The 139,774-nt window shown below is 55.6% G+C and overlaps 16 non-coding genes across 16 annotated transcripts; 7 read left to right on the forward strand and 9 right to left on the reverse strand.

Annotated features, from left to right (window-relative positions):
- Positions 1-5,012: 5,012 nt before the first annotated feature.
- On the forward strand, positions 5,013-5,106 carry TRNAI-UAU. The gene is made up of 2 exons: positions 5,013-5,050; positions 5,071-5,106. It is a non-coding gene; the product is annotated as a tRNA-Ile (tRNA).
- A 14,435-nt stretch (positions 5,107-19,541) lies between these two features.
- On the reverse strand, positions 19,542-19,615 carry TRNAI-AAU. The gene has a single exon. It is a non-coding gene; the product is annotated as a tRNA-Ile (tRNA).
- A 12,891-nt stretch (positions 19,616-32,506) lies between these two features.
- On the reverse strand, positions 32,507-32,578 carry TRNAA-UGC. The gene has a single exon. It is a non-coding gene; the product is annotated as a tRNA-Ala (tRNA).
- Positions 32,579-36,922: 4,344 nt separating this feature from the next.
- On the reverse strand, positions 36,923-36,994 carry TRNAQ-CUG. The gene has a single exon. It is a non-coding gene; the product is annotated as a tRNA-Gln (tRNA).
- Positions 36,995-38,884: 1,890 nt separating this feature from the next.
- TRNAK-CUU lies at positions 38,885-38,957 on the reverse strand. The gene has a single exon. It is a non-coding gene; the product is annotated as a tRNA-Lys (tRNA).
- Positions 38,958-45,717: 6,760 nt separating this feature from the next.
- Positions 45,718-45,790, reverse strand: TRNAV-CAC. Its single transcript has one exon. It is a non-coding gene; the product is annotated as a tRNA-Val (tRNA).
- A 112-nt stretch (positions 45,791-45,902) lies between these two features.
- TRNAI-AAU lies at positions 45,903-45,977 on the forward strand. Its single transcript has one exon. It is a non-coding gene; the product is annotated as a tRNA-Ile (tRNA).
- Positions 45,978-63,949: 17,972 nt separating this feature from the next.
- TRNAR-CCU lies at positions 63,950-64,022 on the reverse strand. The gene has a single exon. It is a non-coding gene; the product is annotated as a tRNA-Arg (tRNA).
- Positions 64,023-64,868: 846 nt separating this feature from the next.
- On the forward strand, positions 64,869-64,941 carry TRNAF-GAA. Its single transcript has one exon. It is a non-coding gene; the product is annotated as a tRNA-Phe (tRNA).
- Positions 64,942-67,400: 2,459 nt separating this feature from the next.
- TRNAI-UAU lies at positions 67,401-67,494 on the forward strand. Its single transcript has 2 exons — positions 67,401-67,438; positions 67,459-67,494. It is a non-coding gene; the product is annotated as a tRNA-Ile (tRNA).
- Positions 67,495-80,014: 12,520 nt separating this feature from the next.
- TRNAA-UGC lies at positions 80,015-80,087 on the reverse strand. Its single transcript has one exon. It is a non-coding gene; the product is annotated as a tRNA-Ala (tRNA).
- A 112-nt stretch (positions 80,088-80,199) lies between these two features.
- TRNAI-AAU lies at positions 80,200-80,273 on the forward strand. The gene has a single exon. It is a non-coding gene; the product is annotated as a tRNA-Ile (tRNA).
- Positions 80,274-89,313: 9,040 nt separating this feature from the next.
- Positions 89,314-89,395, forward strand: TRNAS-AGA. Its single transcript has one exon. It is a non-coding gene; the product is annotated as a tRNA-Ser (tRNA).
- Positions 89,396-95,006: 5,611 nt separating this feature from the next.
- TRNAT-UGU lies at positions 95,007-95,080 on the reverse strand. The gene has a single exon. It is a non-coding gene; the product is annotated as a tRNA-Thr (tRNA).
- A 1,492-nt stretch (positions 95,081-96,572) lies between these two features.
- On the reverse strand, positions 96,573-96,654 carry TRNAS-GCU. Its single transcript has one exon. It is a non-coding gene; the product is annotated as a tRNA-Ser (tRNA).
- A 2,298-nt stretch (positions 96,655-98,952) lies between these two features.
- Positions 98,953-99,034, forward strand: TRNAS-UGA. The gene has a single exon. It is a non-coding gene; the product is annotated as a tRNA-Ser (tRNA).
- The last annotated feature ends 40,740 nt before the right edge of the window (positions 99,035-139,774 follow it).

The following is a 139,774-nucleotide window of genomic DNA, read 5'->3' on the forward strand; positions in this document are numbered from 1 at the left end:
CCCCCCACGCGCCCAGTCTCTGTCCCGCGCTCTCTCCGCCAATCAGGGAGCGGGGAGGGGCGCGGCGAAGTGACGAGTTACGGCCCCTCCTCCAATAGAGGCCGCACGTGAGACAGAGAGAACTACGCTTCCCAGTGTGCACTGGGAGGGGGCGCGTTGTCTGAGCAACCTGCCCATCACTTCCGCTCTGAGACGAGCCAGGAACTACAACTCCCAGCCTGCCCCGGGGCGCCTCCGTCCTCTCCAGCCCAGGTGAGGGCGGGTCCCTGGGTCAACCTGACACCTTCCCCCCCCCCCAACGCAACCCCTCATCCCCGCCCTGCCCCCCTCCGGCTCCTGACACGAAGGTGCGTGTCCCGGGGTCTTGGCCCAGCCCCCCCCGCAGCGCCGCGCCCCCAGCGCCCCCCCTGCCTGCTTCTCCCTTGGCCTCGTCTCTGCCCACTGGGGGGGGCGCTGTTGGTTGGAGCCATATGGAAATAGGGGGGAGGGGCAGGGCTTGGGTTAGGGTTCTCCCCCCAGCTCTGGGAGGGGAGTGGGAGATAGGGGGTAGAATGGGGGAGCCAGGACTCCTGGGTTCTCCCCCAGCTCTGGGAGGGGAGTGGGGTGAGGGGGGTAGAGTGGGGGAGGGGTTGGGGTGCCTGCTGCCCTCGCGGTGACCAGCAGAGCGCCCCCTGCAGCTTGCCCCCCCCCAACCACTTGCTTGGTGAGCTGGTGCCTGGAGCCGCCCCTGTTTCCAGCCCCTCTGCCCAGGCAGCTCCCCCAGCCTGACACACACACCCAGCCCCTGCACCCGCCCCACCCCAGGGCTCCTCAGCCCAGAGGGGAGCCCCCCGGCTGAGTGGGGCATCAGAACCCCCCGAAATTACCCTGGGACCAGCATGATCTGCCTCCACTCTGCCCAGTTCTGCATGTATTCGAAGTGAGTCAGTTTCCCTGTCCAAATGTGTGTCCCGCCACGTGTTTCTTCTCCTCCCCAGTTCCTTCCAAACCACCCCATTTCCCCTGCACCCTGGGCTGGGTCTCTGCCAATCCCCCTTCTCCCCTCCTGCCCCCAATATCTCCCTGCCCCTACAGGTCTATAGGGCTGGATCCTTCCCTCCCCGCTTCCCCCTCATTTCCTGCATCTGGGGGTCTATGGAGATGGGTCTCTCCTCTGCCATCCCCTCTCCTAACCCCCCATATCCTGCTGCCTCTAGGGGTCTATGGGGCTGGGTCTCTCCTCCCTCCATCCCCTCCCGTGCCCCCAATATCCTGCACAGCATATCCTGGGAGTGACTCAGATTCCCTGGACCAACATTTCACACCCCCCCCCGACATGTCTCTTCTCTCCCCCAGCTCCCTCCACCCCACCCCATTTCCCCTGAACCCCAGGCTGGGTCTCTGCCAACCCCCTCTCCTCCTGACCCCAATATCTCCCTGCCACTGCAGGTCTATGGGGGTGGGTCTCTCCCTCTCCCCATCCCCTCATCCCTTCCCCCAATGTCTCCCTGCCCCAGGCTGTCTATGGGGCTGGGTCTCTCCCTGAAGCCCCGCCCCCAGCGCGGGGCTCACAGACAATCCCCGCCCAGCGGCTGTGACGTGAGGTGACGTGCTCACTCCCCGCAGGCAACTCATTCACAGGAGATCAAAACGACAGCAGGTGTCACGTGTCCATGGGCGGGGCTATGCAGATGAGCCGTGTCTGGCGGCAGGACGGAGAGCAGCGAGAGGAACCGAAGGAGCCCGGGGGAGAGAATTCTCTGCGTGTGGCCAGAATCCGGTGTGGGGAGTTCGTGCTGTGGGTGCCTGCACCGGAGTCACTTCGGGGCAGTGATTGTTACTGAGCTGCATAGTGACCAAAGGCGTGTGAATGGGGTGTGGTGCCTGGCGGGGAGCAGCTCATGGTGATAAGGAAAAAGGTGGGAGCAGCAGATCCTGTCCTAGCAGGGGGCTGGGTGGGGATTTCTTTGCAACCATGAGTGGGCTTGTTGCGGGGGCAACTAGACACCCCCCCCCTTGATTCTGGTGGGCGGGGCTTCTATTGTCTGCCTTAGGGAGGGCGGGGTCCATAATGGAACAGCCCACGGTTGGGGTGGGGGGGTTGAATCATGATTCTGAAGTGGGAGAGCAACTTCCCCGGCTCCCACTCACTCTCCACTAGGGGCCTGGGCTGGGATCTCTAGGGAGGGAAGCACAGAAAAAAACAGTCTCCCCAAAGGAAGCCAGGAGTCCTGGCTCCCAGTCCCCCTGCTCTAGACCCCACTCCCCTCCCAGGGCTGGAGATAGAACCCAGGAATTCTGACCACCAAACCCGCCCCCCACTCTGACCACCAGACGTCACACTCCCCTTTTAGATTCAAAGCCTGTAGTGTGCGAGTGGAGCTGGCTGCCAGTGGGGGCTGAGCACCTATTATTTCTCTGTTGGTTCTGCAGCCCCGTAGCTCCCATGGAGTCGCTGACTTGGCTCCTTTCGCACTCTAGAGAGAGGAGCAGAACCAGGGCTATGGCTGATCTATGGGGCACCAGGTGAGTGGCAGAGGCTTCAGGCGCTGAGAATTTGCCTGACCCCTCAGGGACACAGCGTGAGGTGGTGTCCCAGGCATCTCTATGAAAGGAGCAGAACAGGATTTCCTTGGGGTGGGAAGTGTCTCAGGGGGCTGTACAGAGGTGTTGCCCGGGTTCGAGACTGACTAAAACACAGGCCTCGCTGTGATCATGATTTGAACCTGCGCAGGGGAACTCTATTGGATTTCAACTCCAACGCCTTAACCACTCGGCCATCACAACTGCAAGCACAAAACTGCCCCCATGCCAGAGAAACTGGTAAAGAATCACAATGCCCAGGCGTGAAGTCATCTGAACTACAGGATTCCCACCGCAAACCTGGCCCCCAAAGCACAGGGAGGATTGGGGGTTTGTTCTCTTTGCTTAGCCATGTGCAGTCGCACAGAGAGCGCGTTTAAAAGTCTCCCCTCCCACAGAGCAGGAATGGGAAATGATTCTGAACTTGAAGCTGGATGTGAATGAGGATGTCTGGACCACAGGGTGGTAAATTTGCACTGTAGACATCTCAGCTCAAGCTCAATATCGGGCTCTGGGAGCTCTCAAGGTTGGGAGGGAGTTTAGCAAGCAAAATAGGTAGAATGGCAGTGGAGTGTTACCCTGGACTCAATGGCATTTCTCCATTGGTCTGTCTGCTTTGGGGCAGGGACAATAACACGTCCTGCTGCATTCGTTATTTCAAAGGGCAGTTTAGGATTTTCATTCTCTCACACGGTGCACGAAGCAGGACTCAACCCTCGGTGCAAACTAAATGAGCTGCTCACAGATTCTGGCAGCCACAATGAGCATTTGGTGTGAGAGCCCAGACCTGCCCCTGTCCCAGAGGGAGGGGGGTCATCTGTGACAGGCTGGAACACTGACCTATCAGCTCTTAACTCCCAAACTTTCAGTAACTCTATCATCAGAGCCTGTGAGTGTAATTTAAACCATAAAAACAGCTATACTGGGCTGGACCAAAGGCCCACCCAATGCTGTCTTTTGTTCTCTGACAGTAGCTAATACCAGGTACCCCAAAAGTTACTCAACAAGGTACTACTGGGAGTTGAACCCAGGATCTCCTGTTTATAAGGCAGGTGCTTTAAGCCAGCTAAGCCATGGTGCCTGCTTATAACTAAGACACAGTGTCTGCCCACAGCTGACTCCCTGCCGGCCCTACTGGGGCCAGACACGCTTTGCATGTGTTTGGATACTGCAAAGCAGAGGAGCAGCTGAAGTTTTCCTTGCAAGCTGTGTGTGTGTGTGAATCTTTGGCCAGGTCTGCACTAATTCTTTCAGCAGAATTATATTGCTCAGGTGTGTGAAAAACAGACAACGCACCCTCGTTCGGCAGCTTGTGGCTGGTACACACACTGCAATGCCACGTCTGGCGACAAAACTGCCCTGTTTTGGTGACAAAATAAAAACACCTCGACGAGAGGCCTAGAGCTTTTTGCAGCAAACTTCAAGCGATAAATTGTCAGTGTAAATGCTGCTGGTCATTATATCACCATGACTGGCCTCCACCAGTATCCCACCATGCCTGCTGTGAACTCGCCTGCCCTGTATTTCTGCTACAGAGGCTGGGTCCCTCCCCTTTCAGTGTCCCCCTGCTCCAAGGGAAAGTTCTGACAGCTGAGCCGCTATCTGCACTGGGATTAGGTTGATAGAACTGCATTGCCAGCCTAAGTAATGTAATTACACCAACCTAATTTTGTAGTGTAGACCTGTCCAAAGAATCACACACCCACCTTGGGAGCAAAACTTCACCTGCTCCTCTGCTTTACAGAATCCAATCACGAGCAACACTGGTCAGGGCCAAGTGGCGATTGGCACAGAGTCAGGTGTGTGCAGACACGATACTGTAAGTAACAGCAGGCACCATGGCTTAGCTGGTTAAAACACCTGTTTTGTAAACAGAAGATCCTGGGTTCAACTCCCAGTGGTGTGTTGGGGAGTGGCTTTTAGGGCACCTGGTATTGGCTACTGTCAGAAGACAAAAATCAGAGCTACATAGACTCCTATGCTGCACCTTCCTCCTGCCCTTACGGTCATTACAAAGTGGCAAGGCAGAGCCCTCCCATGTTTAAAAGCCCTGGGGTGTTGTTCCCCCTTGTTCAGGCACCCCTGGGGCCCTGCACTTCACACAGCTCTCCCTGATTTCAGCTGTTAGTGAGGGAGCCTCACTGCTAGCGCAGACTGGGCAGTTTGTTGCATGAGAGACACTGTCCCAAAGCAGGACTAACGCGTAGAGCTGGTTCTCAGTGATTTGAGATCTGTTGGTCTGCAGCAAGACTCTCCATTGAGTCTTAACCAGCTCTGTTATTACACAGGGAAGAACAAAAGGGTCAAATGGTGCCTGGAAGCCTTAAGAAGGATCCACCCCACCGAGTACAACACTTGTCGCTACCTGGTCTCAACTCCACTGAGAATGTTTTGAGGTCACTCCTCGCCTTTATCAGCCTAGGGAACTGGGAGCAAAACAATTAACAGGTGCTCCAGTGGCGCAATTGGTTAGCGCACAGTACTTATAGGGCAGTGCTGAGAGGAGCTATGCTGAGGTTGTGAGTTCAAGCCTCACCTGAAGCCCTGGTTTTCATTAGCCAAGTGGTGTCACCCCCTCATTTGGCCTGTGGAATGTAGAATTCCAGCCCAGGGACACTGAGGAGGGGCAGAGTCAGAAATGCCCCCTTCACTTATTACCTCCTCTCCAGAGCTCAGGTCAGAAGCTACAATCCTTTCTCCCCCCCAGCCCCTGTGCCAGGATCCCTCAAGCAGAGCCTGGAGTCCTGCTCCTGGCGTCTGTACTATTGACAAAGACTAAATGACAGGGACAAAACACTCAAATCCCGCCTGGTGCGGGGAGCCAGGTTTGCTCTTCAAATTCTGTCGTTGGTACATTTCCAGGCCTGGGAATGTCCCACAACAGCATTGAATGGGAAGCTGCCTGCAGAACAGTTACACTGCACAGAGCTCCTGTGGAGGAGGGGTGGGAATTAGTAACATTTTGAGGATCGTTTGGGAAATGAGCCTTTGCTGACAAGGTTTGTCTCTGTTCATATTTCACCTTCAGGTGTTATGTTGAGGGATCTTTAGTGTATTTTTGTGAGGTTAATAACTATCTCCTCAACTTTTTTTACTCAACTTAAAAATTGGTGTCACTTGATTTTTGCATCTCCCTGTGAAAATACAACTGACACGTGTGGCTTTCTACAGGGGGTCATGATGTTATAGTTGGGGAATTCAGTCGCTGTACTTGTGGGCGGGGGGCTGCTGCCTTTTTACAGCTGCCTCAGGGCCAGGCTGTTAGCTGCACCCACTGTCCTTGCCAGGGGCCCCTGCTGAACCCTGGGCGGCTGCACTGCAGTGCTGGGGTGACTCTGCAGGTGGAGAAGCTGCTGTGGAGCAGGTGCAGGAAGGAGACGGGGTCACTATTCACATTCTGACCTGCACAATTTTCCAAATTTGGGAATGTCCGAGAACAATTCTAAGGGGAAGGTGAATGCAGAGCAGTGACACTGGAGATGCCCAGACCTCCAATGGGGGCGGCGTGGAAATTAATAATGGGAAGATCATTTGTGAAATTAGTCGTCACTGACAAGCTTTGTCTCTGTTCCTATTTCACGCTGTGGTGTTAGTTAGAGGAATCAGTGCAGATTTTTACCATATTAATTAAACACTTAATTTTATTTAACCAAGCCAAAAACTTGGTGTCACTTATTTTTTCTCTGGCCTAGCAAGAATGAATTGAATTTCGTGATTTTCTGGAAAGTGCAGAGAGATTGAATGTGGGGAATTCAGTCTCTGTGTTTGTGAGCTGATGTTTTCCTCTCACAGGTCAGTGCCTGCATTGAAATACCAAGAGGGATCTAAGGGCTGGTGTACGCTGGGCACTGAACTGGCAGAGTGACATCTCTCAGGGTGTGAACCCCCCCCCCCAAACCCATAGAGTTAAGGTGACCTAAGCCCGGGTTAGTTAATGCTAAAGAAAAGGAAGAATTGTTCTGTCCATGTAGCTATTACAGAGATGGGAAAACGCCTCCAGTCACTGTCTACTCCAAAGTGCTATAGCAGTGCCACAGCAGCGTTTTAAGTGTAGACAGAGTGAAATTAGATTTATCTCCAGTTTGCACTGTGGATGCTCAGGCACTAAGACTACAGTAATAATAACAACAGCGCAGTGCTTGCATAGCTAGCAGGATTTGAACCTGCGCGGACAGACCCCAATGGATTTCTAGTCCGTTGCCTTAACCACTTGGCCACAACTACTCAATACACAGTTGTTTCACTACATGATGATTCTGTTCTCACTGAATTGTCACTTCAAATTGCTCAGACCAGCTTCCCCAGCACACTCATGACTGCGCATCAGTGTAAGTGTGTCCTGGGCTGAACAGCGAGAATTCCTGCCCATTTCCCTTCCAGCTGGAGCAGGATGAGAGTGTGTCTGTGTGAATGACATTGCTGTAGATTGTTGTTCATTCCCCACTCTGACAATTCAGACAGTCCCTTTCCTAGTCAAATCTCCAGCACATCATTCCAATAGCAGGCGGCAGGATTTCTCTGGGGCACTGAAATTTTTTCAGGGGGCTGGTGCATGAACTCAGCCTTGCATTACACCCTTGATGTTTCATGGACTAACAACAGCAGCAGAAAGAAAGAGCCGAGCCAATACCTCCCTGGCAGGGATGGAGGTGCCACGTCCCCTCTGTCTGACCGTCGCCATTGCAGGAGAGAAGGGTTCACTGGAATCGAATGCCCTGGCTCAGACCAGAGACACAGGAAGATTTTGCTTTTCATGGATCTGTGCAAAGCAAATTTTGTCTTTGTGTGAAACTGAGGTCGGAAATTAAACGTCCACATGGTGGCCCAATGCTCTAGGGAATGTGGGTGAAGGACTCGGGCTGAGAAATGATTTAACAGGGGGTTGTTTCAATTTATTGCCCTGATTAAAATCTAAGGCTAAAAGGCAGCCACTGTTGTTAGTACTTGTACCTGTGTAGGGACACCCCAGTGGGTGTCAAGTCCATTGTCTTCACCAGGGGCAGTCGATTATTTTAGCAAAGTACAAATTTCTTGGTCAAGGTCTAGACTCCAGAGAAAACAATACACTGCTGATAGGAAGAAGTACAAAAAAAGATTTTGCAGCCACCGTGGGCATAACTATGATGTGTCGTGTTTCACTCTTTATATCTGGCGCCACCTCCTTTCCCTTTAGCCTTGTAGTTGACCAAGGGCAAAGCTGAACATCTCCTCAGATACCAGGGAGTGTTTATGTCCATTCCTGCGAGCTACACAGGGGTTTGATGTTGCTGTTTCAGTCCTCTGGCTCTGCCGGGATAAGGAACAATTCAGGCTGTCACTGAACTGAAGGAGGAAGATCAGTTTTTGACAGGGAGAGGGACGCCTCCTCTTAAAGGTGTTTGTCTGGCTGGCAGTCCTGGTTCCCAGGTCTCACCCGTGGGGCTCCAGCAGTTTTGGGACCAGGTCACTCCCTTGGCCCCACCTGCCGCCCCCAGGCGTTCCCCCCCAGGGACCCCAGCAGTGCAGTGGAGCTGAGCAGCATCTGCCTGCTTGCTCCAGTGGCTGCCGGCCCCTCCCCATGGCAGGGCAGGGTGGGTCTGTGCCTCCGCACGCTGCCTCTGCCTGATCACCCCTGTGGCCAATGGGACGCTGTGGGGGTGATGCCTGGGGGCAGCAGCACACGGAGGCCCCCCAGCCCGCCCCGCCTTGGAGCCCCAGGTAAGCGCCACACTCCTGACTCCCTCCCAGAGCCTGCACCCCCCTCCACACACGCCTGCCCCCAACTCCCTCCCACAGCCTGTGCCCTCTCCCTCCACACACCCCCTCCCACCTGCCCCAATCTCCCGCCCAGAGCCTGCACCCCCACCCATCCTCCTGTTCCCCCACCCCCAGCCCAGAGCCTGCACCCAGCACCCAAACTCCCAGAGCCATAACAAGGAATTTTTGTGCCCGAGGCAAGGGCCGGCTCCAGGCTCTTTGGCGGCAGGTCCCTGAGTCCCTGTTGGAGGGAAGGACCTGCCGCCCAATTGCCGCCGCTGCTTCATTCATCCTTCGGCGGCAATTGGGCAGCGGGTCCCTGAGTCCCTCTCGGAGAGAAGGACCCACTGCCGAATTGCTGCCGAAGAAGCGGCAGCAATAGAGCTGCTGATGAAGCGCCGCTGATCGGGGTAGAGCTGCGCCCCTCCACTTTGCGCACCCGAGGCAAGTGCCTCACTCGCCTCGCCCATGTTACGGTGCTGCAAACTCCATCCCAGAGCCTGCCCCCCAGAACCCCTCCCCCACCCAAACTCCCTCCCAGAGACCAGCCTCTCACCCCTCCTGCACCCAAACTCCCCCCAGAGCCTGCACCCCTCCTGCATCCCAAACCCCAGCCCAGGGCCTGCACCCCAGACCTCCTCCCCCGACCCAAACTCCCTTCCAGAGACCAGCCTCTCACCCCTTCTGCACCCAAACTCCCCCCAGAGCCTGCACTCCAGAACCCCTCCCCCACCCAAACTCCCTCCCAGAGACCAGCCTCTCACCCCTTCTGCACCCAAACTCCCCCCAGAGCCTGCACCCCAATCCCCAGCCCAGGGCCTGCACCCTAGACCTCCTCCCCCTATACAAACTCCCTCCCAGAGCCTTAGGCAGGTGGAGGGTGGAGTTTTGGGGGGCGGGTTCTGGGCAGTATGAGTGACATTATTGGCCCACTGGGAGGACTGGAGGACTGGCACTGGCCCTAAGGTAAATTGTGGTTGAGACCCTGCTTTAAGGGATTGGAGCAATGCTGGAGAGACTGACGGGCAGGGAGCTGGGGAGCTGTGTGTGCTCCAAGGAGAGTTGTTGTTGTGCTCTGGTGACACAGAGCGGGGGTGGGGAGTTTGTAAGCTGTGGTGTTTGTATAGAAGAGAGAAAGTTTACTAACCCCCAGGTTAAAAACTGTTCCTGCTCTGGGCTATCCAGGGCACTCTCTGTTGTGAGTGTAGGTCAGTGGGTGAATGTTTCCTTCTAGGATAATAGGTTTGTAGTTCCAATCCAAGTGATTCCCTTTAAAAACTTTTTCAAATGAAAATCGATTTCCAGACCCATCTCCAGTATGTTCAGGAGTTCGCTGAAGGCAGGGATGGGACGGGGGGCTTGAAATGAATTTAAACTCTCAGCATTTTCCTGTGCAAATGAATAAAGACCTAGCAGAGCTGTCCAGCAGCTGAAATCAGTTCCAGTCCTCGGCGTCTCTAAGAGGGACACTCGGTAGCTGAGGCATGTGGGACACCTCTGTGGTGAGGACAGGTGAAAAAATGCTGGATTCAATGAAAGCTGAGCCCATAGGAGGGGAAGGTGAACGGCAGCACCACACAGGGTCATAACACTCAGACACGGGGCTTCACTGTCACTGCCCCTGTGTTTTCCATCATTTCTATCCTAAGGAACACACCCTCTCCCTCCCCCGCACACTGTCACACACAACCTTCTCCCCTTGAGCCCCATCCCCTCCCCTCCCCTCCCCTCCCCCACACACGCCATGGGACACAGCCTCTCGGTGACTCACCCAGATGGGGGCTTGTCTCTGCATCTCCCCAACAGGGGAGCAGAGAGCCGAAAGGGCCACAGGAGACCAATGGAGCTAGGCAGGGATAGAAAAGACTTCCCCTCCCTTCCCAAGAGTCCCGTTAATCTCACCCATGAGACATTCCAGCACCGGGTGGGCTCAAAGCACCAACCTTCCCCTCAGCAACGGAAGGGGGAACCAGCTCTATCACATGGAAGGAGGCTCCCCACCTCTGCTGCTGCCATCCTGCAGCCTTTAATATGGATTTGTTTTAGCTAATGCAACCCCCCCCCCTCCGCTAATCCATCCATGAAACATGGAGACAAACTCCTGAAAGCAGGGTCCAAGGGTGCAATGGATTAGTGCCCAGTACTTACAGAGCAGTGCTGAGTGGAGTCATGCTGAGGTTGTGAGTTCAAACTTCATCTACAGCACTAGTTTCCTTTAAGCAAATGGCTTCTGCCAATCATTTTGCCCTGCAGAAAATACAGTTGCAGCTCAGAAGACACCGAGGTCCCCTTGCTTTACAGAGAGCAGGGCAGATTCCACAGATCTACCAGGCTCTGCTCTCCACCAGCCGCCTGTGTCAGGAGGGGTCGAGCAGAGCCCAGAGCACTGCCCCCGACTCCCCCTCAGTCTTTGCTCCCCAAACCACCTGTGGGCTCACCCTCTTCGCTGTGAGACTCAAACCCTGCCTGGCTTTCTGTATGTTGGGGGTTTTTTGTTGTCTGTCATGTTGATGTGCATGTGGGTCCTGTGTGATTTTTGTGGATGCCATATAGTTTTGTGTGTGGGTGTATGACTTTTGCATGCAGATTGTTTTTTGCTATGTATTCTGGTATGTGGTTTTTGTGCTTTCCTGTTGTGGGCTTTTGCTGTATTTTTTGGTGTGGATTTGTTCTATGTTTTGTGTGGCTTTCCCTTGTGTGTCTATGGCTCTGTGTGCTGTGTGGGTTTGGTTTTTGTTTATGTCTGTGTGGGCCTGTGCAGTCTGTGATGGTCTCTTTCTCTCTGTTTGTCTCTCTGTTTGTATCTTCATGTGTAAATTCACTGGACATTTCAAACTCTCCACAGCTTTGCCAATTTTCACCAGGAATTTTACTCATTAACAAATTCTCACTTGTTCCCTACCAGTTGGTGACCATTGCCCCAGGGGCCTGTCAGTCTCAGATCCTGATTTCCCATTGGCCCTTCCCCCTTCTATTGGGACTGGGAACTAGCCAACCAAAAAACCCCACTCAGTTTTAGTAAAGGGCCAACAGTCCCCTTACACAAGCTGGGCCTGTGAGGGAGGGAGAGCTCAGTGGTTTGAGTATTGGCCTGCTAAACCCAGGTGTGTGAGCTCAGTCCTTGAGAGGGCCATGTAGGGATCTAGGATAACAATCTGTCTGTGGATTGGCCCTGCTTTGAGCAGGGGGTTGGACTAGATACCTCCTGAGGTTTCTTTCAACCCTGGTATTCTATGATAGGGTCACCAATGTTCAGAGAAACTAGCACAGGCTGGGCCCATGGTGTAATGGTTGGCATGCTGAAATCTGAGTTCAAATCTCAGTGGGACCTTGTGGTAAATCCCTGGAGATCCAAGTGCTTTCCTATCTCCAGCTGTATAAGAATGAGTTGTTTACCTTGTGCTGAGTGACTCATACCCCCTGGTGCCAGGTCTTTGGTTGGAATGGGGTCTAGAAGTGGCTATGGTTTGACTGGGTGTTTGGGATTTTTGATGCCCACACGTTTGGCCCTTGTGCTTTCTACCACACTTTTCCTCTTGCCCACATGGCGCTTGAAGAAAGGGGTGTCAGGGTCAGGTTTCATAGTCAGGAAAAGGCAGGAGGGAGGAAGAGTCCCAGGCTGGAGCCCAGCACCTCTCCTCCTCTGGGCACCTAGGACAGAGGCGGCTGGTGCTGACAGCTCCGAGGGATGGCTTAAAAGCCACAGAGCAACCAAGGGCAGGGCAAGAGGAGGGGAGAACAATGCCTATGCGTGGCCAGCAGAGAGCCACAGAGACACCCAGCCAGGCTGCTCCCTGCTCCCTGGCATGCCGAACACCCACTGAAAACCACCCACAGCCAGCTGCTGCTGCTTTGTGGCCAACATCAGAAGATGGTAGGAAAGCAGGGCCAGCCCCCCTGGTGGGGCCTCTGACCGTTCCCACTCACGGTGCTCACTTTGGCAGTGAGGCAGGAGATTTTACCCCAAGAGGCTTTTCCCCAGCTGGCGAGAAGCAGAGAAACACCCAGGCTCCCAAGGTACTATTTAGCAAGTACTGTCCAGCACAGGGACAGGTGCACACTTGGAAGAGGGAAACTGCTCCACACTCTAGCCCGGGCAGCTGCCCATTTTCTTTGGCAAGTCAGGAAGGGCAAACGTGAGACTGGAAGCACCTGGGGCTCATGCCCCAGCCTTTGTGACACCCAACCCCCAACTCCTTCCCGGGGCTCTAGCTGAAGCCAGAGCATTGGCCTGAGCAGCCAAGAAGAGGTTCCAGCCCTGAAGGGAGCAGGACTTTCAGCACAAAGGTAAAACTACACCAACACAACCATGAAGAGACTTGAACCCTCAATCGCCTGATCCAAAGTCAGACAACTTATCCATTAGGCCATGTGGTCACAGAAACAAAACCTTTCCAAGTACTTATTTGGAAAAGGCAGACACTGTGTTTCTCAGGTCCTCTACTGAATGGGGCCGAGACTCTCTGGGCACAAGAAGTCGAGTTCCCAGTGAGATGTGAGACAATTCTCTGGAGCCAGGTACAGGACTTTGGCAGGGAGGCTCAGGCATGAGGGATTGGGGTGCAGCGGACAGACCGGCTATCTAGGTGCTTAGATTTGGTCTCACTGAGGAGAAGGAGGAATCCTGCTGATAGGCAGTGGGCTGTGGAGAAAAAGTGGGATGTCCAGGCTGCTCCGGTCTCCTTCTTCCAGCTCCTCATCTGGCTGAGCTGCTCCACCGGCCTGGACAAGTCCTCTGCATGCACAGCAAATAGCCCAAGAGCCATTTCTGCCCAAACCTGTGCTGGGGGGTGAGCTTCTGTCTTCCCTGTCCCATGTGCCCTAGAACAGACCTCTAGATTGAGAGAGACAGTCAACAACTATTAAGGCTAAGATTATATAAATGGCGTCACAGAAACTGTGACTTTCAGAGATCTCAGTGACATTTTCCACCTCAGCCCTGGGGCAGCAAGACTGGAGCTGTCGGCCGGTGGGGGCCTCACAGCTATCAGCCACCAGTGTCGGAAGGGGCTCCCACAGGCCCATGCCACCACGGATGGACCCCACAGCTCCCAGCTGCTGTGAGTGGATCCCAGAGCTCCCAGCCACCACATGGGACAGGGGGACCCTGGAGCTCCCAGTGGGGTGACTGGGTTATAAAGTCCGGTCAGCGGTGCTGCGGGGCTCAGGCAGGCTGGTCCCTACGTGTCCTAGGGCACCGCACTGTGCCCTGGAAGTGGCCAGTAGGTCCCCCCTGCTGCGCCGCTGACCAGGAGCCACCTGAGGTAAGTCTGCACCCCAACCCCTTGCCCCAGCCCTGAACCCCCCGAAACCCAGAGCCCCCTCTTGCACCCCAGAGCCCTCACCCCTCTGCACTTCAACCTCCTGCCCCAGCCCAGAGCTTCCTCCCACACCTGGAACCCCTCATCCCTGTCCTCACCCCAGAGCCATCCCCCGTCCTGGACCCCAACCCCCTGTCTCAACTCACAGCCCCCTCCTGCACTCTGAATCCCTCGACCCCACCCTGCAGCCTGCAGCCCCCTCCTCCACCCCAAACCCCTCATCTCCCCACAGCTGCCACAGGCAGACCCTGGAGCTCCCAGCAGCCATGGGTGGCTGGGGAGCCCCCACAGCCCCACCCCACTGCCTATGGACCCTGAAGCTCCTACGAGTGGACCCCAGAGCTCCCGGTTGCTGCGGATGGACCCAGGATTTCCCAACAGGCCTTGATGGCGGGAGGACCCTGCAGCCCCACGTCATTGCTCACAGACCCTGCAGCGCCGAAACCCCGGGAGCTCCCGGCCGCCCCAGGCAGGAGAGGAGCCCCCAGCGCTCAGACACCGCAGGCAGAGCCCGGCGCTCCCAGTCACCGGGGCGGGGGGGTGAGGAGAAGCCGCAGCCCCCGGCCGTTGCAGGTGGCCCCGTAGCTCCCAGCCGCTGCGGGCGGACGCCAGAGCCCCCAGCTGCCATCGGGACCCCCCGGCCCCCACGGGCAGGAACCGTCACCCCACGAACGGCAGAAAACAGCCGCGCCCGGAAGCCCCTCGCGTCCTGTGACCCCCGCCCGGTGCTGCGGCTTCTCGCCAGGCGGGAGGCGGCGCCGCTGCTGCGGTTTCGGTTCCTCTGCCCGGCAGCGGGACCCGGCCCCGCGCGGCCTCGCGCCGCTTCTCGCGGGCGGCGCTGAGCTCTGAGCTCACAAGGCCCTGGCGGCTCCTCCCCGCATCGCTATCAGACAACGTCACCAATGGGAGCTGAGCCTGTCAGAAACGTCAGTTGGGGAGGGCCCAATGGGAGACCAGCTTTCAGAGACCCGCCCCACGCAAAGGCCAATGGGTGATTAGCTGTCAAAAAACACTAGGCAGGCTGGCACCAGCCAACCAGGAACCGCCCCTCATCTCAAGCCCCCAAACAGCCCCCCCACCTGTCCTATGCCCCACAGCAGCAGCCAGCACCGGGTGGCTCATGTCACACCCCACAGCAACCCCCAAAGCAGAGTCTCAATTCCCCTCTCCCACCACTGCTCTTTATTAGGTAACAAAAACCTCACCCAAACACCAAAAAAGAAAGGAGACACTTTCTGCTTCCCACAACCAAGCTTCTCCCGCAGCCCCTTCCCCATGTCTGGCCACACGCTCCCAGCTCAGGGTGACCACACACCCCGTCGGGGCAGGCTCTGCTCAGCCCGGCTCCCCACAGCCTGCACTAAACATGTGGGGCCCAACCCCAAAACTTACTCCTATTTTACCCCAATGGCCCCAAACTGCCGCTTTTAATATGCAAATAAGGTGCTGCCACACTCAGGCCACACCCGAGCTCTGCCGTGGAGCCACCCAGCAGAGAACCAGGTGATATTTAAATTAGCCAGGACGCCGCTCAGTCATTTCCCTCTGCTCCCAGCAGGTGGCGCCGGAGAGCTCCGAGCTCGCTCAATTCCCTTTCTCGCGTCGGCTTCAGCCCCCGGGTTACAAACGCACCAACCGGGGAGCAGGAGTGTGGGGCTGCTCCAGGGTGACCAGATGTCCCATGTTTAAAGGGACAGGCAGGTCCGGGAGGACTTTTTCTTATATAGGAGCCTATTACCCCCCCACCCCTGTCCCGTTTTCCACAGTTTCTTCAATGTCACCCTATGGGGCAGCTCTGCGGGGACGGACTTGCACACTTGGGAGCCATCAGCCGGATCTGCATGCCTGGGAAGCTGCGTCCCTCCAGAGGCGATTGGGAAGCCAAAGGGGCCGTGGGTGAGTTTGTGATGAGGTGAGTGTGAAGTGTGGAAGGGGGAGGGTGGCAAGAGGAGGTTTTGAGAGGAAGAAAGGTGCTGCTGAGCTGGTAGGTGAGGGCAAGGTCCCAGGCGGGTGTTGTGTGAGGAGCGGTGTAGGCCCCGAAAGGTGTCCTGCTGGGCAAGGGCAGGTGAGGAGGGCCAGGGCTTTTCCCAGGGCTGTTGCTGCGGCCAAAGCCTTTGGGAAGCAGAAGAGGGCCAGGGGTGTTGTTGCCTGCTGGGGCCCATGCGACGGTGTAGGTGTATGCTGACCAAGGCTGGTCTGTGGGAGCTGGGTCCACTCACCGTGCCCCTTTCCTCATTAGTATAGTGGTGAGTATCCCCACCTGTCACGCGGGAGACCAGGGTTCGATTCCCCGATGGGGAGGGTGACCCCTTTTGAAGGGGGGACAAAGAAATCCCTGGCCTGCCCACCACAAGCCTTGCATTCTCCTTCCACGGCCACTTCCCTTCGCACCCCGCACTGATGACTTTCACCGCCAGAGAGACAATTACCTCGCAAGGACACGCTCGCCCTAGCCAAAGCCTCCCCCGGGGCCTGCACGTGGGGGCACGTTTCAGAGCGGCAAAGGGAAATAGGCTGACCAGGGCCATGAGGACAAAGGCCCAGACAAACGGGGAGGGACTTGGTCCAGGGGTGGAGGAAGACAGAAAAAGGGACAGGCATGGGATTGGCTTCCTGTCTTTTTTCCTTAGCTCAGCATTTGACCTGTGACTGTAATGGGGAGACTTGAGAAATACCTGTGGCCGCCGGCGAGGTAGGTGGCCGCCCCGAGAGCGCAGAGCTGAGCATTTTCCGCTGGGCTGCTGCCTGCACCCCCAGCGCCTGGCCATGATCGTATAGTGGTTAGTACTCTGCGCCGTGGCCGCAGCAACCTTGGTTCGAATCCGGGTCACGGCGTTGCTTTTTGGTGGGGAGGGGCTATCCTGCAGCACGCCTCGTGGCTCAGTCTGATGGCGTCCGTTTGCAAAGAGAGCCATCGGCCGGTCCTTAGTTTCTGCTTGGTAAAGGCAAGTCAGTGGGGTCCATCCGTCAGAAAAAGAGTCCCAGGACTTCTTGCTGGGCGCCAGGGTCCAAAAGCGGCGCATTCCCTCCTGGAAAGGGCTGTGTTTCGAATGTCCGTCCAGTGCACGTTGAAGGGAAGGATCTGCGTGCCTGGGAAGCTGCGTCCCTCCAGAGGCGCTTGGGAAGCCAAAGGGGACGTGGGTGAGTTTGTGATGAGGTGAGTGTGAAGTGTCGAAGGGGGAGGGTGGCAAGAGGAGGTTTTGAGAGGAAAAAAGGTGCTGCTGAGCTGGTAGGTGAGGGCAAGGTCCCAGGTGGGTGTTGTGTGAGGAGCTGTGTAGGCCCGAAAAGGCGTCCTGCTGGGCAAGGGCAGGTGAGGAGGGCCAGGGCTTTTCCCAGGGCTGTTGCTGCGGCCAAAGCCTTTGGGAAGCAGAAGAGGGCCAGGGGTGCTGTTGCCTGCTGGGGCCCATGCGACGGTGTAGGTGTACGCTGACCATAGCTGGTCTGTGGGAGTTGGGGCCACTCACCGTGCCCCTTTCCTCGTTAGTATAGTGGTGAGTATCCCCGCCTGTCACGCGGGAGACCGGGGTTTGATTCGCTGGTGGGGAGGGTGACCCCTTTTCAAGGGGGGAACAAAGAAATCCCTGGCCTGCCCACCCCATGCCTTCCATTCTCCTTCTACGGCCACTTCCCTTCACACCCCGCACTGATGACTTTCACCTCCAGAGAGACAATTACCTCGCAAGGAAACGCTCGCCCTAGCTAAAGCCTCCCCCGAGACCTGCAGGTGGGGACACGTTTCAGAGCGGCAAAGGGAAATAGGCTGGCCAGGGGCATGAGGACAATGGCCCAGACAAACGGGGAGGGACTTGGTCCAGGGGTGGAGGAAGACAGAAAAAGGGACAGGCATGGGATTGGCTTCCTGTCTTTTTTCCTTTGCTCAGCATTTGACCTGTGACTGTAATGGGGAGACTTGAGAAAGACCTGTGGCCGCCGGCGAGGTAGGTGGCCGCCCCGAGAGCGCAGAGCTGAGCATTTTCCGCTGGGCTGTTGCCTGCGCCCCCAGCGCCTGGCGGTGATCAGATAGTGGTTAGTACTCTGCGCCGTGGCCGCAGCAACCTTGGTTCGAATCCGGGTCACGGCATTGCTTTTTGGTGGGGAGGGGCTATCCTGCAGCACGCCTCGTGGTTTTTCCATCCTGGTGTTACAGAGATACTGTACATTCTTTCTTTCTTTTAATAAAATCCTTTTCTTTTTAGAACCTGATTGATTTCTTCCCTTGTTTGGATTTTCAGGGGAAGTGGAGGGGGAAAAGTGAATCCCTCTTTGTTTGATTCAAGGAGTTTGAATCAAGGTATCTTTCCCAACAACTAGGAGAGGGGGAAGAAGGTGGGGGAATGGTTTATTTCCCTTAGGGTTACGAGTCAAGGAGTTTGGATCTGTGTTCCCCAGGGAAGGTTTGGGGGAACAGGGCGTGTGCTAGACACTGGAACTTCTAGAGGGTGGCAGCTTTACCAGATCTAAACTAGGATTTAAGTTGAGAGGGGCCCATGCAGGTCCCCATCTTGTGGATGCTAAAGTTCGAAGTGGGGAATAAACATATGACGGGGCGATGCCCGCATACTCCGAGCCTGTCGACTAAGGGCTCCTGATGAGCGTGGTGGACGGGAAATTCGACCATCTGACTTTTGGCCTTGCTGCCCGTAGCGGTCAGGCCGAAAAATCAAAAGCCATCCTCCCCAGGCCCACAGCCACCCAGGGGCTCCTCTGCACCATCTGGCCTCCACGAGTGCCGCACTCTGACCAGCTGAACCAGGCAAGCCACGGGAAACTTCTCAAGGTCTTCCCCTGGTGTGGGCTTGGATGCGAAAAGCACCTGGCCGTTCATCAGCTGTTGCAAGAAGTGTGCAGAGTAGGAGTAGCGATGGGGCTGTAGCTTTCCACAGCATCTCAATTTGGGCAGCTTTCCATTCCCCTTTTCTGTGTAATGTCCCTCCCATGGGTTTCACTTGCGGAACTGTACGACTCTGGCAGGGTGGCCATTTAGAAATCTTTTCCTTGCTTTTCTTTTTCGCCTGGCCCCAGCGTTAGGACCGTTTGGGTGTTTCAGTGTGTGTGTTTTCCCATTTGGAGGCATTTGGAAGTTTGGAAGGGGAGCCGAAAGAGGAGTCTTTTTCACAAGCAAGTTGGCTTTCTGCACAGGTAGGGCCCTTGGCCGTAAAGCTTAGCTCCGTCAGTGCGTCTGCATGGGGTTCCTCCAGTGCCTCAAGAGCCCGTGCTAAACTCTCGGTGTGGACGTTTGGCTTGCGCCAGTCAGAGTGCGGTGCCTGCGTCTTCCCAGGGCCGGCTCCCGTGAGGCGCGCATAACTGGGGAGGAAAGGGGTAGAAGAGAAAGCAAGTGAAGCTGACTTCGAGTGGTGGTGCCCCTGGGCGGAGTGGTCCTCCTGCTCCTTCCTGTCGGAGGGGTGGGCTTGGGGGGTCTGGCTGTGGGCGGTGGGAGGATGGTGTCCAGGGGAGTCCCAAAGGTCACCCTGCGCCGGCGGAGTGTGAAGCCTCTCCCCTAGGTTGGGGTGCCGAGTATTAAGCCTTCCTCTGTGGCTTGGGCTGGGGAGCGTGATCTGGCATCGGGTCCATTTGGGTGGAGCTGGCGGCCGGCAAGAATTTGGGCCATCAGGTCAACCCTCTGTGGACAATGGGGGCGAGCCGGCAGGCCTGCGATTTTGGCTTCGCGGGCGGGCAGCTCAAGCCTGGCCTCCTATGAGCCTGGAAGGCAGCCGGCCGGGCTCACCCGTCTCCAAGTTCCTTTCAGGCAGCAGGTGGAGCGAGGAGCCCAGGGAGGGGAGCCCAAGGAGGTGTCAGGAGCTTGGTCCTGCCCAGCGCCTGCGCCCAGCAGGGCTCTTGCCAGCTCCAGGTCCACCTGGTTTTGGCCTCTGCCACCCCTAGCAGTCAGCCAAAAGAGCAGAAGCCACCTTTTCCCTCCCGGAGTGGCCAGCATGGGGCTTGAACCCATGACCTTGGCGTTATTAGCACCACGCTCTAACCAACTGAGCTAGCCGGCCGACGGCAAGGCCTGCCTTGCCTGACCCTTTTGGAAGGAGTCACTGGCTGGCGCGGGGAACGATGTGGCCTCCGTTATCGAATGGATGGATCGAGACACCAGCTGCCAAGATAGGGGAATTAGCTCAAGTGGTAGAACGCTCGCTTTGCATGTGAGAGGCAGCGGGATCAATGCCCGCATTCTCCAGCGGCAAGGCAGCCCCAGAGCCTTCTCTTGCCCTTCTTTTAGAAGCCATGGACAGTCAGCCGGCTCAGCTCCTCCAGTGGCCTCCATCCCTCTCCCCGCTTGGCCTCCCAGAAAGCCAGCCCTTGCGGAGCACAAAGCTCTTCCTCCCCGGCCCTTCTCCCCCTTGCGCTGACTGGGAGGATGGAGACAGCTGGGGGAAGTTAGCTCAAATGGAAGAGCAGGGGAGAAGTAGTCAGACCCAGACACACATTCTCCAGCCTGCTCTGCTCTGCTTTGCTCTGCTGGGCTGGGCTCTAGTGGGGGACCTGCACCTTTCTTTCTGAGCTCTCACTGGAGCACAATCCCTTTCCTCCTCCCTCCCTGCTAGTCTACGCCAAACTCATTGGCCGGGAGGGAGAGCCACTCAAATACAGAATTACTCACATCCTAGGGGTCCATGAAGGGAATGAGGAGATGGGCGGGGTGGCAGGCGATACCAGCTCAGCTGAGACCGTGAGACCTCGCAGCCTCCTGATCTCAGGCAGCATGGCAGCCGTGGAGCAGAGCAGAGCACGCAGACAGCTTGGAGACAGCCAAAGCGGGGAAGGGCTGCGTTGGTCTGGAAGAGGGAGTCGGTGGCTGTCTATCCTGGCGGAGGCAGGGTCGCTTTGCTGTATGCTGGGCCAGGGGCCAGGGAGCCTGCTAGAGTTGCTGAGCTGGGCCTGCTCCTGGCTTTGCTTGGGTTAGAGGAAAGTGGTGAAGATAAGAACGGCCCTCCTGGGTGAGACCGATGGTCCAGCTAGGCCACTATCCCGTCTTCTGACAGTAACCGATGCCAGGCGCTTCAGAGGCAATGGCCAGAGCAGGCAATCGTCAAGTGATCTATCCCTGCGTTGTCTTCTGAAGTTTGGTGCTTGTTTCAGGGGCTAACTCTCAGCCCAGACACACTCCAGGGAGGGAGCGTTGGTGTTTGTGCCGAGGAGCGTGGCTGGGACTCGGACCCCCTTCCCCAGCTCTGGGAAGCGCCCCGCCCCCATTTCAGGTTGTGTTCTGCTTAAGGCCACAGAGCCCTTGCCTTTTTTTGCCCGGTGCCTGAGAGTCAGGCCAGCTGCAGGGAATTAGCTCAAGCGGCAGAGCGCTCACTTTGCATGCGAGAGGTAGTGGGGGACGCTGCCCGCATTCTCCGAGCCTGTCAACTAAGGGCTCCTGATGAGTGTGGTGGACGGGAGAGTCGGCCAATTGACTTTTGGCCTTGCTGCCCGTAGCAGTCAAGCCGAAAAATCAAAAGCCACCCTCCCCAGGCCCACAGCCACCCAGGGGCTCCTCTGCACCATCTTGCATGAGCCGGTGGAAGTGGAGCCTGGAACTGAGCTGATGTGCTGAGGGTTATTTGCACTGTGCGCTTCACATGGAGGTGAAAACACGGGGCACAGATCTTTGAGCACAACCCTCATCCTGAGGAATGGTGGCGGGGGGGGGAGGGCTGCATAAAGAGAGACTGGCTCTCCCTGGCGGGGCTGCAGCGACTCTTCACAGGGGCAGTCCCACTGGCAATTGGTACCAGAGTTGTGCCGGCCTCCTTTCGTGGGCTGACCTGGCTCCTCTCTCTTTAGAGAGACTGGTGACCCCAAACTTCCCAGAAACCAGCATAGCGAGGCCAACCTGAGCACAGACACCTGCTCAGCACCCCGGGTTGCAGCCCTGAACCCTGGCAATCAGCTACGCCCAGCTGCCCACCCAACAAGTGTTACACGCAGGAGCCTTCGTGCCCCGTGTGTTCAGGTCCTTCCCAGCGCCAGCTTTAAACTCCGCTGCTCAGTTCTAAGCTTTGGCCACACGGGGGCAGCCTGGAGCTCAGCCAACACCTCCCGTTGCTGGTTGCGTTTCCCGCTCCTCGTGGCAGGTTCACACCCCGCAGGCAGATCTCTGAATCAGAGCCGAACAGTTCACCAAATCCAGCGCTTTAGCAGCAGCTTTGCTAGGAAAGCGCTGACGTCCCCAAGTAACGTAAGAGCCAGAGCGCTGTGTCCAGGATCTTCTATTGGGCCCCTCACCGTGGTGTCTGTCAGGCGCAAGGAGAAACCAGGGAAATGTTTTCATGGCGTTTAAGGGCAGAAGGGGCCATTAGCTCAGCTAGTCTGAGCCCCGAATAACACAGAATTACACCATGACACGTATTGATCCCACAGACCTTAGACAGATCAAAGCGTTTCAGCCCTCAGGAAGGAGGCTAAACTGGGTGCCAGAGGCAGTGAACCAGGGCCCCCCAAGGCAATGGCAGGGAGCTGACGAGGTGAAATATGCCCCGATGATCCCAGCAGGCGACCCACCCCCATGCTACAGAGGTGGGAGTCCCTGTTCCTCCTGCCCTTAAGAATCTCTGGTGGTAAGTGGGTCCCCCCAGTTCCCCAGATAAGAATCCTCCATGTGATTTCCCTGGCTTCACCTCCAAATAAGAACATTGTGTGGAGGGAGTGGGAGGAAGGTTGTCTGGCAGATCTGTAAAGGGGAATTGTGTCTCCCTGTCTGGCCCAGGCTCCTGGGAGGAAGTGATCTCAGTGTGTCTGGCTGTCTCCATTCCTCCCACCCATAAGAATCCCTGGTGTGTGGGTGCACCCTAGACCATTAAGGATCTCTGGGGGGTGGGTGTCTCTCTCCCCTAGTCAGGATCTCTGGGGCGTGCCTGTATAAAAAGAGACTTTGACTCACCCAGGCTGGGCTGCCATCATGGAACAGACCAGGTCCTTCTGTGGAGGGTTTACGTTCCTTCAAGGCCGTGATCTCAGTGTGTGTGGGTGTCCCTGTCCCTTCAACCCTTAACAATCCCCGGTGCGTGGGTGCACCGGGCCCCATTACAATCCCCTCTGTCTTACTCCCCATGAGGGATCTGGTGGATGTCGGTGTTCCCCATGTTACTGGGGGTGTCTGGTGCCCCTGTCCCTCCTGGTTAATAGTGGAGTGTGTGGGTGACCCCCCGCCCGTTAAGGATCCGTGTTGTGTGGATGTCCCCGTTCTTCTCATTAAGAATGGTGCAACGGAGCATAAGGGTGTGTCCCCCACCCCATGAACTAGCTCCCGTGTGTGGTTCCCCTGACCCCATCCAGGATCTGTGGTGTGTGGGTGTCGCTGTTTCTATTTTCAAGATCTGTGTTGCAGGGGCCGTCCCTCCCCCCAAGTCAGAATCCCCATCCTGTGGGTGCTCCCATCCCCCCAGCCAGGCTCTGCGGGGTAGGGGTGTCTATGCATCCGAAGAAGTGAGCTGCAGCTCACGAAAGCTCATGCTAAAATAAATTTGTTAGTCTTTAAGGTGCCACAAGTACTCCTGTTCTTTTTGCGGATACAGACTAACACGGCTGCTACTCTGAAACCTGTAAAAAGAGACAGTGTCTCACTGTCTTGCCCAGGCTACGCTGCAGGGGCTATTCACAGGTGCGATCTCACTACTGATCAGCACAGGAGTTTTGACCTGCTCCGTTTCCGACCTGGGCCGGTTCACCCCTCTTTAGGCAACCTGGGGACCCCAAGCTTCCTTGGGATCACCATATTGATGCTGAACTTAGTGCGGACACCTGATCAATACAGCCCCTTACAGCCCAGAACTCCTGAGCTCAAGCAATCCGCCGGCCTCAGCCTCCCCAGGAGCTGGGATGACAGGCACCAGCCACAGAGCCCGGCTTGTTTTGTGGCCTGGCAGCTGGAGCTTTAAACTCTGCTCGTGAGCTCTGTGCCTTGGCCAGACGGGGACAGCCTGGGACTGGGAAATGCTCCTGCTCCCCCCGCCCCCGTCTCATGTCGAGCTGCAGGTGCCGCTGTCCTGCCAGGTAAGATCCCGGCTGTTTCGGTGCCCCCTTCCCCCACCCAGGTGTCCGGGTACCTCTGCCCCCCATACAGAATCCTGGCTGTGTGGGTGTCCGTCCCTCTGCAGAGGATCCCGGAGTGTGGATGCCCTTGTCCCCCCCCCACAACATCCTGGGTGTGTGGGTGCCACTCTCCCCCCAGTAGATCTCTGGTGGGTGGGTCCCCAGGGTGTGAGCGCTCCCGTCCCCCGATACAGACTGTGGGGGTATAACTGGCTCTCCCTGTCCTGCCCAGGCGGTGCTACAGCAGCTGTTCACAGGAGCAGCAACCCCACTGTCAACCTGCAGCTTTAACCTGCTCCAGGGGTGACCTGCTTCACCGTCCTGTGGGAGCCCGGGGACCCCGAACTGCCCAGAATCACCTGATTGATGCCGAGCTTAGCACAGACACCGGCTCAGCATGGCAGGGAGCTGCCCTGAGCCCTGACAATCAGCTTCCCTCTGCCTCCTGCTGCACAGCGAGGGTCCCACGCGAGAGGCTTTGGGCCCAGTTTGTTCAGGAGCATCCCAGGCTCCAGCTGTAAACTCTGCTGGTCAGTTCTGAACTTTGGCCACACGGGGGCGGCACTAACGGTCCCATCTAAACGCTGTTTGCGATCGACCCTTCGGATCGCAGATTGTAACCCGCGGGCAGATCTCTGAGTGCAGCCAAATCCCTCCCCAAACTGAACATTGAAGCAGCAGCGCCCATTGGAAAGATCAGGATTTTTGCCTTTAAAAACAAGGGAAATGTCTCCAGCGAGAGACTGAAGAAGCTGAATTGATTTCATTGACTCCATGAATGTTCCTCTGTGTCCCCCTAGGAGTCATGCCCCACATTTTGGGGACCACTGAACCCTACTCGCTAAGCAGGGGCTAGTGATGCCAAAGCCCAGGGAAAGGGAGAACAAGTGCGCGGCTCCCAGCACCGGAGCCATGTGAAGGGGCTGCAGGAGAGGGGCAATGGCTGGTGGCCCAGGGAGTTAAGGGCAAAGGGGGCACAGGAGGGGCAGGAGTTAGGGGTGAAGGAGGCGCAAGGGTTGGGAGTGCAGGAGCTAGCGGTAAAGGGGGAGTGGGGATCGTCCAGGGGCAATGGGGAAGTGCCAAAGTACAAGCTTTGCCCAGGGCACCATTTTCCCTAATGCTGGTCTGAGCGAACAACTGGAAATGACCCTTCAGTGAGACCAGAACCATCGTGTAGAAAAGCCCCTTTGTTAAGTGGTGGTGGCTGAGTGCTTAGGGTGATGGGTTAGAAAACAACAGGCATTTGTCTGTGGAGGTTTGATTCTTGCCTGCTAGGCCAGGCTGGGGTGTGGTGTCTCCATGGCTGTACTTTCAGTGTCTGATCTGCCACAGGGAGCCAAGTCTAGACATATTCAGAGGCTCTATGCCAGGGTTTCTCAAACTTCCTTTCACTGCAACCCCTTTTTGCAAAAAAAACTTACTACATGACCCTAGAAAGATGCACCAAGCCCCTCTACACTGAGCAGAGGCAGAGGAGACAAAGCCTGAGCCCTGCCCCAGTTGGGGGAGGGCAAAACCAGAGCTTGAGGGATTCAGCCCTGGGTGGTGGGGCTCAGACTTTTGGTTTCAGCCCCAGGCACCAACAAGTCTAATGCCAGCCCTGGCGACCCCATTAAAACAGGGTCACATCCCACTTTGGGGTCCTGACTCTCAGTTTGAGAACCACTGCTCTATGCGGATGGGAAAGTGTTTTCCTGGGGGTGTAGTTAATCCACTTCCCAAGAGCTGGCAGCGATGTCACTGGGAGAAGCTATATCGATGGGTGCGCAAGCTGTGGTGTTTGCCATATTTAAGAAGTTTAATCAAGCCCCATTTTTAATACCACCTGTGGTCTGGGAATGGCAAAGGAGCTCGATGAATCTGGGTTTGTCCTTCAAAGTCCTGGACATCACGATTCCACACTCTTAGCGTCATGGGGATATTGCTCAGTAGTAAAGTGCTTAACTGCAGTTCAAATAATCCTCAGTTCAAACCCCAGTGTTCTCTTATAACTCTCTTTCTTTTTTTTTCTTGTCCATTATGTTCAGGGGCTCCTCTATACAGGGGTGCTTGATATCAATGTAAACACTCAACATTTCACTGTCCAAATGCATAAAAACCTAGCAAAGCTGTCCATCAGCTGAAATCAGTTCCAATCCTCTAAGTGTCTAGTTTATGTTTTCATCAGTTAAACAAAGGTATCATATGAATGTACATTTGCAGATCCCTCTTCTCCAGGAGCTATGTTGTGCAGAAGAACAAGAGCCACATCCAGCTGCAGTTCAGGAGTCTGATGACCAAAGAGCCACAAAGTGTTCTGAGGGCTGGAGAAAAATGCCTTCTAGGGAGCTATTGAACGAGCTCAACCTGTTTAGCTTATCAAAAGAAGATTGAAAGGTGACTTCATTGAAGTGTTGAAGGGCCTTAATGGAGACAAAAAATTGGGTATTAAAGGGCTTTTTAATCGAGGAGAGAAAGGCATAACAAGACCCAGTGGCTGGAAGGTGAAAAGAGACAAATTCATATTAGAAATAAGACACAAATATTCAACAGCCAGGATGATTCACCACAGGAACAAGCTACCAAGGAAAGTGGTGGATTTGCCATCTCCTGGTGTCATCTAATGGAGACTAGATGCCTTTCTGGAATGTGTTTGCCCCAAAAGTAGCTCTTGTGTCATACAGGAGGCCTGTGATATGCAGGGGGTCAGATTAGATGCTCTAATGGTCTCTTCTGGCCATAAAGTCGACTAATTTCTGAAAAACTGAGTGTATCATTGGGAGCAGCGTCTGATGTTTTCCTGTCTAGCCGGCTTGCTGCCTAGAACGAACGCTCCTTGAGTGGGGTGATCCACAGGGAGTAGCTCAAACCTCCAAAGTGCCTGGCCAGGGGCAGGACATTAGCACAGCAAGGGAGGGGTGTGGCAGTGACATCACAAAGGCCTTTTGCAGGACCTCAGACTATTGGTCAAAGGTGGTGGGGAGGTGGTGACCTCACAGAGAGATGCTGACATCAGGTAGGCAGGACAGGGGCGAGGGGTCAGGGAAACCTCAGAGACCCCTGTGGCTTTGCTTCAGCAAGTCTCCTTCTCCAGGTCTCTCTTTGAGGACTGAGAGAGTATTCGGGTTCACGTACGTGGGCGCCAGGAGGAACCTCTTTCGAGTTTTCTCCTTCCCTTTTAGTGAGTTTACTAGAGACCAGCCGTCCCTGTTTAGAAGGTAAGAGCCTCCTCGAGGTTTGAAACCTGTTCAGTCTGATCCATCTGGTGACCGTTGAATTCTAGGCATGGAAAACATGAGCTTAAGGAGGCAGAATTTTATTGCGCACCTGGGATTTTGTCCCTTAGAATCACTGGGGTCATTAGGGTTTGTCCTTTTGGTTTCACCTTTTCCTCCATCCGTCTCTCCCTCCTTTCTCTTTGTCTCTTGCTTCTTTTGTCCTTTCTCCTGTTCCCCTCCCAACACCAGGAGGGGTGTGCGTATGTGTCTCAGGTGAGTGCTCTGCAGCTCCCACTGTGGGAGGTCCACCCAAAAATGTGGGGCTGAAATAGTGCTCAGGCAGTGATCCCCACCGGTGACCTGGGCCATCCTTTGGGCGAGAGCCCTCAGCCTGCCATCCTCAGTCTCTACCCTGATTGGCTGAGCAGGGGGTTATTGACAGGGAGGAGACTCAGGTCCTTGTTGTTCTCTTTTAAGCCCAAGGAAATAAGTCAGAACCTGTTATATGTTTGATGAATTTTGCTGCTCCTCTGCATTAATGGTCTCTGAGCAGTTCATGATTCTCTCTAACAATGCAATTCTCCTCAAATACTTGCTGAATATTTATTGTGCACTGTTGTTGGTCTGGAGCTCATCTGAGAGCACTTTATTCAGGTCATTCAGTGTCTGAAATTCAAGATCCGATGGTTAGTTTAAAAATCAGGGCTCTTGGGTCCTATTCCCAAATCTGCCAGTGACTGGCTGTGTGACCTAAGACAAGTCAATTCTCCTTTCTCAGCCTTAGCTTCTCCCTCTTTCAAGTAGGGATAATAATGATCCGCTCCTACCTACCTCATGGTACTCCTACCTAGGAGTAGTGTGTAATATGCGGTGTCCTATCACATTTACTCAGAGCAGATTATGACATAATAGAATAGCTGAAATAGTCTATTTGATTTGTATTTTTTTATTTTGAAATTGTTAAGAGCAGCAATTACTTAGCTCAGACTGAAGCATCTTATCTAATGTTTGAGATCTAAGTGTCTCCTCTTTGTGTGCGATGAGACAATTTAACACACTGTGACAAACAGGAGATGCTTTTGTTTTGCAACAAAATATTTGTGCAAAGAACTTTCATCCCACTTGTTTTGATTTCGAGAAACAAACTGGTTTAGTCTGAAGGGGATTTTCTGACAGAAATGGTTTCAATGAATTTTCCCCACCATCTCGATTCCTGGGCTCTAGCCCTTTCTCTGGGTTTTTTTGGTCCATTAGAACAGGAGTCAGGACTGTTGGCTTCTCTTTCTGGCTCTGCCACCACCTTGCTTTGTAGGCCCTTGGGAAGGTCACGTCCCTTCTTTGTACTTCAGGCTTCTCCCCATCTGTCCAATGAGAACAGGGACAGTTCTCGAACTCTGGGCAGTCATTTTCAGCCGGGCCCCGGCAGGGATAACTTAAAATTTATATAGATATATATATGTATATATAAAAAAGACTTTCATTCCTTAGGAACCAGTTCCCTATAAAAAGTTCTGATTTAAGGGATGTGTCACAGTATGTATTTTTTGTACCAATAGCGTTACCATGCGTCCGTATTTTCCCAGGAGGAATTTTTAAATTTTTAAACTTTAAAAATTCCTCCCAGACAGTGATTTAAGAACCAAAAAGCCTGACATATCCAGGAAAATACGGGTGTATGTTAACCCTACCTAAAGTTCTTTTTTAAAAAGATGGGCCTGAACTAGAAACGAGCTCCGTTTTACATGTGTGGGTCCCCGCCACTCCCTGGGGCTGTGCTAGTGTGACCAGATGTCCTGATTTTATAGGGACAGTCCCAATTTTTGGGACTTTTTCTTATATAGGATCCTAATAACCCCCACCCCCATCCCGATTTTTCACACTTGCTGTCTGGTCACCCTACGGTGTGCACATGTGTGGGTTCCAGCTGCTCCCTGCCCCCCTCTTTGAAGCAGGTGTGCAGGGTTACTGCCCTGGGAACTGCAGGGCACCAGTGGACATGGGGCTGGCTGGAGGCAGGGCAGGGGCTGACTGGAGGTAGGGTCTGGCTGCAGGAAGGGCAAGGGGTGCGGGGCTGGCTGGAGACGGGGTGTGCGGGACTGGCTGGCTTCAGGCAGGGGGGTGCAGCAGGGGTTGGCTGGAGACAGGGCAGGAGGTGCGGGGCCGGTGGTGTAGGGCTGGTGCGGGCAGGGGGGTGTGGGGAGCTGGCTGGCTTCAAGCAGAGCCGCAGGGGGTACGACAGGGGTTGGCTGGAGACAGGGCACGGAGCAGGGCTGGCTGCAGGGGGTGCGGGGCTGGTGCAGGCAGGGTGTGCAGCAGCGGCTGGCTGTGAGCAGGAGGTGCAGGGCTGGCTGGAGACAGGGGCTGGCTGCGGGCAGGGCAGGGGGTGCAGGGCTGGCTGGAGATGGGCTGGCTGTGGGCAGGGGGTGTGGGGCTGGCTGGAGGCAGGGGCTGGTGCAGGCAGGGCAGGGGGTGAGGGGCTGGAGGCAGGGCAGGGGGTGCAGGGCTGGCTGGAGATGGGCTGGCTGTGGGCAGGAGGTGTGGGGCTGGCTGTGGGCAGGGGCTGGTGCAGGCAGGGCAGGGGGTGAGGGGCTGGAGGCAGGGCAGGGTGTGCAGCAGCGGCTGGCGGTGAGCAGGAGGTGCAGGGCTGGCTGGAGACAGGGGCTGGCTGCGGGCAGGGCAGGGGGTGCAGGGCTGGCTGGAGATGGGCTGGCTGTGGGCAGGAGGTGTGGGGCTGGCTGTGGGCAGAGGCTGGTGCAGGCAGGGCAGGGGGTGAGGGGCTGGAGGCAGGGCAGGGGGTGCATGGCTGGCTGGAGATGGGCTGGTGCAGGCAGGGGGTGTGGGGCTGGCTGGAGGCAGGGGCTGGGGCAGGCAGGGCAGGGGGTGAGGGGTTGGAGGCAAGGCAGGGGGTGTAGCAGGGACTGGCTGCGAGCAAGAGATGCAGGGCTGGCTGGAGATGGGCTGGTGCAGGCAGGGGGTGTGAGGCTGGCTGGAGATGGGCTGGTGCAGGCAGGGCAGGGGGTGCAGGGCTGGCTGGAGATGGGCTGGCTGCAGGCAGGGGGTGTGGGGCTGGTTGGAGGCAGGGGCTGGTGCAGGCAGGGCAGGGGGTGAGGGGCTGGAGGCAGGGCAGGGTGTGCAGCAGCGGCTGGCTGTGAGCAGGAGGTGCAGGACTGGCTGGAGACAGGGGCTGGCTGCGGGCAGGGCAGGGGGTGCAGGGCTGGCTGGAGATGGGCTGGCTGTGGGCAGGAGGTGTGGGGCTGGCTGTGGGCAGGGGCTGGTGCAGGCAGGGCAGGGGGTGAGGGGCTGGAGGCAGGGCAGGGGGTGCATGGCTGGCTGGAGATGGGCTGGTGCAGGCAGGGGGTGTGGGGCTGGCTGGAGGCAGGGGCTGGTGCAGGCAGGGCAGGGGGTGAGGGGTTGGAGGCAAGGCAGGGGGTGCAGCAGGGACTGGCTGCGAGCAAGAGATGCAGGGCTGGCTGGAGATGGGCTGGTGCAGGCAGGGGGTGTGAGGCTGGCTGGAGATGGGCTGGTGCAGGCAGGGCAGGGGGTGCAGGGCTGGCTGGAGGTGGGCTGGTTGCAGGCAGGGGGTGTGGGGCTGGTTGGAGGCAGGGGCTGGTGCAGGCAGGGCAGGGGGTGAGGGGCTGGAGGCAGGGCAGGGTGTGCAGCAGCAGCTGGCTGTGAGCCAGGGCAGGGGGTGAGGGGCTGGAGGCAGGGCAGGGTGTGCAGCAGCAGCTGGCTGTGAGCAGGAGGTGCAGGACTGGCTGGAGACAGGGGCTGGCTGCGGGCAGGGCAGGGGGTGCAGGGCTGGCTGGAGATGGGCTGGCTGTGGGCAGGAGGTGTGGGGCTGGCTGTGGGCAGGGGCTGGTGCAGGCAGGGCAGGGGGTGAGGGGCTGGAGGCAGGGCAGGGGGTGCATGGCTGGCTGGAGATGGGCTGGTGCAGGCAGGGGGTGTGGGGCTGGCTGGAGGCAGGGGCTGGTGCAGGCAGGGCAGGGGGTGAGGGGTTGGAGGCAAGGCAGGGGGTGCAGCAGGGACTGGCTGCGAGCAAGAGATGCAGGGCTGGCTGGAGATGGGCTGGTGCAGGCAGGGGGTGTGAGGCTGGCTGGAGATGGGCTGGTGCAGGCAGGGCAGGGGGTGCAGGGCTGGCTGGAGGTGGGCTGGCTGCAGGCAGGGGGTGTGGGGCTGGTTGGAGGCAGGGGTGGTGCAGGCAGGGCAGGGGGTGAGGGGCTGGAGGCAGGGCAGGGGGTGCAGCAGGGGCTGGCTGTGAGCAGGAGGTGCAGGGCTGGCTGGAGACAGGGGCTGGCTGCGGGCAGGGCAGGGGGTGCAGGGCTGGCTGGAGATGGGCTGGCTGCAGGCAGGGGGTGTGGGGCTGGCTGTGGGCAGGGGCTGGTGCAGGCAGGGCAGGGGGTGAGGGGCTGGAGGCAGGGCAGGGGGTGCAGCAGGGGCTGGCTGCAGGCAGGGGGTGCAGGTACAGAGGCTACAGCCCACCCTGTACGGTAAGTGCTCCCTCTTCCCTCCCTCAGCACCAGGGTAGCAGCAGCAGCCCGGGGCTTGGGGGCTATTTAAATGGCCTGGGGCTCCCCTGTTTCCACCGCCCCGGCCCTGTAAATAGCTGTGGGAGTCCTGGGGAAGCGGCGCGGCTCTGGGGGCTATATAAAGGGTCGGGGCGGTAGAAGCAATGGGAACCCTGGACTTTTTAAATAGCCCCCAGCGCCCCGCAGCCCTACCCCAGCCTATCCCAGCCCCTGCTGGGAGCCCCAGGCCCTTTAAATTGCCCCCTGAGGAAGCCGGGCCACCCCAGTGCGGCGAACCGGCTCTTGCTGGTACATGGTACCGGGGCTTGGGCACGGGGCCCTCTTAGGCGTGGGGCCCAATTCAGGGGAATCGGGAGAATCGGCCTAAAACTGGTCCTGTGTGAGGGTGGGGTGGGGTCGGGTGGGGCAGGACTTGGTCCCATTCTGGGCACCACCAAAAATTATCCAAACCTGCCCCCCCGTCCAGCCCAACCTTCTGCTGATGCACCTCAGCCCACACCCCTGCAGGGTTTGAAGCTTCCATTGCTTAAATTCCAGGACACTGAGGGATTTCAGCTCCCCTTTGCCCAGAGGGAACCTTCACCCCACTCCCAGCCAGGTTCTTGTCCATGGGAATCACTGTAGGGGGGCTGGGTCCCGCTGGGTCTTTTCTCTCTCTGTGACAGGCCAGGGAGCAATAACTGGGGCATCTGAGCACCCAGGACCTTCTGTGGGGCTGCCATTCCCCTTCCCCTGCTGTGGTCTCATCAGTCATTGACTCCAGCCTCTTTTCTACCCATCGTCAGCACCATCCCAAGCCAGCTGCACTCGCCTCAGAAAGACAGTGTCCCCTGGTGGGTGTAAATCACTGACCTCTCTCCTCTCTGAGCACTGACTGCCCCTCTGTTTCCTTGCCTCTCAGTCTGTGCAGATGGGACCTTTCCCTCCAGTGCTGGAGGATTCGCCCTTCTCATCTACCCTTGTCCCAAGCAGCACAGCGGGTGGGAATCTTACATGTAGTGAGGTGACTTAGGAGCAGAAACCCCCCCAGACCTTCCATGCAATTGGCACTTGCCCCTCACTGAGCAGGATTGAAACTCCTGCAGGGAGACTGCTGGGCCACATCCCCTCTGGGCATGAGCAAAGCAGCAGGGTGAAAAGAGCTTGGAGATGCTGGGGATTGAACCCAGGACCTCATACATGCAAAGCATGTGCTCTACCACAAAGCTACAGCCCCAGATAGTCTTTGCTTGCTATGGGTTACACCAGGTGTAGGCAACCTATGGCACGTGTGCCGAAGGTGGCACATGAGCTGATTTTCAGTGGCACTCACACTGCCCAGGTCCTGGCCACCAGTCTTGGGGGCTCTGCATTTTAATTTAATTTTAAATGAAGCTTCTTAAACATTTTAAAAAACCTTATTTACTTTACATACAACAATAGTTAGTTATATATTATAGACTTATAGAAAGAGACCTTCTAAAAACATTAAAATGTATCACTGGCATGCGGAACCTTGAATTACAGTGAATAAATGAAGACTCGGCACAGCACTTCTGAAAGGTTGCTGACCCCTGGGTTACACTCAGAGCCCTCTTGTTTCCAGAGCACCCAGTGGCCTAAGAGCAGCATGGGGGACACATTCCCTGCTCTGAGAGCAAACCTGCTATCCTGGAGATTGCTGGTTCTTAGGGTCACTTTGCAGCAGGGCCAGCCCAACCCGCAAAGGGAGAAACAATCACATCTCCACCAACACTCACAATCACACACACACCAGAATATTCACAATTGTGCTCAGAGACACAACCGCACACAGTTCACTCCCACTGCTCCCAACACAAGGACCTCCTGCCCCACGCAGCCTGTGCCGAGGCCTGTGGAACTCACTGCCACTGGAAAGCTACCAATGAGAATGGACCTTTCCAGGAGACCAATAGACATGGCCGTGGCGACAGAGGGGGCTGGGCTCCCAGGATCTGACCCGGACTGAGACTGGGTCTGACCTAGAGGGGTCTATCCAGCAGGGGGCAGTGTGACCCACACACAAACCCACCAGAAGCGCCTTTCTTAGCGGGTCTCCCAGGCCATCCCCCACCCTGCCCCGGGATGGGTAACAAAGGGGCAGTATGGGACTCTGGGCCGTGTCGCAACCTGGCCCCAACCCTCGTGCCCACAAGCTGGCGAGTTGGGTAACTGCCAAGGGATTGCACAAGAGAGAGTTAGAGCCAGAGAGAGAACCCAGGAGTCCTGGCTCTCACCCTGACACACACTCTAACCACTGGACCCCACTCCCCTCCCATGGCTGGCGATAGAACCCAGGAATTCTGACCACTAGCCCCCTCCCCCCCACCACTGTGACCACTAGACCCCACACTCCCCTTTCAGATTTTAGTCCTGCTGCCTCTTCTATCCACCCACCCCACCTGTCCATCCCTTTGCTGCAGGTTTCTGGGGTGTCACCCCTGCTCTGCACTCCCCCAGTGTGGCCCAAGGCCTTTCCTCCCCCCAACCACACATCCTCTCCCCCCTCGTGCTGGATCGTCTGCTTCGCCCCCTGCTCCCTCTCGGGATGCGCTGTGGATGGGCATTGTGCAATGGCCCAGCACCAGGCAACGCAGAACGGACACCACACGCCCTGCCCCACCTCATCTGAGCTACTCTCCAGGTGCATCGGAGCCCAGTGCCCCACACTTTGGCACTCCTGCCCCACATGGGGTGAGCTGCAGCCCCTGCCACACTCCGCAGAGGGGAGAAGTGTCAGGCCAGCCAGCCCTTGTAAGATGGGGAAATCACCACCAGGGTCAACAGTATGGGGGCTGTGGCATACAGAGAAACAGTTGTTGCACCGGCAGAGGGCAGCAGAGCATGCATACCCAGAGAAACACACAATTGCAAACATACACAAACACATATATGCATCCACCCACCCACACAATTACAAATATACACAACACCCACACAAATCCAGCCAACATCAACACACCTGCACAGCCTCAAACACAACCCCCACAGCTGTAATCACCCACCCACAAACAAAACCCTTGCAAAAAACCACACAAACACATGCAAAAATCAATTTATACACCCACCCACCATCCCCATTCTGTGCACACACCTTGGGTCACTGCGACACTGAATACTTCAGTTGGATGGGGGGCCCAGCAACATGGCTATTCCCTGCCCCCCAGGGCTCGCAGGGGGTGGATTGGGGGCACAGGGGGCACAATCCAGTGCCAGCCAAGGGGGGGGGTTAGAGGTGGTAAGGGGGCCATGGTTCCTGACACAGGCTCCTTCGAGGATTTGCATTTCTTGGTAGTTTTCACCCTATCACCACTTTCTGCCCAGCCCCCTCCTGCTGTGCAAGATGGTTCGGGCGGAGGGGGGGATGGGAAGATCCCAGGAGTCCTGGCTCCCAGCCCCACCTGTGCTAAGGTACGAGACTCCACTCTAACCCCAGCGCTGGGACTGGAACCTAGGAGTCCTGACACCCATCTTCCATTCCTCTAACCACTAGACCCCACTCCCCCCCTTTTAGGGAGCCAGGACTCCTGGGTTCTGTCCCCAACTCTGGGAGCAGAGTGGGGTCTAGTGGTTAGAGCAGGAGGAGACAGGACTCCTGGGTTTTATTCTCAGTGCTGCTGTTTGACCCTGGGCCTCAGTTTCTCCTCGCACTTTTTGGGTATGGAGCCTGTAAACTCTCTGGGGCATGGCCTGTCTTTCGCTGTGTCTGGGCAGCGCCTGGCCCAAAGGGGCCTGATCTCAGCTGGGGCAGGGACTGTCTTTGTGTCTGTGTAGCCCCTGGCACAAGCGGGGTTTGATTTTGCCCCGGTCTCTGTAGGTGCTGCTGTTGTACAGATAAATAATCATGATACTAGAAGCTATGGCAGTGCGTGAGTGCACCACCATTGCCGTGCAAGGGCTAAATGTGATTCTTGTTATCCTTGTGACATCCCCCCCCTTGCACCATTTCTCCCACCCCTGGCTCCCCGATTCTCCGCCCTGAGCCCCTTGTGCTACTGCCCTTGTCAACGGCAGCGCAGAAAGCCCTAGTGCCAAAAGAAGATAGGGAGGGGGGGAGCTTTGCAAAAATCGGTCACACCAATAGGAAACCAGCCCCAGCAGTTTGTGATGTCACTTCCCAAAATTAGATACACACCACACACACACACACACACACACAGTCCCACTCAAACCGCCCCCTTTGCCAATGCACCACCTCACCTCGTCCAGGGAGGTCTAGGCGGGAAGCTCCATGTGGGAGCGGTGATGGACGGCACCATCAAGGTAGGTTCTGGAGATGGTCCTCCAGGTGCATCTCAGCTCCAACTGGCACTGGGCTCACGCTTGGCTGCGTTCAGTTCTTATCTCTGGTGTGCGCCCCGGCTCCACAAACGCCCCCGCCCCCTGCTCTTTCCTTCTGGTACAAAAAATATCCTCTTCCTTCGCCCCAGAGAGAGATACCCACGGTGCTGCTCAGCACACGCCTTCCCCGCACCTTCCCCCCCATTCCCAGGAGCGTGCAGGAAGGGGGTCAGGATTGGAGAGAGCCCGTGTCCCGAGGGGAGGGTATGGGGGGACTTGCACTCTCCACGGAGCATGGGGGTGCCAATAGGCATCTATGGATGGTCCCCCCAAGCAGGGCCAGGACGGAAATGGGGGGCCTGTGCCCCCAACATGGAGAATCTGGGGTGCAACCTTACTTAACGGGTCAGTCTGTCCTTTCTCTGACTGTCCCATTCCATCTTCAACTAGCGCTTGTGGTTCATTCGTTCTTTTTCATTCCTTTCCTTCTCTAGCTTGTATGTTCTTGCTTTCTTTTTTCCCCTCTACCTTTCACGCTCTTCCTTTCTTTCCTTCATTTTCTAATGGTTTTTTTCTCTCCCTTTATTTCTTTCTCTGCCTTTCACGTTCTTTTCGCTCTCTCTCTTGGTGATTATTTTTTTCACTCGCTCTTTTTCCTTGCTCCCTTCCGAGCCAAGCGGGTTCTCCTCGCACACAGATTTTGACAGGTTTTCCTCCTGATCAGCAAGTGGATTAAGCACGTCTTCAGTGGGGGTTTGGCATAGGAGGGAGCAGGCTGGCCGGTGTCTTTGTGGCCGTCTGCTGGCCACGCATAGGCTTGGTCCTGCCTTCCTCTGGCCCTGACCTCGGTTGCTCTGTGGCTTTTAAGCCTCCGCTTGGAGCTGTCAGCACCAGCCGCCTCTGCTCTAGGTGCCCAGAGGAGGAGAGGTGCTGGGCTCCAGCCTGGGACTCTGCCTCCCTCCTGCCTAGCCCTGACTATGAAGCCTGGCCCTGGCCCTCCTTCCTTTAAATGCCATGTGGGCAAGAGGTAATGTGGCTGCAAGCAAAATGGCCAAACTTGTGGGCCTCATGTGAAGCAGCAAGAATCCCAACCACCTGGTCAAACCACAGGCATCAGGGTCACAAGTTCTAGAGCCCCAACCAATTTTGGCCATCACAACCCAAGACCTGGCTCCAGTGGGCAAGTCACCCAGCAGGAGGGGAAAGATTTGCTCTTGCACAGCTGGAGACAGGGAAGTTGAGCACTGGGAGCTCCAGGGCTTTACCACAAACCAACCCAAGGTCCCACTGAGATTTGAACTCAGATTGCAGGAGTCAGAGTCCTGAGTGCTGCCCATTACACCATGGGACCAGCTTGTGCTGCCTTCTTTGCACATTGGTGACCCTCACGGGGCTGGCTCATGTAAGGGACTGTTGGCCCCTTACTAAAACTTAGTGGGGTTTTTGGTTGGCTAGTTCCCAGTCCCAGTAGAAGGGGGAAGGGCCAATGGGAAATCAGGCCCCTGAGACTGACAGTCCCCAGGGGCAATGGGGAGAGGCCAAAGCTCAAAGTTAGCCGCACTGACAGACCAGGCAGTGTAATGAGGGATTCACCAGGCAAGGGGGGCCCATCCTCCGTGGGAGCTGGAACTGCCTGGGCCAGAGTGGGGCAGAGCTAAGGAGAAAGCAGGAGCCCGAGAAGAGCCGGGGAGCAGAGCTGCACCAGGCAGGGAGAACCAGAGCAGATCTGGGCTGGGAGCCGAGCCGCAGCAGCACGAGCCGTAGAAGCTGCCCAGGGAGCAGATCTGTGCTGGGAGAAGAGCTGCAGCAAGCGGAGCCAGAGGAGCAGCCCAGGGAGCTGGAGGCAGAGCCGCAGCAGCACTGGGGCTGGAGGTGGGTGCAGTGAGCAGCGTGGGAGAGCGAGGGGGACCCTGGGCAGAAGGCCCAGCACAAGGAGATGCCACCAGTCAAGAGATCTTGCAGGCCAGACTTTTGGGGGTGGGGGGATCATATCCCCTACATGGGGGCTGACACTGGGAACAAGGGGCCTGTCACCTAGAGCATGTGGCCACTGCCAGAGCAAGTGTCCAGCCCGTGGTGTCCCTGCAGCACAGCCAGGGCCTGGGGAGGAGGCCTGGGACATGTGAGGGAGAGACTGTGACCTGCCCTGACCCTCCAGAGACGCTGGTTGTGATCTCCCTGCGCCACAGAACAGGGTGACGTGTTTTCCTTGAGGTTGTTGGTGTCATTAGGCATGACTCTAGGTAACTCAGGAGGGTGGAAAACCACAGTGTCAATGAAGCCTTTTTGTAGTAGGCCTGAATGAACTAAAGTCACTTCATGTCTGACCAGAGTGCCCCCATGTTAAACTCTAATCGACCTAGCAGGCCAGTAACCGAGAATGGAATGTGTAGCAGCTAGTTATCAGTGCAACACTGATACCAGGAGGCAATGATGAGGCCTGCTTGCACCTGGATAAGTGGGGGGGCAGAATAACAGATCAAGGAAAGTAAAACAAGATGACTGTTCACAGAAGAGTTACTAACGAGCTAAAGTGGTTTTTGCCAAGTATGACTTAACTGCTTAATGTAATTGCTATTGCAAAGTGTGCCTGCTACATGGGAACGTAAGGGGGGGGAGTAACGGGGGAGGAGTGTGGGGATAATGAGAATGCTTAGCTGAAATCATGTATAAAGAGAGAAAGCTGCTTGTATGTGTGTGCTTGATTTGAGACGTGTCTGTGTCTCCCTGCACCGCTTTTGAGGTCTCAAATAAACTTTGTCTGCTTCTCCACCTTGGTGTGTTTATTGGAGCGAAGCACACCAGGCAACGAACCACTGTTGCTGTCCTCGGGCCTCTGTGCCGGCAACAAGGTCAGGCAGCCTCTGGGTAAGGGGGTGGAGACTCAGATCCTTTCTCTGGCCAATTGCAGCACCAGGATCGTGTATAAAACAGGGAAGTTTTCCACAATAGCCAGACCTGAACCCCCTGTACACTTGTGCTCTGTCCTCATTGCTTCTTCTCTGTCTCTCTTCCCCTCATCTCTGCTGCTCCCCCTCTGGGCTTTCTCAGCACCTGGCCCCACAGCGCTTCCTGCCAGCCAGACACTGCTTGTTCTAGGCCTGCTCCTGTGGATGTGGCCTCTCTCCTGATTCCTGAGGGAAGGAACCTTTCCAGGAAATGGCCACAGCTTCTGGGAATGCGCATGTGGCTGGTGGATAGCACCAGGAATCATTTGGCTCCTGGCACCTTAAAAGCTGAGCACCCAGCCAAGGGCTTGAACCCTGGACCCTCAGAGTAAGAGCCTGATGCTCTATCAACTGAGCTACCTAGGCTTGTTGAGGCTATCTTCACTGTTCAGCATAAGAGCGAGAAGGCAGGCAAAACACAGGCAAAAAAAAGTCCCCGGAACCCCTCCTCTTTTTCTGCACAGCCACTGCCTGTCAGCAGGATTCCCCCTCCTCCTCCTCCCTCCTGTGCCTCAGTGCGACTAAATCTCCACACCTAGACAGCCGGTCCGTCCGCTGCACCCCAATCCCCCATGCCTGAGCCTCCCTGCCAAAGCCCTGCACCTGGCTCCAGAGAATTAAGTCTCATGTGTCACTGGGAACTCGACTTCCTGTGCCCAGGGAGTCTCAGCCCCCCTCAGCAGATCACCTAAGAACAATGTCCACCTTTTTCAAAGAAGTGCTTGGAGGGGTTTTTCTCATGTTACCATGTGGCCTAATGGATAAGGCGTCTGAGTGTGGATCAGAAGACTGATGGGTTGAGTCCCTTGGTGGTTGTGTTTCTGTAGTTTTACCGTTGTGCTGAACATCCTGCTCCCTTCAGGGCTGGAACCTCTTCTTGGCTGCTCAGGCCAATGCTCTGGCTTCAGCTAGAGCCCTGGGAAGGAGTTGGGGGTTGGGTGTCACAAAGGCTGGGGCATGAGCCCCAGGTGCTTCCAGTCTCGCCTTTGCCCTTCCTGACTTGCCAAAGAAAGTGGGTGGCTGCCCGGGCTAGCGTGTGCGCCTGTCCCTGTGCTGGAGGGTACTTGCTACATAGCGTCTTCGGAGCCTGGGTGTTTCTCTGCTTCTCTCCAGCTGGGGAAAAGCCTCTTGGGGTAAAATCTCCTGCCCCACTGCAAAAGTGAGCACCGTGAATGGGACCAGTCAGAGGCCCCACCATGGGGCTGGCCCTGCTTTCCTACCATCTTGTGATGTTGGCTACAGAGCATCAGCAGCCGCCCCACATGCTGGTGGCCTTCAGTGCGTGTTTGGCATGGCAGGGAGCAGCCTGGCTGGGTGTTTTTGTGCCTGTCTGAAGGCCACACATAGGCATGGTCCTGCCTTCCTCTAGCCCTGCCCTCAGTTGCTCTGTGGCTTTTAAGCCTTCCCCTGAAGCTGTCAGCACCAGCCGCCTCTGCTCTAGGTGCCCAGAGGAGGAGAGGTGTTGCTGGGTCACTTTTACAGATGCCCCTTCCCTGCTACTGCCCTTGCTCAGCTGCACAGAGGAGCTTCCATCCCCAATCCCTGCCTGTCACTGCCCAGCAGCCTGTGGCACCATTCCTGAGGGCTGCTCTGCCTCACTCTCTTCCTGCCATGTTGGGAAAGACAGCTCCCATCTCTCCTTGTTAAAGGTCAGGTGGGCCAACTAGAGGCAGAAGCCCACAGTATCTTTTCCTATTGCAGAGCCCAAGCTCAGGGACTTGCCTTGGGTGCAGGCACTGCTGTGCTCCCAGAAAAGAAGCCACCCCTGCACAAAGGGGGATGACAGGGCCCACCAAAGGCCAGAATTGAACCAGGGACTTTTAGATCATCAGTCTAACACTCTCCTAACTGAGCTACTTTGGCAGCTGACAGCTATCCCTTACCCAGGGCAGAGGATATTAGAAACTGAACATCCAGAGCTTGCAAGATAAAGGAGCAGGGGGGCGAGGCCTGGCGGTGTTGGCAGAATGGGAAAGCATCAGAGGGTTCTATGGCCACCAGGGGGCTTGGCAGGAGTCGGTGAGGGAGGAGTTGGCGGCTTTGTTCCGGCAGTTGCGCAAACACCACAACATTAAAGAAACCAACAGTGCCAAGTCCTGCAGTGTCGCCTGTGGGATTTCCACAAGAGCATCCAGGCAGGGGAGCCAGTCAGCCTGTGACTGTACAACCGGATCAAGCGACAGCTGCCCGAGTTCCAGGAGATGAGGCTGCAGCTGGCCAATATGAGCGGGAGCGCCGAGTGATGGGAGGGGGCGGCCTCCCCTGACAATTTTGCAGCCTGCAGGGAACGGAGACAAAGTAGGGGGATGCGGGGACTCAGGGCAGGCCCCACGGATGTGGTTTATCAGGATTATAGTTGTTGGAGGAGGAAAGAGAGTCCTGTGAGAGGAAACTGCTGGTGGGAAGAACATGAGGCTTTTAACCGTGGGGGTCCAGAGTGCAGAGTGCAAACCTGCCAGCTGAGGGTCACAGGTGTCTACAGACAGTGACACCATCTGGTCCTGTGGTGTAAAGTTCAGCTGTCAGGACACTGACTAGTGCGAGCTGAGCTCAGATCTCTGTGGGACTCTGGGACCTGTGGCTTCATACCTAAGCATAGGTGGAGTTTCAAGGCTTTGTCTTGCTCTTTCAAATGACACGGGAGCCGGTCTTTTGCCTGCTGGCTGTTGTGACTTGTGCACCAGAGGGAACGCCGGATCCAGCAGACTGGCCTTGTCTGGAGCCCTGTAGGGAGGGATGGGAGCTGGGTTTACTCTGAGTTCTGCAGCTGGGCTGCAGCCAGGCACAGGAAACCGCCCTCTTGGTTGACCTACTGGCCCAAAGTCACTTTGGTGGCGTTGGTCTTTCCCCAGAAATGCTGAAGCACAGGCCTGAGGGAGGGAGACTCAATCCTCCTCCCTCTTGGTCAGGGCAGAAGAGGCGGCTCTAAGAGTGGCCAGGTTCCTGAGCTGGGCCTTCCAGTGTTTGGGGAGGGTGGAGCTGACTGGGGCATGGTGCTGGCAAAATGCCTCAGGGCGCTGGTGGGAGGAGCGGGCCAGGGCTAGGGCTGGGAAGAGAGAGAGAGAGACCAGCAGGTTTCCTCTAGTGTTTCCTGCTCACTTTTTCTTCCGTAGTTTCTCCTCTGCATGAACTTGCTCACTCTTTCCAGGAGCCTGGCTAGCTCAGTGGGCCAAGCATCAGACCTTTAATCTGAAAGTCCAGGGTTCAAGTCCCTGGTCAGGCACTCAACTATTCCCCAAGGTCTTAAAAAGCTCTGTCTCTGGAGTCCTTCTTGATGTCACTTTTTCTCTTCAGGATTTTGCCTTTCCTAAGAAGGGGTTTTGTGTGTGGGATTGAAGGGGCAACTTCCTGACACCCACTCTGTCCTTGCAGCCTGGAGGAATAAAGGCCTCTGGGCAGGGGCAGCTCTAGACTAGCTGCCAGCACCTGGCGCCCTAGGCGAACCCTGCAATCGGCACCCCCCACCCCCAAACCCCAAGGGCAGAGCTAGGCTGAGGTATTTTGGTAAACGGGGAAACATTTCGCCCCTTTTTTCCTTTTAATGTTTTTAAGCCTTTTTTTTAAAAACAGAGGCTTAATTATTTGGTTTGTCCATCTGTCCGTCTGGCCAACCAATGTTTCTTTCTCCATCCTTCTGGTTCTGGCTGCCCCTTACTACAGCCATAACTTTGGTCTTGAACTTTATAGAGTAGTGAGGTACCTTAAGGGTTAAATGCTAAATACCAAACCCAAACAACACTAGTTACCTGTGTCTGGCAAAAGGTGTCTGGCAGTTTTGCCACTTTGAATGATTCAAATGGATTTTCAGTGGCATTATAAAAAAATCCCAACAAAGCAGAACCAAACCAATTCATCTTAAACCTACAAAACAAGAGTTTTACAAACCATGAGTGTCAGTTTAGGTCCTTAAAACCTTACATCATCACACACAGTTCTCCTTTGCCTAACATCCCTTGCACTGCGATTACTCTTTTTTACACAACTGAACCCCGATTACACGTCCATCTTATACAACCAGAGCCAGCCAGGGGCAGGCAAGTTAAGTGCCAATAGAAACCCCTGACATTCCTTTAGTGATTTTGATTACATTACCCAGTAGTCAAATAATTTTGATGAGATTATCTCTCCACCTGCTGCCTGCAGCCATCCCCTATAGACCATTTCTGTGGGCAAAGGGCCCATTTCCTGCCTCTGCCTCCTTAAACTCGTGTTTTCCATGCCTAGAATTCAACTGTCACCAGATGGCTCAGACTGAACAGGTTTCAAACCTCGAGGAGGCTCTTACCTGCTAAACAGGGACGTCTGTTTTCTAGTAAAATCACGAAAAGGGATGGAGAAAACTCGAAAGAGGTTCCTCCTGGCGCTCACGTCCGTGAACACGAATACTCTCTCAGTCCTCAAAGAGAGACCTGGAGAAAGAGACTTGCTGAAGCAAAGCCACAGGGGTCACTGAGGTTTCCCTGGCCTCTCGCCCCTGTCCTGTCTGGCTGATGTCAGCATCTCTCTGTGAGGTCACCACCTCCCCACCACCTTTGACCAATAGTCTGAGGTCCTGCAAAAAGCCTTTGTGATGTCCCTTTTCACCTTCCAGCCATTGGGTCTTGTTATGCCTTTCTCTGCTAGATTAAAGAGCCCTTTCCTATCCAATATTTTCTCTCCATTAAGGCCCTTCAACACTTCAATGAAGTCACCTTTCAATCTTCTTTTGATAAGCGAAACAGGTTGAGCTCGTTCAATAGCTCACTAGAAGGCATTTTTCTCCAGCCCTCAGAACATTTGGTGGCTCTTTGGTCATCAGATTCCTGAACTGCAGCTGGATGTGGTTCTTGTTCTTCTGCACAGCATAGCTCCTGGAGAAGAGGGATCTGCAAATGTACATTCATATGATACTTTTGTTTAATTGATGAAAACATAAACTAGACACTTAGAGGACTGGAACTGATTTCAGCTGATGGACAGGTTTGCTAGGTTTTTATGTGTTTGGACAGCGAAATGTTGAGTGTTTACATTCATATCAAGCACCCCTGTATAGTGGAGCTCCTGAACATAATGGAGAATGGAAATGAAAATGTTTTCCTTTTTTTTAAAAAAAGAAAGAAGGTTATAAGAGAACACAGTGGTTTCAACCAAGGACCACTTAATTGGCTGATAAGCACTCTACCACTGAGCTATACACCCATGAAGACAGGATTATAGAATTGTGATCTCTAGGACTTTGAGGGACAAACCCTGATTCATCGAGCTCCTTTGCCATTCCCAGAACACAGGTGGTTTTAAAAATGGGGTTTGATTAAACTTCTTAAATATGGCAAACACCACAGCTTGCACACCCACCGATATAGCTTCTCCCAGTGACATAGCTGCCACCTCTTGGGAAGTGGATTAACTGCACCCACAGGAAAACTCTCTTCCATCAGCACAGAGCAGTGGTTCTCAAACTGTGAGTCAGGACCCCAAAGTGGGTCATAACCCTGTTTTAATGGGGTCGCCAGGGCTGGCATTAGACTTGTTGGGGCCTGGGGCTGAAGCCAAAAGTCTGAGCCCAACCACCCAGGGCTGAATCCCTCAAGCTCTGGTTTTGCCCTCCCCTAACTGGGGCAGGGCTCAGGCTTTGCCTCCCCTGACTCTGCTCCGTGTGGAGGGGCTTGGTCCCTCTTTCCAGGGCCATGTAGTAAGTTTGCAGTGGTTGCAGTGAAAAGAAGTTTGAGAAACCCTGGCATAGAGCCTCTGAATATGTCTAGACTTGGCTCCCTGTGGCACTGTGGATGATCAGACACTAAAAACGCAGCCATAGAGACGCCACACACCAGCCTTGCCTAGCAGGCAAGAATCAAACCTCCACAGAAAGACGCCCATTGCTTTCTAACCCATCTCCCTAAGCCCTCAGCCACCACCACTTAACAAAGGGGCTTTTCTACACGATGGTTCTGGTCTCACTGAAGGGTCATTTCCAATTGTTTGCTCAGACCAGCATTAGGGGAAATGGTGCCCTGGGCAAAGCTTGTACTTTGGCACTTCCCCACTGCCCCTGGACGATCCCCCCTCCCCCTTTACCGCTAGCTCCTGCACTCCCAGCCCTTGCACCTCCTTCACCCCTAACTCCTGCCCCCTCCTGTGCCCCCTTTGCCCTTAACTCCCTGGGCCACCAGCCATTGCCCCTCTCCTGCAGCCCCTTCACATGGTTCCAGTGCTGGGGGCCCCGCACTTGTTCTCCCTTTCCCTGGGCTTTGGCATCACTAGCCCCTGCTTAGCGAGTAGGGTTCAGTGGTCCCCAAAATGTGGGGCAAGACTCCTAGGGGGACACAGAGGAACATTCATGGAGTCAATGAAATCAATTGAGCTTCTTCAGTCTCTCGCTGCAGACATTTCCCTTGTTTTTAAAGGCAAAAATCCTGATCTTTCCAATGGGAGCTTCTGCTTCAATGTTCAGTTTGGGGAGGGATTTGGCTGCACTCAGAGATCTGCCCGCGGGTTACAATCTGCGAGCCGAAGGGTCGAACGCAAACAGCGTTTAGATGGGACCGTTAGTGCCGCCCCCGTGTGGCCAAAGGTTAGAACGGCGCCTGCAGCTCGACATGAGACGGGGACGGGGGGAGCAGGAGCATTTCCCAGTTCCAGGCTGTCCCCATCTGGTCTCACGGTCTCAGCTGAGCTGGTATCGCGTGCCACCCAGCCAATCTCCTCATTCCCTTCATGGACCCCTGGGATGTGAGTAATTCTGTATTTGAGTGGCTCTCCCTCCCGGCCAATGAGCTTGGCGTAGACTAGCAGGGAGGGAGGAGGAAAGGGATTGTGCTCTAGTGAGAGCTCAGAAAGAAAGGTGCAGGTCCCCCACTAGAGCCCAGCCCAGCAGAGCAGAGCAGAGCAGGCTGGAGAATGTGTGTCTGGGTCTGACTACTTCTCCCATGCTCTTCCATTTGAGCTAACTTCCCCCAGCTGTCGCCAGCCTCCCAGTCAGCGCAAGGGGGAGAAGGGCCGGGGAGGAAGAGCTTTGTGCTCCGCAAGGGCTGGCTTTTTGGGAGGCCAAGCGGGGAGAGTGATGGAGGCCACTGGAGGAGCTGAGCCGGCTGACTGTCCATGGCTTCTAAAAGAAGGGCAAGAGAAGGTCCCGCGGCTGCCTTGCCGCTGGAGAATGCGGGTATTGATCCCGCTGCCTCTCGCATGTGAAGCGAGCGCTCTACCACTTGAGCTAATTCCCCTACCTTGGCAGATGGTGTCTTGATCCATCCATTCGATAACGGAGGCCACATCGTTCCCCGCGCCAGCCGGTGACTCCTTCCAAAAGGGTCAGGCAAGGAAGGGCACCCCGTAGGCCGGCTAGCTCAGCTGGTTAGAGCGTGGTGCTAATAACGCCAAGGTCATGGGTTTCCAGCCCCATGCTGGCCACTGCAGGAGGGAAAGGGTGACTTCTGCTCTTTTGGCTGACTGCTAGGGGTGGCAGAGGCCAAAACCAGGTGGGCCGGGAGCGGGCAAGAGCCCTGCTGGGCGCCGGGCAGGACGAGGCTCCGGACACCTCCTTGGTCTCCCCTCCCTGGGCTCCTTGCTCCACCTGCTGCCTGAAAGGAACTTGGGCCTGGGGAGGAGACGGGTGAGCCCGGCCGGCTGCCTTCCAGGCTCATAGGAGGCCAGGCTTGAGCTGCACGCCCGCGAAGCCAAAATCGCAGGCCTGCCGGCTCACCCCCATTGTCCACAGAGGGTTGACCTGATGGCCCGAATTCTTGCCGGCCGCCAGCTCCACCCAAATGGACCCGATGCCAGATCACGCTCCCCAGCCCAAGCCACAGAGGAAGGCTTAATCCTCGGCACCCCAACCTAGGGGAGAGGCTTCACACTCCGCCGGCGCAGGGTGACCTTTGGGACTTCCCTGGACACCATCCTCCCACCGCCCACAGCCAGACCCCCCAAGCCCACCCCTCCGACAGGAAGGAGCAGGAGGACCACTCCGCCCAGGGGCACCACCACTCGAAGTCAGCTTCACTTGCTTTCTCTTCTACCCCTTTCCTCCCAAGTTATGCACGTCTCACGGGAGCCGGCCCTGGAAAGACGCAGGCACGGCACTCTGACTGGCGGAAGCCAAACACCCCACACGGAGAGTTTAGCACGGGCTCTTGAGGCACTGGAGGAACCCCATGCAGACGCACTGACGGAGCTAAGCTTTACAGCCAAGGGCCCTATCTGTGCAGAAAGCCAACTTGCTTGTGAAAAAGACTCCTCTTTCGGCTCCCCTTCCAAACTTCCAAATGCCTCCCAATGGGAAAACACACACACTGAAACACCCAAACGGTCCTAACGCTGGGGCCAGGTGAAAAAGAAAAGCAAGGAAAAGATTTCTAAATGGCCACCCTGCCAGAGTCGTACAGCTCCGCAAGTGAAACCCGTGGGAGGGACATTACACAGAAAAGGGGAATGGAAAGCTGCCCAAATTGAGATGCTGTGGAAAGCTACAGCCCCATCGCTACTCCTACTCTGCACACTTCTTGCAACAGCTGATGAACGGCCAGGTGCTTTTCGCATCCAAGCCCACACCAGGGGAAGACCTTGAGAAGCTTCCCGTGGCTTGCCTGGTTCAGCTGGTCAGAGTGCGGCACTCGTGGAGGCAAGATGGTGCAGAGGAGCCCCTGGGTGGCTGTGGGCCTGGGGAGGGTAGCTTTTGATTTTTCGGCCTGACCGCTACAGGCAGCAAGGCCAAAAGTCAGATGGCCGGCTCTCCCGTCCACCACGCTCATCAGGAGCCCTTAGTCGACAGGCTCGGAGAATGTGGGCGGCGTCCCCCACTACATCTCGCATGCAAAGCGAGCGCTCTGCCGCTTGAGCTAATTCCCTGCAGCTGGCCTGACTCTCAGGCACCGGGCAAAAAAAGGCAAGGGCTCTGTGGCCTTAAGCAGAACACAGCCTGAAATGGGGACGGGGGGCGCTACCCAGAGCTGGGGAAGGGGGTCCGAGTCCCAGCCACGCTCCTCGGCACAAACACCAACGCTCCCTCCCTGGAGTGTGTCTGGGCTGAGAGTTAGCCCCTAAAACAAGCACCAAACTTCAGAAGACAACGCAGGGATAGATCACTTGACGATTGCCTGCTCTGGCCATTGCCTCTGAAGCGCCTGGCATCGGTTACTGTCAGAAGACGGGATAGTGGCCTAGATGGACCATCGGTCTCACCCAGGAGGGCCATTCTTATCTTCACCACTTTCCTCTAACCCAAGCAAAGCCAGGAGAGGTCCCGCGGCTTCCTTGCCGCTGGAGGACGTGGGCATTGATCCCCGCTGCCTCTTGGAGTGCGGGGGAGTCAGACTCTGCACCCCTCTTCCTGGGACTCACAGTGATTTTCAGCCATCCTGTAAAACAGAAGGTTTATTGGACACAGGAACACAGGCTACAGCAGAGCTTGTGGGCAGAGCCAGGACCTCTCAATCTGGCCCTTCTGTGGTTCAGGGTGCTTGGATCCCAGCCTAGGATTCTCTGAACTCCCCTCACCCAGCCCCAAATCGAAACTGACTCCCCCTCTCCACTCGGCTCTCTCCTTTGTCTAGCTCCCCTGGCAGAGATGTTGACCTCCCCTCCCCCCTGCCTAGCTCAGGTTACAGGTTGAATACCTGTCCCTCACCTAAAGTCCTCCCCGTCTCCCCCAACCCCGACACAGACAGTCCCTACTCCATCACATCTCTCCCCCTTTCGAGACTGAACTGAGCGGGGTCACTCTTCTCAGTGACCCGGGGAAGTTCAGGGCCCCCTCTCCGGGACAGCGCGTCTGCTATCAGGTTGGCACTTCCCTTCACGTGGACCACATCCATGTCGTAGTCCTGCAGGAGCAGGCTCCACCTCAGGAGCTTGGTGTTGGCTCCTTTCAGCTGGTGCAGCCAGGTCAGGAGAGAGTGGTCTGTGTACATGGTGAAGTGGTGCCCAAAGAGATATGGCTCCAGTTTCTTAAGGGCCCACACCATGGCCAGGCATTCCTTCTCGATGGCCGCATAGTTCTGCTCCCGGGGTAGCAACTTCTTACTCAGTTACACGATGGGGTGTCTCTCCCCCTTTTCATCCTCCTGCATCAACACCACCCCCAGCCCCGTGTCTGAGGCGTCAGTGAACACCATAAAGGGCTTGTCAAAGTCTGAATTTGCCAGAACTGGGCCACTGAGCAGAGCCTCCTTCAGCGCCTGGAGAGCCTGCTGGCACTCCTCGGTCCAGACCACCTTGTCTGGCTTCCCCTTCTTGCACAGCTCAGTGATGGGGGCGGCTATGGCGCTAAAGTGGGGCACGAACCTTCGATAGTACCCCGCCATCCCAATAAAGGCCTGGACCTGCTTCTTGGTTTGGGGAGCGGGCCAGTCTCTGATCACCTCCACCTTGGCTGGTTCCGGCTTTAGGCAGCCGCTCCCCACCCGATGGCCCAGGTAAGATACTTCAGCCATCCCCACCTTGTACTTCTCAGCCTTTATGGTTAGCCCAGCCTCTCGGAGTTGGTCCAGCACTTGTTTAACCTGGGACACGTGGTCCTCCCAGGTCTGGCTGAAGACGCAGATGTCGTCAATATACGCCACGGCAAAACTCTCCATCCCCCTCAGTTGCTGATCCACCAGACGCTGGAAGGTGGCCGGCGCTCCCTTGTAGGCCGAAGGGCAGGGTCAGAAACTCGTAGAGCCCCAGAGCGGTGATAAAGGCCAATTTCAGCCTGGCATCTGCGTCCAGCGGCACTTGCCAGTAGCCCTTTGTAAGATCCATGGTGGTGAGGTACCGAGCGCCTCCCAGCTTGTCTAGGAGCTCGTCAGGCCTGGGCATGGGGTTGGCATCAGATACAGTGATGGCATTGAGCTTTCGATAGTCCACACAGAACCGGATCGACCTATCCCTTTTGGGGACCAGGACCAGCGGCGAGGCCCAAGGGCTGGAAGATGGCTGGATCACCCCCAAAGCCAGCATGTACCTGACCTCTCTTTCTAGGTCCTGGGCAGTTTTTCCTGTGACCCGAAAAGGGGAGCATCGTATGTGGGGGGGGGGTGTGTGACCCGGTCTCCACCTGGTGGACAGTCAAATTAGTGCGCCCGGGCTGGTTGGAAAACAGCTGTCGGTACAGATGCAGCATCCCTCTAATCTCAGCCTGCTGGGCCAGGGTCAGCTGATCAGAGAGGGGAATCGCCTCCAGGGGGGAACCAGCCTTTGTCCCAGGGAATAGATCCACTAAAGGGTCATCTCCCGGCTCCTCCCAATGTCCACACACGGCCAACACCACATTCCCCCTGTCATAGTATGGCTTCATCATATTCACATGGTACACCCGGCGGTGATGAGCCCGGTTAGACAGCTCCACCACATAGTTTACCTCATTTAGTTGCTTGATAACCTTGAAGGGTCCTTCCCAGGCAGCCTGGAGTTTGTTTTTCCTCACGGGGATGAGAACCATCACTTGACCCCCGGAGGCGAAGGTGCGGGCCCGCGCCGTGCGGTCGTACCAGACCTTCTGCTTCCTCTGGGCTCGGGCCAGATTCTCCCTGGCCAGGCCCATGAGCTCGGCAAGTCTTTCACGGAAGGTCAGGACATACTCCACCACTGACTCGCCATCGGGCAGCCTTCCCCTCCCATTCGTCTCTCATCAGGTCCAGGGGCCCCCTTACCCGCCTCCCATATAACAGTTCAAAAGGCGAGAACCCGGTAGATTCCTGGGGTACCTCCCTGTACGCGAACAGCAGGTGAGGTAAGTACTTGTCCCAGTCCTGTGGGTGCTGGTTCCTAAATGTTTTTAGCATCATCTTTAGCGTCCCGTTTAACCTCTCCACCAGCCCGTTGGTCTGGGGGTGATACGCTGAGGCCCAGTTGTGCCGGACCCCACATTTCTCCCACAGGGACTGGAGCAGGCTCGACATGAAGTTGGACCCCAGGTCCGTTAAGACTTCCTTGGTGAACCCCACCCGGCTGAAAATGGTCAGCTGCGCATCTGCCCACGGTGTCTGCTTCGATAGAGGACAAGGCCACCGCCTCAGGGTAGCGAGTGGCGAAATCTACCACCACCAGGATGTATTTCTTCCCCGACTGGGTTGCCTTGCTGAGAGGTCCCACTATGTCCATGGCCACCTTCTGGAAAGGTTCTTCTATGATGGGCAAAGGCCTCAAAGCTGCTTTCCCCTTGTCCCGGGCCTTCCCCACCCTCTGGCAGGGGTCACAGGATTGGCAGTACTGTTGAACATGGGTAAAGACCCCAGGCCAGTAAAAGTTCTGTAGCAGCCTCTTCCTGGTGCGCCGGATTCCCTGGTGCCCTGCGAGGGGGATGTCATGGGCCAGGTACAGGAGCTTGTGGCGAAACTTCTGGGGAACCACCAGCTGCCTCCTGTTCCCCCATGACTCCACTTCCCCAGGGGGAGCCCATTCTCGGTACAGGAACCCCTTCTCCCACAGGAACCTCTCCTTGCAACCTCTCCTCATGGTCTGTGCTGCACTGAGGTTAGCCCGGTCCCTGAGCTTCCGCAAGGAGGGGTCTTTCTGCAACTCCGCCTGGAACTCGGCAGCTGGGACAGGGATGGGGACCTGCTCTCTCTCACCAGCTGGGACTGAGGCCGCAGCCTCTCCAGGCCGTGTCCCTGGGCGTTCCCTCCCCACCAGGTCAGGGTCCTGCGCCTCGGGCAGAGTACCTTCCCCGTTGTCAGGGCGCAGTGCCCTGCACCGACTCTGACTACGGGTCACGACCAGGGCACCCCGGGCGTTGCTTGGCCAGTCCTCGAGGTCCCCCCCATTAACACCTCCGTGGGCAAATGTGGGTGTACCCCCACGTCCTTGGGGCCCTCCTTGGCCCCCCACTTCAGGTGCACCCTCACCACGGGCACCTTGAATGGGGTCCTGCTCACACCCCTCACGGTCAGGTAGGTGTCGGGCACCATCCGATCTGGGGCCACCACCTCGGGCCGGGCCAGCGTCACCTCTGCGCCCGTGTCCCAGTACCCAGTGACCTTCCTCCCATCCACCTCCAGGGGAACAAGGCACTCTTTCCGGAGGGGCAGCCCCGTGCCCACCCTGTAAACCAAAAACCCGGAGTCTGGAGCATCCAGCCCCCCAGAGGAGCAGACCTGGGGCCCTCCTCCCTCCTTCCCAGGTGGAACGCTGCCAGCCCCCCTTTCCTGGGAATGTTGCCCCTCATCTGATTGGGTCTTTACCCAGTCAACCCTCTGCGGGTTGGGTCTGCTCGGTCTGTCCCTGAGCTTGGGGCACTGGGCCTGTATGTGGCCTCATTGGCCACAGTGATAGCAGCCCATGTCTCGTGGGTCCCCTCGAGTGGGTCGGATGGACCTGACGCTGGATGTTCCCCTTTGGTGGGGGTTCTCCATAGGCCCCCGCTGGGAGGTCCCATGGTGACTTTCTCTCTGCGTTGAGGCAGGCCTGCTCCTTTGAGACTCCTCCCTGTTATCCCCTGCTCGACTGTCCACAAATTGGTCGGCCAGCTGGCCTGCGTGCTGCGGGTTCTCCGGCTTCTGGTCCATCAACCACAGCCTCAGGTCAGACAGGCACTGCTCATACAGGTGCTCCAGTATGAATAGGTCAAGCAGGTCCTCTTTAGTTTGGGCCCCGGCTGTCCACTTGCGGGCATACCCCTGCGCCCGGTTGACCAGTTGTAGGTATGTGACCTCACGGGTTTTATGTTGACTCCGGAACCTCTTCCGGTACATCTCAGGAGTCAGCCCAAAGTCACGGAGCAGGGCTTGTTTGAACAGTTCGTAGTCCCCTGCCTCCGCCCCTTTCATTCGGCTGTACACCTCCACGGCGGTGGAGTCCAGTAAGGGGGTGAGAAACGGCATCCTGTCTGCAGGGTCAACCCGGTGCAGCTCGCAGGCATTCTCAAAGGCCGTCAGGAAGGTGTCTATCTCCTCCCCCTCCTTACGGCGGGCCTGGAAGCTCTTATCAAAGCTCTTTGTAGGCTTGGGTCCCCCCTCACTCACCGCAGCCGGGGCCCCGCTGCTTCTCAGCTGGGCCAGTGCCAGCTCACGCTGGCGCTGGTTCTCCTCGTGTTTACGCTGGTTCTCCCGCTCCTTCAGTTCTTGCCTCCTTAACTCGAGCGCCTCCCTGTCATATTCCAGCCGCATCTGTTCCAGGGACGGGGAGCTCCGCCGGGACGATCCCCTGCTGGCCGCCACGGTCCAGGTGCCCTCGGTATTCGCTGGGCTTCCCCCAACCCCTCCCCTAGGTATAGGTGGGCAGGGTCTCGGGGTGTCCTCGGCAGCAGTCTGGCCCCTCCCAGCCATGTCAGGCCCCGGGGCCCACACTGTGTCCACTGGGTGGCTTCCCTCTGGGACAGTGCTCGGTTCACCCAAGTGATCCTTCTCCTCCAGCTGGGCAATTAGCTGGTCTTTGGTGGACCTCCCAATGCGCAGCCCCCTCTGCCTGCACAGCTCCACCAGGTCGCTCTTAAGGTGCTTAGCAAACATCTTCCTGCTGGCCACTCGCCGGCCTGTGCTCTCAGCTTCCCACCGGTTCCAGGGAGACCCCTCGTGCACCAGCCCTTCTTCAGGTCACCAACTCTCTGCCAGGATCGAGCTGCAGACTCCTCTGCCCCTGGGACTGCTCCTGCACTCCCCCGGGGGACCCTGTTACTGCAAAGTCCTTCTCTCTGGTCACACACTCCCAGGCGTTAATCGCCTCCTGAAACTGTCTCTTTAGCCCACCTGGTCCCCATCAGTTCCCCCTTCATTTTGCTGCTCCCCAGTCACTAACTGCAGGAAGCGCCGTCCACGGGGTGCAGTAGGTCCCGCCGCTGCCACCAGTTGTCACGGAGTGTGGGGGAGTCTGACTCTGCACCCCTCTTCCTGGGACTCACAGTGACTCTCAGCCAGCCAGTAAAACAGAAGGTTTATTGGACAACAGGAATACAGGCTACAGCAAAACCAGAACCCCTCAATCGAGTCCTTCTGGGGTTCAGGGTGCTTGGATCCCAGCATAGGATTCCCTGAACTCTCCCCCCCAAGCCCCAAACCGAATCTGTCCCAACCCCCTCCAGCCGGCTCCCTGGCTTTGTCTAGCTCCCCGGGCAAAGGTGTTGACCTCCCCTCCCCACGCCTAGCTCATGGTACAGGCTGAATACCTGTCCCTCACCTAAAATCCTCCCTTGCTCTCCCAACCCCAACACAGACAGCCCCTTCTCCATCACAGCAGGTCAGGACTGGGATAGCAGGGGCTGCTGGTCGGGAGTGAGGGGCATTAGCAGAGTCTTGAGGTCAGGACTGGGATAACAGGGGCTGCTGGTCGGGAGTGAGGGGCACCAGAAGAGCTGTGATTCTGGAGGTCAGGACTGGGATAGCAGGGGCTGCGGGTCGGGAGTGAGGGGCACCCACAGAGCTGTGAGGCTGGAGGTCAGGACTGGGATAGCAGGGGCTGCGGGTCAGGAGTGAGGGGCACCAGCAGAGATGTGAGTCTTGAGGTCAGGACTGGGATAGCAGGGGCTGTGGGTCGGGAGTGAGGGGCACCGGCATAGCTGTGAGTCTGCAGGTCAGGACTGGATAGCAGGGGCTGCGGGTCGGGAGTGAGGGGCACCGGCAGAGCTGTGAGTCTGCAGGTCAGGACTGGGATAGCAGGGGCTGCGGGTCGGGAGTGAGGGGCACCGGCAGAGCTGTGGGTCTGCAGGTCAGGACTGGATAGCAGGGGCTGCGGGTCGGGAGTGAGGGGCACCGGCAGAGCTGTGGGTCTGCAGGTCAGGACTGGATAGCAGGGGCTGCGGGTCGGGAGTGAGGGGCACCTTATCACCAGGAGCTGCTCCCGGCCAGGCACCACACCCCATTCACACGCCTTTGGTCACTATGCAGCTCAGTAGCAATCACTGCCCCGAAGTGACTCCGGTGCAGGCACCCACAGCACGAACTCCCCACACCGGATTCTGTCCACACGCAGAGAATTCTCTCCGCCGGGCTCCTTCGGTTCCTCTCTGCTCTCCGTCCTGCCGCCAGACACTGCTCATCTGCATAACCCCGCCCATGGACACGTGACACCTTCTGTCGTTTTAGTCTCAATTGAATGAGTTGCCTGCAGAGAGTGAGCACGTCACCGCACGTCACAGCCCCAGCGCACGTCATAGCCGCCGGGCGGGGATTGTCTGTGAGCCCCGCGCTGGGGGCGGGGCTTCAGGGAGAGACCCAGCCCCATAGACAGCCTGGGGCAGGGAGATATTGGGGGAAGGGATGAGGGGATGGGGGGACAAGGGGGAAGGGAGAGACCCAGCCCCATAGACCTGTAGGGGCAGGGAGATATTGGGGGCAGGAGGGGAGAAGGGGGGCTGGCAGAGACCCAGCCCGGGGTGCAGGGAAATGGGGTGGTTTGGAGGGTACTGGGGAGGAGAAGAGACACAGGGCAGGACACATGTTGGGACAGGGAAACTGACTCACTCCGAATACATGCAGAGCAGGGCAGGGCGGAGGCAGATCATGCTGGTCCCAGGGTAATTTTGGGGGGTTCTGATTCCCCACTCAGCCGGGGGGCTCCCCTCTGGGCTGAGGAGCCCTGGGGTGGGGTGGGTGCAGGGGCTGTGTGTGTGTGTCAGGCTGGGGGAGCTGCCTGGGCAGAGGGGCTGGAACCAGGGGCGGCTCCAGGCACCAGCACACCCAGCGCGTGGTTGGGGTGACAAGCTGCAGGGGGGGTGGGGCTCTGCTGGTCACCGCGAGGGCAGCAGGCACCCCAACCCCTCCCCCACTCTACCCCCCCTCACCCCCCTCCCATCCCAGAGCTGGGGGAGAACCCAGGAGTCATCAGATACTGATTAGTGCTCTGTGTTTCAGTCACAGCAGCTTCAGCTCAACTCTGAGTCATGGTAACCTTTCCATCAGCTCCAGATTTACCACTTAACACTTTCCAAGACTTAGCTGCAAGGAAGGGTCTCTGTGTCTTGAACAAGCACTTAAAAGGATTGTGCAGTGAGGTCTTTTCTTTTCATTAGAAGAAATAAAAGAAAGGAGCCTGACAGACAAGCCAGGTTCAGCAAGGAAGAACTGTCAGGTCAAGCCAGGATCTCCTGGTGAGTAGGAAGGCTCTTCAGCCAGCTCTGCCCAAAGATCACTATCCAGAGGCCACTTCCCACAGAGTCCAGTTATGGTTACAGACCCATCCTGAAATTAGAGCAGGATATTTTAAAGCTTATTCTCACAGTAAAGTAACACAATTCAGCCATGTCGGCACAGAGGAGAAAGCACTCCTTCATTTCACAGTTAGTGCTACTGATCTCACTGACAAACTTCCTTTTCTCAGGGCTGCTCCCAGCACTTTAGGGAGTTTTTCCTCTTCTCCCTTCCAGCTGTGGTGATGGGACTGCAGCAGCTCCCCGGATGGCCAGCTTTGCTCTTTCACTTACGTCCTTCTCTTCTTTGGCTGAAGCTGTGTTTGCCACCAGTTTAATCCGTAACTGAGACCTCAGGTACCAGCAGCTAGTTACAAAGGCTCAATTCCCATCACCAGCAGTGGGAGGTTATCCAGGGCTGCAGGATTTGGCCCATGGACAGTCAAGGTGCTACAGCAGCTACATTCTTACGTGGTGAGTCCTGCAGCCTATTACCAAACTGCTCTGCCATAGTCTGCAGGGGGCCTGACTTGCTGAGAATCTGGCAGAAGAGAGACCCTGGAGCAGAGAAGGAAAATGTCCTCAGCAGTCACAGCCGGCAGGAGCAGCAAAGACTGAGTATCAGACACACTTTTTCACCAGGACAATAAATGTGCACAACCCCCTGATATATTGTCAATTCACGCCCACACCCAAGGAAGCCCTATTCTGCTCTATTACACTCTCATGGGATGAGAGGGAAGGTCCTCTCATGGGTAAATAACTGATTACAAGGTAGGAATAAATGGTCAGTTTTCAAAATGCAGAGAGGTCAATAGTGGTGCCCCCCAGGGGGTCTGGGACAAGTACTATTCAACATATTCATAAATGATCTGGAAAAAGGGGTAAACAGCGAGGTGGCTAAATTTGCAGATGATCCAAAACTACTCAGGAAAGTTAAGTCCAAAGCAGCCTGCGGAGAGTTACTAAAAGAGCTCACAGAACTGGGTGAAAGGGCAACAAAATGGCAGATTTGTTGATAAATGCAAAGTGATGCACATTGGAAAACATAATCCCAACTGTACATATAAAATGACGAGGCCAAAAATAGTTGTTGCCACTCAAGAGAGGGATTTTGGGGTCACTGTGGATAGTTCTCTGAGAACATCCACTCGGTGTGCAACGATGGTCAAAAAAGCAAAGAGAATCTTGGGAATCATTAAGAAAGGGATAGAGACTAAGACAGAAAATATCATATTGCTTATGGCCGACCGCATGCATTGGCCTCCCCTCAGGCAGGGGACTTATAGGCCCTTCTGCCAGTTGGTGTTGGCAGCAGCAAGGGCTGGGTTCAATGTCTAGGAGAGGAGAGCAGCAGGGAGGGAGGAGGAGAGAGAGTCCCGAGAGCAGAGTGCAAACCGACCAGCTGAGGGTCTCACAGGAGTCCTGAAATAACAGTAGCTCCAGGTCCCATCAGGGCCGCCCAGATGGTGGAGTAAGTGGGGCAATTTGCCCTGGTCCCCGCAGGGGCCTCCACAAGAGTTTTTTGGGGCTCCTGGAGCGGGGTCCTTCACTAACTCCGGGAGCTCTGGAAAACTCTCGTGGGGTCCGGGCCTCCGGAGATTCTTCCACTCTGGGTCTTCGGCGGCAATTCGGCAGCGGGGGGTCCTTCATGAATGAAAAGTGACTTCATTGAAGTGTTGAAGTGCCTTAATGGAGAGAAAAGATTGGGTATGAAAGGGCTCTTTAATCTCGCAGAGAAAGGCATAACAAGACCCAATGGCTGGAAGGTGAAAAGAGACAAATTCATATTACAACTAAGGCACAAATATTCAACAGCGAGGATGATTCACCACAAGAACAAGCTACCAAGGAAAGTGGTGGATTCTCCATCTCTTGATGTCATTTAATGAAGACTAGATGCCTTTCTGGAATGTGTTGCCCCCAAAAGTATCTATTGTGTCATACAGGAGGCCTGTGATATGCAGGGGGTCAGTTTAGATGCTCTAATGGTCTCTTCTGGCCATCAAGTCGACTAATTTCTGAAAAACTGAGTGTAGCATTGGGAGCAGCATCTGATGTTTTCCTGTCTAGCCGGCTTGCTGCCTAGAACGAACGCTCCTTGAGTGGGGTGATCCACAGGGAGTAGCTCAAACCTCCAAAGTGCCTGGGCAGGGGCAGGACATTAGCACAGCAAGGGAGGGGTGTGGCAGTGACATCACAAAGGCCTTTTGCAGGACCTCAGACTATTGGTCAAAGGTGGTGGGGAGGTGGTGACCTCACAGAGAGATGCTGACATCAGCCAGGCAGGACAGGGGCGAGGGGCCAGGGAAACCTCAGAGACCCCTGTGGCTTTGCTTCTCGAGGTCTCTCTTTGAGGACTGACAGAGTATTCAGGTTCACGTACGTGAGTGCCAGGGGGAACCTCTTTTGAGTTTTCTCCTTCCCTTTTAGTGATTTTACTAGAAAACAGCCGTCCCTGTTTAGAAGGTAAGAGCATCCTTGATAGAAGGGGTGTCATGGGGGCATCACAGTTCGGATGCCGGTGCTCCCCCCCCCCAATGTATGGAAGTTCCCGCCACCCTGCTCTGTGTTCGCAGGGCGGGAGAGAGCAGCATCCACGGCAGTGATTTGCTCCTGGCTGCCGGAGCAGAGCAGCAGGCTCAGCTGTGAGAACTTCCCAGAGCAATGAAAGGGGAGGGGCCCAAGGCTCTGTAGCAGGAATGCAGGGCAGGCGAGTTCACGGCGGGCATTGTGGGATACTGGAGGAGGCCAGTTATGGTGATATAATGAACAGCAGCGTCTACTCTGTCACTTTAAGTTTGCTGCAAAAAGCTCTAGACCTCTCATCGAAGTCGTTTTATTTTGTCACCAAAACAGGGCAGTTTTGTCGCCAGACGTGGCATTGCAGTGTGTACACCGGCCACAAGCTGCCGACCGAGGGAGCGTTGTGTGTTTTTCACACACCTGAGCAATATAATTCTGCTGAAACAACTTTGTAGTGCAGACCAGGCCAAAGATTGACTCACACACAACTTGCAAGGAAAACCTCACCTGCTCCTCTGCTTTGCAGAATCCAAACACAAGCAAAGCTTGTCAGGCCCCTGTAAAGATGGCAGGGAGTCAGGTGTGGGCAGGGCCGGCTCTGGCTTTTTTGCCGCCCCAAGCAAAGAAAAATGGGGTGGGGCCACCGGAGCAACAAAACAGGGGGGGGAGAACGGCACGGGTGGAGCGGCAAAGCGGGGGGTGTAGGGGGGGATACGGCGCGGCTGAAGCAGCAAAGTGGGGGGGACACAACGTCGCTGGAGTGGCAAAGTGGCGGAGGACAACACAAAAACGGTGGGGCTGGAGCAGCAAAGCTGGGGGGGAGGGACACGACGTGGCTGGAGCAGCAAAGTGGGGGGTGGGGGACAACACAAAAACGGTGGGGCTGGAGCAGCAAAGCAGGGGGGTGGGGGGAAAAACAATGGCGCGGCCGGCAAAGCAGGGGAAAAACAAAAAAAAAACCCTACAGGGTGGCCGGAGCCAGGGGACTCCCTGTGCTGCAGAGTGCGCACCCGGTCTAGCGGGGGGGGGAAGGGGAGGGAGAGAGAAGGGGGGCGGCCAGCGCTTCAGCAGGACACTCACCACGTGGCCCCGACCGCCGCGCCGCCTGGCACCCTCACTCCTTCTCTAGGCTAACCAGTCCTAATATACTGTAACATGGTTATATTCCACCACCTTCATTGGTTTACACCCAACAAAATGAATTATACAGCAGACAGAAACAATCACAGACCCAGACAGAGACCATGTAAATAAACATACAAAACAATACAGAAGGGAGGATTTCACAACTACATCTATACAGACATAAGGGTTTTCCAGCTGGGTCTATTGATAAGTGAGTTCTTGCCAGACAGGATGCTACCAAACTAAGTTTCCCTTTCTCTGGAGGTGATGGAATATCAGGGCAGGATTGTATTCCTAACAGCCCAATCGCACCTTATTTCAATGTGAGTAGTTGGGAATGTGAGGATGTGACCATACACTTCCCAGCTCATGGCTGCCTTTGCTGCTTAGCCGAAGAACCAGGCCTCAGACTGTCACAGTGAGAGAAGGCCATTACACAGACAGACAGTGATTTTTTATTCTTTCTTTTATATCTTTATAACTAGCTAAGTGAAAAAAATACACCTAAATTCTTAAAGTACAGGCCTTTGCAAACAGGCTGAATCTCTGTATCCTAACAGTCCTCAAGGTCAGGCAGCCTCTGGGTAAGGGGGTGGGGACTCAGATCCTTCCGCTGGCCAATTCTACCAGGGTCGTGTATAAACCAGGGAAGTTTGCCACAATAGCCAGACCAGATGCCCCCTGTACACTTGTACTCTGTCCTCATTGCTTCTCTCTCCCTTCCCCTCATCTCTGCTGCTCCCCCTCTGGGCTTTCTCAGCACCTGGCCCCACAGCACTTCCTGGCAGCCAGAGACTGCGTGTCCTAGGCCTGCTCCTGCGCTATCTGCACCTGCAGATGTGGCCTTCCTCCTGATTGCTAAGGAAAGGAACCTTTCCAGGAAATGGCCACAGCTTCTGGGAATCCCTGTGTGGCTGTGAACAGAGTTTGGCTCCTGGCACACAAGGCAACTTAAAAGCTGAGCACCCAGACAGAGGCTTGACCCCTGGACCCTCAGATTAACAGCCTGATGCTCTACCAAATGAGCTACCTCAGCTTGGTAGGAAACATCTTCACCAGTCACCACAAGAGTGATTATCCCAGTGTGCAGGCAAGAGTGAGCAGGCAGGCAAAAGAGAGGCAAAAAAAGTCCCAGGAACCCCTCCTCTTTTTCTGCACAGCCACTGCCTGTCAGCAGGATTCCTCCTCCTCCTCAGGGAGACTAAATCTCTGTGCCTAGACAGCCGGTCCATCCGCTGCACCCCAATCCCCCATGCCCGAGCCTCCCTGCCAAAACCCTGCACCTGGCCCCATACAATTAAGTCTCACTTGTCGCTGGGAACTTAACTTCTTGTGCCCAGAGCGTCTCGACCCCCTCAGCAGATGACCTGAGAAACACAGTGTCCGGCTTTTCCAAAGAAGTGTTTAGACCCCGTCATCATGTGGCCTAAAGGATAAGGCATCTCCCTGTGGATCGGATGATTCAGGATTTGAGTCCCCTCATGGTTGTGCTCACTTTGTGCTGCAAGTCCTGCTCCCTTCAGGGCTGGAACCTCTTCTTGGCCGCTCAGGCCAGTGCTCTGGCTTCAGCTAGAGCCCCAGGAAGGAGTTGGGGGTTGGGTGTCACAAAGGCTGGGACATGAGCCCCAGGGGCTTCCAGTCTCGCCTTTGCCCTTCCTGACTTGCCAAAGAAAATGGGCGGCTCCACTTCCAAAGTCAGCACCTTGAGTGGGAACGGTCAGAGGCCCCACCAGGGGGGCTGGCCCTGCTTTCCTACCCTCTTCTGATGTTGGCCACAGAGCATCAGCAGCCGCCCTGCATGCTGGCGGCCTTCAATGGGGGTTCAGCACAGCAGGGAGCAGGCTGGCCCTGTGGCTGTCTGCTGGCCACACATAGGCATGGTCCTCTCCTCCTCTTGCCCTGACCTCCGCTGCTCTTAAGCCTTCCCTTGGAGCTATCAGCACCAGCCGCCTCTGCTCTAGGTGCCCAGAGGAGGAGAGGTGCTGGGCTCCCACCTGCCCAGCCCTGCTTCCTTCAATCACAGTGGCAAGTGCCAGACTTGTGGGCACCAGGTGAAGCCATGAGAATCCCAACCCTCAGGTGTCAGTTCTACAGCCCTGACCCATCCAGCAGGAGGGGAAAAATTGCTCTTGCAGAGCTGGAGACAGGGAAGTAGAGCAGTGGGAGCTCCAGGGCTTTACCACAAGGTCCCACTGAGATTTGAACTCAGATTGCAGGATTCAGAGCCCTGAGTGCTGCCCCTTACACCATGGGACCAGCTCATGCTGCCTTCTCTGCACATCAGTGACCCTCATGGGGCCGGCTCATGTAAGGGACTGTTGGCCCCTTACTAAAGCTTAGTGGGGGTTTTGGTTGGCTAGTTCCCAGTCCCAATAGAAGGGGGAAGGGCCAATGGGAAATCAGGACCCTGAGACTGACAGTCCCCAGGGGCAATGGGGAGAGGCCAAAGCTCCAAGTTAGCCGCACTGACAGGCCAGGCAGTGTAATGAGGGATTCACCAGGCCAGGGGGGCCCATCCTCCGTGGGAGCTGGAACTGCCTGGGCCAGAGTGGGGCAGAGCTAAGGAGAGAGCAGGAGCCCGAGAAGAGCCGGGGAGCAGAGCTGCGCAGGTGTAGTGCCAGAAACTGCCCCCTGTAGGACTTTGCTACCTGCAGCAGTTACTGAGACATGAGGTTGTTCTTATTTGCTGACTTGTCCCAATTTGCTAAAACTTGACAGTGGTGGGGGATGGAAGCATAAAGGCTTCACCCTCCAAACGACCCTGCCTGGTGTCCATCTGTATCTATTACCTCTTATCACCGGATTGTAAAAAATAGAGTGAGGTCATTTAAACATCATTTATTTTGCAGCTTCATTTACTGTGCTAACAATGTAGCATCCTGACACCGATACTTCTGCCCACATGCCCTGTGGGTTGGATTCATTTTAGTGGGACACGGGACATGTGGAGGATAATTTAAACTCTTAATTTCCTTAGGGTTTCCCTTTAATATACTTCTATGCTGGTGCAATTTCTGACCATTGCACGTCTATTGTATTTATTACAATAGCACAAGTAAGTCACACAAGTGACATAGTCTAAGGGCTTGGCTACACTTGCAAGTTAGAGCCCATTAAAGCAGCCCCAGGAGTCCTAACTCCTGAGGTGTCCACACTCGCAAGGCACATGGAGCACCTGGGCTCTGCAGCTGGAGCGCTCCTGGTAATCCACCTCCATGAGAAGCATAAAGCTCGCTGAGCCCTGCTGAAATACCTGGGCATCAGTGTGGATGACGTGTTGCATCACTGCACTGTGTTTGGCCTCAGGAAATGTCCCATAATCCCCTGAAGTCAAGTGCCCACTCTGGTCATTGTTTTGAAATCGGCTGCAGGCATGCGGATATCCCCTTTCAAAGCTCCGTTTCTGACAGCCGGCTGCTTATCTGCTCCGGCACAAAGCAACCATTAGTGTGGAATGCTGCTGCTGTTGTGAGTGTGTATGAGGGGAGGTGGGGTCTGCTGCTGTCCGAACACACAAGACAGCATGCTGACACACTCTCAGCCCCCCAAACACACTGTCACTCCCCCCACGTACACACAACACACTCCCTGTCACACTCCACCCCCGTCCCCCATTTGAAAAGCACGTTGCAGCCACTTGCACACTGGGATAGTTACCACAGTGCACTGCTCTCTGTGGCATTGCCAGAGCTGCTAATGTGGCCACTCCAGTGCGCTTGCAGCTGTCAGTGTGAACGCACGGCAGCGGTTTCCCTGCTGTGGTTTAACTCCCAGCGCTCTACCTCTGCAAGTGTAGCCAAGCCCTAAATTTCCCAAACCAACCGAACTCAGTAACTGCCCTCCACCACCACATGCAGGGAGTAGGGGCACCGTGGAGCACACGCCGCACTTACTGGCTCAGCCTTGTGCATGCTGGGGTGGCCACCTCCCCATTGATGAGACCTGGTCCCACCATCTCCATGGAGCTCCAGTCTGCCCTGGTGCCATCCCTGTCTGTGTTGTCTTCTCTAGCAGTTGACTGGAAGGTGAGCATTGGCCGCATGCCATGTAGCCGTGTTGTCTCGAAGGGCGAAAGCAGGAGGAATGGTGCCTTCATAGCCCACCTAATATTCCATAACATAGTTAAGGAAAATATTTCTCAATGAATTCTCAGTAAAAGATCAGAAGCAGCCAGTGTCCGCATCAGTCTACGAGCATTGGTATTTTCTTGAAATTTGTCAGACCAACCTATCTAACACCTAACACACATTTGAACCTCTTTTTTTCACACTGTTGCTCATTCTCAGGTTCTGCTTTGTCTCCAGACAGATCCATTCTCTTTCAGGACAGCCTTGCTCTTTCTGTCTGTGTCACTCACTGAGGTGTCGGAGTAAACACTCCCCTTCCCTCTATTCTCAGACAAACACTAGTATTAACTGAAGCAGCAAAGAATCCTGTGGCACCTTATAGACTAACAGAAGTTTTGCAGCATGAGCTTTCGTGGGTGAATACCCACTTCTTCGGATGCAAGCAGTATTAACTAGTATTAACTGTTTGCTACTGATGGGTTTAGAAAGCATTTGTCAAGTGGAAGATGCTGTTTCTGGGGGATTGCTCTGAAGATCCAGTACTTTGGGTTCAAATGTCTCCCAGCTTCCTTGGGGAAAATAATACCAAGGCTTTGTTGCAATATACAAGAAGGAAGGAGTTTTTCCACCCCAGATGGGACTTGAACCCACAATCTCTGGCTTAGGAAGCCAATGCCTTATCCATTAGGCCACTGGGTCCCTGAAGAGCAGTAAAAAGAAGGATGGAAATTCCCTCTCAGGATTGCACATTCCTCACATTCACTCAGAAGCCAAATACCCATTTAATGGCCTTACAGAAACGTCTGAATCCCCTGACAGCGAGGCAACTGGGCAGGTCCCTGACAGAGCTGAGCACCACCTTTCTGCCAGCCATCTTTAGAGAAGAACCCCACCCTAGAGTCACCCCTCCCTCCTTCAGCACCTCCACGGCTGTGGCTCTGAGCAGCAGTAGGATGATTAGGGGGCGAATCCGGGGCTGGAAGGGGGGTAAGGTCGGCCTGTAAGGAGGAACCAGGTGGGGCAGACCCAGGGGGAGGTTGTGGGCTGCTGGTTGGTTGTTGGGATCCGAGCTCTAGATCAAAGCTGCACAGTGACCTGACCCCAGGGTTATAGGGCCGACACAGTGACCCCCTTACTGGCCTTGGTGACCCCCAAACCCTTGTTACTAAGGGCATTGAGGAGTCTCTGTCCCTTAATAACTTCTGGGAGCTCCCCAGCAGGCTGCAGGCGTCAGCCGCCTCCTGCCTCACAGGTTAGACTCTTGGTGCTGTGCCAGCCGCCCCCTCGCTTGCAGGCCCAGTGTAAGAAGAAGGAGGCGCGGTGCTGGCAGAAGAGGGTTTTGATTGATCGACCTCTGTGTTATGGGCACAGGACGCTTCCACTCAGTAGCATAGCTGGGGGGGAGCGAGGGGAGCAGCTAAGGGCGCCGGGTTCCTCCGGTGGGGGTGTGGAGCAGCCGTTCCTTTTCCTGTCCTTTTTGTGTGCAACTGCTGACAACAACATCCCAGACAGAGAAGCAACAGGCCAAAACACTACTATGCAGCTGCCAAAGTAGCTCAGTTGGGAGAGCATTAGACTGAAGTTCTAAAGGCCCCTGGTTCAATCCCAGGCTTTGGCAGGCCCTTTCATCCCTCTTTGCCCAGTGGTGGCTTGTTTTCTGGGAGCACAGTGGTCCCTGCACCCAAGGTGAGTCCCTGAGCTTGGGTTCTACAGTAGGAAAAGATATTGTGGGCTTCTGCCCCTAATTGGCTGGCCTGACATTTAACAATGAGGGACAGGAGCTGTCTCTCCTAAGTGAGTTATTGGTGGACCCAATATGGCAGGAAGAGAGTGCTAGAGGGGGTGCTAGGCTGTGACAGGCAGGTATGGAGGATGAAAACTCTTCTGTGCAGCTGAGGGAGGGCAGTACCAGGGAAGGGGCATGTGTGAAAGTGGCCCTGTGGAAGGGAGTTGGGGGCCCAGGAGGAGGCACTTGATGTTCAGTGTCTTGGAGCAGCTGGGCTTGGCCATGGTGGGTGTTCAGGAAATGCACATTAACAACTCTAGGGTAGCTTGATGTGCAGAGGGTGATTGGAGGAAGGGCCCATCTCTCTGGTCTGCCAGGCCAGGGAAGAATGATGGGGCTGGAGTCTTGTTCTTCACATTCACAGTGTGAGTACAGAAGGTGGTGGAGCTCCGACCAGGGAAGGCATTACTGGTGGCTTTGTGCTCTGTAGCACTGGTTATGGCTATATTAGTGTGTATGGTCCCCAGTTAAGGCATGAAAGGAAAGTTTTATGAAGGAACTGGCTCCCTTTTTCTAGACCGCATGGTGTTTGGTGTCGGGGGGGATTTCAATTGTTGCACTGACCTGAGGACTGCTGGTCCTGTTTTCCTGACCGCCAGAGGAAACTCTTCTATGATGAGCACTACCTGGCGCAGGTCTGTAGTGAGGTCGGCTTAGAGAACGTGTTTCTGCACAGTGAACCAGTGGAGGGTGGGCAGTAACCTCCTATTCCTCTGACCCGAGCTCACACCAGCCGCAGAGGGGATACACCTTTCTGCGGGGACAGGCCAGGAGTCGCATTGACCGGATTTACGTGAAGGAGAGCACGTCGACAGCCCAGTGCAGGGTGGTGCCAAAGGACAGTTCGGATCACACAGCTCTCACCGTGTGCTCAATGTGGGCAATTCCCTGACCCAGGGCAGAGGATATTGGAAGCTGAACATCCAGAGCTTGCAAGATAAAGGAGCAGGGGGGTGAGGCCTGGAGGTGTTAGCAGAACGGGAAAGCATCAGAGGGTTCTGTGGTTACCAGGGGGATTGGTGGGAGTCAGTGAGGGAGGAGTTGGCGGCTTTGTTCCGGCGGCCGGGCAAACACCACAACATTAAAGAAACCAACAGTGCAAAGTCCTGCAGTGTCACCTGTGGGATTTCCACAAGAGCATCCAGGCAGGGGAGCCAGTCAGCCTGTGACTGTACGATCGGATCAAGTGACAGCTGACTGAGTTCCAGGAGATGAGGCTGCAGCTGGCTGATATGAGCGGGAGCATCGAGTGAAGGGAGGGACGGCCTCCCCTGACATTTTTGCAGCCTGCAAGGAATGGAGACAAAGCAGGGGGATGCAGGGACTCAGGGCAGGACCCACGGATCTGGTAGTGCAGGACCACAGTCACTGGAGGAGGAGAGAGAGATCCGCGAGAAGAAGCTGATGGTGGGAAGCAATAAGTGCAGAGTGCAAACCAGCCAAGAGTCACAGGGGTCTAGAAAATGAAACAGCAGCAGGTCCCATGGTGTAATGGGCCGCACTCAGGACTCTGAATCCTGGAATCTGAGTTCAAATTTCAGTGGGACCTCGTGGCGACACGTTGCTTTGCTACAAAGCCCTGGAGCTTAATGTGTTTGACTACCTTCTTTCAGGGTCAACTAGAGTGAGGTTTTTCTCTCCTGCTGGGTGACTGATGCCCACTAGAGACAGGTCTCTGGTCTGGCTGGTTCAATGGGCGGCTATCGGTTGGGGGTTGTTTCTCGCTGCTTCACCTGATGCCCACAACTTTGGTCCCTGTACCTGCAGCTGCCACACTCTTCCTCTTGCCCACCTGGCATTTAAAGGAAGCAGGGCCAGGGCCAGGCTTCACAGTCAGGGAAAGGCAGGAGGGAGGCAGAGTCCCAGGCGGGAGCCCAACACACCTCTCCTCCTCTGGGCACCTGGGGTGTTGTTCCCCCCTGTTCAGGCCCCCCCACTTCCCACAGCTCTCCCTGATTTCAGCTGTTAGTGAGGGAGCCTCACTGCTAGCGCAGACTGGGCAGTTTGTTGCATGAGAGACACTGTCCCAAAGCAGGACTAATGCTTAGAGCTGGTTATCAGTGATTTCAGCTCTGTTGGTCTGCAGCAAGACTCTCCATTGAGTCTTAACCAGCTCTGTTATTACACAGGGAAGAACAAAAGGGTGAAATGGGGCCTGGAAGCCTTAAGAAGAATCCACCCCACCGAGTACAACACTTGTCGCTACCTGCTCTCAGCTCCACTGAGAATGTTTTGGGGTCACCCGTCGCCTGTATCAACCTAGGAGTCTAAGAGAATCCTAATTAATAGGTGCTCCAGTGGCGCAATTGGTTAGCGCGCAGTACTTATAGGGCAGTGCTGAGAGGAGCTATGCTGAGGTTCTGAGTTCAAACCTCACCTGGAGCTCTAGTTTTCATTAACCAAGTGGTGTCACCCCCTCATTTGGCCTGTGGAATATAGAATTCAAGCCCTGGGGACCCTCAGGAGGGGGCTAATAATAAATGCCCCCTTCACTTATTACCTCCTCTCCAGGTCAGAATCTACCATCCTTTTTCCCCCCCAGCCCCTGTGCCAGGATCCCTCAAGCAGAGCCTGGAGTCCTGCCCTGTACTATTGACAAAGACTAAGTGACAGGGACAAAACACTCAAATCCCGCCTGGTGCGGGGAGCCAGGTTTGCTCTTCAAATTCTGTCCTTGGTACATTTCCAGGCCTGGGAATGTCCCACAACAGCATTTAATGGGAAGCTGCCTGCAGAACAGTGACACTGCACAGAGCTCCTGTGGAGGAGGGGTAGGAATTAGTAACATTTTCAGGATCGTTTGGGAAATGAGCCTTTGCTGACAAGGTTTGTCTCTGTTCATATTTCACCTTCAGGTGTTATGTAGAGGGATCTTTAGTATATTTTTGTGAGGTTAATAACTATCTCCTCAACTTTATTTACTCAACTTAAAAATTGGTCACTTGATTTTTGCATCTCCCTGTGAAAATACAACTGACACGTGTGGCTTTCTACAGGGGGTCATGATGTTAAAGTTAAGGAATTCAGTCTCTGTACTTCTGGGGGGAGTGTTGCTTTTTTACAGCTGCCTCAGTGCCAGGCACACTGGGCTGTTAGCTGCACCCACTGTCCTTGCCAGGGGCCCCTGCTGAACCCTGGGCGGCTGCAGTGCAGTGCTGGGGTGACTGCAGGGGGAGAAGCTGCTGTGGAGCAATGTAGAGCAGGTGCAGGAAGGAGACGGGGTCACTATTCACATTCTGAACTGCACAGTTTTCCAAATTTGGGACTAGATTCATAGATTCATAGACTTACGGTCAGAAGGGACCATTATGATCATCTAGTCTGACCTCCTGCACAATGCAGGCCACAGAATCTCACTCACCCACTCCTGTAACAACCCCCTAACCTATGTCTGAGTTATTGAAGTCCTCAAATTGTGGCTTAAAGACCTCAAGGTGCAGGGAATCCTCCAGCAAGTGACCCGAGCCCCATGCCGCAGAGGAAGTCGAATGTCCGAGAACAATTCTAGGGGAAGGTGAACGCAGAGCAATGACACTGGAGATGCCCAGACCTCCAATAGGGGCAATGTGGAAATTAATAATGGGAAGATCATTTCTGAAATTAGTCGTCACTGACAAGATTTGTCTCTGTTCCTATTTCACGCTATGGTGTTAGTTAGAGGAATCAGTACAGATTTTTACTATATTAATTAAACACTTAATTTTATTTAATCAAGCCAAAAACTTAGTATCACTTATTTTTTCTCTGTCCTAGCAAGAATGAATTGAATTTTGTGACTTTCTGGAAAGTGCAGCGAGATTAAATGTGGGGAATTCAGTCTCTGTGTTTGTGAGCTGATGTTTTCCTCTCACAGGTCAGTGCCTGCATTGAAATACCCAGAGGGATCTAAGGGCTGGTGTACGCTGGGCACTGAACTGGCAAAGTGATGTCTCCCAGGGTGTGACCCCCCCCCACAAACCCATATAGTTAAGGTGACCTAAGCCTGGGTTAGATAGTGCTAAAGAAAAGGAAGAATTGTTCTGTCCACGCAGCTATTACAGGGATGGGAAAATCCCTCCAGTCACTGTCTACTCCAAAGTGCTATAGCAGTGCCACAGCAGCGTTTTAAGTGTAGACAGAGTGAAACTAGATTTATCTCCAGTTTGCACTATGGATGCTCAGGCACTAAGACTACAATAATAACAACAACACAGCACTTGCGTAGTTGGTAGGATTCAAACCTGCACAGGGAGACCCCAATGGATTTCTAGCTCATCTCTTTAACCACTCGGCCACAACTACTTGATGTGCAGCCATTTTACTGCATGATGATTCTGTTCTTACTGAATTGTCACTTCAAATTGTTTGCCCAGACCAGCTTCCCCAGCACACGCACGGCTGCGCATCAGTGTAAGTGTGTCCTGGGCTGAACAGCGAGAATTCCTGCCCATTTCCCTTCCGGCTGGAGCAGATTAGAATGTGTTTGTGTGAACGACATTGCTGTAGATTGTTGTTCATTCGCCACTCTGACAATTCAGACAGTCCCTTTCCTAGTCAAATCTCCAGCACATCATTCCAATAGCAGGGGTCAGGATTTCTCTGGGGCACTGAAATTTTTCAGAGGGCTGGCGCGTGAACTCAGCCTTGCATTCTATCCCTGATGTTTCATGGACTAACAACAGCAGCAGAAAGAAAGAGCGGAGCCAATATCTCCCTGCCAGGGATGCAGGTGCCATGACCCCTCTGTCTGACCATTGCCATTGCAGGAGAAAAAGGTTCACTGGCATCGAATGCCCTGGCTCAGACCAGAGACACAGGGAGGTTTTGCTGTTCATGGATCTGTGCAAAGGAAATTTTGTCTCTGTGTGAAATTGAGGTCAGAAATGAAACGTCCACATGGTGGCCCAATGCTCTAGGGAATGTGGGTGAAGGACTCGGGCTGAGAAATGATTTAACAGGGGTTTGTTTCAATTTATTGCCCTGATTAAAATCTATGGCTAAAAGGCAGCCACTGTTGTTAGTACTTGTACCTGTGTAGGGACACCCCAGTGGGTGTCAAGTCCATTGTCTTCACCAGGCGCAGTCGATTATTTTAGCAAAGTACAAATTTCTTGGTCAAGGCCTAGGCTCCAGAGAAAACAATACACTGCTGATAAGAAGAAGTACATAAAAAGATTTTGCAGCCACCATGGGCATAACTATGATGTGTCGTGTTTCACTCTTTATATCTGGTGCCACCTCCTTTCCCTTTAGCCTTTAGTTGACCAAGGGCAAAGCTGAACATCTCCTCACATACCAGGGTGTGTTTATGTCCATTCCTGCGAGCTACACAGGGGTTTGATGTTGCTGTTTCAGTCCTCTGGCTCTGCCGGGATAAGGAACAATTCAGGCTGTCACTGAACTGAAGGAGGAATATCAGTTTTTGACAGGGAGAGGGACGCCTCCTCTTAAAGGCGTTTGTCTGGCTGGCAGCCCTGGTCCCCAGGTCTCGCCCGTGGGGCTCCAGCAGTTTTGGGACCGGGTCACTCCCTTGGCCCCACCTGCTGCCCCCAGGCGCTTCTCCCCAGGGGCCCTGGCAGTGCAGCGGAGCTGAGCAGCGTTTGCCTGCTCGCTCCAGTGGCTGCCGGCACCTCCCAGAGTCTGCACGCCCTTCTTCCCCACCCCCCAGCCCCCAAACTCCCTCCCAGAGCCTGCACCCCCACCCCTCCTCCTGTTCCCTCCGCCCCTGCCCCAGCCCAGAGCCTGCACCCTGCACCCAAACTCCCAGAGCCAGAAAAAGGAATTTTTGTGCCCGAGGCAAGGGCCGGCTCCAGGATCTTTGGCGGCAGGTCCCTGAGTCCCTGTCGGAGGGAAGGATCTGCCGCCCAATTCCTGCCAAAGAAGCAGCTGCGGTAGAGCTGCCGCCGAAGCGCCGCTGATCGGGGTAGAGCTGCACCCCTCCACTTTGCGCACCCGAGGCAAGTGCCTCACTCGCTTCGCCCTTGTTACGGCGCTGCAAACTCCATCCCAGAGCCTGCACCCCAGAACCCCTCCCCCACCCAAACTCCCTCCCAGAGACCAGCCTCTCACCCCTTCTGCACCCAAACTCCCCCCAGAGCCTGCACCCCTCCTGCACCCCAATCCCCAGCATGGGGGCAGGGGTTTGAAATGAATTTAAATGCTCAGCATTTTCCTGTGCAAATCAATAAAGACCTAGCAGAGCTGTCCAGCAGCTGAAATCAGTTCCAGTCCTCGGCGTCTCTAAGAGGGACACTCGGTAGCTGAGGTATGTGTGACACCTCTGTGGTGAGGACAGGTGAAAAAATGCTGGATTCAATGAAAGCTGAGACCATAGGAGGGGAAGGTGAACGGCGGCACCACACAGGGTCATAACACTCAGACATGGGGCTTCACTGTCACTGCCCCTGTGTTTTCCATCATTTCTATCCTAAGGAACACACCCTCCCCCACACACTGTCACACACAATCTTCTCCCCTTGAGCCCCACCCCTCCCCCTCTCCCCCCCACACGCCATGGGACACAGCCTCTCGGTGACTCACCCAGATGGGGGCTTGTCTCTGCATCTCCCCAACAGGGGAGCAGAGAGCCGAAAGGGCCACAGGAGACCAATGGAGCTAGGCAGGGATAGAAAAGACTTCCCCTCCCTTCCCAAGAGTCCCGTTAATCTCACCCATGGGACATTCCAGCCCCGGGTGGGCTCAAAGCACCAACCTTCCCCTGAGCAACGGAAGGGGGAACCAGCTCTAGCACATGGAAGGAGGCTCCCACCTCTGCTGCTGCCATCCTGCAGCCTTTAATATGGATTTGTTTTAGCTAATGCAACCCCCGCCCCCACTCCGCTAATCCATCCATGAATCAAGGAGAAAAAACCCTCAAACAAGCACCAGAGGTGCAGTGGGTTAATGCACAGAACTTATAATAGCAGTGCTCAGTGGGGTGATGCTGAAGTTGTGAGTTCAAACCTCACCTAGAGTACTAACTTTCTTTAAGCAAATGGCTTCTGCCAATCATTTTGTCCTGCAGAAAATACAATTGCAGCTCAGAAGACACCGAGGTCCCCTTGCTTTACAGAGAGCAGGGCAGATTCCACCGATCCCCCAGGCTCTGCTCTCCACCAGCCGCCTGTGTCAGGAGGGGTCGAGCAGAGCCCAGAGCACTGCCCCCGACTCCCCCTCAGTCTTTGCTCCCCAAACCACCTGTGTGCTCACCCTCTTCGCTGTGAGACTGAAACCCTGCCTGGCTTTCTGTATGTCGGTGTGGTTTTCATCTGTCGTGTTGATGTGCATGTGGGTCCTGTGTGATTTTGGTGGATGCCTTGCATAGTTTTGTGTGCATGGGCGTGTGTATGACTTTTGCATGAATATTGTTTTTTGCTTAGTATTCTTTTGGTATGTGGGTTTTGTGCTTTCTTGTTGTGGGCTTTCGCTGTATTTTTTTGTGTGGATTTGTTCTTTCTATGTTTTGTGTGGCTTTCCCTTATGTGTATATGGCTGTGTGTGCTGTGTGGGTTTGGTTTTTGTTTATGTCTGTGTGGGCCTGTGCAGTCTGTGATGTTCTCTTTCTCTCTGTTTGTATCTTCATGTGTAAATTCACTGGAACTTTTCAAACTCTCCACAGCTTTGCCAATTTTCACCAGGAATTTTACTCATTAACGAATTTTCACTTGTTCCCTACCAGTTGGTGGCCATTGCCCCAGGGGCCTGTCAGTCTCAGAGTCCTGATTTCCCATTGACCCTTCCCCCTCCTATTGGGACTGGGAACTAGCCAACCAAAAAAACCCCACTCAGTTTTAGTAAAGGGCCAACAGTCCCCTTACACAAGCTGGGCCTGTGAGGGAGGGAGAGCTCAGTGGTTTGAGTATTGGCCTGCTAAACCCAGGTTTGTGAGCTCAGTCCTTAAGAGGGCCATTTAGGGATCTGGGATAAAAATCTGTCTGTAGATTGACCTTGCTTTGAGCAGGGGGGTTGGACTAGATACCGCCTGAGGTCCCTTCCAACCCTGGTATTCTATGATAGGGTCACCAATGTTCAGAGAAACTAGCACAAGCTGGGCCCATGGTGTAATGGTTGGCAGGCTGAAATCTGAGTTCAAATCTCAGTGGGACCTTGTGGTAAATCCCTGGAGATCCAAGTGCTTTCCTATCTCCAGCTGTATAAGAATGAACTGTTTACCTTGTGCTGAGGGACTCATACCCACTGGAGCCAGGTCTTTGGTGGGAATGGGGTCTAGAAGTGGCTGTGGTTTGACTGGGTGTTTGGGATTTCTGATGCCCACAAGTTTGGCCCTTGTGCTTTCTACCACACTTTTCCTCTTGCCCACCTGGCACTTGAAGAAAGGAGTGTCAGGGCCAGGTTTCATAGTCAGGGAAAGGCAGGAGGGAGGAAGAGTCCCAGGCTGGAGCCCAGCACCTCTCCTCCTCTGGGCACCTAGGACAGAGGCGGCTGGTGCTGACAGCTCCAAGGGAAGCTTAAAAGCCACAGAGCAACCGAGGGCAGGGCAAGAGGAGGGGAGAACCATGCCTATGCGTGGCCAGCAGACAGCCACAAAGACACCCAGCCAGGCTGCTCCCTGCTCCCTGGCATGTCAAACCCCCACTGAAAACCACCCACAGCCAGTTGCTGATGCTTTGTGGCCAACATCAGAAGATGGTAGGAAAGCAGGGCCAGCCCCCCTGGTGGGGCCTCTTACCGTTCCCACTCACGGTGCTCACTTTGGCAGTGGGGCAGGAGATTTTACCCCAAGAGGCTTTTCCCCAGCTGGCGAGAAGCAGAGAAACACCCAGGCTCCCAAGGTGCTATGTAGCAACCCCCTCCAGCACAGGGACAGGCGCACACTTGGAAGAGGGAAACTGCTCCACACTCTAGCCCGGGCAGCCGCCCATTTTCTTTGGCAAGTCAGGAAGGGCAAAGGTGAGACTGGAAGCACCTGAGGCTCATGCCCCAGCCTTTGTGACGCCCACCCCCCAACTCCTTCCTGGGGCTCTAGCTGAAGCCAGAGCATTGGCCTGAGCAGCCAAGAAGAGGTTCCAGCCCTGAAGGGAGCAGGACATTCAGCCCAAAGGTAAAACTGCACAAGCACAACCACGAAGGGACTCGAACCCTCAATCGCCTGATCTGAAGTCAGACGCCTTATCCATTAGGCCACAGGAACAAAACCTTTCCAAGCATTTATTTGGAAAAGGCAGACACTTTGTTTCTCAGGTCCTCTACTGAGTGGGGCCGAGAATCTCTGGGCACAAGAAGTCGAGTTCCCAGCGAGATGTGAGACAATTCTCTGGAGCCAGGTACAGGACTTTGGCAGGGAGGCTCAGCCATGAGGGATTGGGGTGCAGTGGACGGACCGGCTGTCTAGGTGCTTAGATTTGGTCTCACTGAGGAGAAGGAGGAATCCTGCTGACAGGCAGTGGCTGCGGAGAAATAGTGGGATGTCCAGGCTGCTCCAGTCTCCTTCTTCCAGCTCCTCATCTGGCTGAGCTGCTCCACCGGCCTGGACAAGTCCTCTGCATGCACAGCAAATAGCCCAAGAGACATTTCTGCCCAAACCTGTGCTGGGGGGTGAGCTTCTGTCTTCCCTGTCCCATCCACGCTAGAGCAGACCACTAGATTGAGAGAGACAGTCAACAACTATTAAGGCTGAGATTATATAAAGGGGGTCACAGAATTTGTGACTTTCCGAGATCTCAGTGACATTTTCCACCTCAGCCCTGGGGCAGCAAGACTGGAGCTGTCGGCCGGTGGGGGCCTCACAGCTATCAGCCACCAGTGTCGGAAGGGGCTCCCACAGGCCCATACCACGGATGGACCCCACAGCTCTCAGCTACTGTGGGTGGATCCCAGAGCTCCCAGCCAGGGGGGGTTGTGCCAATCGGGTGTCCGCACTAAGCTCGGCATCAATATGGTGATCCCGGGGAAGCTTGGGCTCCCCAGGTTGCCTAAGGAGGGGTGAACCGGCCCAGGTCGGAAACAGAGCAGGTCAAAACTCCCGTGCCAATCAGTAGTGGGATCGCACCTGTGAGTAGCCCCTGCAGCTTAGCCTGGGCAAGACAGTGAGACATGGTCTCTTTTTAGACACCCTCCATCCCCCGCAGAGACTGTATGGGGGGATGGGAGCACACATTGTGGGGATCCTGAACTGGTGGGAGGGAGGCACCATGTACCAGGGATCCCGAAACGCAGAACAGGGACACCCACACACCAGGTATCTTGCAGCAAGAGCTGCGGTCTTGATTTACAGACTGCAAGTGATGGGGAATTTACCACTTCCCTTGCGGAGCTTGTTCCACTAGATAATTAGCCTCACGGTTAAAAAAATGGTCATTTCCAGTTGGGATTTTCTGACATCGACTGCAAGCCAATGGGGTCTTGTTCAGTCTTTGCCTGGTGAATTAAAGAACCCTTTAAATCACATAGTCCCCCGTCTGGGAATTTGTAAAATGTATTTAAACCAGTGATTAAATCACCTCTTAACCTCCAGTCAAAGAAATCAATTGAGCTTCTTCAGTCTCTCGCTGGAGACATTTTCCTTGTTTTTAAAGACAAAAATCCTGATCTTTCCAATGGGAGCTGCTGCTTCAATGTTCAGTTTGGGGAGGGATTTGGCTGCACTCAGAGATCTGCCCGCGGGTTAGAATCTGCGATCCAAAGGGTCGAACGCAAACAGCGTTTAGATGGGACCGTTAGTGCCGCCCGCGTGTGGCCACAGAGCAGAGTTTACAGCTGGAGCCTGGGACACTCCTGAACAAACTGGGCCCAAAGCCTCTCGCGTGGGATCCTCGCTGTGCAGCAGGAGGCGGAGGGAAGCTGATTGTCACGGCTCAGGGCAGCTCCCTGCCAGGCTGAGCTGGTGTCTGTGCTAAGCTCGGCATCAATCAGGTGATTCTGGGAAGTTTGGGGTCCCCAGGCTCCCAAAGGAGGGGGAAGCAGGTCACCCCTGGAGCAGGTTAAAGCTGCAGGGTGACAGTGGGGTTGCTGCCCCTGTGAACAGCTGCTGTAGCACCGCCTGGGCAGGACAGGGAGAGCCAGTTATACCCCCTCCAGCCTGTATCGGGGGATGGGAGCGCTCACACCCTGGGGACCCACCCACCAGAGATCTACTGGGGGGAGAGTGGCACCCACACACCCAGGATGTTGTAGGGGGGGACAAGGGCATCCACACTCCAGGATCCTCTGCAGAGGGACGGACACCCACACATCCAGGATTCTGTATGGGGGGCAGAGGTACCCGGACACCTGGGCGGGGAAAGGGGGCACCGAAACATCCGGGATCTTACCTGGCAGGACAGCGGCGCCTGCAGCTCGACATGAGATGGGGGCAGGGGGAGCAGAAGCATTTCCCAGTTCCAGGCTGTCCCTGTCTGGCCCAGGCACAGAGCTCACAAGCAGAGTTTAAAGCTCCAGCTGCCAGGCTGCAAAGCAAGCCGGGCTCTGTGGCTGGTGCCTGTGATCCCAGCATCTGGGGAGGCTGAGGCTGGTGGATCACTTGAACTCAGGAGTTCCAGACTGCAGAGGGCTGTGCCGATCGGGTGTCCACACTAAGTTCAGCATCAATATGGTGATCCTGGGGAAGCTTGGAGTCTCCAGGTTGCCTAAGGAGGGGTGAACCGGCCCAGGTCGGAAACGGAGCAGGTCAAAACTCCCATGCTGATCAGTAGTGGGGTCGCACCTGTGAATAGCCCCTGCAGCATAGCCTGGGCAAGACAGTGAGACACAGTCTCTTTTTAGACACCCCCCGCAGAGCCTGGAGGGGGGGATGGGAGCACCCACACGCTGGGGAATCTGACTTGGGGGGAGGGACGCACCCAAGCAACACGGATCTTGAAAAGAGGAACAGAGACACCCACACACCACAGAGCCTGGATGGGGGCAGGGGAACCACACACGGGAGCTAGTTCATGGGGTGCGGGACACACCCATATGCTCCGTTGCACCATTCTTAATGAGAAGAACAGGGGCATCCGCACAACAGGGATCCTTAACGAGCTGGGGGACACCCACACACTCCACTATTTACCAGGAGGGACAGGGGCACCAGACACCCCCAGTAGCGTGGAGAACCCCCACATCCACCGGATCCCTCATGGGGGGTAAGACAGAGGGGATTATAATGGGGCCCAGCACACCCACGCACCAGGGATTGTTAAGGGTTGAAGGGACAGGGACACCCACACACACTAGGATCACGTCCTTGGAGGAACGCAAACCCTCCACAGAAGGACCTGGTCTGTTCCATGATGGCAGCCCAGCCCTGGGTGAGTCAAAGTGTCTTTTTATACAGGCACGCCCCAGAGATCCTGACTAGCGGGAGAGAGACACCCACCCCCCAGAGATCCTTAATGGTCTAGGGTGCACCCACACACCAGGGATTCTTATGGGTGGGAGGAATGGAGACAGCCAGACACACTGAGATCACTTCCTCCCAGGAGCCTGGGCCAGACAGGGAGACACAGTCCCCCTTTACATATCTGCCAGACAACCTTCCTCCCACTCCCTCCACACAATGTTCTTATCTGGAGGTGAAGCCAGGGAAACCACATGGAGGATTCTTATCTGGGGAACTGGGGGGACCCACTTACCACCAGAGATTCTTAAGGGCAGGAGGAACAGGGATTCCCACCTCTGCAGCATGGGGGTGGGTCGCCTGCTGGGATCATCGGGGCATATTTCACCTCGTCAGCTCCCTGCCATTGCCTTGGGGGCTCCTTGTTCGCTGCCTCTGGTACCCAGTTTGGCCTCCTTCCTGAGGGCTGAAACGCTTTGATCTGTCTAAGGTCTGTGGGATCAATACGTATCATGGTGTAATTCTGTGTTATTTGGGGGTCAGACTAGCTCAGCTAATGGCCCCTTCTGCCCTTAAACGCCATGAAAACATTTCCCTGGTTTCTCCTTGCGCCTGACAGACACCACGGTGAGGGGCCCGATAGAAGCTCCTGGACACAGCGCTCTGGCTCTTACTTGGGGACGTCAGCGCTTTCCTAGCAAAGCTGCTGCTAAAGCGCTGGATTTGGGGAACGGTTCTGCTCCGATTCAGAGATCTGCCTGCGGGGTGTGAACCTGCCACGAGGAGTGGGAAACACAACCAGCAACGGGAGGCATTGGCTGAGCTCCAGGCTGCCCCCGTGTGGCCAAAGCTTAGAACTGAGCAGCGGAGTTTAAAGCTGGCGCTGGGAGGGACCGGAACACGCGGGGCACGAAGGCTCCTGCGTGTAACGCTTGTTGGGTGGGCAGCTGAGCGTAGCTGATTGCCGGGGTTCAGGGCTGCACCTCCAGGTGCTAAGCAGGTGTCTGTGATCAGGTTGGCCTTGCTATGATGGTTTCTGGGAAGTTTGGGGTCGCCAGTCTCCCTAAAGAGAGGGGAGCCAGGCCAGAAAAGAAGACTTTCAAAACTCTGGTACCAATTGGCAGTGGGACTGCCCCTGTGAAGAGCCGCTGCAGCCCCGCCAGGGAGAGCCGGTCTCTATTTATGCAGCCCCCCCCATTCCTCAGGACGAGGGTTGTGCTCAAAGATCTGTGCCCCGTGTTTTAACCTCCATGTGAAAAGCACAGTGCAAATAACCCTCAGCGCATCAGCTCAGTGCCAGGCTCCACTTCCACCGGCTCAGGCAAGATGGTGCAGAGGAGCCCCTGGGTGGCTGTGGGCCTGGGGAGGGTGGCTTTGGATTTTTCGGCCTGACCGCTACGGGCAGCAAGGCCAAAAGTCTGATGGCCGGCTCTCCCGTCCACCACGCTCATCAGGAGCCCTTAGTCGACAGGCTCAGAGAATGCGGGCATCGCCCCCCACTACCTCTTGCATGCAAAGCGAGCGCTCTGCCGCTTGAGTTAATTCCCCACAGCTGGCCTGACTCTCAGGCACCGGGCAAAAAAAGGCAAGGGCTCTGTGGCCTTAAGCAGAACACAGCCTGAAATGGGGGGGGAGGGGGGCGTGCTACCCAGAGCTGGGGAAGGGGGTCCGAGTCCCAGCCACGCTCCTTGGCACAAACACCAACGCTCCCTCCCTGGAGTGTGTCTGGGCTGAGAGTTAGCCCCTGAAACAAGCACCAAACTTCAGAAGACAACGCAGGGATAGATCACTTGACGATTGCCTGCTCTGGCCATTGCCTCTGAAGCGCCTGGCATCGGTTACTGTCAGAAGACAGGATAGTGGCCTAGATGGACCATCGGTCTCACCCACGAGGGCCGTTCTTATCTTCACCACTTTCCTCTAACCCAAGCAAAGCCAGAAACAGACCCAGCTCAGCAACTCTAGCAGGCTCCCTGGCCCCTGGCCCAGCATACAGCAAAGCGACCCTGCCTCCGCCAGGATAGACAGCCACCGACTCCCTCTTCCAGACCAACGCAGCCCTTCCCCGCTTTGGCTGTCTCCAAGCTGTCTGCGTGCTCTGCTCTGCTCCACGGCTGCCATGCTGCCTGAGATCAGGAGGCTGCCCGTGAGGTCTCACGGTCTCAGCTGAGCTGGTATCGCGTGCCACCCCGCCCATCTCCTCATTCCCTTCATGGACCCTGGGATGTGAGTAATTCTGTATTTGAGTGGCTCTCCCTCCCGGCCAATGAGCTTGGCGTAGACTAGCAGGGAGGGAGGAGGAAAGGGATTGTGCTCCAGTGAGAGCTCAGAAAGAAAGGTGCAGGTCCCCCACTAGAGCCCAACACAGCAGAGCAGAGCAGAGCAGAGCAGGCTGGAGAATGTGTGTATGGGTCTGACTACTTCTCCCATGCTCTTCCATTTGAGCTAACTTCCCCCAGCTGTCTCCAGCCTCCCAGTCAGCGCAAGGGGGAGAAGGGCCGGGGAGGAAGAGCTTTGTGCTCCGCAAGGGCTGGCTTTCTGGGAGGCCAAGCAGGGAGAGGGATGGAGGCCACTGGAGGAGCTGAGCCGGCTGACTGTCCATGGCTTCTAAAAGAAGGGCAAGAGACAGCCCCGCAGCTGCCTTGCCGCTGGAGAATGCGGGTATTGATCCCGCTGCCTCTCGCATGCAAAGCGAGCGCTCTACCACTTGAGCTAATTCCCCTACATTGGTAGGTGGTGTCTCGATCCATCCATTCGATAACGGAGGCCACATCGTTCCCCGCGCCAGCCAGTGACTCCTTCCAAAAGGGTCAGGCAAGACAGGGCTTGCCGTCGGCCGGCTAGCTCAGTTGTTTAGAGCCTGGTGCTAATAACGCCAAGGTCATGGGTTCAAGCCCCATGCTGGCCACTCCGGGAGGGAGAGGGTGGCTTCTGCTCTTTTGGCTGACTGCTAGGGGTGGCAGAGGCCAAAACCTGGTGGGCTGGGAGCGGGCAAGAGCCCTGCTGGGCACAGGCGCCGGGCAGCACCAAGCTCCTGACACCTCCTTGGGCTCCCCTCCCTGGGCTCCTCGCTCCACCTGCTGCCTGAAAGGAACTTGGAGACGGGTGAGCCCGGCCAGCTGCCTTCCAGGCTCATAGGAGGCCAGGCTTGAGCTGCACGCCAGCGAAGCCAAAATCGCAGGCCTGCCGGCTCGCCCCCATTGTCCACAGGCGGTTGACCTGATGGCCCGAATTCTTGCCGGCCGCCGGCTCCACCCAAATGTACCCGACGCCGGATCACGCTCCTCAGCCCAAGCCACAGAGGAAGGCTTAATACTCGGCACCCCAACCTAGGGGAGAGGCTTCACACTCCGCCGGCGCAGGGTGACCTTTGGGACTTCCCTGGACACCATCCTCCCACCGCCCACAGCCAGACCCCCCAAGCCCACCCCTCCGACAGGAAGGAGCAGGAGGACCACTCCGCCCAGGGGCACCACCACTCCAAGTCAGCTTCACTTGCTTTCTCTTCTACCCCTTTCCTCCCAAGTTATGCGCGCCTCACGGGAGCCGGCCCTGGGAAGACGCAGGCACAGCACTCTGACTGGCGCAAGCCAAACGCCCACACCGAGAGTTTAGCACGGGCTCTTGAGGCACTGGAGGAACCCCATGCAGACGCACTGACGGAGCTAAGCTTTACGGCCAAGGGCCCTACCTGTGCAGAAAGCCAACTTGCTTGTGAAAAAGACTCCTCTTTCGGCTCCCCTTCCAAACTTCCAAATGCCTCCAAATGGGAAAACACACCCACTGAAACACCCAAACGGTCCTAACGCTGGGGCCAGGCGAAAAAGAAAAGCAAGGAAAAGATTTCTAAATGGCCACCCTGCCAGAGTCGTACAGCTCCGCAAGTGAAACCCATGGGAGGGACATTACACAGAAAAGGGGAATGGAAAGCTGCCCAAATTGAGATGCTGTGGAAAGCTACAGCCCCATCGCTACTCCTACTCTGCACACTTCTTGCAACAGCTGATGAACGGCCAGGTGCTTTTCACATCCAAGCCCACACCAGGGGAAGACCTTGAGAAGTTTCCCGTGGCTTGCCTGGTTCAGCTGGTCAGAGTGCGGCACTCGTGGAGGCAAGATGGTGCAGAGGAGCCCCTGGGTGGCTGTGGGCCTGGGAAGGATGGATTTTGATTTTTTGGCCTGACCGCTACGGGCAGCAAGGCCAAAAGTCAGATGGCCGACTCTCCCGTCCACCACGCTCATCAGGAGCCCTTAGTCAACAGGCTCGGAGTATGCGGGCATCGCCCCGTCATAGGTTTATTCCCCACTTCGAACTTTAGCATCCACAAGATGGGGACCTGCATGGGCCCCTCTCAACTTAAATCCCAGTTTAGATCTGGTAAAGCTGCCACCCTCTAGACGTTCCAGTGTCTAGCACACGCCCTGTTCCCCCAAACCTTCCCTGGGGAACACAGATCCAAACTCCTTGACTCTTAACCCTACGGGAAATAAACCATTCCCCCACCTTCTTCCCCCTCTCCTAGTTGTTGGGAAAGATACCTTGATTCAAACTCCTTGAATCAAACAAAGAGGGATTCACTTTTCCCCCTCCACTTCCCCTGAAAATCCAAACAAGGGAAAAAATCAATCAGGTTCTAAAAAGAAAAGGATTTTATTAAAAGAAAGAAAGAAAGTACACTATCTCTGTAACACCAGGATGGAAAAACCACAAGGCGTGCTGCAGGATAGCCCCTCCCCACCAAAAAGCAATGCCATGACCCGGATTCGAACCGAGGTTGCTGCGGCCACGGCGCAGAGTATTAACCACTATACGATCACGGCCAGGCGCTGGGCGAGCAGGCAGCAGCCCAGCAGAAAATGCTCAGCTCTGCGCTCTCGGGGCGGCCACCTACCTCGCCGGCGGCCACAGGTCTTTCTCAAGTCTCCCCATTACAGTCACAGGTCAAATGCTGAGCAAAGGAAAAAAGACAGGAAGCCAATCCCATGCCTGTCCCTTTTTCTGTCTTCCTCCACCCCTGGACCAGGTCCCTCCCCGTTTGTCTGGGCCATTGTCCTCATGCCCCTGGCCAGCCTATTTCCCTTTGCCGCTCTGAAACGTGCCAGCCCCGAAGCTGGGCCCGGGGGCGGAAGGCCAGGGAGAGGCTTTGGCTAGGGCGAGCGTGTCCTTGCGAGGTAATTGTCTCTCTGGAGGTGAAAGTCATCAGTGCGGGGTGCGAAGGGAAGTGGCCGTAGAAGGAGAATGGAAGGCATGGGGTGGGCAGGCCAGGGATTTCTTTGTTCCCCCCTTGAAAAGGGGTCACCTTCCCCGCCAGTGAATCAAACCCCGGTCTCCCGCGTGACAGGCGGGGATACTCACCACTATACTAACGAGGAAAGGGGCACGGTGAGTGGCCCCAGCTCCCACAGACCAGCTATGGTCAGCGTACACCTACACCGTCGCATGGGCCCCAGCAGGCAACAGCACCCCGGCCCTCTTCTGCTTCCCAAAGGCTTTGGCCGCAGCAACAGCCCTGGGAAAAGCCCTGGCCCTCCTCACCTGGCCTTGCCCAGCAGGACGCCTTTCAGGGCCTACACCGCTCCTCACACAACACCCGCCTGGGACCTTGCCCTCACCTACCAGCTCAGCAGCACCTTTCTTCCTCTCAAAACCTCCTCTTGCCACCCTCCCCCTTCCACACTTCACACTCACCTCATCACAAACTCACCCACGGCCCCTTTGGCTTCCCAAGCGCCTCTGGAGGGACGCAGCTTCCCAGGCATGCAGATCCGGCTGATGGCTCCCAAGTGTGCAAGTCCGTCCCCGCAGAGCAGCCTCATAGTGTGACCTTGAAGAAACTGTGGAAAACGGGACAGGGGTGGGGGGGTAATAGGCTCCTATATAAGAAAAAGTCCTCCCGGACCTGCCTGTCCCTTTAAACATGGGACATCTGGTCACCCTGGAGCAGTCCCGCACTCCTGCTCCCCGGTTGGTGCGTTTGTAACCCGGGGGCTGAAGCCGATGCGAGAAAGGGAATTGAGCGAGCTCGGAGCTCTCCGGCGCCACCTGTTGGGAGCAGAGGGAAATGACTGAGCGGCGTCCTGGCTAATTTAAATATCACCTGGTTCTCTGCTGGGTGGCTCCACGACAGAGCTCGGGTGTGGCCTGAGTGTGGCAGCACCTTATTTGCATATTAAAAGCGGCAGTTTGGGGCCATTGGGGTAAAATATGAGTAAGTTTTGGGGTTGGGACCCACATGTTTAGTGCAGGCTGTGGGGAGCCGGGCTGAGCAGAGCCTGCCCCGACGGGGTGTGTGGTCACCCTGAGCTGGGAGCGTGTGGCCAGACATGGGGAAGGGGCTGCGGGAGAAGCTTGGTTGTAGGAAGCAGAAAGTGTCTTCCCTTTCTTTTTTGGTGAGGTTTTTATTACCTAATGAAGAGCAGTGGTGGGGGAGGGGAATTGAGACTCTGCTTTGGGGGTTGCTGTGGGGTGTGACACGAGCCACCCGGTGCTGGCTGCTGCTGTGGGGCATAGGACAGGGGGGGGGGACTGTTTGGGGGCTTGAGATGAGGGGCGGTTCCTGGTTGGCTGGTGCTGTCCTGCCTAGTGTTTTTTGACAGCTAATCACCCATTGGCCCTTGCGTGGGGCGGGTCTCTGAAAGCTGGTCTCCCATTGGGCCCTCCCCAACTGACGTTTCTGACAGGCTCAGCTCCCATTGGTGACGTTGTCTTACAGCGATGCGGGGCGGAGCCGCCAGGGCCTTGTGCGCTCAGAGCTCAGCGCCGCCCGTGAGAAGCGGCGCGAGGCCGCGCGGGGCGGGTCCCGCTGCCGGGCGGAGGAACCGAGACCGCAGCAGCGGCGCCGCCTCCCGCCTGGCGAGAAGCCGCAGCGCCGGGGGGGGTCACAGGGCGCGAGGGGCTTCCGGGCGCGGCTGTTTTCTGCCGGTCGAGGGGTGACGGTTCCTGCCCGTTGGGGCCGCGGGGTCCCGATGGCAGCTGGGGGCTCTGGTGTCCGCCCGCCCGCGGCGGCTGGGAGCTGCGGGGCCACCTGCACTGGCCGGGGGCTGCGGCTTCTCCTCACCCCCCCGCCCCGGTGACTGGGAGCTCCGGGCTCTGCCTGCGGTGTCTGAGCGCTGGGGGCTCCTCTCCTGCCTGGGGCGGCCGGGAGCTCCCGGGGCTTCGGCACTGCAGGGTCTGTTAGCAATGATGTGGGGCTGCAGGGTCCTCCCGCCATCAAGGCCTGTTGGGAAATCCTGGGTCCGCTCACAGCGGCTGGGAGCTCTGGGGTCCACTCGTAGGAGCTGCAGGGTCCATAGGCAGTGGGCTGGGGCTGTGGGGGCTCCCCGGCCACCCATGGCTGCTGGGAGCTCCAGGGTCTGCCTGTGGGAGCTGTGGGGAGATGAGGGGTTTGGGGTGGAGGAGGGGGCTCCAGGCTGCAGGGTGGGGCCGAGGGATTCAGAGTGCAGGAGGGGGCTGTGGGTTGAGACAGGGGGTTGGGGTCCAGGACGGGGTGAGGGCTCTGGGGTGAGGGCAGGGATGAGGAGTTCCAGGTGTGGGAGGAAGCTCTGGGCTGGGGCACGGGGGTGAGGGCTCTGGGGCTCTTCCTCCCTCCTGCCTTTCCATGACTATGAAACCTGGCCCTGACACTCCTTTCTTCAAGCGCCATGTGGGCAAGAGGAAAAGTGTGGTAGAAAGCACAAGGGCCAAACTTGTGGGCATCAGAAATCCCAAACACCCAGTCAAACCATAGCCACTTCTAGACCCCATTCCAACCAAAGACCTGGCTCCAGTGGGTATAAGTCACTCAGCAAAAGGTAAACAACTCATTTTTATACAGCTGGAGATAGGAAAGCGCTTGGATCTCCAGGGATTTACCATAAGGTCCCACTGAGATTTGAACTCAGATTCCAGCATGCCAACCATTACACCATGGGCCCAGCTTGTGCTAGTTTCTCTGAACATTGGTGACCCTATCATAGAATACCAGGATTGGAAGGGACCTCAGGAGGTATCTAGTCCAACCCCCTGCTCAAAGCAGGGCCAATCCGCAGACAGATTTTTATCCCAGATCCCTAAATGGCTCATCTCAAGGACTGAGCTCACACACCTGGGTTTAGCAGGCCAATACTCAAACCACTGAGCTCTCCCTCCCTCACAGGCCCAGCTTGTGTAAGGGACTGTTGGCCCTTTACTAAAACTGAGTGGGATTTTTTTGGGTTGGCTAGTTCCCAGTCCCAATAGAAGGGGGAAGGGTCAATGGGAAATCAGGACCCTGAGACTGACAGGCCCCTGGGGCAATGGTCACCAACTGGTAGGGAACAAGTGAGAATTTGTTAATGAGTAAAATTCCTGGTGAAAATTGGCAAAGCTGTGGAGAGTTTGAAAAGTTCCAGTGAATTTACACATGAAGATACAAACAGAGAGACAAATAGAGAGAAAGAGACCATCACAGACTGCACAGGCCCACACAGACATAAACAAAAACCAAACCCACACAGCACACAGAGCCATATACACATAAGGGAAAGCCACACAAAACAGAACAAATCCAAACCAAAAAAATACAGCAAAAGCCCACAACAGGAAAGCACAAAAACCACATACCAAAACAATACTTAGCAAAAAACAATCTGCATGCAAAAGTCATACAGACACCCATGCATTCACACAAAACTATGCAAGGCATCTACAAAAATCACACAGGACCCACATGCACATCAACACGACAGACAAAAAAAAAACCCCAACATACAGAAAGCCAGGCAGGGTTTGAGTCTCACAGCGAAGAGGGTGAGCACACAGGTGGTTTGGGGAGCAAAGACTGAGGGGGAGTCGGGGGCAGTGCTCTGGGCTCTGCTCGACTCCTTCTAACACAGGCGGCTGGTGGAGAGCAGAGCCTGGTAGATCTGTGGAATCTGCCCTGCTCTCTGTAAAGCAAGGGGACCTTGGTGTCTTCTGAGCTGCGACTGTATTTTCTGCAGGGCAAAATGATTGGCAGAAGCCATTTGCTTAAAGGAAATTAGTGCTGTAGCTGAGGTTTAAACTCACAAGTTCAGCATGACTCCACTCAGCACTGCTCTGTAAGTACTGGGCACTAACCCATTGCACCACTAGACCCTCTTTCCAGGGGCTTGTCTCCATGTTTCATGGATGGATTAGCAGAGTTGCGGGGGGGGGGTGCATTAGCTAAAACAAATCCATATTAAAGGCTGCAGGATGGCAGCAGCAGAGGTGGGGAGCCTCCTTCCATGTGATAGAGCTGGTTCCCCCTTCCGTTGCTGAGGGGAAGGTTGGTGCTTTGAGCCCACCCGGGGCTGGAATGTCTCATGGGTGAGATTAACGGGACTGAAGGGAGGGGAAGTCTTTTCTATCCCTTCCTAGCTCCATTGGTCTCCTGTGGCCCTTTCGGCTCTCTGCTCCCCTGTTGGGGAGATGCAGAGACAAGCCCCCATCTGGGTGAGTCACCGAGAGGCTGTGTCCCATGGCGTGTGTGGGGGAGAGGGGTAGGGGTGGGATGGGGCTCAAGGGGAGAAGATTGTGTGTGACAGTGTGGGGGGAGGGGAAGGGTGTGTTCCTTAGGATAGAAATGATGGAAAACACAGGGGCAGTGACAGCGAAGCCCCGTGTCTGAGTGTTATGACCCTGTGTGGTGCCGCCGTTCACCTTCCTCTCCTATGGTCTCAGCTTTCACTGAATCCAGCATTTTTTCACCTGTCCTCACCACAGAGGTGTCCCACATGCCTCAGCTACCGAGTGTCCCTCTTAGAGACGCCGAGGACTGGAACTGATTTCAGCTGCTGGACAGCTCTGCTAGGTCTTTATTCATTTGCACAGGAAAATGCTGAGAGTTTAAATTCTTTTCAAGCCCCCTGCCCCCATTCAGCGAACTCCTGAACATACTGGAGATGGGTCTGGAAATCGATTTTCATTTGAAAAAGTTTTTAAAGGGAATCATTTGGCTTGGAAGTAGGAACCTATTATCCTGCAGGGAAACATTCACTCACTGACCTACACTCACAACAGAGAGTGTCCTGTATAGCCCAGAGCAGGAACAGTTTTTAACCTGGGGGTTAGTAAACGTTATCTCTATAAAAACACCACAGCTTACAAACTCCCCACCCCCGCTCTGTGTCACCAGAGCACAACAACAACTCTCCCTGGAGCACACACAGCTCCCCAGCTCCCTGCCCGTCAGTCTCTCCAGCATTGCTCCAATCCCTTAAAGCAGAGTCTCAACCACAATTTACCTTAGGGCCAGGGCCAGTCCTGCAGTCCTCCCAGTGGGCCAATAATGTTACTCATACTGCCCAGAACCCGCCCCCCAAAACTCCGCCCCTCACCTGCCTAAGGCTCTGGGAGGGAGTTTGGGTGGGGGGAGGAGGTCTAGGGTGCAGGCCCTGGGTTGGGGCTGGGGATTGGGGTGCAGGCTCTGGGAGGGAGTTTGGGGGTGGGAGTGAGTATATGAGGAGGGGGTGGGGGTGCAGGCTCAGGAAGGGGGTCAGGGGTGTGGCGCTTACCTGGGGCTCTAAGGCGGGGCGAGCTGGGGGGCCTCCACATGCTGCTGCCCCCAGGCATCACCCCCACAGCATCCCATTGGCCACAGGGGTGATCAGGCAGGGGCAGCGCGCGGAGGCACAGCCCCACCCTGCCCTGCCATGGAGAGGGGCCGGCAGCCACTGGAGCGAGCAGGCAGACGCTGCTCAGCTCCGCTGCACTGATATGGCCCCTGGAGGGGAGCGCCTGGGAGCGGCAGGTGGGGCCAAGGGAGTGACCTGGTCCCAAAACTGCTGGAGCCCCACAGGCGAGACCTGGGAACCAGGACTGCCAGCCAGACAAACACCTTTAAGAGGAGGCGTCCCTCTCCCTGTCAAAATCTGATCTTCCTCCTTCAGTTCAGTGACAGCCTCAATTGTTCCTTATCCCAGCAGAGCCAGAGGACTGAAAGCAGCAACATCAAACACCTGTGTAGCAGCAATGGACATAAACACTCCCTGGTATCTGAGGAGATGTTCAGCTTTGCCCTTAGTCAACTACAAGGCTAAAGGGAAAGGAGGTGGCGCCAGGTATAAAGAGTGAAACACGACACATCATAGTTATGCCCATGGTGGCTGCAAAATCTTTTGATGTACTTCTTCTTATCAGCAGTGTATTGTTTTCTCTGGAGTCCGGGCCTTGACCAAGAAATTTGTAAAATAATCAACTGCCCCTGGTGAAGGCAATGGACTTGACACCCACTGGGGTGTCCCTACACAGGTACAAGTACTAACAACAGTGGCTGCCTTTTAGTCATAGATTTTAATCAGGGCAATAAATTGAAACAAACCCCTGTTAAATCATTTCTCAGCCCGAGTCCTTCACCCACATTCCATAGAGCATTGGGCCACCATGTGGACGTTTCATTTCCTGCCTCAGTTTCACACAGAGACAAAATTTCCTTTGCACAGATCCATAAAAAGCAAAACCTCCCTGTGTCTCTGGTCTGAGCCAGGGCATTCGATTCCAGTGAACCCTTCTCTCCTGCAATGGCGATGGTCAGACAGAGGGGACGTGGCACCTGCATTCCTGCCAGGGAGATATTGGCTCAGCTCTTTCTTTCTGCTGCTGTTGTTAGTCCATGAAACATCAAGGGTGGAATGCAAGGCTGAGTTCACGCACCAGCCCTCAGTGCCCCAGAGAAATCCTGCCCCCTGCTATTGGAACAATGTGCTGGAGATTTGAATGGGAAAGGGACTGTCTGAATTGTCAGAGTGGGGAATGAACAACAATCTACTGCAAGGTCGTTCACACAAACACACTCTCATGCTGCTCCAGACGGAAGGGAAATGGGCAGGAATTCTCACTGTTCACCCAAGGACACACTTACACTGATGCGCAGCCGTGAGTGTGCTGGGGAAGCTGGTCTGAGCAAACAATTTGAAGTGACAATTCAGTGAGAACAAAATCATCATGCAGTGAAATGGATGCATATCAAGTAGTTGTGGCCGAGTGGTTAAGGCGATGGGCTAGAAATCCATTGGGGTCTCCCTGCGCAGGTTCAAATCCTGCCAACTACGCAAGCACTGTGCTGCTGTTGTTATTATTGCAGTGTTAGGGTACGTCTACACTACGGGATTATTCCAGATTTGCATAAACCGGTTTTGTAAAACAGAATTTATAAAATCGGGTGGAGCGCGGCCATACTAAGCACATTAAATCGGTGGTGTGCGTCCATGGTCCGTGGCTAGCGTCGATTTCTGGAGCGTTGCACTGTGGGTAGCTATTCCCTAGCTATCCCATAGTTCCCGCAGCCTCCCCCGCCCCTTGGAACTTCCGGGTTGAGATCCCAGTGCCTGATGGGGCAAAAATCATTGTCGCGGGTGGTTCTGGGTAAATGTCGTCAGTCACTCCTTCGTCTGGGAAAGCAACGGCAGACAAGCATTTCGCGCCTTTTTCCCCTGGATTGCCCTGGCAGATGCCATAGCATGGCAATCATGGAGCTTGTTTTGCCGTTTGTGACTCTCACCGTATGTGTACTAGATGCCGCTCACAGAGGCGATTCAGCAGCGCTACACAGAAGCATGCTTTTGCTTTTGCATGACAGCAGAGATGGTTACTAGCCATATTGCACCATCCAAACCCTTCCATAAATTGGAACTGAGGATGATCATGGCTACCAGTCCTTTTGTACCATTTGCTGCTAGTGCCCCTGGCCAATCAGCCAGGGGCGCAAAAGCCAAGATTGGTTACTAGCCATATTGCACCTTCCATCCTTTTGTACCATTAGCTGCTGTCATAAGTGCCCCTGGCCGATCAGCCAGGGGCGCAAAAGCAAAAATTGGGAATGACTCCCTGAGTCAATCCCTCCTTTTTGGTATCTAAAAATAGAATCAGTGTTGCCTAATATAGGCAAGTGTGCTAGAGAACCACCGTATCATAGAACCAGAGAGCACAGCTGCTCTGTGTCAGAGCCTGCAGAAATTATTATCTGTATGCTATTCACAGGGGGTGCTCCTGTAACAACCCCACCTGTTGATTCCGTTCTTCCCCCAGCCTTTCTTGGCTACCGTAGCATTGTCCCCCCACTTGTGTGATGAATTAATAAAGAATGCAGGAATAAGACACACTGACTTGTTAGTGAGAAATGAGTGGAAGGCAGCCTCCAGCTGCTATGATAGTCCAGACAGGACATTAAGCAGTGTGTAGAAGAGAAGCCCAGCATCCCACTGCTAGTCCAGGGGCAACTGAATCTTTTCTTTACACATGAAGAGTGGGGGCTGATGGAGCTCAGCCCCCTGTTGCTATGATGAGGATGGTTACCAGCCATATTGCACCATTCATCCACCAGAAAAAATTAGGGCCAATAGGCTGATGACAAGGACGGTTACCAATCCTTTTGTACCATCAGCTGAGGCTGATGATGAGGATGGATTTCCATCTTTTTGTACCATCAGCTGAGGCTGATGATGAGGATGGATTTCCATCGTATTGTACCATCAGCCGCCCATGGCGGGGGGGGGGGGAGCAAGGATGTTGGTGTTGAGTGCTGCACTATCGCGTCTATCTGCAGCATTCAGTAAAGATAGGGTGACATGTAAAAGAGTCAGAGGATTGTTTTACCTTTCGCTTCTGGGGGTGGGTGGGGGGTGGGTGAGTAGATTGCCAAGCTATGCCCTGACCCGCGGACACTGTGTTTGACCCTAGAAGCATTTGGAGCTCAGCCAAGAATGCAAATAATTTTCGGAGGCTGCAGGAACTGTAGGATAGCTTCAGTCCTCCAGTCCATGCGCATCCATTTGATTCTTTGGCTTTCCGTTACGCTTGTCACGCTGCAGTGCGCTGAGTCCCTGCTATGGCGTCTGTCTGGAGATTTTTAAAAAAGGATTCTGAATTTCATCTTCTGTAACGGAGCGCTGATAGAACGGATTTGCCTGCCCTTACAGCGATCACATCCGCATGGTCCATGCGGGAGCTCTTTTTTTATTTTGATTTCGGACTGCATCGCCACCCGTGCTGATCGGAGCTCCACGCTGGGCAAACAGGAAATATTCAAAAGTTCGCGGGGCTTTTCCTGTTTACCTGACCACTGCATCCGAGTTCAGATTGCGGTCCAGAGTGGTCACTGGTGCACTGTGGGATAGCTCCCGGAGGCCAATACCGTCGATCAGCGTCCACACTAACCCTAATCCGATATGTTAATACCGATACTAGCGTTACTCCTCTCGTTAGGGAGGAGTACAGAAACCGGTTTAAAGAGCCATTAAAATCGATATAAGGTGCCTCCTAGTGTGGACGGTTTTGGCGTTAAATCGGTTTTACGCTCCTAAAACCGATTTAAACGCCTAGTGTAGACCAGGCTTTAGTGCCTGAGCATCCACAGTGCGAACTGGAGATAAATCTAATTTCACTCTGTCTACACTTAAAATGCTGCTGGGGCACTGCTATAGCACTTTGGAGTAGACAGTGACTGGAGGGATTTTCCCATCCCTCTAATAGCTGCATGGACAGAACAATTCTTCCTTTTCTTTAGCACTAACTAACCCAGGATTAGGTCACCTTAACTCTATGAGTTTGTGTGGGGGGTCACACCCTGGGAGACATCGCTTTGCCAGTTCAGTGCCCAGCGTACACCAGCCCTTAGATCCCTCTGGGTATTTCAGTGCAGGCACTGACCTGTGAGAGGAAAACATCAGCTCACAAACACAGAGACTGAATTTCCCACATTTAATCTCGCTGCACTTTCCAGAAAGTCACAAAATTCAATTCATTCTTGCTAGGACAGAGAAAAAATAAGTGATACTAAGTTTTTGGCTTGATTAAATAAAATTAAGTGTTTAATTAATATAGTAAAAATCTGTACTGATTCCTCTAACTAACACCATAGCGTGAAATAGGAACAGAGACAAATCTTGTCAGTGACGACTAATTTCACAAATGATCTTCCCATTATTAATTTCCACATTGCCCCTATTGGAGGTCTGGGCATCTCCAGTGTCATTGCTCTGCGTTCACCTTCCCCTAGAATTGTTCTCGGACATTCGCTTTCCTCTGCCGCGTGGGGCACGGGTCACTTGCTGGAGGATTCCCTGCACCTTGAGGTCTTTAAGCCACAATTTGAGGACTTCAATAACTCAGACATAGGTTAGGGGTTTGTTACAGGAGTGGGTGAGTGAGATTCTGTGGCCTGCATTGTGCAGGAGGTCAGACTAGATGATCATAATGGTCTCTTCTGACCTTAAGTCTATGAATCTATGAATCTAGTCCCAAATTTGGAAAACTGTGCAGTTCAGAATGAGAATAGTGACCCCGTCTGCTTCCTGCACCTGCTCTACATTGCTCCACAGCAGCTTCTCCACCTGCAGAGTCACCCCAGCATGGCAGTGCAGCCGCCCAGGGTTCAGCAGGGGCCCCTGGCAAGGACAGTGGGTGCAGCTAACAGCCCGGTGTGCCTGGCCCTGAGGCAGCTGTAAAAAAGCAACCCACCCCCCCAGAAGTACAGAGACTGAATTCCTTAACTTTAACATCATGACCCCCTGTAGAAAGCCACACGTCAGTTGTATTTTCACAGGGAGATGCAAAAATCAAATGACCAATTTTTAAGTTGAGTAAATAAAGTTGAGGAGATAGTTATTAACCTCCCAAAAATACACTAAAGATCCCTCAACATAACACCTGAAGGTGAAATATGAACAGAGACAAACCTTGTCAGCAAAGGCTCATTTTCCAAACAATCCTCAAAACCCTTGTCCTGAGGAATTGGGGGGGGGGGCTGCATAAAGAGAGACCGGCTCTCCCTGGCGGGGCTGCAGCGGCTCTTCACAGGGGTAGTTCCACTGCTAATTGCTACCAGAGTTTTGCAGGCCTCCCTTCCTGGGCTGACCTGGCTCCCCTCTCTCTAGGGGAAGTGGCGACCCCAAACTTCCCAGAAACCAGCATAGCGAGGCCAACCTGCACACAGACTCCTGCTCAGCACCCCGGGGTGCAGCCCTGAACTCCGGCAATCAGCTACAATCAGCTGCCCACCCAACAAGCGTTACACGCAGGAGCCTTCGTGCCGCGCGTGTTCAGGTCCCTCCCAGCGCCAGCTTTAAACTCCGCTGCTCAGTTCTAAGCTTTGGCCACACGGGGGCAGCCCGGAGCTCAGCCAACGCCTCCCGTTGCTGGTTGCGTTTCCCACTCCTCGTGGCAGGTTCACACCCCGCAGGCAGATCTCTGAATCGGAGCCGAACCGTTCCCCAAATCCAGCGCTTTAGCAGCAGCTTTGCTAGGAAAGCGCTGACGTCCCCAAGTAACGTAAGAGCCAGAGCGCTGTGTCCAGGATCTTCTCTTGGGCCCCTCACCGTGGTGTCTGTCAGGCGCAAGGAGAAACCAGGGAAATGTTTTCATGGCGTTTAAGGGCAGAAGGGGCCATTAGCTCAGCTAGTCTGACCCCCGAATAACACAGAATTACACCATGACACGTATTGATCCCACAGACCTTAGATAGATCAAAGCGTTTCAGCCCTCGGGAAGGAGGCTAAACTGGGTACCAGAGGCAGCGAACAAGGGGCCCCCAAGGCAATGGTAGGGAGCTGACGAGGTGAAATATGCCCAGATGAGCCCAGCAGGTGACCCACCCCCATGCTACAGAGGTGGGAGTCCCTGTTCCTCCTGCCCTTAAGAATCTCTGGTGGTAAGTGGGTCCCCCCAGTTCCCCAGATAAGAATCCTCCATGTGATTTCCCTGGCTTCACCTCCAAATAAGAACATTGTGTGGAGGGAGTGGGAGGAAGGTTGTCTGGCAGATCTGTAAAGGGGGACTGTGTCTCCCTGTCTGGCCCGGCTCCTGGGAGGAAGTGATCTCAGTGTGTCTGGCTGTCTCCATTCCTCCCACCCATAAGAATCCCTGGTGTGTGGGTGCACCCCAGACCATTAAGGATCTCTGGTGGGTGGGTGTCTCTCTCCCCCCTAGTCAAGATCTCTGGGGCGTGGCTGTATAAAAAGAGACTTTGACTCACCCAGGCTGGGCTGCCATCATGGAACAGACCAGGTCCTTCTGTGGAGAATAGTGACTTGGGTGTGTTAATGGCAGTGTAGACATAATGCTAGGCTATGTCCACACTGCAATGAAACACCCAGCGCTGTCCCGTGCCAGTGCAGGCTCCCAGGCTAGGGCCGTGGGGTGGTAAATTTGCAGCGTAGACATCTTGGCTCAGGCTCAATACCGGGTTCTGGGAGCCCTCAAGGGTGGGAGGGAGTTTAGGAAGCAAACAAGGTAAAATGGCAGTGGAGTGTTACCCTGGACTCAATGGCATTTCTCCATTGGTCTGTCTGCTTTGGGGCAGGGACAATAACACGTCCTGCTGCATTCGTTATTTCAAAGGGCGGTTTAGGATTTTCATTCTCGCACACGGTGCACAAAGCAGGACTCAACCCTCGGTGCAAACTAAATGAGCTGCCCACAGGTTCTGGCAGCCACAACGAGCCATTTGGTGTGAGAGCCCAGACCTGACCCTGTCCCAGAGGAAGCAGGATCATCTGTGACAGGCTGGAACACTGACCTATCAGCTCTTAACTCCCAAACTTTCAGTAATTCTGTTATCTGTGCCTGTGAGTATAATTTAAACAACTATACTAGGCTGGACCAAAGAGCTCGGTGTTTTGTCCTCCCACAGTAGCCAACACCAGGTTGCCCAAGAGTTAGTCAACAAGGCACCACTGGGAATTGAACCCAGCATCTCCTGTTTACAAGGCAGGCGCTTTAGCCAGCTAAGCCATGGTGCCTGCCTGTGGCAACAACACAGTGTCTGCCCACACCTGACTCCCTGTCATCCCCACTGGGGCCTGAAAAGCTTTGCTTGTGTTTGGATTCTGCAAAGCAGAGGAGCAGGTGAGGTTTTCCTTGCAAGCTGTGTGTGTGTTTGTGTGTGTGAATCTTTGGCCAGGTCTGCACTACAAGGTTACTTCAGCATCATTATATTGCTCAGGTGTGTGAAAAACACACAACGCTCCCTCGGTCGGCAGTTTTTGGCTGGTGCACACACTGCAATGCCATGTCTGGCGACAAAATTGCCCTGTTTTGGTGACAAAATAAAACCACCTTGACGAGAGGCCTAGAGCTTTTTGCAGCAAACTTAAAGTGACAAATTGTCAGTGTAAATGCTGCTGGTCATTATATCACCATAACTGGCCTCCACCAGTATCCCACCATGCCTGCCGTGAACTCGCCTGCCCTGCATTCCTGCTACAGAGGCTCGGCCCCTCCCCTTTCATAGCTCCAGAAAGTTCTGACAGCTGAGCCACTATCTACACCGGGATTAGGTTGATAGAACTGCATTGCCAGCCTAAGTAATGTAATTACACCAACCTAATTTCATAGTGTAGACCTGTCCAAAGAATCACACCCACACCTTGGGAGCAAAACTTCACCTGCTCCTCTGCTTTACAGAAGCCAAACACAAGCAACACTTGTCAGGGCCCAGTGGGGACTGGCAGAGAGTCAGGTATGGGCAAACACATTGCTTTAAATAACAGCAGGTACCATGGTTTGGCTCGTTAAAGCACCAGCTTTGTAAACAAGAGTTCCTGGGTTCAACTCCCAGTGGTACCTTGGTGAGTGGCTTTTGGGGCACCTGGTATGGGCTACTGTCAGAAGACAAGATTCAGAGTTAGATGGACCTATGGTTTAAATTACACTTGCAGGCACTGATAATAGAGTTACTGAAAGTTTGGGTGTTAAGAGCTGATAGGTCAGTGGTCCAGTACCCTCAATGTGGTTTTAGCTGGAAACACACCTGGAGGACAAAGACTGAACTGAACTGATTCAGAAATCAGAAGAGAATAATAACAATAATACTTTCAAACTCTCCCCAAACAGATTAGTATTGGTTTTTCAGTTTGGGGAATTTTGTTTTCTCAGTCAGACCTTGCCAAGGGAAGCAGGGAGAAAATGTTTGAGTTGCCTCCTTCAGAACAGCTTGGCCTAGACACTAGCTCTGGTTCACTGCTCTGGCCTTGCTCGGGTTGAGGGTATTTTAATAATTTGGGCAGGTCCCAGGGTGTTTGGAGGAAATGACGAGGATGTTCCCTTTTGAGATAAAAATTAAGAAATACAGGACTAGAAAATTTTTCTTTTTTTAAGAAATCTGGAATTTAGACATTTTATTTAAAGCAAGAGAGTTCTGAGTTTCTGAGAAGGTTTTTGTTTGCAAGAAGCAACATTGTACCAAAGGGGGACATGGTTGTCTACAAAGGAGGAGTAATGACTAAATGCATCCGATGAGGATGGGATTTGAACCCATGCATGCAGAGCACAATGGATTAGCAGTCCATCACCTTAACCACTCAGCCACCTCATCTGAGCTGTCACAAAGCAGCCAGGAGGCGAAATCTAAGGCTAGCAGAGATAGGGACAAAAAGGAGTTTCTAAACACTAAGCGGAAGCAGAGGCTGAATGAGCTCCCCCCTCACATCTAGTGAGGAGCTGGGGGAAAGACTTCAGGAACAGATCGTGTTTGCACAGACACACCTACTTTGCCTAGCTATGCAGCATGATGGGGCCGCTTTCCCAAAATGATCAGAAGAACAAGAGCCACATCCAGCTGCAGTTCAGGAATCTGATGACCAAAGAGCCAATAAATGTTCTGAGGGCTGGTATAAAATGCCTTCTAGTGAGCTATTGAACAAGCTCAACCTGTTTAGCTTATCAAAAGAAGATTGAAAGGTGACTTCACTGAAGTGTTGAAGTGCCATATTGGAGAGAAAAGATTGGATATTAAAGGGCTCTTGAATCTAGCAGAGAAAGGCATAACAAGCCCCAATGGCTGGAAGGTGAAAAGAGACAAATTCATATTACAATTAAGGCACAAATAGTCAACACCGAGGATGATTCACCACAGGAACAATCTCCCAAGGAAAGTGGTGGATTCGCCATGTCCTGATGTGATTTCTAATCTTAGCTGCCTTTCTGGAATGTGTTTGCTCCAAAAGTAGCTATTGTGTCATACAGGAGGCCTGTGATATGCAGGGGGTCAGATTAGATGCTCTAATGGTCTCTCCTGGCAATAAAGTCGACTACTTTCTGAAAAACTGAGTGTAGCATTGGGAGCAGCGTCTGACGTTTTCCTGTCTAGCTGGCTTGCTGCCTAGAACGAACGCTCCTTGAGTGGGGTGATCCAAGGGAGTAGCTCAAACCTCCAAAGTGCCTGGCCAGGGGCAGGACATTAGCACAGCAAGGGAGGGGTGTGGCAGTGACATCACAAAGGCTTTTTGCAGGACCTCAGACTATTAGTCAAAGGTAGTGGGGGGGTGGTGACCTCACAGAGAGATGCTGACATCAGCCAGGCAGGACAGGAGTGAGCGGCCAGGGAAACCTCAGAGACCCCTGTGGCTTTGCTTCAGCAAGTCTCCTTCTCGAGGTCTCTCTTTCAGGACTGAGAGAGTGTTCAGGTTCACGTACGTGAGCTCCAGGAGGAACCTCTTTCGAGTTTTCTCCTTCCCTTTGCCTGATTTTACTAGAAAACAGCCATCCCTGTTTAGAAGGTAAGAGCCTCCTCGAAATTTGAAACCTGTTCAGTCTGATCCATCTGGTGACAGTTGAATTCTAGGCATGGAAAACACGAGCTTAAGGAGGCAGAATTTTATTCTGCACCTGGGATTTTTTCCCTTAAAATCACTGGGGTCATTAGGGTTTGTCCTTTTTGTTTCGCCTTTTCCTCCATCCATCCCTTCCTCCTTTCTCTTTGTCTCTTGCTTCTTTTGTTCTTTCACCTGTTCCCCTCTGAACACCAGGAGCTCTGTGTGTGTGTGTGTGTGTGTGTGTGTGTGTGTGTGTGTGTTGCGGGGGAGTGCTCGGCAGCTCCCATTGTGGGAGGTCCACCCAAAAATGTGGGGCTGAAATAGTGCTCGGGCAGTGATCCCCACTGGTGACCTGGGCCATCCTTTGGTCTCTCTGGTGAGAACCCTCAGCCTCCCGTCCTCAGTCTCTACCCTGATTGGCTGAGCAGGGGGTTATTGACAGGGAGGAGACTCAGGTCCTTGTTGTTCTCTTTTAAGACCAAGGAAATAAGTCATAACCTGTTATATGTTGACAAATTTTGCTGCATTAATTGTCCCTGAGCAGTTCATGATTCTCTCTAACATTGCAGTTCTCCTCAAATACTTGCTGAATAATTACTGTGCACTGTTGTTGGTCTGGAGCTCATCTGAGAGCACTTTATTCAGGTCATTCAGTGTTTGAAATTTACGATCTGATGGTTAGTATGAAAATCAGGGCTCTTGGGTCCTATTCCCAACTCTGCCACTGGCTGGCTGTGTGACCTAAGACAAGTCAATTCTCCTTTCTCAGCCTTGGCTTCTCCCTCTTTCAAGTAGGGATAATAATGATCCGCTCCTATGTAGCTCAAGGTGGGTGGAGGATGGGGATGCATTGGAGAGCGTCACTAGGAGTATCAGAGGGGTAGCTGTGTTAGTCTGGATTTGTAAAAGCAGCAAAGACTCCTGTGGCACCTGGCTAAGCAAACAGAACAAACCCCAAATCCCCCCTGTGCTTTGGGAGCCAGGTTTGCGGTGAGAATTCTCTAGTTCAGATGACTTCACACCTGGCCATTGGGATTATTTACCAGTTTCTCTGGCATTGGGGCAGTTTTGTGCTCACAGCTGTGATGGCCGAGTGGTTAAGACGTTGGAGTTGAAATCCAATAGGGTTCCCCTGTGCAGGTTCGAATCCTGCTCAGAGCAAGGCCTGTGCTGTAGCCAGTCTCTTACCCGGGGAATACCTATGTACAACCCCCTGAGACATTCTCAATTGTCTCCCCACCCCAAGTAAATCCTGTTCTGCTCCTTTCATAGAGATCCCTGGGACACCACCTCACACTGTGTCCCTGAGGGGTCAGGCAAACTCTCAGCACCTGAAGCCTCTACCACTCACCTGGTGCCCCATAGATCAGCCATAGCCCTGGTTCTGCTCCTCTCTCTAGAGTGCGAAAGGAGCCAAGTCAGCGACGCTATGGGGCTGCAGAACCAAGAGAGAAAAATATAGGTGCTCAGTGCCCACTGGCAGCCAACTCCCCCTCCCCTACAGGCCTTGCTGACAAGCTCCTCCTCTTCCCCTTCAGCACCGATCAGCTGTTCAGTGGGGTGCAGGAGGAGCTGGGCGGGGAGAGGGAGGAGCAGAGACAGGAAGAGGTGGGGGAGGGACAGGGGTTGGGGGAAGGGGTGGAGTGGGGGCAGGGCCTGGGGAGGAAAGGGGGGATTTGTCCCAGACCCTGGATCCCTGTATTACAGTGACAATAGAAGTGACCAGCCTTGCGGGGGAGGCTGAGGGAGTTCGGCACTCACCAGGTCTCTTCTCTCCCCCACGGTGAGCCAGACACTGCTCTCTCCTGGCTCTCACTCTAGCAGCTGGACGCCAAGGAGCCATTTCCCCACAGGAAGTGCATTGAGTGCCCCTGTGGTGCTGGGGCTGCTGCTGCCTGTGGGGCTGGCAGGGGGGCTGATGTCTGCACAGACTCTCAGTTGCCAGGCCGGAGGGGGCACTTGGGACCTTACCAGACTGGCTCAGTGAAGACGGGGGGTTGACAGAGCAATACAGACGCTCTCCAGAGCACGGAGCAGCATCCGCCCATGCAGCCAGGCAATGAGCATTTCCCACAGCCTGGAGCTGAGGGGGAGGCGGCAGCTGCTGTTCCAGCTCCTGGGTGACAGGCCCTGTCAGCCAACAGCCACTTCTTACTCCCCACAGCTAAGGGCGTCGGGTTCCTCCGGTGGGGGTGTGGAGCAGCCGTTCGTTTTCCTGTCCTTTTTCTGTGCAACTGCTGACAAAAACATCCCAGACAGAGAAGCAACAGGCCAAAATACTACCATGTATCTGCCAAAGTATTTCAGTTGGGAGAGTGTTAGACTGAAGATCTAGAAGTCCTTGGTTCAATCCCAGGCTTTGGCAGACCCTTTAATCTCTCTTTGTGCAGGGGTGGCTTGTTGTCTGGGAGCACAGCAGTGTCTGCACCCAAGGTGAGTTCCTCAGCTTGGGCTCTGCAGTAGGAAAACATAGAATGGGCTTCTGCCCCTAGTTGGCCCACCTGACCTTTAACAAGGAGAGATGGGAGCTGTCTTTCCCAATGTGGCAGGAAGAGAGTGAGGAAGGGCAGCCCTCAGGAATGGTGCCAGAGAGCTGCTGGGCAGTGACAGGCAGGGATTGGGGATGGAAGCTCCTCTGCCCAGCTGAGCAAGGGCAGTACCAGGGAAGGGGCATCTGTAAAAGTGACCCAGCAACACCTCTCCTCCTCTGGGCACCTGGAGCAGAGGCGGCTGGTGCTGATGGCTCCAAGGGAAGGCTTAAAAGCCACAGAGCAACTGAGGTCAGGGCTAGAGGAGGGCAGGACCATGCCTATGTGTGGCCTTCAGACAGGCACAAAAACTCCCAGCCAGGCTGCTCCCTGCCATGCCAAACCCCCACTGAAGGTCGCCAGCATGCGGGGCGGCTGCTGATGCTCTGTGGCCAATATCACAAGATGGTAGGAAAGCAGGGCCACCCCCCTGGTGGGGCCTCTTACCATTCCCACTCCAGGTGCTCACTTTGGCAGTGGGGCAGGAGATTTTACCCCAAGAGGCTTTTCCCCAGCTGGCGAGAAGCAGAGAAACACCCAGGCTCCCAAGGCGCTATGTAGCAACCCCCTCAAGCACAGGGACAGGCGCACACTTGGAAGAGGGAAACTGCTCCACACGCTAGCCTGGGCAGCCGCCCATTTTCTTTGGCAAGTCAGGAATGGCAAAGGCGAGACTGGAAGCACCTGGGGCTCATGTCCCAGCCTTTGTGACGTCCACCCCCCAACTCCTTCCCGGGGCTCTAGCTGAAGCCAGAGCATTGGCCGGAGCGGCCAAGAAGAGGTTCCAGCCCTGCAAGGAGCAGGACGTTCAGCCCAAAGGTAAAACTGCACAAGCACAACCACGAAGGGACTCGAACCCTCAGTCTTTGGATCCACACTCAGACACCTTATCCATTAGGCCACATGGTAACATGAGAAAAACGCCTCAAAAGCACTTCTTTGGAAAAGGCGACATTGTGTTTCTCAGGTCATCTGCTGAGGGGGGCCGAGACTCTCTGGGCACAAGAAGTCGAGTGCCCAGTGACACGTGAGACTTAATTCTATGGGTCTAGGTGAAGGGTTTTTACAGGGAGGCTCAGGCCTGGGGGATTGGGGTGCAGCGGACGGACCGGCTGTCTAGGTGTGGAGATGTAGTCGCACTGAGGCACAGGAGGGAGGAGGAGGAGGAATCCTGCTGACAGGCAGTGGCTGTGCAGAAAAAGAGGAGGGGTTCCTGGGACTTTTTTTGCCTCTCTTTTGCCTGCCTGCTCACTCTTGTGCTGAACGGTGAAGATGCTCTTAACAAGCCCAGGTAGCTCACCTGGTAGCACATCAGGCTCTTAATCTGAGGATCCAGGGTTCAAGGCCCTGTCTGGGCACTCAGCTTTTAAGTTGCCTTGTGTGCCAGGAGCCAAATGATTCCTGGTGCTGTTCACAGCCACACAAGGATTCCCAGAAGCTGTGGCCATTTCCTGGAAAGATTCCTTTCCTCAGGAATCAGGAGAGAGGCCACATCCACAGGAGCAGGCCTGGAACATGCAGTCTCTGGCTGGCAGGAAGCGCTGTGGGGCCAGGTGCTGAGAAAGCCCAGAGGGGGAGCATCAGAGATGAGGGGAAGAGAGACAGAGAAGCAATGAGGACAGAGCACAAGTGTACAGGGGGTTCAGGCCTGGCTATTGTGGGGAACTTCCCTGGTTTATACACGACCCTGGTGCAATTGGCTGGAGAAAGGATCTGAGCTCTTACCCAGAGGCTGCCTGACCCCAAGGACGCTCTTTTACTCTCCTCTGTGGCAGAGACCTCGTAACGCCAACAAGGCTGGGCCCAGGAATCCTGGGGGGTTTGATGACCCCCAATCTTGTCATGATCACTTGAACAGGGCTGCAGTGTCTCCACTCTGGGCACTTCCCTGACTCGCTCCTCATTGCATGTGCTTCAAGCAAACACCATTTATTACCCAGCAATCAATGTAAAACATAAGGAAAGATGGGAAAGGAAAACACGTCACCCTGTTCTGTGGCGCAGGGAGATCACAACCAGCGTCTCTGGAGTGTCAGGGCAGGTCACAGTCTCTCCCTCACATGTCCCAGGCCTCCTCCCCAGGCCCTGGCTGTGCTGCAGGGACACCACGGGCTGGACACTTGCTCTGGCAGTGGCCACGTGCTCTAGGTGACAGGCCCCTTGTTCCCAGTGTCAGCCCCCATGTAGGGGATATGATCCCCCCACCCCCGAAAGTCTGGCCTGCAAGATCTCTTGATGGGTGGCATCGCCTTGCACTGGGCCTTCTGCCCAGGGTCCCCCTCGCTCTCCCACGCTGCTCACTGCACCCACCTCCAGCCCCAGTGCTGCTGCGGCTCTGCCTCCAGCTCCCTGGGCTGCTCCTCTGGCTCCGCTTGCTGCAGCTCTTCTCCCAGCACAGATCTGCTCTGGTTCTCCCTGGCTGGTGCAGCTCTGCTCCCCGGCTCTTCTCGGGCTCCTGCTCTCTCCTTAGCTCCGCCCCACTCTGGCCCAGGCAGTTCCAGCTCCCACGGAGGATGGGACCCCCTGGCCTGGTGACTCCCTCATTACACTGCCTGGCCTGTCAGTGCGGCTAACTTGGAGCTTTGGCCTCTCCCCATTGCCCCTGGGGACTGTCAGTCTCAGGGTCCTGATTTCCCATTGGCCCTTCCCCCTTCTATTGGGACTGGGAACTAGCCAACCAATCCCCCACTAAGTTTTAGTAAGGGGCCAACTGTCCCTTACATGAGCCAGCCCTGTGAGGGTCACTGATGTGCAGAGAAAGCAGCACAAGCTGGTCCCATGGTGTAATGGGCAGCACTCAGGACTCTAAATTCTCCAGTCTGAGCTCAAATCTCAGTGGGACCTTGTGTGGGTTTGTGGTGAAGCCCTGGAGCTCACAGTGCTCAACTTCCCTGTCTCCAGCTGTGCAAGAGCAAATCTTTCCCCTCCTGCTGGGTGACTTGCCCACTGGAGCCAGGTCTTGGGTTGTGAAAGGCCAAAATTGGTTGGGGCTCTAGAACTTGTGACCCTGATGCCTGTGGTTTGACTAGGTGGTTGGGATTCTTGCTGCTTCACATGAGGCCCACAAGTTTGGCCATTTTGCTTGCAGCCACATGTTACCTCTTGTCCACCGGGCACTTGAAGGAAGGAGGGTCAGGGCTAGGCAGGAGGGAGGCAGAGTCCCAGACTGGAGCCCAGCACCTCTTCTCCTCTGGGCACCTAGAGCAGAGGCGGCTGGTGCTGACAGCTCCAAGGGAAGGCTTAAAAGCTACAGAGCAACCGAGGGCAGGGCCAGAGGAGGAGAGGACCATGCCTATGCATGGACAGCAGACGGCCACAAAGACACTCGGTCAGCCTGCTCCCTGCCATGCCAACCCCCCACTGAAGACGGGCTTAATCCACTTGCTGATCAGGAGGAAAACTTGTCAAAATCTGTGTGCGAGGAGAACCCGCTTGGCTCGGAAGGGATGAGGAAAAAGAGCAAGTGAAAAAAATAACTTGTGAGAGAGAGAGCGAAAAGAACGTGAAAGGCAGAGAAAGAAATAAAGGGAGAGAAAAAACATTAGAAAAAGAAGGAAAGAAAGGAAGAGCGTGAAAGGTAGAGGGGAAAAAAGAAAGCAAGAACATACAAGCTAGAGAAGGAAAGGAATGAAAAAGAACGAATTAACCACAAGCGCTAGTTGAAGCTGGAATGGGAGAGTCAGAGAAAGGACAGACTGACCCGTTAAGTAAGGTTGCACCCCAGATTCTCCATGTTGGGGGCACAGGCCTCCCATTTCCGTCCTGGCCCTGCTTGGGTTGACCATCCATAGGTGCCTACTGGCCCTCCATGCTCCGTGGAGGGGGAAAGCCCCCCCATACTTCCCCTCGGGACACGGGCTCTCCCCAGTCATGACTCCCTTCCCACACGCTCCTGGGAATGTGGGGAAGGTGGGGGGAAGGCGTGTGCTGAGCAGCACCGTGGGTGTCTCTCTCTGGGGTGAAGGAAGAGGATATTTTTTCTACCAGAAGGAAAGAGCAGGGGGCGGGTGCATTTGTGGAGCCAGGGGGCACACCAGAGAGAGGAAGTGAATGCAGCCCAGCGTGAGCCCAGTGCCAGTTGGAGCTAAGACGCCCGTACCTGGAGGACCATCTCCAGAACCTACCTTGATGGTGCTGTCCATCGCCGCTCCCACACGGAGCTCCCCGCCTAGACCTCCCTGGACGAGGTGAGGTGGTGCATTGGCAAAGGGGGCTGTTTGAGAGAGAGAGAGAGAGAGAGAGAGAGAGTGTGAGTGTGAGGGTACGTCTACACTACGGGACTATTCCGAGTTTGCATAAACTGGTTTTGTAAAACAGATTTTATAAAATCGAGTGCGCGCGGCCACACTAAACACATTAAATCGGTGGTGTGCGTCCATGGTCCGAGGCTAGCGTCGATTTCTGGAGCGTTGCACTGTGGGTAGCTATCCCGTAGCTATCCCATAGTTCCCGCAGCCTCCCCCGCCCCTTGGCATTTCCGGGTTGAGATCCCAGTGCCTGATGGGGCAAAAATCATTGTCGCAGGTGGTTCTGGGTACAGCCTCACCCCTCCCTCCCTGAGCAGCAGACAACCGTTTCGCGCCTTTTTTTGCTTGGTGAACTGTGCAGACGCCATAGCACAGCAAGCATGGACCCTGCTCAGCTCCATACCGCAATCGTGAATGTTTTAAACACCTCGCGCACTCTCGTGCAGTCTATGGTGAACCAGGACCTTCAATCCGAGGCGAGGAGGAGGCGGATACGGCAGCGCGGCGATGACAGTGATGAGGACGTAGACACAGAATTCTCTCAAACCGCGGGCCCCTGCGCTTTGGAGATCCTGATGGTAATGGGGCAGATTCTATCCATTGAACGCCGATTTTGGGCCCGGGAAACAAGCACTGACTGGTGGGACCGCATTGTGTTGCAGGTGTGGGACGATTCCCAGTGGCTGCGAAACTTTCGCATGCGTAAGGGCACTTTCATGGAACTTTGTGACTTGCTTGCCCCTGCCCTGAAACGCCATAATACCAAGATGAGAGCAGCCCTCACAGTAGAGAAGCGAGTGGCGATAGCCCTGTGGAAGCTTGCAACGCCAGACAGCTACCGGTCAGTCGGGAATCAATTTGGAGTTGGAAAATCTACTGTGGGGGCTGCTGTGATGCAAGTAGCCAAAGCAATCACTAAGCTGCTGCTACGAAAGGTTGTGACTCTGGGAAACGTGCAGGCCATAGTGGATGGCTTTGCTGCAATGGGATTCCCTAACTGTGGTGGGGCGATAGATGGAACCCATATCCCTATCTTGGCACCGCAGCGCCAGGGCACCCAGTACGTAAACCGGAAGGGGTACTTTTCAATGGTGCTGCAAGCACTGGTAGATCACAAGGGACGTTTCACAAACATCCACGTGGGATGGCCAGGGAGGGTTCATGACGCTCGCGTCTTCAGAAGCACTACTCTGTTTAAACGGCTGCAGCAAGGGAATTACTTCCCAGACCAGAAAATAACAGTTGGGGATGTTGAAATGCCTGTCGTTATCCTGGGGGACCCAGCCTACCCCTTGATGCCATGGCTCATGAAGCCATACACAGGCAGCCTGGACAGTGGTCAGGATCTGTTCAATTACAGGCTGAGCAAGTGCAGAATGGTGGTGGAATGTGCATTTGGCCGTTTAAAGGCGCGCTGGCGGACATTACTGACTCGCTCAGACCTCAGCCAAACCAATGTCCCCTATGTTATTACTGCTTGCTGTATTCTCCACAATCTCTGTGAGAGTAAGGGGGAGACCTTTATGGCGGGGTGGGAGGCTGAGGCAAATCACCTGGCCGCTGATTACGCGCAGCCAGACACCAGGGAGATTAGAAGAGCACACCAGGAAGCGGTGCGCATCAGAGAAGCTTTGAAAACGAGCTTCATCAATGGCCAGGGTACAGTGTGACTGCTGTGTTTGTTGATGAACAGCCAACCCCCTTGATTGACTCAGTCCCTGTAAGCAACTCCCCCACCCCCTTCGAGTACAGCTTACTTATGCAAATAAAGTCACTCTCATTTAAAAAGCATGAATTCTTTATTGATTCATTATAAAAAGAGATAGAGAAGTAAGGGTGTGGTTTGGGAGGAGGATAGGAGGGATGGAGAAGGCCATTAAAAAAAATTCACAGTAACGACAGCCTTCTGGTTGGGCTGTCCACGGGGGTGGAGTGGGCGGGTGCACGGAGCCTCCCCCCATGCGTTCTTACACGTCTGGGTGAGGAGGATGTGGAACATGGTGAGGGATGAGGGTGGTTATACAGGGGCTGCAGCGGCACTCTGTGATCCTGCTGCCGTTCCTGAAGCTCCACAAGACGCCGGAGCATGTCAGTTTGATCACGCAGCAGCCCCAGAGTTGCATCCCGCCACCGCTGATCTTCCTGCCGCCACCGCTGATTGGTCTTCCTGCCGCCACCTCTCATCTCGGTTGTCCCTCCTGTCCTCACGTTCATCCCTCCTGTCCTCATGTTCACTGGCCTCTTTCCTGTAATTTGAAACCACGTCCTTCCACTCATTCAGATGAGCTCTTTCATTGCGTGTAACTTCCATAATATCCGAGAACATCTCATCTCGCGTCTTCTTTTTCCTCCGCCTTATCTGTGCTAGCCTTTGGGATGGAGGAGGGATGGTTGAAAAATTTGCAGCTGCATGAGGGAGATAAATATTTAGAAAGATACATTTTACAGAACAATGGTTATACTCTTTCACAGTGAAAAGCAGTATTCACCTAGCACATGTGATTTCCCTACAAGGTCGCATTTTTCATCTTAATAGTGAGTGCCTGCAGCTCTGGAGTTACAGATCTCTCAGACACAGGTCCAGGCATCAGAATTCAGCTTGCATGCGGCCATGGTAAGCCACTGTCTTTCGGCTTCTGCAGTGATTTACCCCTCCCCCCAACGCATGGCTAATACCACGCTAGCTCCCTGCTAATCAACACCCTTCCCACCCCCCACCCCCTGCGTGTCTGGTACCTTGGGGAAGATCGCCGGTGACCAAACACAGAAAAGATCATCGGCATTTCACTCCTCCCCTCCCCCCGCTTCGCTACGTGCAGGAAAGTTTTTTTTTAAGCTGATGCATTCCACGAACCCAGTAGAAAAATGGCCACCCCCCTTACTTAAATTCCTGATTTTTAAACAGGTTATCCTGAACGATATCACTTTGCTGAGGATAACAGAACAAGATAAAGAACGGATGCTTCTTGAATGCCAGCAGTCACCGGGACCATACGCTGCTATGCTTTGCCACGCAATGATACCTGATTACTTGCTACATGCATGGCGTGGTAAAGTGTCCTACCACGGTGGGTGGAACAAGGCTGCCTTGCCCAGAAACCTTCTGCAAAGGCTTCTGGAGTACCTACAGGAGCGCTTCATCGAGATGTCCCTGGAGGATTTCCTCTCAATCCCCGGACATGTTAACAAACTTTTCTAAGTAACTATACTGTCTGCGAATGCATCCCAAGTCCTCAGGGCAAATCAATCATTAAAAAAGGCTTGGTTAAAAAAACAATGTTTGCTATTTGCAAAGGTACACTCACCAGAGCTCCCTTCCATGGCGTCATTGTCTGGGATAGTGGCTTGTGAGGGCTGGGAGGACGGTAATTCCGCTTGTGAGGGCTGGGAGGATGGTAATTCCGTCAGGGTGATAAAAAGCTCCTGGCTGCTGGGGCTCACGGAGTGCTGTGTGCTCTCTGCTAGGTCTTCCTCCTCTTCTTCATCTTCATCTTCCCCGTCTGCATAATCCTCAGCCATGGAAGAGATTACAACCCCCACCTCGGAATCCACGATCAGGGGTGGGGTACTTGTGGCGCAGTCCCCTAAAATTGCATGCAGCTCAGCATAGAAGCGGCATGTTTTTCGACCTGCCCCGGACCTTCCGTTTGCTTCTTTGGTTTTCTGGTAGCCTTGTCTGAGCTCCTTAACTTTCACTCTGCACTGCACTGAGTCCCGGCTGTGGCCTTTATCCGTCATAGCCTTAGAAATTCTTTCAAATACTTTTTCATTTCGTCTTTTGGAACGCAGTTCTGTTAGCACTGAATCCTCTCCCCAGATAGCGATCAGATCCAGTACCTCCCGTGCAGTCCATGCTGGGGCTCTTTTACGATTCTCAGGAGACTGCATTGTTAACTGTGCTGATGAGCTGTGCGTGGTCACCTGTGCTGATGAGATGAGATCTCCACGCTGGGGAAGCAGGAAATGAATTTCAAAAGTTCACGGGGCTTTTCCTGTCTACCTGGCCAGTGCATCCGAGTTCAGAATGCTGTCCAGAGCGGTCACTGGTGCACTGTGGGATAGCTCCCGGAGGCCAATGCCGTCGATCAGCGTCCACACTAACCCTAATCCGATATTTTAATACCGATACTAGCGTTACTCCTCTCGTTAGGGAGGAGTACAGAAACCGGTTTAAAGAGCCATTAAAATCGATATATGGTGCCTCCTAGTGTGGACGGTTGTGGCGTTAAATCGGTTTTGCGCTCCTAAAACCGGTTTAAACGCCTAGTGTAGACCAGGCTTGAGTGTGTCTAATTTTGGGAAGTGAAGTCACAAACTGCTGGGGTTGGTTTCCTGTTGGTGTGAGCTTTTTTGGGGTTTTTTGGTCATCTTCTTGTTTTAGGGCTAGGGCTGGGTGGCTTTTTGTGCTGCCATTGATGAGGGCAGTGGCACAAGGGGCTCAGGGTGGAGAATCGGGGTGAGGGAAGGGTGCACGGGAGGTCACAGGGAAAAGAATCACATTTAGCCCTTGCACGGCAATGGTGGTGCACTCACGCACTGCCACGCCTTCTAGTAGCACGACTATTTATCTGTATAACAGCAGCACCTACAGAGACCGGCACACAATCAAGGCCCCCATTGTGCCGGGGGCTGCACAGACACAGAGACAGTCCCTGCCCCAGCTGAGATCAGGCCCCGTTGGCCCAGGCGCTGCCCAGACACAGCGAGAGACAGGCCATGCCCCAGAGAGTTTACAGGCTCCACATCCAAAAAGTGGGAGGAGAAACAGAGGCCCAGTGTCACACAGCAGCACTGAGAGTAGAACCCAGGAGTCCTGGCTCCTCCTGCTCTAACCACTAGTCCCCACTCTGCTCCCAGAGTTCGGGACAGAACCCAGGAGTCCTGGCTCCCTAAAAGGGAGGGAGTGGGGTCTAGTGGTTAGAGGAAAGGAAGATGGGTGTCAGGACTCCTAGGTTCCAGTCCCAGCACTGGGGTTAGAGTGGAGTCTCGTACGTTAGCACAGGTGGGGCTGGGAGCCAGGACTCCTGGGTTCTTCCCATCCCCCCCTCTGCCCGAACCATCTTGCACAGCAGGAGGGGGCTGGGCAGGAAGTGGTGATAGGGTGAAAACTACCAAGAAATGCAAATCCTCAAAGGAGCCTGTGTCAGGAACCACGGCCCCCTTACCACCTCTAACCCCCGCCCCTTGGCTGGCACTGGATCGTGCCCCCTGTGCCCCCAATCCACCCCCTCTGAGCCCTGGGGGGCAGGGAATAGCCATGCTGCTGGGCCCCCCATCCAACTGAAGTATTCAGTGTCGCAGTGACCCAAGGTGTGTGCACAGAATGGGGATGGTGGGTGGGTGTATAGACTGATTTTTGCATGTGTTTGTGTGGTTTTTTGCAAGGGTTTTGTTTGTGGGTGGGTGATTACAGCTGTGGGGGTTGTGTTTGAGGATGTTGGCTGGATTTGTGTGGGTGTATGTGTATATTTGTAATTGTGTGGGTGGGTGGGTGGATGCATATATGTGTTTGTGTATGTTTGCAGTTGTGTGTTTCTGTGGGTATGCATGCTCTGCTGCCCTCTGCCGGTGCAACAACCGTTTCTCTGTATGTCACAGCCCCCATACTGTTGACCCCAGTGGTGATTTCCCCATCTTACAAGGGCTGGCTGGCCTGACACTTCTCCCCTCTGTGGAGTGCGGCAGGGGCTGCAGCTCACCCCCTGTGGGGCAGGAGGGCCCAGGTGTGGGGCACTGGGCTCCGATGCACCTGGAGAGCAGCTCAGATGAGGTGGGGCAGGGCGTGTGGTGTCCGTTCTGTGTTGCCTGGTGCTGGGCCATTGCACAATCCCCAGCCACGCCGCACAGCGCACCCCGAGAGGGAGTGGGGGGCCAAGCAGATGATCCAGCACGAGGGGGGAGAGGATATGTGGTTGGGGGGAGGAAAGGCCTTGGGCCACACTGGGGGAGTGCAGAGCAGGGGTGACACCCCAGAAACCTGCCGCAAAGGGATGGACAGGTGGGCTGGGTGGATAGAAGAAGCAGCAGGACTAAAATCTAAAAGGGGAGTGTGGGGTCTAGTGGTCAGAGGGGGGGAGGGGGGTTGGTGGTCAGAATTCCTGGGTTCTATCTCCAGCCCTGGGAGGGGAGTGGGGTCCAGTGGTTAGGGTGTGTGTCAGGGGGGAGCCAGGACTCCTGGGTTCTCCCTGGCTCTGACTCTCTCTTGTGCAATCCCTCGGCAGTTACCCAACTCACCAGCATGTGGGAGCGAGGGGCTGGGGCCGGGTTGCGACATGGCCCAGTGTCCCGTACTGCCCCTTTGTTACCCAACCCCGGGGCAGGGTGGGGGATGGCCTGGGAGACCCGCTAAGAAAGGCGCTTCTGGTGGGTCTGTGTGTGGGTCACGCTGCCCCCTGCTGGATAGACCCCCCTCTAGGTCAGACCCTGGGAGCCCAGCCACCTCTGTCGCCACAGCCATGTCTATTGGTCTCCTGGAAAGGTCCATTCTCATTGGTAGCTGTCCAGTGGCAGTGAGTTCCACAGGCCTCGGCACACGCTGTGTGGGGCAGGAGGTCCTTGTGTTGGGAGCAGTGGGAGTGAACTGTGTGCGGTTGTGTCTCTGAGCACAATTGTGAATATTCTGGTTTGTGTGTGATTGTGAGTGTGGCTGGGGGTGTGATTGTTTCTCTCTTTGGGGGTTGGACTAGCATGTCCCACTGGGTGTGTTGTGTGTGAGTGTTCTTGGGATTGTGTGAGTCCCTTTGTGCGTCAATGCCAACACACACACAAACACACACAGACAGAGCTGGGCTCAGCCCCACGAGCAGAGGACAGCAGGGACACACACAATTTCCCATCACGACCCGGCACAGTGCTGGTGCCCCCACACGGGGGTGGGCAGTGACTGGGCGGGGGCAGATGTGCTGGATTCAGAAGGAAGCACTTTGGGAAAATTCAGTCACGGCCCTTAGCAGAGCTGGGACACATACCCAGTGACCCCTGCACCACCCTGGGAGGGGAGTGGGGTCGAGTGGTCAGAGCAGGGAGGGGGCTGGGCACCAGGACCCCTGGGTTCTATCCCTGGCTCTGGGAGTGGAGAGGGTCTAGAGCAGGGGGACTGGGAGCCAGGACTCCTGGGTTCCATAGGGGGGACTGTTTTTTCTTGTGCTTCCCTCCCTAGAGATCCCAGCCCAGCCCCCTAGTGGAGAGTGAGTGGGAGCGGGGGAAGTTGCTCTCCCACTTCAGAAACATGATTCAAACCCCGCCCCAATTGGCTGTGACATCATGGAACCCCCCCTCCCCACAGCAAACAGTAGAAGTCCTGCCCACCAGAGAAGGGGGGCTCTAATTGCACCCACAACAAGCCCACTCATGGTTGCAAAGAAACGCCACACAACCCCCTGCTAGGACAGGATCTGCTGCTCCCACCACTTTCCATGAGCTGCTCCCCACCAGGCACCACACCCCATTCACACGCCTTTGGTCACTATGTAGCTCAGTGGCAATCACTGCCCCGAAGTGACTCCGGTGCAGGCACCCACAGCACGAACTCCCCACACCGGATTCTGTCCACATGCAGAGAATTCTCTCTGCCGGGCTCATCTCGGTGCTCTCCGTCCTGCCGCCAGACACTGCTCATCTGCATAACCCCGCCCATGGACACGCGACACCTTCCGTCGTTTTGGTCTCCAGCGAATGAGTTGCCTGCGGGGAGTGAGCACGTCACTGCATGTCACAGCCCCAGCGCATGTCACAGCCGCCGGGCGGGGATTGTCTGTGAGCCCCGTGCTGGGGGCGGGGCTTCAGGGAGAGACCCAGCCCCATAGACAGCCTGGGGCAGGGAGATATTGGGGGAAGGGATGAGGGGCATGGGTGGCAAGTTTGTAGAAATTTTGTTGGTGCCCAAAACCCGCCCCCCCAACTCTGCCCCCCCAGACTCCGCCTCCACCTGCCTAAGGCTCTGGGAGGGAGTTTTGGTGGGGAGGTCTGGGGTGCAGGTCCTGGGCTGGGGATTAGGGTGCAGGAGGGGTGCAGGGTGCAGGCTTTGGGATGGAGTTTGGGGTTCATGATGCAGGGGGACTAAGAGCTAGGGCAGAGGATTAGGGTGCGGGGGAATGAGAGCTCTAGCTGGGGCTGAGAGGTTTGGGGCATTGAAGAGGCTCAGGGCTAGGGCGGAAGGGCAGGGTAAGGGCAGCCTGCCCTGCCATTAGGGGATGGGGGGAGCTAGGACCCTGGGGCTGCAGACAGCAGTTCTACCGGGAGCTGCTCCGTGTAGGAATGTGCTACACCGGCAGCACAAACAGGCACAGGAGAGGATGTGCCGCTTTCTTTCAGGCAGGGATGTGGCTGGGGGGAGAGATGCATAGGGGAGTGGGGGCCGGGGCCCGATCCAGGCAGGGCCAGGGGAGAGACCCAGCTCCAAATATTGCTGGAGCAGGGCCCCCGGCCCTGAATATTCCTGGTGCCTGAGCACCACAAACGTATATAACCTGCTGCCTATGCTGGTTGTTTTCCTTTTCCTGTGGGACTTTGGGCAAGTTGCTCCCCCCTCTAGGGCTCTGTCCCCAGCAGTCAAATGGGGATTTAATACTTTCCCGCTATTGGAAAGTGCTGGGAGAATCCCCCAGCCAAAGCTGCTCTGACAGTCCTAAGCAGCATCTGACCATTCGAGGTCGGAGCGCACGGCCCAGGACGAGGAGTGTTTGGCTCTGGGGTTTCACTTCAGCCCAGTCTAGAGAGAGGGGCCCAGACATGGAATTTGGCTCAAGAAGACCAAGTCTCCAATTTGTTAAGGGTGTTTTGAATTCCAATCCTGTGCTCCAAAGTGCTTGGTGTCAGTTGCCAATTTTAGAAGCCTGCTCTCCACTCCATTTTCCAAATCATTCATGAAACTATTGACTAGTACCGGACCCCGGACTGATCCCTGCCAGACCCACTAGGTGCACCCTCTCCGTTGGACAGCCAGACATGGAGAAGGGCTCTTGGAGTCTGGGCTTTCAACCAGCTCTGCCCCCACATGACACTGATTGCGTCTAGACCGCATTTCCCTTGTTTGCTTGTGAGAATGTCCTACGGGACTGTGTCAAAAGCCTTAGTAACACCGAGATAGATCCCATCTACTGTTTACCCACCTCCACTAGGCCCGGAACCCTGCCGAAGAAGGAAAGAGGATTGGTTTGGAATGATTTGTTCTTGACAAATCCATGCTCACTCGTCCTAAGCACCAAAGTATCCTGTAGGTACTGCTGACAAACTGAGTGTTTAAGAATGTATTCCAGGATCTCTCCAGCTACGGAAGTGAGGCTGGCTAGTGTGTAAGTCCCAGGGGTCTCTTTGTTCCCCTTTTAAAGATAGGTCCTGTCTTGTTCATGGATGGGAGGATGTTTTTTTCCCAGGGATCTCAGACGAGAACTGGGGCACAACACCTGGTTTGTTAAGGCCACAAAAATGGAGGCAGGAACCTCTTCTCTCCTGCTGACAAAGAACCCCAGGTACCTAAAAGACAGAGACTCACATCCCTGGAAGGGGCTTTAAAAAAGGCAGTGGTTAAAAAGTTTGGCCCTGACTGTGATGTTATTGATATAAATTGGGACCATATAGAACATGGGTTGCAACCAAGGTCCTGTAGTGGCACCAAATCTTAGATAAAGGGGGTCATCTAAGGTGTCTAAGACCAGATTATGGGTTGCTGGTTATAATTATGCTGTCTGTGTGCATGTATCATTTTTAGTTGAAGTTATGAATGTTGGCTCTATGCTGTCTGTATTTCAAGTTTGTGCTGTGCTTCTGGGGGAAGCCTCCCAGACAAGCTGGTGTTAGCTCTGCCTAGCCTGTTTGATGGCCCATTAAGGACCATCAGCTACACAATTGACCCATGGAGAGAAGGCAGACACACCTTGTGACTCAGCAAGGTATGCAGAGACTTGTCCATGTGACTGCAGACTCCATTTTGCTGGGATTTTCCACAGTGAGAACAAAGAGATTCTTACACCTGGAAAAGCCTATATAAGGCTGATGCTGCATCTCCATCTTGTCTTCAATCCTGCTTCTTACCTCTGGAGGGACTTTGCTACAAACTGAAGCTCTACACAAGGGACTGAACGACCCATCCCAGCGGAGGATGTTCCAGAGACTTAATTTGAACCTGCAGTTTACTCCATCACTGCTGCAAGCCTGAACTAAGAACTTTGCCATTACTGTATGTAATTGATTCCATTTAACCAATTCTACCTCTCATCTCTACCTTTTTCTCTTTGTAAATAAACCTTTAGATTTTAGATTCTAAAGGATTGGCAACAGCGTGATTTGTGGGTAAGATCTGATGTGTATATTGACCTGGGTCTGGGGCTTGGTCCTTTGGGATCGAGAGAACCTTTTTCTTTTATTGGGGTGTTGGTTTTCATAACCATTCATCCCCAGGATGAGTGCACTGGTGGTGATGCTGGGAGACTGGAGTGTCTAAGGAAATTGCTTGTATGACTTGTGGTTAGCCAGTGGGGTGAGACCAAAGTCCTTTTTGTCTGGCTGGTTTGGTTTGCCTTAGAGGTGGAAAAACCGCAGCCTAGGGCTGTGACTGCCCAGTTTAAGCAATTGGTCCTGATTTGGCACTCTCAGTTGGGTCCCGCCAGAATCGCTCCATCACACTGACCATTTCTTGTTTCCGCAGACTAGACATTTTAGCAAACTTTAGAATTCCTTGGTGCTAAACTCCGTGAAACTCCCCTTTCTCCTTCACAGAGGGTTTTAACGCCCCTTATCTCACTTAGGCTCAAAACTGCCCAGAGTTCAAGAATTATCCCTGTTCCCATTGGGCAGATGGGGAAGAGCTTGAGGTACAGAGAAGGGAAGTGACCTACCCAGCAAGATGTTGGCAGAGCCAGAAAGAGAAGCCACCGGCCCTGACTCCTGTTCTAACAGACAAACACAGGGGTCTCTGAGGTTTCCCTGGCCCCTCGCCCCTCTCCTGCCTGGCTGATGTCAGCATCTCTCTGTGAGGTCACCACCTCCCCACCACCTTTGACCAATAGTCTGAGGTCCTGCAAAAAGTCTTTGTGATGTCACTGCCACACCCCTCCCTTGCTGTGCTAATGTCCTGCCCCTGCCCAGGCACTTTGGAGGTTTGAGCTACTCCCTGTGGATCACCCCATTCAAGGAGCATTTGTTCTAGGAAGCAAGCCGACTAGACAGTAAAACATCAGATGCTGCTCCCAATACTGCACTCAGTTTTTCAGAAATTAGTCGACTTTATGGCCAGAGACCATTAGAGCATCTAATCTGACCCCCTGTATATCACAGGCTTCCTATATGACACAATAGCTACTTTTGGAGCAAACACATTCCAGAAAGGCATCTAGTCTCCATTAAATGACATCAGGAGATGGCAAATCCATCACTTTCCTTGGTAGCTTGTTCCTGTGGTGAATCATCTTCGCTGTTGAATATTTGTGCCTTAGTTGTAATATGAATTTGTCTCTTTTCACCATCCAGCCATTGGGGCTTGTTATACCTTTCTCTGCTTTAATACCCAATCTTTTCTCTCCATTAAGGCCCTTCAACACTTCAATGAAGTCACCTTTCAATCTTATTTTGATAAGCTAAACAGGTTGAGCTCTTTCAATAGCTCACTAGAAGGCATTTTTCTCCAGCCCTCATAACATTTGGTGGCTCTTTGCTGACCCAGCTCCAATTTCACAACATCTTTTTCAAATAAGGACACCAAAACTGGAGGCAGTATTCCAGCATCAGTCTCACTGATGCCATGTCACCTCCTGTGATGTTATTGACATAATCTGTAACTGTATAGATCACCGTTGGGACCACTGTTCTATATTTGCAGCCAATATTATAGAAAGGTTGTCGTGTAAGGGGTCTATGGAGAGGTTCTGATTGGCTGATTATAATGATGCTATCTCTAGATGTGTATCATTCTTGTAGAAGCAGCAAAGAGTCCTGTGGCACCTTATAGACTAACAGACGTTTTACAGCATGAGCTTTCGTGGGTGAATACCCACTTCTTCAGATGCAAGTGGTGGAAATTACCAGGGGCAGGTTTATATGTGCAAGCAAGAAGCAAGCTAGAGATAACGAGGTTAGATCAATCAGGGAGGATGAGGCCCTGTTCTAGCAGTTGAAGTGTGAAAACCAAGGGAGGAGAAACTGGTTCTGTAGTTGGCAAGCCATTCACAGTCTTTGTTTAATCCTGAGCTGATGGTGTCAAATTTGCAGATGAACTGGAGCTCAGCAGTTTCTCTTTGAAGTCTGGTCCTGAAGTTTATGAAGATTATGCCTTACTCTATCAAAGAAACTGAGGAACCACCTGATCAGCATCCTATACAGCAAACAGGAAAACATCAAAAAAGAGCTCTCTAACCTGGAGACCCTCATCAATAACCAAACTTCCATACAAACGGACTTCACTGAAATAAGACAGGCCGATGTACATAGCAGAGGGGCATTGCTGGCATATGATGGCATATGATGGCATATATTACATTGGTGGACGTGCAGGTGAATGAACCGGTGATGGTGTGGCTGATCTGGTTAGGTCCTGTGATGGTGTCGCTGGTGTAGATATGTGGGCAGAGTTGGCATCGAGGTTTGTTGCATGGATTGGTTCCTGAGCTAGAGTTACTATGGTGCGGTGTGCAGTTGCTGGTGAGAATATGCTTCAGGTTGGCAGGTTGTCTGTGGGCAAGGACTGGCCTGCCACCCAAGGCTTGTGAAAGTGTGGGATCATTCTCCAGGATGGGTTGTAGATCCCTGATGATGCGCTGGAGGGGTTTTAGTTGGGGACTGTATGTGATGGCCAGTGGAGTCCTGTTGGTTTCTTTCTTGGGTTTGTCTTGCAGTAGGAGGCTTCTGGGTACACGTCTGGCTCTGTTGATCTGTCTCCTTATTTCCTCGTGCGGGTACTGTAGTTTTGAGAATGCTTGGTGGAGATTTTGTAGGTGTTGGTCTCTGTCTGTGGGGTTAGAGCAGATGCGGTTGTACCTCAGTGCTTGGCTGTAGACAATGGATCTTGTGGTGTGCCCGGGATGGAAGCTGGAGGCATGAAGGTAGGCATAGCGGTCGGTAGGTTTTCGGTATAGGGTGGTGTTAATGTGACCATCAATTATTTGCACCGTAGTGTCTAGGAAGTGGACCTCCCTTGTAGATTGGTCCAGGCTGAGGTTGATGGTGGGGTGGAAGCTGTTGAAATCATAGTGGAATTTTTCTAGAGTCTCCTTCCCATGGGTCCAGATGATGAAGATGTCATCAATGTAGCGTAGGTAGAGAAGGGGCGTGAGTGGACGGGAGCTGAGGAAGCGTTGTTCCAGGTCAGCCATAAAAATATTGGCATATTGTGGGGCCATGCGGGTGCCCATAGCGGTGCCACTGATCTGGAGATATATGTTGTCATCAAATTTGAAATAGTTGTGTCTGAGGATAAAGGCACAGAGCTCAGCAACCAGTTGTGCTGTGGCATCATCAGGGATACAGTTCCTGACAGCTTGTATTCCATCAGCGTGTGGGATGTTGGTGTAGAGAGCCTCTACATCCATGGTGGCCAGGATGGTGTTTTCTGGAAGGTCACCAATGCATTGTAGTTTCCTCAGGAAATCAGTGGTGTCACGGAGATAGCTGGGAGTGCTGGTGGCATAGGGTCTGAGTAGAGAGTCCACATATCCAGACAGTCCTTCAGTGAGAGTTCCAATGCCCGAGATGATGGGGCGTCCAGGATTTCCAGGTTTGTGGATTTTGGGCAGTAGATAGAATAGCCCTGGTCGGGGCTCTAAGGGTATGTTTATTTGTTCCGGTGTAAGTGTAGGGAGTGTCCTGAGTAGATGGTGCAGTTTCTTAGTGTATTCCTCAGTGGGATCTGAGGGAAGTGGCCTGTAGAATTTGGTATTGGAGAGTTGTCTGGCGGCCTCCTTTTGGTAGTCAGACCTGTTCATGATGACAACAGCACCTCCTTTATCAGCCTCTTTGATTATAATGTCAGGATGGTTTCTGAGGCTGTGGATGGCATTGCGTTCTGCACGACTTAGGTTATGAGGCAAGCGATGTTGTTTTTCCACAATTTCTGCCTGTGCACGTCGGCGGAAGCATTCAATGTATAGGTCCAGACTGTCATTTCGACCCTCAGGAGGAGTCCATGTGGAGTTCTTCTTTTTGTGCTGTTGGTGGGAGGGTAACTGTGTATCAGTGCACTGTTCAGTGTTGTCCTGGAAGTATTCTTTGAGTCGGAGACGGCGAAAGTAGGCTTCCAGATCGCCGCAGAACTGTATCATGTTGGTGGGGGTGGCAGGGCAGAAAGAGAGTCCCCGAGATAGGACAGACTGTTCTTCTGGGCTGAGTGTGTGGTTGGATAGATTGACAATATTGCTGGGTGGGTTAGGGGTATCACGGTTGTGGCCCCATGTAGCAGGCAGGAGTTTAGACAGCTTACAGTCCTTTTTCCTTTGTAGAGAGGTGAAGTGAGTAATGTAGATCTCCTGTCTTATTTCAGTGAAGTCCATTTGTATGGAAGTTTGGTTATTGATGAGGGTCTCCAGGTTAGAGAGCTCTTTTTTGATGTTTTCCTGTTTGCTGTATAGGATGCTGATCAGGTGGTTCCTCAGTTTCTTTGATAGAGTAAGGCATAATCTTCATAAACTTCAGGACCAGACTTCAAAGAGAAACTGCTGAGCTCCAGTTCATCTGCAAATTTGACACCATCAGCTCAGGATTAAACAAAGACTGTGAATGGCTTGCCAACTACAGAACCAGTTTCTCCTCCCTTGGTTTTCACACTTCAACTGCTAGAACAGGGCCTCATCCTCCCTGATTGATCTAACCTCGTTATCTCTAGCTTGCTTCTTGCTTGCACATATAAACCTGCCCCTGGTAATTTCCACCACTTGCATCTGAAGAAGTGGGTATTCACCCACGAAAGCTCATGCTGTAAAACGTCTGTTAGTCTATAAGGTGCCACAGGACTCTTTGCTGCTTCTACAGAACCAGACTAACACGGCTACCCCTCTGATACTTGACATCATTCTTGTAGTTGACGTTATGAATATTGGCTCTGTGCTGTCCGTATTTCAAACTTGTGCTCTGCTTCCAGGGAACACCCCAGCCAGACAAGTTGGTGTCAGTTCTGCCTAACCTGCTTGATGGCCCATTAAGGACCATCAGCTATACAATCGACCCATTCAGAGACGGCAGATATCCCTTGTCACTCAGCAAGGTATGCAGGGACCTGCCTATGCACAGAACTCTAAGGTTTTTCTATGCCACATGCTGGATAGACTGTCCTTGGGACAAAGAAAGCAAAGACCACATGGCAAGAGACTATAAAAGGCTGATGCCTCATCTCCATCTTGTCTTCAATCCTGCTTCATACCCCTGGAGGGACTTTGCTACAAACTGAAGCTCTGTACAAAGGACTGAATGGCCTAGCCCAGCTGTGGATGGACTCCAGAAACTTGAATTGAACCTGCAGTTTATTCCATCACTGCTACAAGCCTGAATCAAGAACTTTGCCATTACTGTATGTGAATGGTTAAAATCCATGTGCATTTTATATAACAACCTCGTCTATGGATTGTGCCAGCTCTTTTCCAGATCCAAAGTCCAGAGTATGGTCAAGGGACCAGAGGCCTAGCAAATAGTGATCAGCTAAGAGAAAGCTGGGTAAACAGAAAGCCTTGCTTGCTAAGATAGGCCTGGTCAGAAAATTGCCAGGTGTTGGAGCTAAGAACTAAATAATTGTGTCTTATTCAGAGTTGCAGATTGAACAAAGAATCCCTGTTCCTATTGTGTTAGTCTCTTCTGTAGGGAGATGTTCTTCCCACTGATCCAGCCTTAAGTTTAGGAAAAGTTGGCATGTTAGTATAAGATATGGCATCCTTCCACCTCCCTTCCAAGGGACCAATGCCTGCCTTAAGACACACAGAAAACAATCTTTATTGCCATATACTTTCACTGTTTCTTTGCTTTAACCCCTAGGAATGTACCTGTTGGACAATCAAAGGAGTTGCTCCATTCCTATGAACCCCAAATCTGTGGAGGTTTGAGCTACTTCCTGTGGATCACCCCACTCAAGGAACATTCGTTCTAGGAAGGAAGCTGGACAGACCAGAAAACATCAGACGCTGCTCCCTATGCTACACTCAGTTATTCAGAAATTAGTCGACTTTATGGCCACAAAAGACCATTAGAGCATCTAATCTGACCCCCTACATAGCACAGGTCTCCTGTATGACACAATAGCTGGTGAGGAAGGGGGGGTGGAGGAGGTGAGCGGGTGGGCAGTGGCGGGGGGACAGGTGAGCTGGCGGCAGGGTAGAGGGCCTGAGGAGACGAGCGGGCAGGCAGTGGCTGGGGAGCAGGTGAGCTGGCGGCTGGCCCCAGCTTACCTCCGCTCTGCCTCCCCCCTGAATGCCCCGTCCCACTTTCCCCCCTCCCCCCTGCTTCCCGCAAATCAGCTGTTCGCGCAGGAAGCCTTGGCGGGAAGAGAAGCGGTTTGGCGGCTTCATGCTCAGGTCCAGCAAGGTGGAGACAGAGACAAGGTGAGCTGGGGCAGGCGGGCCACCCGCACCGCAGCAGGTAACCCGGGGGGCGCACAGGGGAACCGCTCCCCACACCAGCTCACCCACCTCCCCTCTGCCTCCCTGGGCCTGAGCCACCATTTGCTTCTCAGCCCTCCCAGGCTTCCCACACGAACAATCAGGGGCAGGGGTTCCAGGGGCGGTCAGGGGATAGGGAGAAGGGGTGGTTGGATGGGGCAAGGGTCCCAGGGGGGCCATCAGGAATGAGAGAAGGGGTTGGATGGGGTGACGGGGGGCAGTCAGGGGACAGGGAAGGGTGGATGGGGTAGGGGTCCTGGGGGGGTGTCAAGGAACGTGGGGGGTTGGATGGGGCAGAAGTCCCGGGGGGGGGGGTGGGCCATGACCCCGGTGTGGGGTGAGGAGGGAACCGGTTATTAAGATTTTGGCAGCTCATCACTGCCCGGGGGGGGGGGTGGGAGGCTGAGGAGGAGAGCGGAAGGGCAGTGGCAGGGGGTGAATATGCGAGCCGGGGATGGGGGAGCTGAGGTGAGCAGGGGAGCAGGTGAGCCGGGGGAGTGGGGGTCTGAGGAGGCGAGCAGGAGGGCATTGGTGGGGGGTCAGGTGAGCTGGCGGTGGGGGAGGAGAGCTGAGGCGGTGGGCGGGCAGGCAGGTGAGCCGTGGGGGGCTGAGGAGGCGAGCAGGCAGGCAGTGGGGGGGGTCAGGTGAGCTGCGGGGGGTGGGGGGCTGAGGCGGCGGGCGGGCAGGCAGGTGAGCTGTGGGGGCCTGAGGAGGCGAGCAGGAAGGCAGTGTTGGGGGGGTGAGCTGGCAGCAGTGGAGGGGGGCTGAGGAGGTGAGCGGGGGGTGGGGGGGCTGAGAAGGCGAGTGGTGAGTCAGTGGCTGACCTTCTACACCTTCCTCAGTCCCACCTCATTCATTCAACAGGGCAACTGATTACAACGTGGGGGGAAGATCTTATTCTACTTCTAGCAAAAGGACATTTTTCTTTTACCTTAATTACACTACCTTATGTTATAAGGGGCCTGCTATAACATATTACCAAGGTGCAATACCACTGTTTTGGCAGGGCAGTGCTGGGGAAGGAGGGTTTGTTTCCATGGGGCAGGCGGTGCTGGGGGGGGTTGTTTTGGGAGGGCTGCGTGGCATTTGGGGGGTATTTCAGCGGCATGGGGGGGGGTTAGTGGGACCGGGGGGGTTTCAACCCTCAGCTGTTTTCTTTGGAGCAATATTGCCCTCGCCGCTTTATGAGTTGTGCAGGCCTGGACTAAACCAGAGACTCTGGACTCAGCATTCAAGTATCCTGCAATCTGAACTTCGAATCTGATACATTCCCTCATTGGCTACCATCGTTTGCCCAGCACGGAAGTGCTTCTTGTCCAACAAGACAGCCAGATTGGGGCCCATAGGCATGGAATGGCTCTGAAGGAATCAGCTGTTTCTGTGCTTCATGAAACTTTGGATCCAAATGGTAAAAGACAGTTGTGCCCAATTTAATCATGGCGTCCTTTAGGAGTGTGTCTAATGTCACTTAACTAGGGAGCAGGGTTCTAAAAATAGTTTACCTAGGCCACAGGTCACCATAGCTTCCATCTCCGGGGTGAAAATCAACCACCACTACCTGCAATTTCTACCTGAGTGCTTGTCAAATCTTTGACCTTACTTGGAGTAATTTTACACGTCTCTGGTGTAGAATTCTTCACCAACCACACAACAGATCAGTAGCGATAGTGAGGCACAACTCCCCCAAATATGCCCTTTCATTTCTTTAATCTGGTGGCACAGATTTAAATTAGGGACTAAATTCAGGTGCGGTTTAGAATCCCTGTAAAACACCAAATGTCAGGTATCTATGGAAAATAGGTCTCTTTCTGCAGCTATGTCACATTCAACACGGATTTCATTTTCTACATATTTGCAGCATCTCCCAGGGGTGAGCTGAACAGAAACATCACTTCCATTTTCCCATCTCTACCTAGATAGTAATTGCATTTCCCAAATAATAGGCAACACGCACCGGATTAGGAAGGAGATCTCTTCAGGAGCAACCTCCTGCAGGGCCTGGCCACAACTGCTTTGGAAGCCCAATGCAGGGGTATCGTGCTTAGTTAAAAGTCATTTACTAGGGAATCCTCTTCCCAGACCGCTAGAAAAAATACTGACCTAACGAACTGAACAGCAGAGGGATTGGAATGGTGATGGGGAATAACGGAATCCCTCTGACTTACCCTATCTTCTTCTGTTGTGACAGAGGGTGAAATGACATTTTCCCCTATCCCTGCCCTGTTGCTGCTCTTCGTTATAGTTCAATATATTTTAAGTGAGGAAAATGGTAGGAAAAATATCTGCTCCCCAGCACAACCTGAAGCAACATCAGAGCAACTGGGAATGAAACAATTTGTTTCCAAAGGGGGAACTCGATGACTAACAATTGCTGTGAAATGGGGGAATAGTATAACTGTGATGCTCAGGGTTTGTTTAGACTAGGAAAAGTGATGGAGTTTAGGTCAGGTCCAGGGGAAAGCTAATGCCAACCACTGCCCCTGGGCTGCATCCACTCTACAACTATAACTGACTTTTTACCCCAAGATCACTAACTTGAGCAGCCAACGCCATGTGCAGCCCTAGTGGATGGAAGGCCCAGGTAGCTTTTGCCTCAGTGTTGCTTGTTGGGAATCAAACCTCTCTCCCCCACCTGGAGCTGATGAACATTCCTGGCTGGAGGGACACAGACTCCTACGAGTCAAAAGGAAAGGAGTTGATAGAAAAGATCACAGGACTGACCCCAAAGTGGTGTGAGCTGCAAAAGGCAGAAGCAGGTAACTCATCTGGGGGAGCTGAGAGACCACGGTGAAGATGGTGCAAAGATCACTATATTGGAATTAGCAAATGTGATTTTTTTTTAAAAACGAATCTTTGGCCAGCCCTAATCAAGGCATTTCTTACAGTTCTCTCCCATTTGGATTTTCTGATATCTAATAGGGAATGACCTCTGATTGAAGCTTTTCCCAAATGCAGATCATGTGTAGGGTCTCTCTCCACTGTGGATTCTGCGATGTCTGACAAGGTCTGAGCACTCAATGAAGCTTTTCCCGCACTCGGAGCATGTGTAGGGCGTCTCTTCTGTGTGGATTCTACGATGTGTGATAAGCTGTGAGTGCCAATTAAAGCTTTTCCCGCACTCAGACACTGAGCTGATAGGAGCTCTGGCATAGAGACCAAGGGAGGGGTGTTGCTCCCCCTGGGTGTGAGCTGATCACAGTCTGACACCATGTAACGGGGCTCTGAGCTTTGCCAACTTGTGAGTTCTGTGTCCCCAACAAGCAGCCAAAGTGCTGAACCCCCCGGACCCTTCTGCTGGGAGCATGGTGATTGCACAACAGCTGCAAGCCCTTTTCCCGTCTCCTTGTCCTCGTCCACTTCCCCAGACCTTCCCCACAAATGGTTCTATCAGGCGCTGGAGGGATCTAAGGACCTGCAGGTTTCCCTCACCCATCTCCTAAAGCAAACAGTGATTCCCTTCTCTGACACTCCTGGGCCTGGGCTTCTTTTGAGTTTTTCCCAAGGAGGGCCTGATTCCCTGTGAAAATGTGTGTGTGGCATACGGGGAACCAGCTTGTCTTCCCCCTCTCTGGGAGCTGAGAAGCTTTTTCAGACTCTCCCCCACTAGATGAGTCCAACAGCACCTCCCCCTGGTAGGAGAATCCTAAATTCCACCCTCCCACCCTGGTTACTCTGACCAGCTGATGGCGACAGCATGCTAAATCAACCCCAGCTCTCTGGGCTAGAAAGCAGCATCTAACCAGCCTTGTGACAGCTCCGGTTTGCTCGCTGGAGACATAAACCAGGAAAGAAGGCAAATGTCAGACAGGGAACCTCAGCTCACAAATAAACACCCTCAGGGCTCCTTCTACATGGAGACTGGGCAGCTGAAGAGACTCAAACCTGGCTAGCTCAGTTGGTAGCACATAGCACTTTAAATCCCATGGTTGTGCATTAAAGCCCCACATTGGGGGGTAGTGACAACCACTCTTCCGCTTATAATCACAGCCCCAAATGAAATAAACTCTCTGACCTCTCTACCATATTAGGCAGGTCATGTGTCTTCCTCCCTCTAAGCTTCAGTAAAACATGAAGGGAGACCAAACTGACGTTTGCATCCTCTGTTGAGAGAGGTTTTTCTCCTCTTCCATTCTACCCCAGGCAAGACCGGGGATAATAAACATTTAACGGATAATTCCAGAGAGAAAAGTTTGGTCATTATAAATAGGACGATCCACTGAATCGTATAGAAAGGTGGGGCAGGGAGGGATCCCGAGAGTCAGGACCAAGTATCCCTAGGCCATCCCTGACAGGTGTTTGTATAACCCCTTCTTAAAATCCTCCAATGACGGAGATTCTGAAAATTTCCATTGAGGCCTCTGCCATGCAATCAACAACGCTTGGCTCGTGGTTAAAGGCCAGGCTGTGATTCAGAAAATTTGGATTCAGTTCCCAGTTTGGTCCCATTATTTTCTGTGCAAACATGGACAAATTACAGTACATCTCCAGGCCTCAGTTTCCCTATCTGTAAAACGGGAACCGCCCTCCCACACTTTTGTCTATTTCACCTGTGAGCTGTTGGCAGCAAGGACTCTCTCTCTCACTCTGAGTTGTATAATACCTGGCAGAATCAGGGCCCCCACCCTCGGTCAGGGTCTCTGCAGTGCTTGGCATAACTAGGGCACCCACTCTTGGATGGGGTATCTGCAGTGCCCAACACAATGAGGCTCCAATCTAGGAACCCAATGAGGATACAAAAATCTCCCCTTTCATTTGTTTTAAAAAGTCCATTTTTAGCCTTCAAGTTCAGGCAGAAAAGGGGGCCTGACTGTGGGTTGGGGTGTCCAGGAGGACCCAAGGGAAGGGACTAGGGGGATTAGGGACGGAGGAGGGTGGGGTTACCAAGGTGCATTGTGGGAATGTGGGATTTAGAGAGCCCAGAGTGGATGGGTGGGGGCGGGTTGCAGGACCCCACAGTGGCTGGAAAGGGGAACCCGGCAGGTTGGGGGTAGCAGAGATTGGAGATGAGGAACCTCACACCCTGGGGATGGACTGGGGGAGTGGGCGGGGGGAAGTGGGGCCCAGCCATGGAGAAATGGGTTGGAATCAGTTAGGGGCGGGGCGCTGAGGGGGGGAAGGAGGTCGGGGTGGGGAGCGGGGCGAAGGGAAGGACCAGGCAGAGAGTACAGGATGGGGGAGGGGACGCTGGGGGCTGAGGGATCCCCACAGATGGGGGTGGGGCTGGCGGGAGAATCACATCGATGCCTGGTGGCAAGGGCCGGCGGGCATCTCAGGACTGAATCTGCGTGTCATTAGCCTGGAGAGAGATGTCTCCACGTCACGAAACTCGCGTTTAAGACACCGCGGACGTTTCACTTCCGGGATGCCAAGAGGGAAGGGATCAAACAAAAGAGACCCGGGGGGGCGGGGGATGTCAAGCACTAATAACCCAGTGCAGCCCAATTAATTAAATTAGGCAAAAGAATCCACAAAGCCGCTGCGGGGCACTGAAAGCCACAGGAGGATTCTTAGAGAGGCAGCTTGGAAGCAATCCAGCCCGGGCGAATTCGGATCCGCTCCGTTTAGACACGGGAGAGAGAGAAAAGGAGGAGCGCGCGCTGCTAACTAGACCTTTATCCAGCTCTTCTTGGGTGTCTGTTCTGGCCCCTGGCTTGTCGGTCCAGGTGACCCAGGGCCCAGGCCCGCAGCTCCGACCTATGGGAGATTCGTCTGACTTGGAGGATCCAGGTAAACCTGGCCAGGCACCGAAGTGAGGCTCGGATCCTAGCAGGGCTCCAGAGGGGCCGCTGGTGTTTGCCTCTCGCCCCATAGATTGCAGAAGAGGGAGTATTTGTAGCTCCAGGATCTAGCAGGGGCAGGTTGGGGGGGTTGAAGGCCCCGCGGCCCCAGGCTGCCGCCTGTGGGGCTGCTCTGCCCCGAGCCCCCCCCCGCCCGCTCCGGGACCCCCAGCAGCACCGGGGCGGGTCCCACTGCTGCCGCCCACAGGGACTGAGCCGCGCAGCCCCCCCCGGCTCCCCGGGGCTGGGGCCACCCCTGGCCGCGAGCGGGATTCGAATCCCAACGGCCGCAGCGCGCGCCCGGGGGGGCGGGGGCAGCGAAGCCTCGGGGCGAGTGAACCGGGGCCTCCCCCCACGCACCGAGTCTCTGTCCCGCGCTCTCTCCGCCAATCAGGGAGCGGGGAGGGGCGCGGGGAAGTGACGAGTTACGGCCCCTCCTCCAATAGAGGCCGCGTGTAAGAGAGAGAGAGAGAGAACTACGCTTCCCAGAGTGCACCGGGAGGGGGCGTTGTCTGAGCAACCTGCCCGTCACTTCCGCTCTGAGACGAGCCAGGAACTACAACTCCCAGCCTGCCCCGGGGCGCCTCCGTCCTCTCCTGCCCAGGTAAGGGCGGGTCCCTGGGTCAACCTGACACCTCCCCCCCCCACGCAACTCCTCATCCCCGCCCCGCCCCCCAGAGAGCCCCGGCCCCACCCCCCTCCGGCTCCTGACGGGAACTCGCGTGTCCCGGGGTCTCGGCCCTGCGCCCCTCCCCCCCGCCCCCACAGCGCGAGTTTGCCCAGAGCCCTTTAAATCCCAGCCGCGGCCGGGAGTCAGAGGGCTCTGCGCTGCCCGCAGCCGCCGGGAATCAGAGGCGGCTGGGATTTAAAGGGCTCAGGGCTCCCCGGCTGCCAGCAGCTCAGAGCCCTTTGAATCCCAGCCCCTGGCCGCTGATTGCCCCCTCCCCAGAGCCCTGCCCCAACTGCCTCCCAGGACCCCCACCCCTATCTAAGCACCACTGGTCCTTGTCCCCCGATTATCCCCTCCCGAGACAACTGCCCCTTGGGACCTCAGCCCCTATCTAAGCCTCCTTTCTCCTTGTCCCCAACTGCCTCCTCCTGAGACCCCACCCAACTTCCCCCCAGGACCCCACCCCCTACCTGTCCCCTGATAAACCTCCTATACTCCCATGCCTAGCCAACTGCTGCCTATCCCCTGACTGCCCCTCCGAACCTCTGCCCCATCCAACCCCCCTGCTCCTTGTCCCTTGACTGCCCCCCGGAACCCCCTACCCCTTCTCCAACCCCCAAACCGCTTACTGTGCCACTCAGACCAGCGTGTCTGGCTCCATGCAGCTCCAGACAGTTGCTGCCATGCTCCCCCATGGAGCCCACAGCCCTCTCCCACCCCCAGCACCTGCCTTCCAGATTTGAACACCTCAAAATTCAGGAGTGCTCAAGCTCCATTTGGGCAGCTGTTACTTCATTTCTCCCAAATCAAATATACTGATCCACTGTAGCTTGCTGTAGAAAAAGTAGGATAAAATTGAGCAAGAAATGCTTATTAGCACTGGAATTGCTATTTTCAACAGCCATTGCCTTTTTGTTTGTTTGAAAGGAAGACAGTGATATTGCATTGGCAAATTCCCCATAGAAAGAAAGAGTGGAACAAAAGAATAATAAAGGCACCTCAACTTTTCCTCATTTATGGAGGACAGTCTTATAATATGCATCCAGATATCCTCCAATCGCACAAGCTGAAAATTGTTCCACTTTACTGCAGCTCTGTAACCATATGGTTACCAGTCCTGTCTGTGTTTTGTGCACATTCAAAATTCCGGCTGAATGACCCACCCTGGGAGCGAGTTACCAGTGATCCAGGGCTGGGGCAGCAGCAGGGTGGAGGGAGGGCATTGGTGGGAGGAAAGGGGGAAGCCCAGCGCTGGGGTGGCAGGGGGTGGGGGGGGGGGCGAGAGCCCAGGACTGGGGCAGCAGGAGGGTACAGTGGGAGCCCAGGGCTGGGAAGGGGAGCAGCCAAAATTTTTTTTTTGCTTGGGGCAGCAAAAAACCTAGAGCCGGCCCTGCCCGGAGCTTCCCTGCCTGAACGTAAAGAGTGCGCAGCGTGCGTCTCTCTCCCTTGCTGCTGCTGCTGCTGCCACTGCCTAAGGGCTACAGCATAACAGCAGTGCCAGCTGCTGGTACTGTAGCACCTCAGGAGGGGAAGGGGAGTGGAGGGGGCTGTGCCGTGCCCCCTCACCATAATCCCATCTAGGTTGTAATTAATTTTGACTGAGTTGACCAGGACAATATCCCTAAGACCTGCAGACTTGTGGCTGCTGCTCTGTGACTTTTAAAGCAGATGAAGCCACTTTTGATTACAGCTTAAAACAAAACGATGTGGGTGAGAGGAGGAAGTGATTGATTGGTTTCACATAGGACCTGGAGTAAAATTGCTATAAAGGATTGTCTGAAACTGGTGTACAGACAAACTAGTGTGTGGCAAAGTTTTATATGACTGAGAATTGAAATATTTAATTCTAATGTGCTCTTAAATTAATCAGATTGCATCGACAATTGGGAACCATTTTTATACAGTGATGGTAAAATGTATATTGAAGTAGGCAAGTGCTGCTTCTGACTTTCCACTTTTAATTGACCCTTGTAATCTTGTGGCACTGACACGTTGTAGCTGCGGGTCGGGAGTGAGGGGCACCGGTAGAGCTGGAGGGAGCCCAGGGGGCTGCGGGGCGGGAGTGAGGGGCACCGGTAGAGCTGAAGGAAGCAGAGGGGTCTGTGGGTCAGGAGTGAGGGGCAACAGCAGAGTTGTGAGTCTGGAGGTCAGGACTGGGATAGCAAGGGCTGCGGGTCAGGAGTGAGGGGCACCATCAGAGCTGGCGGAAGCCTATGGGGCTGCAGGTCGGGAGTGAGGGGCACCAGCAGAGCTGAGAGTCTGTAGGTCAGGACTGGGATAGTAGGGGCTGCGGGTCGGGAGTGAGGGGCACCGGTAGAGCTGGAGGGAGCCCAGGTGGCTGTGAGTCAGGAGTGAGGGGCACCAGCAGAGCTATGAATCTGGAGGTCAGGACTGGGATAGCAGGGGCTGCGGGTCGGGAGTGAGGGGCACCGGCAGCGCAGTAATTGGGGAGCTCAGCAGGGAATCCAGGGGGATGCGGGTCGGGAGTGAGGGGCACCGCTAGAGCTGGGGGGAACCCAGGGGGCTGCGGGTCGGGAGTGAGAGGCACCAGCAGAGCTGTGAGTCTGGAGATCAGGACTGGGATAGGAGGGGCTGTGGGTCGGGAGTGAGGGGCACCAGTAGAGCTGGAGGGAGCCCAGGGGGCTGTGGGTCAGGAGTGAGGGGCATCAGCAGAGCTATGAATCTGGAGGTCAGGACTGGGAAAGCAGGGGCTGCGGGTCAGGAGTGAGGGGCACCAGCAGAACTGTGGGTGTTGAGATCAGGATTGGGATATCAGGGGTTGCGGGTCAGGAGTGAGGGGCACCAGCAGAGCTGTGAGTCTGGAGGTCAGGACTGGGATAGCAGGGGCTGTGGGTCAGGAGTGAGGGGCACCGTCAGAGCTGGCGGAAGCCTATGGGGCTGCAGGTCGGGAGTGAGGGGCACCAGCAGAGGTGTGAGTCTGGAGGTCAGGACTGGGATAGTAGGGGCTGTGGGTCGGGAGTGATGGTCACCGGCAGCGCAGTAACTGGGGAGCTCAGCGGGGAATCAAGGGGGATGCGGGTCGGGAGTGAGGGGCACCGCTAGAGCTGGGGGGAACCCAGGGGGCTGCGGGTCGTGAGTGAGGGAACCAGCAGAGCTGTGGGTGTGGAGATCAGGACTGGGATAGCAGGGGCTGCGGGTCGGGAGTGAGGGGCACCGGCAGCGCAGTGAGTGGGGAGCTCCGCGGGTAGCCCAGGGGGCTGCGGGTCGAGAGTGAGGGGCACCGCTAGAGCTGCAGGGAACCCAGGGGGCTGCGGGTCGGGAGTGAGGGGCACCGGTAGAGCTGAAGGAAGGCCAGGGGTCTGTGGGTCAGGAGTGAGGGGCACCAGCAGAGCTATGAATCTGGAGGTCAGGACTGACATAGCAGGGGCTGCGGGTCGGGAGTGAGAGGCACCGGTAGAACTGAGAGTCTGGAGGTCAGGACTGGGATAGCAGGGGCTGCGGGTCGGGAGTGAGGGGCACCGGTAGAGCTGGAGGGAGCCCAGGGGGCTGTGGGTCAGGAGTGAGGGGCATCAGCAGAGCTATGAATCTGGAGATCAGGACTGGCATAGCAGGGGCTGCGGGTCAGGAGTGAGCGGCACCGGTAGAACTGAGAGTCTGGAGGTCAGGACTGGGATAGCAGGGGCTGCGGATCAGGAGTGAGGAGCACCACTAGAGCTGGGGGGGAACCCAGGGGGCTGCGGGGCGGGAGTGAGGGGCACCAGCAGAGCTGTGAGTCTGGAGGTCAGGACTGGGATAGCAAGGGCTGCGGGTCAGGAGTGAGGAGCACCATCAGAGCTGGCGGAAGCCTATGGGGCTGCAGGTCGGGAGTGAGGGGCACCAGCAGAGCTGTGAGTCTGTAGGTCAGGACTGGGATAGTAGGGGCTGCCGGTCGGGAGTGAGGGTCACCGACAGCGCAGTAACTGGGGAGCTCAGCGGGGAATCCAGGGGGATGCGGTTCGGGAGTGAGGGAACCAGCAGAGCTGTGGGTGTGGAGATCAGGATTAGGATAGTAGGGGCTGTGGGTCGGGAGTGATGGTCACCGGCAGCGCAGTAACTGGGGAGCTCAGCGGGGAATCAAGGGGGATGCGGGTCGGGAGTGAGGGGCACCGCTAGAGCTGGGGGGAACCCAGGGGGCTGCGGGTCGGGAGTGAGGGAACCAGCAGAGCTGTGGGTGTGGAGATCAGGACTGGGATAGCAGGGGCTGCGGGTCGGGAGTGAGGGGCACCGGCAGCGCAGTGAGTGGGGAGCTCCGCGGGTAGCCCAGGGGGCTGCGGGTCGAGAGTGAGGGGCACCGCTAGAGCTGCGGGGAACCCAGGGGGCTGCGGGTCGGGAGTGAGGGGCACCGGTAGAGCTGAAGGAAGGCCAGGGGTCTGTGGGTCAGGAGTGAGGGGCACCAGCAGAGCTATGAATCTGGAGGTCAGGACTGACATAGCAGGGGCTGCGGGTCGGGAGTGAGAGGCACCGGTAGAACTGAGAGTCTGGAGGTCAGGACTGGGATAGCAGGGGCTGCGGGTCTGGAGTGAGGGGCACCGGCAGCGCAGTAATTGGGGAGCTCAGCGGGGAATCCAGGGGAATGCGGGTCGGGAGTGAGGGGCACCGCTAGAGCTGGGGGGAACCCAGGGGGCTGCGGGTCGGGAGTGAGGGGCACCAGCAGAGCTATGAGTCTGGAGATCAGGACTGGGAAAGGAGGGGCTGCGGGTCGGGAGTGAGGGGCACCGGTAGAGCTGGAGGGAGCCCAGGGGGCTGTGGGTCAGGAGTGAGGGGCATCAGCAGAGCTATGAATCTGGCGATCAGGACTGGCATAGCAGGGGCTGCGGGTCAGGAGTGAGCGGCACCGGTAGAACTGAGAGTCTGGAGGTCAGGACTGGGATAGCAGGGGCTGCGGATCAGGAGTGAGGAGCACCACTAGAGCTGGGGGGGAACCCAGGGGGCTGCGGGGCGGGAGTGAGGGGCACCAGCAGAGCTGTGAGTCTGGAGGTCAGGACTGGGATAGCAAGGGCTGCGGGTCAGGAGTGAGGAGCACCATCAGAGCTGGCGGAAGCCTATGGGGCTGCAGGTCGGGAGTGAGGGGCACCAGCAGAGCTGTGAGTCTGTAGGTCAGGACTGGGATAGTAGGGGCTGCCGGTCGGGAGTGAGGGTCACCGACAGCGCAGTAACTGGGGAGCTCAGCGGGGAATCCAGGGGGATGCGGTTCGGGAGTGAGGGAACCAGCAGAGCTGTGGGTGTGGAGATCAGGATTGGGATAGGAGGGGCTGCGGGTCGGGAGTGAGGGGCACCGGCAGCGCAGTGACTGGGGAGCTCCGCGGGGAGCCCAGTCGCTGCAGGTCGGGAGTCAGGGGCACCGGCAGCTCAGTAACTGGGGAGCTCAGCAGGGAGCCCAGGGGGCTGCGGGTCGAGAGTGAGGGGCACCGCTAGAGCTGGGGGGAACCCAGGGGTCTGCGGGTCGGGAGTGAGGGGCACCAGCAGAACTGTGGGTGTAGAGGTCAGGACTGGGATATCAGGGGCAGCGGGTCGGGAGTGAAGGGCACCGGTAGAGCTGGAGGGAGCCCAGGGGGCTGTGAGTCAGGAGTGAGGGGCACCAGCAGAGCTATGAATCTGGAGATCAGGACTGGGATAGGAGGAGCTGCAGGTCGGGAGTGAGGGGCACCGGTATAACTGAGAGTCTGGAGGTCAGGACTGGGATAGCAGGGGCTGCGGGTCGGGAGTGAGGGGCACCACTAGAGCAGGGGGGAACCCAGGGGGCTGCGGGTCGGGAGTGAGGGGCACCAGCAGAGGTGTGAGTCTGGAGGTCAGGACTGGGATGGCAGGGGCTGCGGGTCGCAAGTGAGGGGCACCAGCAGAGCTGAGAGTCTGTAGGTCAGGACTGGGATAGTAGGGGCTGCGGGTCGGGAGTGAAGGACACCGGCAGCGCAGTAATTGGGGAGCTCAGCGGGGAATCCAGGGGGATGCGGGTCGGGAGTGAGGGGCACCGCTAGAGCTGGGGGGACCCAGGGGGCTGCGGGTCAGGAGTGATGGGCACCAGCAGAACTGTGGGTGTTGAGATCAGGATTGGGATATCAGGGGTTGCCGGTCGGGAGTGAGGGGCACCAGCAGAGCTGTGAGTCTGGCGATCAGGACTGGGATAGGAGGGGCTGCGGGTCGGGAGTGAGGGGCACCGGTAGAGCTGGAGGGAGCCCAGGGGGCTGTGAGTCAGGAGTGAGGTGCACCAGCAGAGCTATGAATCAGGAGGTCAGGACTGGCAGATCAGGGGCTGCGGGTCGGGAGTGAGAGGCACCAGCAGCGCAGTAACTGGGGAGCTCAGCGGCGAATCCAGGGGGATGCGGGTCGGGAGTGAGGGGCACCGCTAGAGCTGGGGGGAACCCAGTGGGCTGCGGGTCGGGAGTGAGGGGCACCGCTAGAGCTGGGGGGAACCCAGGGGGCTGCGGGTCGTGAGTGAGGGGCACAAGCAGAACTGTGGGTGTGGAGGTCAGGACTGGCATAGCAGGGGCTGCAGGTCCGGAGTGAGGGGCACCGGTAGAACTGAGAGTCTGGAGGTCAGGACTGGGATAGTAGGGGCTGCGGGTCGGGAGTGAGGGGCACCGGCAGTGCAGTAATTGGGGAGCTCAGCGGGGAATCCAGGGGGATGCGGGTCGGGAGTGAGGGGCACCGGTAGAACTGAGAGTCTGGAGGTCAGGACTGCGAAAGCAGGGGCTGCGGGTCAGGAGTGAGGAGCACCACTAGAGCTGCGGGTCGGGAGTGAGGGGCACCAGCAGAGCTGTGAGTCTGGAGGTCAGGACTGGGATAGCAGGGGCTACGGGTCGGGAGTGAGGGGCACCAGCAGAGCTGTGGGGCTGGAGGTCAGCCTGATGGTACGTGATGCCCAGCTGAGCCCATGGCCAGTACGTCCTGCTCCACCCAGCGGCCCCAGCAGCTGGCCTGGCCCAGCCCCCCCTTCCTCAGCGCCAGCAGCTGCCCATTGTGGGGAGTGGAGTGGCTGGGGGATGGGGGCTTCTCAAGCCCCCCCCAGGGAGCAGGGCCGGGGCACTGGGGGGGCAGGGGCTGCGATGGGGGGAGGTGGGCTTGGGGAGATGTCGGGGGGTGAAGCTGGGACTCAGGGGGGGGAATGGGGCAGGCTGCAGGGAGGAAGTGTGGGGGGGCCACCGGAGGGGAGCTGGGGGGCTGGGACGCTGCGGAGGGAGACACAGGCTGCAGGGAACCCCCCGGCCGGCAGCCCCCCCTGCTGGGGGCTCTGGTCACTGCAGCCCCCCCCCGCTGCACCCTGCTGGGGGCTCTGGTCACTGCAGCCCCCCCCCGCTGCACCCTGCTGGGGGCTCTGGTCACTGCAGCCCCCCCCGCTGCACCCTGCTGGGGGCTCTGGTCACTGCAGCCCCCCCCCGCTGCACCCTGCTGGGGGCTCTGGTCACTGCAGCCCCCCCGCTGCACCCTGCTGGGGGCTCTGGTCACTGCAGCCCCCCCCGCTGCACCCTGCTGGGGGCTCTGGTCACTGCAGCCCCCCCCGCTGCACCCTGCTGGCGGCTCTGGTCACTGCAGCCCCCCCCCGCTGCACCCTGCTGGGGGCTCTGGTCACTGCAGCCCCCCCGCTGCACCCTGCTGGGGGATCTGGTCACTGCAGCCCCCCCCCCGATGCACACTGCTGGGGGCTCTGGTCACTGCAGCCCCCAACATCGCACTGAAACCAGGGTGGGGGAAGGTTTCTTCTTGCGCTCCCATTGGTCAGGGCTCTGCCTCCTCTTCCTATTGGCTGTCTCGGGAGAGGCGGAGCTTCAGACGAGGCGTCACATGCCCTTGAGGCGTTCGCGAGGCGGCTCCTGAGCAGCCCCAACCCCCCCCCGAGCTCCCCCTCCCCCAGTGCCGCCCATCCCCCTCTCTGCTCCCGCCCCAACCCCCCCCGAGCTCCCCGTCCCCCTGTGCCGCCCATCCCCCTCTCTGCCCCGCCCCCAATCCCCCCCGAACTCCCCGTCCCCAGTGCCGCCCCTCCCCCTCTCTGCCCCCGCCCCAACACCCCCCCCCGAGCTCCCCCTCCCCCAGTGCCGCCCCCCCTCCTCTGCCCCCGCCCCCATCACCCCCCCCCGAGCTCCCCCTACCCCAGTGCCGCCCATCCCCCTCTCTGCCCCCGCCCCAAACACCCCCCCGAGCTCCCCCTACCCCAGTGCCGCCCATCCCCCTCTGCCCCTGCCCCCAAACACCCCCCCGAGCTCCCCCTCCCCCAGTGCCACCCATCCCCCTCTCTGCCCCCGCCCCCAACACCCCCCCGAGCTCCCCCTCCCCCAGTGCCACCCATCCCCCTCTCTGCCCCCGCCCCCAACACCCCCCCGAGCTCCCCCTCCCCCAGTGCCACCCATCCCCCTCTTCTGCCCCCGCCCCCAACACCCCCCCGAGCTCCCCCTCCCCCAGTGCCGCCCCCCCTCCTCTGCCCCCGCCCCCAACACCCCTGAGCTCCCCCTCCCCCAGTGCCGCCCATCCCCCTCCTCTGCCCCCGCCCCCAACACCCCCCCGAACTCCCCGTCCCCAGTGCCGCCCATCCCCCTCTCTGCCCCCGCCCCCAACACCCCCCCAAACTCCCCGTCCCCAGTGCCGCCCATCCCCCTCTCTGCCCCCACCCCAAATCCCCCCCCGAGCTCCCCCGCCCCCACTGCCGCCCCTCCCCCTCTCTGCCCCCGCCCCAACACCCCCCCGAGCTCCCCCTCCCCCTGTGCCGCCCCCCCTCCTCTGCCCCCGCCCCCATCACCCCCCCCGAGCTCCCCCTACCCCAATGCCGCCCCCCCTCCTCTGCCCCCACCCCCAACACCCCCGAGCTCCCCCTCCCCCAGTGCCGCCCATCCCCCTCTCTACCCCCGCCCCAAACACCCAAACGAGCTCCCCCTCCCGCAGTGCCGCCCCCCCCTCCTCTGCCCCCACCCCCAACACCCCCCCGAGCTCCCCCTCCCCCAGTGCCACCCATCCCCCTCTCTGCCCCTGCCCAACCACCCCCCGAGCTCCCCCTCCCCCGATGCCGCCCATCCCCCTCTGTGCCCCCGCCCCCATCACCCCCCCGAGCTCCCCGTCCCCAGTGCCGCCCATCCCCCTCCTCTGCCCCCGCCCCCAACACCCCCCCGAACTCCCCGTCCCCAGTGCCGCCCATCCCCCTCCTCTGCCCCAGCCCCCAACACCCCCCGAGCTCCCCGTCCCCAGTGCCGCCCATCCCCCTCCTCTGCCCCAGCCCCCAACACCCCCCCGAGCTCCCCGTCCCCAGTGCCGCCCATCCCCCTCTGTGCCCCCGCCCCCATCACCCCCCCCAGCTCCCCGTCCCCAGTGCCGCCCATCCCCCTCTTCTGCCCCCGCCCCAACACACCCCCGAGCTCCCCCTCCCCCAGTGCCACCCATCCCCCTCTCTGCCCCCGCCCCCAACACCCCCCCCGAGCTCCCCCTCCCCCAGTGCCACCCATCCCCCTCTTCTGCCCCCGCCCCCAACACCCCCCTGAGCTCCCCGTCCCCAGTGCCGCCCCTCCCCCTCTTCTGCCCCCGCCCCAACACCCCCCCGAGCCAGAGGCGGCAGGTTTGTATAATTTTTGGTGGGGCCCAAAATGGTGGTGCCCCCCCGCTCCCGCCCTGGAAGCCGATATAAAATGAAGCTACAACGCGTCAGCGCCACAAGATTACAAGGGTCAATTAAAAGTGGAAAGTCAGAAGCAGCACTTGCCTACTTCAATATACGGTATTATATTTTGTTGCACCTGTTGTGATGAAGTGGGAATGTTCTTAATGTTTTCTCTGAATACTGTGTGGGTGCCATCAGGTGCCCGGAGGCAGGGTTGCAGCCATTCTCTGTGCAGACGGCATCACACTGGCCCTCTAGGGCTCTACAACAATCACACCCCCTTATCCCACCATCTAGAGCCTTGAGAAATGCAGAGAGGAAACTGAGGCACCCACACAGTATTCAGAGAAAACATTAAGCACATTCCCACTTGGTAACACCTGTATACGACCAGTTACATACTTTAAAGGGGTGTAAAATAAATAGTCAAGTATCGTGCTAAACACAATGATACTCCAAACTGACCACCAAATTTAAGTTGCACGTTTTTCCCCTCAGGTGAGGGTTCTGGGGTGGGGCTGGGGATGAGGGGTTCACAGTGCAGGAGCGTGCTCGGTGCTGGGGGTGCAGGCTTTGGGGTGGGGCAGGGCTTAGGATGAGGAACTTGGGGTGCAGACAGGCTGCCCCAGGGCTAGGGCCAGAGAGGACTCCCCCCCCCCCGTTACCGGCAGCCGCAAGCTCCAGGGGAGGAACCCCTCCTCCCCCCCCCCGCAGCACACTCACTCTGCCCCACAGTCACTGCACATGCTCCTAGGGCCCCTCTCAGGTGCAGAAAGCTCACTCATCTCCCCTATGATGGGTACTGGGTGGGGGTTGCCATCACAGGTGGCCTTCCATGGTGCTGCCCCTCACCATAACTTCACTGTGGATGGGGGATGGGGCTGCCCCTTGCCCAGCATGGGGCAGAAGTGGGGTCTGCAGGGTGGTGGCTATGGGGTGGGGGAGCAGGGTGTCATAAAATTCACCCAAGCCCCAGCTGCTCAGGTCTAGGAAGCCTCCCTCTCCCATCCCTCCTGTGGCGGGTGGGTGGGTTGGTGGGTGCTGGGGGAGAGGGCACTGCCTTCACATGTGGCTTCCTGCCTCCCTGACCCCTGCTGCAGCCTGCTGCCCCTCACCACAGCTTCACTGGGGGACGGTGGGAGGGGATGGGGCTGCCCCTTGCCCAGCATTGGGCAGGAGTGGGGGCTGGGGCTGGGGCAGGGGGGGAATCATAGGGTCAAACACTCACGGAAGCCCCAGCAGCTGCTAAGGTGAGTGATGTCCATCTCCTGGCCGGAAGTCCCCTTCGCGTCTCCTCCAGGTGGGGGGGGGCTGCTAAGCACGGCACGGCCCCCTCCACTCCCCTCCCCCTCCTGAGGTGCTACAGCACCAGCAGCTGGCACTGCTCTTATGCTGTAGTCCAGTGATGAGCTGCCAAAATACTAACAATGGTTACCTCCTTCTCACCCCAGGAGGGGGTCATGCCCCCCCCGGGACTCCTGCCCCATCCAACCCCCCCCATGTTCCTTGACAGCCCCCCCCGAGACCCATGCCCTATCCACCCCCATTCCCTGTCCCGTCTGCCCCTTGCCACCCCTTCCAACCCCTTCTCTCATTCCTGATGGCAACCCCCCCCATGTTCCTTGACAGCCCCCCCCCGAGACCCCTACCCCATCCAGCCACCCCTTCTCTCTGTCCCCTGACTGTCCCTGGAATCCCCACCCCTGACTGCCCCCCACCGCCCCATCCAACCCCTGCTCCTTTCTGACTGCCCCTCCGGGACCCTTGCCCCATTCAATCCCCCTGTTCCCTGCCCTCTGACTGCCCCAACACTAATCCACCCCACAACTCCCCTGCCCCCTTCCCACACCCGCTCCCTGCTCCCTTACCGTGCTGCCTGGAGGTGGGGGCCCAGCTGGGTGGGGGCTGGGACCGGAGCCACCCGGCCGACGTCGGGGCAGGACCCCGGGGGCCGGGGCTGAAGCCGCGCCGCCGGGCAGGACCCTGGGATCCGGGGCCGGAGCCGCACCGCCGGGCAGGACCCCGGGGCCAGGCAGGAGCTGCGCCGCCGGGCAGGACCCGGGGGCCGGGCCAGAGCCACCCCACCCGGCCGAGCTCGCGGCAGGGGCTGGGGCAGGAGCCAGCCGCGCCGCCCTGCCCGGCGAGGTCGCAGCTGGACCTGGGGGCCAGGAGCCGAGCCGCCCCGCCCCAGGGTCCGGCTGTGACCTCCCTGCAGGGCGGCGCGGACTCCTGGAGCCCTCCCCCCGCTGGCGCCCCCGCCCCCCGGCCCCAGCTCAAACTCACCTGCAGGAAGCCTCTGCTTTCTTCTCAGCCCTCCCAGGCTTCCCGCGTGAACAGCTGATTGGCAGGAAGCTGGGGAGGGGGAGGAGAAGCCGGAGGAGCATTGAGAAGAGGAGGCGGAGTGAGGTGAGCTGGGGCTGGGGGAAGGGCAGGGAGCTGCTACAGCTTTTGTTAAATTTAAAACCCCTTTTGGAACTAGTTGTTCCTCCAGGAACAACCGGTTCTAAACGGGCGGGGAGGTGGGGGAAGCTCCA

Source organism: Mauremys mutica, unplaced genomic scaffold (genome assembly GCF_020497125.1).
Source record: "Mauremys mutica isolate MM-2020 ecotype Southern unplaced genomic scaffold, ASM2049712v1 Super-Scaffold_100198, whole genome shotgun sequence".
Lineage (NCBI taxonomy): Eukaryota > Metazoa > Chordata > Testudines > Geoemydidae > Mauremys > Mauremys mutica.